This window comes from Hippocampus zosterae, chromosome 5 (assembly GCF_025434085.1).
Source record: "Hippocampus zosterae strain Florida chromosome 5, ASM2543408v3, whole genome shotgun sequence".
NCBI classification, from domain to species: domain Eukaryota; kingdom Metazoa; phylum Chordata; class Actinopteri; order Syngnathiformes; family Syngnathidae; genus Hippocampus; species Hippocampus zosterae.
Genome location: NC_067455.1, coordinates 22,013,803 through 22,157,981, shown reverse-complemented (window position 1 = coordinate 22,157,981; position 144,179 = coordinate 22,013,803). Strand labels below are relative to the sequence as shown.

At 43.8% G+C, this 144,179-nt stretch overlaps 1 protein-coding gene across 5 annotated transcripts; it reads right to left on the bottom strand.

Annotated features, from left to right (window-relative positions):
• Nucleotides 1–61,074: 61,074 nt before the first annotated feature.
• Nucleotides 61,075–143,669, bottom strand: LOC127600246 (zinc finger protein 516-like). 5 transcript variants are annotated; one of them, XR_007962305.1, is made up of 7 exons: nt 143,418–143,669; nt 82,053–84,329; nt 77,192–78,427; nt 74,091–74,195; nt 70,934–71,078; nt 70,387–70,457; nt 64,341–64,397 (listed from the first exon to the last, which is right to left on the bottom strand). XR_007962305.1 is itself a non-coding variant. In XM_052064650.1 (6 exons), exons 2-6 carry the CDS (start codon nt 83,797–83,799, stop codon nt 64,338–64,340), a joined length of 3,219 nt encoding a protein of 1,072 aa, XP_051920610.1. In that variant the 5' UTR covers nt 83,800–84,329; nt 143,418–143,669; the 3' UTR covers nt 64,191–64,337. The 5 variants fall into 5 exon arrangements, 3 of the variants coding, with proteins under 3 accessions (XP_051920609.1, XP_051920612.1, XP_051920610.1); XM_052064650.1 differs by lacking the exon at nt 70,934–71,078 and having other exon boundaries at nt 64,191–64,397; XR_007962304.1 differs by having other exon boundaries at nt 64,311–64,397; nt 70,387–71,078.
• Nucleotides 143,670–144,179: the final 510 nt, after the last annotated feature.

Below are 144,179 nucleotides of genomic sequence, written 5' to 3'. Positions count from 1 at the left end.
AAAGACACTTGAACAGAACATAATTTAGAAACAATGAACCCACATGTTAAAAACATTAAGAAAAACAAGCATGTCCAGCGCCGGTCCTGGAGTTTGTTTTAGATGTGTCTCTGCTGTAACACACCTGATTCAAATGATCAGCTCATCAACAAGCTGTGAAGAAGCGTGAAAATGATGCTGATCATTTGAATCGGGTGTGCTGTTGGAAGGACACATCTAAGACATGTAGGACAACGGGCCTTGAGGATCGTGTTTGGACACCCCTGCAATAAAACAAGGGCATGGTCTCAAGCTGTGTTGAAAAGCCACAGAATACAATTGAGGTTCGAGGCTGGATTTAAAAATGGGTTTTGAGTGCACTTGTCTCATGTGCACAGGGAGGTCGTTCCACAGTTTCACAAATAAGAACAAATGCACAGTAAAGAGGCCTTTTTTAAATTAAATTCATGAAATTAACATTGGAAATGACAGAAAAGTTGAGCCACAATATCACATCACATTCCACAGGCTCGCGGTCCGTTTTGCGGCCTATCTCAGCTATCTTTCGGCAGTAGCCTGAACTGATTGCCAGCTAATCGCAGGCCATACAGAGACAAAAAACCATCCGTGCTCAAACTCACACCGAGGGACATTTTAGAGTGCTCCATTCACCTGCCGCGCATGTTTTTGCAATATGGGAGGAAACCAGAGTACCCGGAGAAAACCCACGCAGTCACGTGGAAAACATGCAAACTCTACACAGGAAGGCCAGAGCCAGAATCGAACCCTGCACCTCTGAACTGTGAGGCTGATGTGCTAAACAGTCGTCCACCGGGCCGCTCTGCGGAAAGTCAATTAAGACAATAATTACTGTATGAGACTTAGCCGAGTGTCTGGTAATGGTTCAGATTGTGATCCCCGCCCATTGTGAATCTCTTCTCAGGAATCGTAGGCTTTTCCCCTTTTCTGAGTGGCGTTGACAGTAGATGCTAATGCTGATATGAACGCTAGTGTAGTTACTCACTTCATCACTTCTATCACTTCAGTGATCATCAAGCTGTTGGCTTGTTGCAAATGCTTGAGCGTTTCAACTGCCGTGACAAATCGCAGCCGAGCTCACTGACGTGTGTGGCGCAATGCATTTATTTAATGAAGTTGTAAGGACATTAATCCTTGCCGTATGTGTTATGTGTTACCAGTGGTTGAACATGTGTCATATGTGTCAACACATTTATGCTTATTCATGTTGCACTATAGTTTCTGTTTCAACAAACCGTGACTTCAAGTTGTTTGTAAGATAATGAATGACATGCAGACCAATTCCTTGTATAATTTGCATTGCTTGTTTGAATTGTGATTGTGACTATGAATGATAGATTAACAGAAGTACCTTCTTTTTGGACAACATAAACTTTAAAGATTGAGGTAGAAGTGCAGTGAAATAAGCATAGAGACCTTTCTTACTTATAGCGAGCATTTGGCAAATATTGAGCAGCTTCTTATTCAGTCAGGCCATAAGCAATTTTATACTTGAGGGCTTTCTGATTTTTATACTGTTTCAAATCATTTTTGGCAACATCCAGTCGGCAAAAATGGAGCTCAAGTCCAGGAAGTAACACAGCATCTGCATCGTCAACAGGTGAGGTCACACATCAATGTTGAACCAATTCCAACAGTCCATGAGAAGCCCATCAAGACCCTCAGATCATGGTGTGCAGCAGACCTTAGAGACACATAGCAACTCGAGCAACTCCGGCAGGACACAATCGATGTCCTCAACCAGAACAGCAAAACTGTACTAGTGAAGCTCTAGTGTTTCAAACTTGCACTTGTACCCCAACTCCTGTAGCCAGTGAGCACGTATGAAGTTTTGCTTATCCATGCCACCTGACGAAATGGACATCCAGTGGAGGTGAGATGGAGGGGCTTTGTTGTCAGTACAACGGCAAAGTGCGCCAAGTGAGAGTGGCATCGGGTGATAGTCTCACAAACAACCCATCAATTCCAGTGAAAGGGCAAGCCATTGGCTATGGACGAAGAGGAGCAACACCAGCTGGACTACTAACTGTGGGAAACACCCAGGCTGGATCCACCTGTGGTGGGCCTACCACAGCAGAAAGCGGTGTGGTTATAAATGTCTGAAACACCTTGTGAAGATGAGGTGCAAAACTAATAGTGTATTTCAGCGGTAAAGCATTACAGCAGCCATCATTTCAGAACTCCCAAATCAGAAATAGTGCAACGCTAGGGATTAAAAACAACTCGTCCTATCAGCAAACCTCACTTGGACAAAATATTTGGGACTGAGTCACACACACTCATGACCACAATATATCCATCCATCCACCCACCCGTTTTCTTATCCGATTATCCTCACAAGCCTATCCGAGCTGTCTTCGGCCAGTCTTCGGACACCCTGAACCGGTTGCCAGCCAATCACAGGGCACACAGAGACGAACAACCATGCGCGCTCACACTCACAACTTGGGACAATTTAGGGTGTTCCATTAACCTGCCACGCATGTTCTTGGAATGTGGGAGTAAACAGAGTACCACAAAGGCATGGTAGAGAACATGCAAACTCCACACAGGAAGGCAGGAGCTGGAATCGAACCCTGCACCACATATAGAACACAAATAGAATGATTTAGCAGCACCCATTCATAACTGGTTTGTTTCTGTTTTGAAAGCAGCCCAAACAGAATCTCGAACCAAGTGCATGCGACCTTTGCAACCTTTAATGTGTAAATGACCCCAAAGAGGGTTAATGACCCATGGCTCCCCACCGGTAAGTCAAAAATTCCATTTGCTCTTAAATCATCACCTCAGGGTAAATAATGTGGATGACTAGGAGTCGTCATGGAACATAAAAAGGGTTCGAAATTGGAGGAACGTAAATCTTTTCTTGCTGTTTTTGTAAGCTAGAATTTCAGCCTGTGGATACGCCATCAGGCGCCGACAGGTATGGCAGCCTCGGTCACACGCTCCCTAGTATTATCCCTGTTTTTGTCATTTTCGTTTGTTTTTGGCGAACCTGAGCGGCTTACTTACACGAGGGAAAAGTTGCTGCGCATTGGGGAGTCTACGCTCGGTCTTTTTTCACCAGCACACGAAAATCCACAAGGTTTTTCGGAGCTAATCGCGAGCGGAGCGGCTGCGCTGTACGGAGCATGAAACGCCGCCGCAGGAGGGGGAAGCGAGCCGGCGTGCTCGTCAAGCTCCGGCAGCGCGGATTTCGAACACCGCTCCCATCGATCCATCTTGCTAATCTACGATCTCTGCCAAACAAGATGGATGAACTTCTTCTCCTCACAAAGACCAACAAAACCTTTGCACGTTCTGCTGCGCTCTGCTTCACTGAAACCTGGCTCAGTGACCGCCACCCAGATTCCGCGCTACATCTACCCAGCTTCCGCCTTCTCCGAGCCGACCGCGACACGGAGCTATCAGGGAAATCGAAAGGTGGTGGGATTTGCTTCTATATCAACGAAGAATGGTGCACTGATGTCACGAAGCTCGACGCACACTGCAGCCCGGACCTGGAGTCGCTGTCTTTAAACTGAAAGCCATTCTACTCGCCACGTGAGTTCACCTCCTTTTTACTAGTCGGTGTTTACATTGCGCCACAAGCTAACGCTAACACGGCGATACAAACGCTAGCCGAACAAGTAAACAAACTCGAACTAAAATACCCAGAGTCACCCCTGATCATTTTGGGCGATTTTAATAGAGCACATCTTAACCGTGAACTTCCCAGATATAAGCAGCACATCGACTGTTTCACCAGAGAAGGCAACATTCTAGACCACTGCTATACAACAATCAAAAATGCATACCGATCGGTCGCCCGTGCAGCATTGGGTCTTTCTGACCACAATTTAATCCACTTAATACCTACATACAGACAGAAACTCAAATGTGTTAAACCGGTTGTTAAGACTGTGAAAAAATGGACAGATGAAGCAAAGCTAGCTCTACAAGAATGCTTAGACTGCACTGAATGGGGCGTCTTTGAAACTTCAACGGGCACACTGGATGAATACACAGACACTGTAACATCATACATCAGTTTCTGTGAGGACATGTGTGTACCAACGAAGTCGTTCTGCTCCTTCAACAATAACAAGCCATGGTCTACTCCCAAACTCAGGCAACTCAGGAAAGAGAAAGAGGCCGCATTTAGAAGTGGAGATCGGGCACTGTACAAACATGCCCGAAACCAATTGACAAAGGAAATTAACATCGCAAAGAGAAGCTATGCAGAGAGGCTGAAAAACCAGTTCTCTGCTAACGACTCTGCATCTGTATGGAATGGCCTGAAAGCAATCACTAACTATAGAATGCCATCCCCCCAAACAGTGAACAATAAGGGTCTTGCTAATGAACTAAACATGTTTTTCTGCCGATTTGAAAAGGACACCCCCATTTCCCACACACACCCACCTCTACCAGAAACCACTCTACCTAGCCCCCCACCCTCTTTTTCTCCACTACAGATCCACGAACAGGACGTGAGACGGCTCTTCAAGCAGCAAAAGATCAAGAAAGCTCCGGGGCCCGACAAAGTGTCCCCCTCCTGCCTGAAAGTCTGCGCTGACCAGCTGGCTCCGGTCTTCACACAAATCTTCAACAGATCCCTGGAGCTGTGTGAGGTCCCATTCTGCTTCAAACAGTCTACCATCATCCCAGTTCCCAAGAAATCGGCAACATCGGAACTGAACGACTACAGGCCTGTCGCCCTGACGTCTGTGGTCATGAAGTCCTTTGAACGCCTTGTGCTGAATCACCTAAAGAACGTCACTGGACCCCTGCTGGACCCTCTCCAGTTTGCCTACCGGGCAAACAGGTCTGTGGAAGACGCAGTCAACATAGGTCTGCACTACATCCTCGAGCACCTCGACAGCACAGGGACCTACGCAAGGATTCTGTTTGTGGATTTCAGCTCTGCGTTCAACACCATCATCCCGGAACTCCTCACCCCCAAACTACTCCACCTCGGTGTGTCCCCTACGATCTGCCAGTGGATCCTCAGCTTCCTGACGGGACGGGCACAACAGGTGAGACTGGGAGCAACAACATCATCAATACGCACTACCAGCACTGGTGCCCCACAGGGATGTGTCCTCTCGCCAGTGCTCTTCTCTCTCTACACAAACGATTGCACCTCAACAGATCCAGCTGTCAAACTCATAAAGTTCGCAGACGACACCACGGTCATCGGTCTCATCAAAGACGGCGACGAGTCTGCGTACCGCCAACAAGTGGAGCAGCTGGAGCTTTGGTGCGGCCGACACAACCTCGGGCTGAACACGCTCAAAACTGTAGAGATGATCGTGGACTTCAGGAAACATTCTTCTCCTCAGTTGCCCCTCACACTATCCAACTGCCCTGTGTCAACCGTCGAGACCTTCAAGTTCCTGGGAATCACAGTCTCCCAGGACATGAAGTGGGAAGTCAACACCATCTCCATCCTGAAAAGGGCCCGGCAGCGGATGTACTTCCTGAGGCTGCTGAGGAAGCATGGCCTGCCACAGGAGGTGCTACGACAGTTCTACACTGCAGTCATCGAATCAATCCTGTGTTCTTCCATCACGGTTTGGTTTGGGGCCGCCACAAAAAAGGACAAAATCCGACTTCAACGGACAGTTAGGACGGCAGAAAAAATCGTTGGCACCGCCCTACCCACTCTTGAGGACTTGCACACTGCAAGAATCAAGACAAGGGCACGGAAAATCCTCCTGGATCCCCCGCACCCTGCCCACCACCTTTTTCAGCCACTCCCCTCAGGCAGACGCTACAGATCCATGCGCACCAAATCCAGTAGACACTTAAACAGCTTCTTCCCTCTAGCCATTAACTCCTTAAACAGTCACTGACAGTCACTCTTCTTGCACCACAAAATGGTACTTCAAAACTAGTGGTTACTCTAAAATTCAATGATTTTGTTGTTTACGATGATACTAGTGCAGCGTGTTATACCGGAGACAAATTCCTTGTGTGTTCTACATACTTGGCCAATAAAGATGATTCTGATTCTGATTCTGATTTATCTGAATTCACAAACTGCAAATATGTCAGTTAAGCAAAATTTATATACGAAAAATAAATGGAATGCATAGAAATGACCGATTATATTAGTGAGATTAGAGGCAGACTACCAACCAAAGGCCCAAGAACTTTGGTGTTCTACATCCATTATAGTTCATGACTGGTTAGCAGAGTCTGTAGTGACAAACGCAGACAAAGGCGAGGAAGCAACAGAAGTAAAACACAAAGGCAGACAAAAAAAATGCTATCATCCACTCCCACAATAGAGCTCCTGTTTTAAACTCACCATAAAAATGTAATCTCTTTGTCTCTCTTTTACGTCCATTTTTTTCATACTCAATCCAAGCCGGAGGGATGAATGAAATTGGCCCGTGCTCATTTAAATGACACGAATTGGCAAATCCGGTGATAAAAATGTGGGCAAGTTGCTTTTTCTCTATTTAAAAAAAAATGTATATTTGAAAGACACGCTGCATTAAAAAGTGACACAAAATATTGTGAAAAATATTTTTAACCACACCAGCGAAAGAAAATGTGCTGGTTTTACCATGCAAGAAAGAGTGTGTTCATTAAAAAAAGTATCATAAAATAAGTCACTGTACTGATAACATACGGTTACTTTTGGCAACTATGTACTTTTACAATCCTGCAAACAATAACTTACATGAAAGATTGTCCAGCTATCCATTTTCTATCCTGCTTACCCTGATAGGGTCACGGGTGAGCTATCACCGCTGACTTTGGGCCGAGGGCGGAGTACACAGCCCCTTGTGGCGTGCAAACCAAAGAATAAAGATTGCGTGAAAGTAAGACTCCTTTTGACAGCATCAATGAAATCTGGTCATATTTGATGAAATACGGTTACAGCTCAAGAATCACAAGTGTGCATCTATCGAGAAGAACAAATGTCAGAGGGTTAAGATAAGAAGATAAGAAAACCTTTATTAGTCTCGCAATGGAGACATTCTCAATTCATAGCAGCAAAGTTATGAAAGGAAGAAGTAGCACAACAAAATATAGAAGCTGCTGGAAACGCAGCCACTCTCGCGGCGCCATTTTGAAGTCAAAATAACAAAAATAACACGGAGAAATGCTGCCCATTACAGGCTCAAGACACGAGCACCCCGGGACTGTCCAGCAACGCCAGTCAAATGGCGCCGACATTCCTCCCAGTCAAAAACAGTGCAGGTATACCCATGCTGCTGAGAATGCGCAACCACCGAGCACAGAGTCTCCTCCTTGATGAACGTCGTGGCCAAAAAATGCTGAAAAAAGTCCACATCAGGTCCATACGACGTAACATAATGACTTCCATTCCCGATGCAATGTCACACCCGCTAGTCATGTTTCAAACTGATCACAAATTCCAGTGGGGAGGAAAAGTGTGCCATTTTTGTGTACATATTGCCATTTCGTTTCATTGTATTACATTGTACTGTATCTAAAAGCGAACTAATTGCTTCCCACCACAGGTAAGCAATACCAAAAAGTTCAACACCCAAAAAGGGGAGGGTTGATGCACATCCTCTCTGAAGTGGATCAAATTCCAATCTGAGATTGCCTTCTTGGATAATGCGGAAATATTAAGAGAAGCCTTGATCTAAAATGGAGCATGGAAATGAAGAGGCAGAGCGAGGCCCGAGGACAGGCAGCCGACACGGCGCTGCGTCCGCCATCCGTACCTCTGGGAGGCTGCAAGCACAGCCCGCCTCTCCTATGTAAATGTCCCATTCCACACATTAGTCATACTGCTTTCACCACACTCAAGTGTACTTCACCCATCAAACCCTGCCTGCCTCCATGAAGATCCTTCGAATGTTCCACAGATAAACCCCAGAGGCCCTTCCTTCCCCTTCCACCATCGCCACCTACATAAAGAGTCGAGGCTGATTGGTTATGTATCCGAGCTGAATGGAGAACACTCCAACGGGGAAACATTGTTGTTGACGGTGGGAAATTTCCGCCATGGGAAGACTAATAACCTATACGTACCTTTACGGACCGCTTTCTTTCGACTTCTTTCGACTTTGATCTAAGCAACAGCGATGAAACGCCGTCGTAAAATGTTGCGACGATACGATGGAAGAGAAGATTGCAAAATCCCCCACATGAAAATGTTACTTGCTATTGATCAGTGCAAGTATTGACTTTCACCTGGGTTGCGATGCACTCGAGAGTCGCAGCACCTTAAATTACACATTATGAACCAACACGCTTCTTCTATTACCGCGCCTCAAAGCCTTTCTGACCTCTGTGTTCCTGCAGCTTCCGTCTGCGCCGGTACCTTCTCTTTTTGTATTGTCGTGTGCTAAGGATGAATTCATTCAGTGACGAATTGATCTGCGGCGAGGTCGCTTATTATATCCTGTAATTGCTCGTAGGTTTAGGACTCTGAAATTTGAGATACTCCTGCGAACCAAATGACCCTATTAGATGTGTCACTTTTCAGACAGCTTTACTTCCCCTTCCCACCCTCCAAGATCACGCTTTGTTTATCGTAGATGATTCTTTATTGCGTCCTTGGTGTGGGGCATATTCGCATTTCAACAAAAGAGTTGGCAATCATATGGCAAAATCTGATATGATTGAGTGTGTGCGGATCATTGAAAGATGAGATTTATCCGGCATTTAACCTGCCTCACCCACCTTCAAACATCATTAATTTTGATGATGTTTGGAAATTCAACAAACATACTGTAGCTAGAATAGCTTCTAGCACGCTGGACTCTTAGTTCTAAATTCCCAACAAAGTTAATGTCATTGAGTAAACAATGAATGATATGCGTTATCTATCGCCTCATCGAACACGGCATCACCTATCACATCTATTATGTGTCGCCTTTTCTGATGTATTCATAAATACAAAGCAAAATGCTTGCTATCCTCATTTCTAAAATATAATCTTACACTCTGCTACAGCACACAGACATTTTCTTATTTATACGTGTGCCTCACAAGACCACTGGGATGCTCGGCAGTGATTTACCGCAATACATAAACAAAATATAAAATCAATAAGTGTTTCTTTGCTTTTAATGCATGACTGTTTTCGGCTCAGCGAGAAAGGAATGAGAAATAATGTGCTTCATTAACTTTGAAATTGGAGTGGAGAGGGCAGTTTTGAAAAATTAAAAATTGAAAAATTACAGTCACCTCCTAGTTTGCAGCCTGCATTTTTCTAACCATAGCAGTATGTTTAAACTTGTGTCTAAAATATTTCCAATTGTTATTATTCATATATTTATTATTATAATTTCACGTTATTGTTAGTAACCAGTCATAGTAGTAATAGTGCATATTAGGGATGTGAATCTCAGCACTGAGGACGATTCGATACACATCTCGATGCACTGCCAGTGATGCGATACATAAACGATACATGGAATTTTCTGGCGATGCGAAGCGATACGTTTCACCGTCGTCACGATGCGATACACATTAAGTTCAAATCAATGCGATCCGATACGATACAATGCAATTTGTTGCGATATTGTGCAATTAAACATGATGCAAATAAGCAAAGAAAAAAAGCTTTTGAAAAGATGGAATTCAGTATGGTATTACAAAAAGGATACCACTTTATTCCTTATAAACAGTAGAACTTGTAAAACAACTTATTTAAGCCCTTTCACAATTGGGTTTTGTGCAAAGATAATGTAAACAATTTGGCACCTGAGACTCACAGCTGTTGCTATAGTGTAAACACAAACAGACTATTCTCACTGAGTGTCTTATATGAAATATAATTATATATATATATATATGTGTGTATATATATATATATATATATATATATATATATATATATATATATATATATATATATATATATATGAATCTATAGTGCAAGATGTCCACCCATCCACTGTAAGTGCAACTCTTTGTGCACTGTTCAGCGACACAGTAATCTCACTTCTTACTTTGTTGTACACATCGGGAATATGTAAGTGAACACAACGTGCACGAGCTGTCTGAAACCCTCGTTGTCCACCACGCTAAGGTTGGAGGTCTTTGCATATGAAATAAGCAGTGACCTTAGTTATAGCCATTGCGCGGTCAGTGAGTTGCAAGGGGACTCCCAAAATAAGAGGCAATTTTTTTCTGATCCTGACCTGGTTTACCAAGAGTTTCTCCGGTGTCCGACGAGGAACTGGGCGTGGAAGCGGGGGAGCGGGAGGGAAACTTGTCGGTGATCTGGTGCCATCGTTTTAAGTGGGTCTGCATATTTGTGGTGCTGCCGTTGTATGGCTTCTTAGTGCGACATTCCTTACAAATTACGGAGGTTTTATCAAGCTTTCCGTCTTTCTTTTCGAAGCCGTAGTATTTCCAAACATAAAATTTGAATGTTGCGGCTGCATTAAATATAGTAGTTTTCTCGCCTCCCCTTGCGCTAACTTCCATAATGTTTCACTAGTTGTGTACTGGACTGTATGTGACGCACGGCTACCGTCCGTATTCAACACAAAACGCAAAGCAATGATGGTGCATTCATTGCGCCTAGGAAAGGGCAGATAGGTGACGTTTAACATGAATAAAACGGCGCTTGATTTGGATTTTACCGATACCCATCGCGATTTCACCCGTCAATCGCGTCGTACCCAGTGAATGAGCCGATGCACTCGGATCGCGCACGTGCGCATCGATGTATCGATTAATATCGATTATTTTCCACACCCTTAGTGCATATAGTTTGGTGGTAGGGTTGGAGTCATCCTACACAATTAATATTAATGATCAAACTCTTAAATAGGCAACAAAACCTTTGACAGTAGCTGCACTGCTTTTGTTTTGAGTAGAATAAAAGTCGAATGGCTCCCAAGTTGAATCATTCAAATCAAATCCATTAAGATATGCGTTGAATAGATGATACGGAATGTCATGCATTTGGGAGCAAATGTTAGTTTTATTCTTTGTTCTTTTTTTTTGCTTTTTGTTTTGTTTTTTTGTTGACAGATATACAGTGGAAACCTTAATTCCTATCGTCATTCAAGCTACGCCAAAAAAAGCCTGTTGGTGACAGTTGCGCTGCAGACACCAGATCCAGCTCCATCAGGTGTCTTCAAAGGGTGAGGAGTACATCACTTTAGTTGCAATTATTTTACTTTTTTTAGACGCTGTACATTGTTCAACTTCTCCTCACACACGTAGGACTGCGGCGGTCTACGTGGGATTATTTTAGAAAAAAATATATATATATATATTTATATATATATTTCCGTATATATATAAAAATATATAGGCGGCTGGATAGCTCAGTTGGTAAGGCATCGGTTTGGCATACGGGAGACGGTGGTTCGAATCCCGCTTGGGGCAAAAATGAGCACATAACACCATCCAGTGTGGGTCCTTGGGCAAGATCCTTCACGCTAATGCCTACCTCATACAATGATGAGAGACAATAAAACGAATGACATGCCGGCTCAGACGTCGCCCGGCCAAACAAGGTCTGCGTCAGGTGCTGGGGAACCAGAGCACCTTGATGAAAAATGGGCTACTGGAACAAAGCGGAGATGGGCGAGATTCGATAACATGGCTCTGTTGGAATGCTACTACTCAAGCAACCCTAGTCAGAGGGGTTACATGCAGAGAATGTGGGCTAAATGGTTACTTCGAAACCCACAGTCACGGTTGACCGCGAAACAACTAGTAGCTCAGTGTTCCAACATCCACAAACGGCAACTGCTGTCACAACTTGAGATTGATGAGGTACAACGCAGGTTCCATGGTGAAGGGCCCCAGGCTGCCAGATCAGAGGAGGAGGTCATACAAGAGATTGGGAGGCAAGCCCCAATGAATGCAGATGATGAGATTGGGTGGCCAGCCCCAATGAATGAAATGCTGAGCGAGGCAGCAACTGACCTGAAAGCTAAGATCATGGCGAGAATGAAAGCTGGGCAACCTAGAAACCGATTACAACGGCTATGTGAAGTACCATCTGAAAGTCTCATAGAAAGTGTCAATGCAGCACTGAGGGCGATCCCTACCGTAACGATCACAGAAACCAATGAGCTGATATACGCTTCAGCATCAGTGATCCTGGAGACTCTGGGCTATAAGAGCAACCATGGAAGCCATGAGATACGTTACCCACCATGGAAAAGACGGTTGGAGGCTAAGATCAAGGCGGCCCGGAAAGATGTGAGTCAATTGACGGAGGCCCAGAGAGGTGTGATGAAAAGGCCGATACCCGAGAGGTACATCCAGATGACCATATCTGAAGCACTCGAAACTGCCAAACAAAGGCTCCAAGCCTTGTCCAGTCGCCTAAAGCGGTACACGAAAGAGAATGAGGCCAGACGAATAAACAGGCTGTTCGCAACACAACCTGCGAAAGTGTACGCTCAGTGGCAGGGTCCTAACAACAGAACTGACCCACCAAGACTGGAAACTGAAAGGTACTGGAAAGGTATATGGGAGAAGGAGGTTGCACATAACAGCAGTGCACAATGGCTGGTGACCCTGAGAGAGGAACACAGCAACCTCCCTGAACAGAACCCGGTTACCATAACAGTGGCAGACATACAGGAAAGAGTCTCAGATATGAAGAACTGGACAGCACCAGGCCCGGACATGGTCCACACTTACTGGCTAAAGAAACTCACAGCACTCCATGAGCGCCTAGCAGTACAAATGAACCAGCTGCTGAGGGATGGGACTCACCCAGAATGGCTAACCGAAGGGCGAACGATCCTGATCATGAAGGATCCCTCGAAGGGTGCAGCCCCATCCAACTATCGGCCAATAACCTGTCTCTCCACAACATGGAAGCTCATGTCAGGCATCATTGCGGCTAAGATAAGTGGACACATGGATCAATACATGAACGAAGCACAGAAGGGCATTGGTAGAGATACCAGAGGAGCCAAACATCAGCTCCTGGTTGACAGAACAGTCGCACAAGACTGCAGGTCCCGACGTACCAACCTGTGCACAGCTTGGATTGATTACAAGAAAGCCTATGACTCGATGCCACATACATGGATCACTGAATGCTTGGAGTTGTATAAGGTGAACAGGACCCTAAGAGCCTTCGTTGCGAACTCGATGAGGATGTGGAAAACCACACTTGAAGCCAATGGCAAGCCACTTACCCAAGTGTCCATCAAATGTGGCATATACCAAGGTGATGCACTCTCCCCACTGCTGTTCTGCATAGGACTGAACCCCCTAAGCCAAGTAATCACCAAGACAGGCTATGGATACCGCCTCAGAAATGGAGCTACAATCAGTCACCTCCTCTACATGGATGACATAAAGCTGTATGCTAAGAGCGAAAGGGACATAGATTCCCTGATCCACACAACCAGGATCTACAGCAGCGACATCGGGATGTCATTCGGGCTTGAGAAATGTAGTCGGATGGTGACTAAGAGAGGAAGGGTAGTCGGCACTGAAGGGGTCTCACTCCCTGAAGGAACAATAGCAGACATTGAGGACAGCTACAAGTACCTTGGTATACCACAAGCCAATGGCAACCTCGAACTGGCAACAAGGAAAGCGGCTACGGCCAAATACCTCCAGCGAGTGAGGCAAGTCCTAAGAAGCCAGCTCAATGGCAAGAATAAGACCCGGGCAATAAACAGCTATGCCCTGCCAGTGATCAGATACCCTGCAGGAATAATAAGGTGGCCAAAAGAAGAGATTCAGACCACGGATGTTAAGACCCGAAAGCTCCTAACCATGCATGGAGGGTTCCATCCCAAATCCAGCACCCTGAGACTGTACGCAAGCCGAAAGGATGGAGGCCGGGGACTAGTGAGTGTGAGAGCCACTGTCCAAGATGAAACATCCAAGCTCCATGAATACATCAAGGAGAAGGCTCCAACGGATGACGTACTCAGAGAATGTCTCAGACAATGGGGAACAGAAGATGGGGCGCTGGAAGAGGGACCATCATGGGAGGACAAGCCCCTACACGGGATGTACCACCGGACCATAACTGAAGTGGCTGATCTCAAGAAGTCCTATCAGTGGTTAGAGAGGGGTGGCCTGAAGGACAGCACAGAGGCACTCATCCTGGCTGCTCAGGAGCAGGCCTTGAGCACCAGAGCCATCGAGGCCCAGATATACCACACCAGACAAGACCCAAGGTGTAGGTTGTGCAAAGAGGCACCTGAGACGATCCAACACATAACTGCAGGGTGTAAGATGCTGGCAGGGAAAGCCTACATGGAACGCCATAACCAGGTGGCTGGCATAGTCTACAGAAACATCTGTGCGGAGTATGGGCTGGAAACCCCAAGGTCAAAATGGGAAACACCTCCGAAGGTGGTGGAGAATGACAGAGCGAAGATCCTGTGGGACTTCCAGATCCAGACTGACAAGATGGTAATGGCGAACCAACCAGATATCGTGATCATAGATAAAGGGCAGAGGAAAGCCGTTGTAGTGGATGTAGCGGTCCCAAGTGATGGAAACATCAGGAAGAAGGAACATGAGAAACTCGAGAAATACCAAGGGCTCAGAGAGGAGCTGGAGAGAGCCTGGAAGTTAAAGGTGACAGTCGTGCCTGTGGTGGTCGGAGCACTCGGGGCAGTGACCCCCAAACTAGATGAGTGGTTGCAACAGATCCCTGGAACAACATCGGACATCTCAGTCCAGAAATGTGCAGTGCTGGGAACAGCAAGGATACTGCGCAGAACCCTCAAGCTTCCTGGCCTCTGGTAGAGGACCCGAGCTGAATGAGGGACGGACACCACCCGAGGGGTGAGATGAGGATTTTTTTTTTTTTTTTTAATATATATTTTTCTAAAATAATCCCACGTAGACCGCCGCAGTCCTACGTGTGTGAGGAGAAGTTGAACAATGTACAGCGTCTAAAAAAAGTAAAAAAAGTAAAAAAAGTAAAAAAGTCTAAAAATGTACAGCGTCTAAAAAATATATATATATATATACAGTATGTGACATAACTGTATGTATAACTGTATATATAGGTGACATTGAAAACCAACGCCATGCCGAGTACTTTTAACGAGCAAGAGGCAAGAAAAACGTACTGTATTGACCCCAGGGTGCGGCTGGAAAATAAGCACCATGTCTGCTACACTTCCTGCTACACTTGCTCTCCAAAGTTTATTCGAAGCTGCACCTTTCACCTCAAAAGTGGAATGTCACTCCGTACACATATTTCATAGGAGCCTATTGGCCGGAAATAATATGGCATCATTCTTTCAGGATGAATGCTATCACTGCATTCCATTTGGTGAAGCGATGTGTGTATATCATTGTGCAGTTTAGTCCAACGTTTACACACATGCGAGTGATGTGTGAACATCGTGGCCAGCTCGATATACAGTCTATATATGTATTTTTTAAAGTGATGACATTTACATGAAATTTACTGATGTCATCAAATTAATTATTTGGCAAAAATATTAACTTTTTACTGCTGCAAATCACATCCATATGTGAAGTATCCCTTGAAATGAATAGCCTCGACCTTAAAAATCAAGGTAAAAATAGAAAGAAATAGGAACTCAACTGCCAAGGAATGAATTGTGTCAAATTTGGAGGCTCCACTGTATCTGTTACGGATGAGGATGACAGCAATTATTGATTGATTGATGAATGATTACAAAGTGGACGATGTCATCAAATGACACCGTGTCACCTCACTTTTTTTTTTAATTCTTCTCTTTTATTTGGACTAATGCCTCACTGTTGCACAACCTCACAGACTTCTGTTATGCCATTTTTGCACTAACACGGTGCAGATGTCAATGAAAATCCATTGCGTGTTAATCTCCCAGCAGTGGAAACATGAACATTTTATCCAAAGCTGCATATCACCTGGGGTCGATTCATTGTGTGTCAGGGGCAATATTAGCATTCATAATAGCCGCTCTGCCCATGTATGATATTTGTCACTGCAAGCCCTATAGCGGAACACAGTTCGAGGGGATGCTTATCTCATGAGCCATAAATTAGGGGATGAATTTCCTCCGAAACGACTGAAGGCAAAGGATGGAGTCATTGTGCTGTGTGGTGTTTTGACACAGTAATGACACATGTTTTACAATCAGCCCCTTCTCCTTTTCATTGGGAGGAGTGGACCTGTCCACTCCTGCTGGAGAGAAATGGCCCTCTTGGACATTACCACTTTCTCCCAGGGGAGATATAAACGAGAGGGAATAATGGGGTGAGGGGGGCGCTGTATGAACAAAACGCTAGAAGTGGAGGATTTCTTTCCAAACCCTGAAAGGAGAGTGTAAGCATGCAGTGTGCAGAGACGCTCCAAGACAGCATCTGCCTTGGCTCCTTGTGATAAATACACAAGACAAAAAAAAGAAAGAAAACATTGCTTAAAGTATATGTGAAGGTCACATTTGACGGAAGCGGGATCTGGCCTTGAACATCATCTCGGTCTCCCTCTCTTCTGGGTTTCTTCTCTTCGTTCTGTCTCACACTCATTACACGAGAAGCCATACAGTGCTGGTTCGGAGAACGTGCCATGAGCCTTGGGAAATATATCCACTGGGAGGGAGAGAGGTAGACTAAAGGGGAAGAGATAAAAAAATGCTGACTGCTCTTCAAAGGAAGCAAAAATAATTGAAATGGTGTGTGCGTGTGTGTGTGTGTGTGTGTGTGTGTGTGTGTGTGTGTGTGTGTGTGTTTCCGTGCTGGGGGTGAGGTGCTGGAGGAGGAGTTTGAGATTGAGTGGCTCCAATGTCGCAGTTGGTCATTAATTGAGGAGGAATGCGAAACACTGTGTGGTCCTCTGCTGACACACAAGAGGAGATTGATCGAGGAAACGGTGTGATAAAGATATGAAAGAAGCAAAAAAGAGGAAGCAAATGGTGAAAAAGAAAATAATCATAATAAAGGGAAGGGAACGTTTTTGCAGAGGCAGAAAGACGGAGGGAGGGAGAAAGAGAGTTCAAAGTGTGCCCAGACTGAGTCCTGTCCTCGTCGTGTCCTTCCTCCGGCCCCCAGTCATGCATCGCTCATCTTGTCACATTGAACTCCAGATGCTCCTACCCTGGAGAATGCAACGGCCGCGGCCATTTTTCTTCATTCTCACTAACAATTTGGTAATGAAATATTGATTTTTAGTTAGATTCATATTGATGCCATTAGCTTTGCATTGATAAATCACATTTGGCCGCTTGTCTAGTGTGGCAGAGCACGAGTGAGGGCAGAGAGATTACATTCAAAGGCACTGATGTGTTAATTTGATGGATATTTCCCCTTTCACAACTACCCCCACCTCTCTCTCTCTTTCTCTCTCTCTTGTTCCACTGCGTTTCATAACATTGTTTTGTTTAGTTTTTTTTTTATTACAAAGCACCCGTGAGGATATTTATGTCCATGTCCATTTTGCTTGAAATAGCCTTTCAGCCAGGCTGCCTGTGGCAATACTGCAGTTTTAGAGTTATTTCATCTCTTAGGCCAAACAAGGATACACTACGAGGGACTCGTCAAACGAGCAAAACAGGAGACGGTACAATGCTTTGACACCAGCCAAGAACAGCAACAACACAATTGATGAGAGGACTTTTTGCATGCGATCATTGCAATCTCTGCAGGAGAAAATGTATAAAATTCATTCCGTTTCTTCAATATTCATTACCAAAGGAATGGGCAATATACGTGAAAGCAGGCGAGCATCAGCAGCAGCTCTCAGGGTGCAATTTTTAAAAGGGATTCATTTAAATGCCTCAAAATTGTACAGCTCTCTTAAGCATTTCACATGCAGGGTCGGGAGGATATAACATCTGAGAAACACTGGAATCGTTTTCCAGATTAGGGCGTTTTTTAAATGAGTCTCCTGCCACAGCTTCGCCTTCCAACTGCAATATGCGTCTGCACACAGTCATCTTAATGAAAGGAAATGATAGCGTTCACTTTAATGACATGGAGTTCAAGGACTGCTTATTGTTCCAGAGGAAAGGCATCTTTTTTTCACAGTAATATGAGTCTGTCTTTTTTTTCTCCCGTCCCGTCGTCTTGCACAAGTGCAATTTCATTTTGAGAAATAGACACTGAAGGTTAAATGCGCCGTGTAGGTTGTCAAAACTGGAGTGAGTTCAGTGTTCAAAAATGATATATTGATAACACCCCCCACCCCTTACATTTATCAGTATTTTGATAATGTTTCATCTCAAATGTTTTTCATCTGTCTCTGTAATTATGCAAAATAGAATATAATTCAAATTTTCAGGGACACTCGAGCCATTGTGTTTTACGCTGGTTGTAAAGCAATTTTACTGCAAACCGCGCTTTTAACAACCACCGCATATTTCTTAAAAGGAATGGCTATCAAATTTTCAGCATGTTTACTGAAATACGTGACATAAAAATCTCCCAGTTTCAATGCGTCGTCTCATTTAGTGCATTGCAAGGAGTAAATCTCCCAAATGTTACTTCTGCAAACATTTCCGCTCCAAATCTGATTTTGTTTGGTAGAATGACAATGACTGACATTAAAAGGATGAAGATGATGACCAGAGGTCTTGGGCCGCTCTGGCATTTAGTTGAGATGCAATTAAAGTCTGGAGTTATGGCTTCTTTGGGGTTATGCATTGTTTCTTTGATCCCATCGTGGCCCCCTGCCCTTCTTCTGTCTGGATCATAAGAACCAAACAGGCTATTTGGAGAAAGGCCAGTTAGGTCCAAATGAGGCTGGTGGAAGAACGCTGGCTCCACTGGCCGAGGGTACAATTTCATTCATTCAAACATTCATAATTGTCAAATTTCCAGTTTGGCAATGTCTGTATGAGTCAGTTTCATCCTTACAAATAAAGTTGAAAACCTGCACAGAGCCAATGAAAAAAATCATTTGTGCGTGTGTGTGTGTGTGTGTGTGTGTGTGTGTGTGCGTGTGTGTGTGTGTGTGTGTGTGTGTGTGTGTGTGTGTGTGTGTGTGTGTGTGTGTGTGCGCATTCAATTTATTTATATTCTGATATGGTTTTGACTTTGTATTATACTGTTGGTTTCCCAATTCGGTTTCTTTTATGATGAATGTGGTCATACAGAGGACATGCAAATTCAGTTTGGGCATTTGCAAGTTTGACGCAACCAAAACAATAAAGGAGGAACAGGGACCTATGCAGTAGGTTATTAGCATCATGGGCACCTTAAAAAGTGAGCAACTTTTAAATCACCATCGTGTTCACAAATGGTTTAATGACGTAGGTATGTCAAATTATTGGCACCCACATAGCCTTTCTTTGCATGACATGCTATCACCGACAACTGGACCTGCATTCCCAGTGCAGTGGAGAAGTATTTACCTTATTCGGGAGCTACAAACCGTTCTGGAATGTCCGTCTTTTGTAATGGAAATCTCGTCTTTACAGCATCGTTGTAAGTATTAAGTAAGTATTAAAACAACAAAAACATGAGTCACTTTGCCCAAACAGGTTGAAAACAAGTAAAAATAGTTGGTAGATGATTACAATCTATGTTTGACAACATAGTACTGTATAACAAACGGCATCCCATCACACTGTGTTGTTAATCTGTCAGGGTCATAATACTTGTTGGAATACGCCAAACGTCCAACACTCGGTGAAGCGTAGCTAATGGCGAATGATGTTTTTTTTAATCAGTTGTATTTATTTTGATCCTTGTTATCTGAACCGCATATATCCTCACAAGGGTCGCAGACGTACATCCAGCCCAACCACATCACTAACATGGATGAGGTGCCCCTCACTTTCCCCGTAACCCACACAGTAGAGAAGAAGGGGACCAGCACAATGGGGGCGCGAGAACTCGGCTTTTACACTTGTGCTTGGTTGCCATGGCAATGAACAAAAATGGCCACCTAAGGTGATTTTTAAGCCTAAAGAAATGGTTCCTGTCGGAGTCAAAGAAAGTTGCGAGCGGCGTGGAAGCGATGGTGAACACAGCATTTACGAAGACTGGGAGGAATGACTTAGGCCACAATTTGTGAATGAATTGTGGATGCTTGCATGGTTCGGGCTTTCACAAAAGCTGGCACCATTTTTGAGTAGCCACACGGCAATGGGACTGACTTTGACAATGATGCTGCTTTTTTAAAAACATGTTACTATGTGTTTTAAGATCACGTATGTATTAACATGTCAGCGTCCAATAATACAATGCCCTTTGTGCATATGTTAAATGCAGTACGGGATGGATATAAAATTCCTCGTCTCACCCCTCGGTGATATATGTACTGTATATACTGTGTGTGTATATATATATATATATATATATATATATATATATACGCAGAACCCTCAAGCTTCCTGGCCTCTGGTAGAGGACCCAAGCTGAATGGGGGACGCACACCACCCGAAGGGTGAGACGAGGATTTTTATTTTATATATATATATATATATATACACACACACATACACACACAGTTTCTACACTTCTCGTGGAGCCACTGAGGCAATTCCACACAGCTTTCACTGAATTTGTAGTTTCATCCATCACAGTTTGGTTTGGTGCCGTCAGGAAAAAGCACAAAAACTGACATTTTAGAACTGTTGAAGGAATATCATATTGTAATGGGAATTCTACATCCAAAATACTTGTCTGTAGTTAAGTTTGGCATTTAGCAGCACCAAGTGCCTCCGATTTGAGGAATTTATCCAGTTTCTTCTGGAAAGGAATTATCTGCACTGTTTTGGAAAATATTCTCCTCGGAGGGACCGGTGTTGCTACAATGCACAATCGCGACATCAGCCCCAACAGCTGCATTACCAGCTCTGCCACTTTAATTCTTTCCCCTTTGTAGACTGTATAATCTGCCTTTGTATTGTCAACAAAGTTTAAATCCACTCTTTTTTATCTGTCATGTTATCTGTTGCCTGTTGCTTCACGCAGTCAGAGACGACGTCACACGTATTGACAAATCACATGTGGGCTCTTGGAACCCAACGATGAGAATGACTTCCAATCCAATTTATTCTTGGGGGCTCTGTTGTAGAAACAATTCTGGGAGTAACTTTCTGGAAGACACCGGAAGTGGCAGTAGCAGGTTGCCATTTGTTATAGTGATTTATTTGAATATGTTTTGCGCAGTTTTCTAAATGATCAGAAGACCCCATAGCATTTTAAAATATCTTGCTTCACGGGGGAATTTGTTGGCGGTTGAACTCACAACCAGAAGTTGCACATGTGGCCTCAAGGGGAAATGTTTTGAACATGCACCCTGACAATGTTTACATGCAGTCAATAACCCTTTCAAACCGGAAACCGCAAACCGGAACTCATTCAGTACCAGTCAATTCTGGACCAAGTCTGAAAAGACGTTTAAAAACGTCTTTGGGAGTAAATGAGTTAACAATATTCTGACTGTACAAGGTCATGTAAACATTTGCAAAAAACGAAATATGCTCATGTTCCTGTTTTATAAACTTGACTGGATTACTCGTTTTCCAAGTCAAATATTTGGTCATGCAAACACGTATCAGAATATCCCCTTTGGTCAAGCAACAAAATGTAGTTTTACCTTTCTCTGAGCAGTGTTGACTGCTGCTGGTCTAATAATCATAATTTCTGCACAGACAATAAAATGTTAAATGATTCAATCATTTCCTCTTAATCTGCATGAATATTGTTTCTGTTCTTATGTTGTGGGTTTTTCTTTTGTTTTTTTTTTTTTTCACGTATGTGATGTAGTTATGAAGTCGTGGGGTTTGGCTGGGTCCAAAAGCAGCTTTAAAGTAAATAACTCTGTGTCTTTCAACAAAACACTACCAACTGTATTACGTGTAAGTACAGAGAAACATCAGGGCTTTCGAGATGACTCGTTGCCTTGCCGTGTGAAGTAACAGAATTCAAAAAGTAGCGAACGTGTGTTGTTGCTTGCCACAGTTTGATGTCATCCTCCAACCCTGTGCATTAGAAGGAACCAGGATTGAAAAGTTCCCACATTTGTCAAGTGTGTAATTATTATCCAAAGTGGACTCAAGCATCTAGTTTCCATGTAAATAAAATTCTGGTTCAGGTTCGAACTGGAGGTCGCTCTCGTGATTCTCATCAAGGCCCTTGAGGCGTAAGAGTAAGATGGATAAGGAGCCAACTGTCATTGTTCATTTCAAAGCATGCGCGACGACACATCACTATCACCGTACCTGCCTACACATATGAGGACGACAAGCAGGCCAATCCAAAATCCTCTTGGGCTTATCTAACCTATTCCAACTTTTTCCCGAAAGTAGGCAAAATCAAACACTGCCCAGCAACACCACAAAACATTGCAACTATTCAAAACTCGCTTGCTGAGTTCAAAAACAAATTTCAAAAACAAATTCAAGGGAGTAGTACAAGAAAACTACACAAATCAGAATTAAGCCAATAAAATTTGATACATTTATAAAATATAGAAATACATCAGAATTACATTGATAAACGAAATGAAATGCAATATCTGTTGTGAATATGAGAAAATCGACATATAAATGTGCTAGAATGAGTATGTATAACACACCGAAGGTTGTATAAATAGATAAGTGTAGCACACATATGGGTAAAAGCATTTGTTGATATGTAGACTTTTCCTTTTTTCTGTATTGAAAAATGATCAATTCATATATTATATAACAAGGGGTAGGACAAGATAAGTTTTTTACTTCTTCCTACTCCTTTGAACATATAATTTGTGATGATGACTATTTTCTTTTCATTTTTATATCTCGCTTGCCTTCACTTTTTGCCAATTTGTTGCTGTATTGTATATTTAATATGTGCAATAAACAATAAAAACTAAACAAAAACAAACAAACTATTTATTCACCTTACTATTTTTACCTACTACAGTGCACTCCGCTTAATAGAACACCGGTTAATAGAGTAATCCGCTTAATAGAGCAAAAGGCTCTGGAACCGATTTGCCTAATGCAATTTCCTATAAAGATACTCCGCTTAGTAGAACAGATCTCCGCTTAATAGAACAGGCCGTAAGCAATGAACATTGTAAACTAGTGGTTTTCGAAGTGTAGCTATCGCGAGAAGTGTAGCTATCGCGATACTGTACCACTATCGCGAGAAAACGCGGTAGTTCTAGCCGTATACAGTAACAGGTAGCACGCTCACTCCACACATAGACACACGCACGTCACAATGGCTTCAACTTCATTCAAGAGACGAGGGCTATCACCTGCGGATAAGAAGGACATACTCAGACGATACGATGCATTGCCGGATTCTCAGAAGGTACGCCCGCGGTTTCCAGGACTTCCCTCTTATCCAGCGCATTGAGAGGGAAGTCAACCGCAAAGTTACGGACTCCTGTTTCCAGACAAAAGTAACGACATTTTTCTCGTGATTTGAGATGTTTGACTGAAGTTGATTAAAGTTGTTGTTTTGTTGTTTGATTAAAGATATGGACGTCCACAGTCGAAATATCTCTTCTAACTCGTCAGCAGGGGTTTTTCTGCGTGCATAACTTGGTCGTCGACGTGTCTGAAGGTGTACCTAATAAAGTGTCTCCGGTTAATAGAAACCCCGCTTAGTAGAACAGAAGCGCTTCGGCCCAATGGTGTTCTATTAAGCGGAGTGCACTGTATTTACTTCTTAATCCTTTTATTGACCATGATTACTACAGTGGACAGTTTATCATGTTATCAGGTTACAGGGTGCATGTAAGGGTTAAACCAGTGATTTAAAAAAAAAAAAGATTTCAATCACTTTATTTTGCATGATCATTTTAAATGCATGACGTTCTGTTGGAGCTTTTTAAAAACAATATCGGTCAGTGTCTTCTTAACATTTTTCAACTTCTGACTTTGGGGGAAGAGTTTTGACAAGACCCAGAAACTGCATGACTGCGCCCCATAGAAAGTCATATAAAAGCATACTTGGATGACTTTGATTTGGAAGAAAATCAGTTCATCCTCCCCTTCAAAGACCGTTGGAATGAACTAGAATAGAACCGGGCCCCATTGTTCAATATATGTCAACTGTGACCTCACAGATGTTCTTTTGAAAGAATAAACAAAAAATACCGGCAGACAAACTTCCGAAATCTTGTAGAAAGAGTAGAAGCTGCAAAGAAGTGATAGATTTGACCTTTGGTCCAGTTACCGTCAAGGTGCAATGACCACACCCCATTGAACACACACAGAAAGGTGTGCAACAACGATATTCGTTGTTTCGTGAGAGTGGGAAGAAAAGGTTGGTTTTTTTTTCCTTACCAGGAGGCTGTTCAGTGAGCATTGACCCCTCGTTCAACCACAAGCGCAAAAGTGCAACACCTCAATTTAGATTCCCCGCGCTCTGATCAATGCGTCTTTATGTTGCTCTGCCCTTTACAGTATTGTACTACCAAGCTTTTTATTACATTAATGCCTTCCCAGTGATGTCATCCTGAGGTCATCCTCAGAAACAGGGGCTGTCAAGTGGCGTTTTGATTGGCAGAGACCTCATTGAGGCTCGGCCAATTGCGTTTCGGTGCGGCAGCCGGTTGTCATGTGGAGCAGCCAGGCAGGGAAGGGTCTTCCTTAGCACCTCAAAGTGAGCAACAGAATCGATAACGACGCCACAAGGCGTGTACCCTTCGCCAGTCCGGGGTGAGCAAGACAGCAGTGCTCACACTCACTCAACAGCTCCACTGCTACAGCTCACGGCCGATAAATGAGAGGGAGAGAGCGGGAGGGAAAGGGAGTCGAGCTGGTGGGAATCTGAGGAGAGAAGACAGAGCAGTCAAACATTTCAGGGCCCTCCATTCCAGAGTAATGAAGCATAGCAAGAGAATATACCTCCGCAACATTTGATAAAGATGGGCTGACACACAAGTCCAAATAGGTTCCTCTGTACGCCAGCACGTGTCTATCCATCAATGCTCAGCTTCACGGGAGGGGGGAGGCAAGGCGAGGCCAATGAAGGGGAAGTCTAAAGTAAAAAGAGAACAAATTGATTGACAGTGAGGAAGTGGATGGGGTGGCCGGCGGGATAGAAAGATAGAGATGGAGTGAGAGGGAACAGAGTGAAGTGAGTGTGCCTTGGCAGCTGGGTCCGGGTCCTATCAAGGCCGATTGGTTGGCGAATGAGGCTCAGGAGGCCCGTGTCCTTGTAGCAACCCGTTTGTTTTCCAGCCGCTCCCTCACTCCGCTCCTGCAGTGAACGACAATAAAGAAGCGAATGAGTAAACGTTGCACATTTTACGTTCTCATCATCCCCGCGCTCTGTCTCTCCATCTGTTACTCCCTCACCAGCACCGTAAAAAGAAACGGTGTCGGGGAAAAAAAAGAGAGAGATATTTGCGTGTGGCTGCAGCCACCCTCCTATTTGTCATAAACTGGATGAAGAATTTTCAAGCGCGTATGTTCAAGACAGGGCGGCCCGGTAGTCCAGTGGTTAGCACGTCGACTTCACAGTGCAGAGGTACCAGGTTCAATTCCAGCTCTGGCCTCCCTGTGTGGAGTTTGCATGTTCTCCCCGGGCCTGCGTGGGTTTTCTCCGGGCACTCCGGTTTCCTCCCACGTTCCAAAAACATGCATGGCAGGCTGATTGATCATTCTAAATTGTCCCTCCCACGTTCCAAAAACATGCATGGCAGGCTGATTGATCATTCTAAATTGTCCCTAAGTGTGAGTGAGGGTGTGCATGGTTGTTGGTCTCTGTGTGCCCTGCGATTGGCTGGCTACCAATTCGGGGTGTCCCCCGCCTACTGCCCGAAGACAGCTGGGATCGGCTCCAGTACCCCTGCGACCCTCATGAGGATGAAGCGGTTCGGAAGATGAATGAATGTTCAAGACAAGACACTTTTTGCCTCTTCATGCTGTAGAACTGAAGCCAATCATCCTATTAATGAAACTCAGTGCAGTCCCGTTTATGAAAGTGAACAGTAGTATTGTCATCTGGTTGAAGAGATAATATTTATGATTGTGCTCATCATCGATTTTGTATGTAAACAAATGTTTCATTTTTGCGTGCTCTGTTGCCATCGCATAACACCACCACCAAGCTGTCTGTTTAACTAATATAGTGAAAACAATGATGCTGGATGGCCACCATTACCCACGTCGGCGCCAACATTAACCATATTGGCCCGAATATAAGACGGCCCTGATTATAAGACGGCCCCCTCTTTTTCAAGATTCAAGTTTAAAAAAATTTTTTTTGGAACACCAAATTAATTTTTATCCAGAAAATAATTACAGTACATCTGAAACAAATGATTATAACAATATATTTGAGAGAAAAAGCATGTTATTTTGCCTCATTCAAGTCTTAATATCTGAACATTTAAATATGTAAACTAAAGTGCAACCGCATTCGTAAACGAATGGCTTCTGGTTTTTGAAATGTAAATTACATCATAACTTCTCCTCAGTTGCGGGTTAACCTGGTCGATTTTCGGCCCAGATTGTCGCCATGTTTCTCCATTTTCTGTTACCTCTTCTATTATTTTTTTCTCTTTTCCTTCTTACCGCTATTTTTTATATTTCTTGTTCGTGCTACCGCTATTTTTATTTTTATTCTTCGTGGCAGGGGTTCATTTTGGCCTGGGGAGTCAAGTTCAGCATTCGCTTCATTGATATCTGGCGATATCTAGCGTCGTTAATGGGTAAAATGTCTTGACCCCGAATATAAGACGACCCCACTTTTTCAGTCTTATTTCAATGCAAAAAACACCGTCTTATATTCGGGCCAATACGGTATTTGTCTTGCTTCAAGCAAAATCACAGTCTTTAGCAAAGGAGCTAAAGAGTAGAGAGAAATCGAGAGAAGCAACACAACAAATAAGCCTTCGTCTATAAAACAACAAGGCTGCGAGTCATCCCCAGGAGGTTGTGTGCCGGCTGGGCCTATAGTGCCTGCTGGCCGACCAGGTACGCCACTTTCCTCTCAAGTCGTGGCTTGATTAATGAAATCTTAACGGCAGGCCAGACACAAATATTCATCACCGGGCTGCCCCTATTGTAATGCATGTGGAGAAGTAGGAGCGTGACAGAGGAGAGGGGAGACGAGAGGCGGCCCAGAGACAAAACACAACACGGGGCACAGGGATTATTACCAGGCCTACGGAAACAGCGCTTTTTGTTCCCCTCCAACAAAATGGAGGCATGTGATTTATGGACAGCGAGCATCTGTTTGGAGCTAAGGGAGACACAAATTCATGTCTGCTATTATGGGCTGTCCATGTTACCAGGGTGAAAATTTGAAAAGTGGTAGGGTGAGGAGGAGGGGGGCGGGGGGCACAGTCGTAAAGAGCAAGACATTTTGGGAAACTACACTGTGTCAATCCCTTGTCGTGCTGTGAATCGGTGACACTGTGGAGTGTGGGTGAATGTGGTATTACATTGTATATCACAAACAGATGTAGGCCTCCAAGGCACCCGGGGGTGTACTGTTGGAGACAGCGCTGTGTATGCACGCGCGCGCGTGTGTGTGTGTGTGTGTGTGTGTGACCGGAAATGAGACCTGCACATATTAAAGTTTTAGTCCTCAACCGATAATGCACTATCGGGCAGACTACATTGTATCGCCACTTCTCGCAATAAATAAAAGTCTGCGCTTGAGACTGATAAGATCATTTTGATTTATGATGCACATAAATGCATGCAAGACTTCCAGAATTTTTCCGAGCTTGTTTTGAGGGGGGGAAAGCGGGACAAAGAGACACATTACAGAGATGGCGAATGAAATCGGCAAGCAGCAGAAGTGAGACAAAGTGCAGACGACAGTGAGGGAGATTGTGTGTCGCTGTGTGCAGTGTAGCATTGACTCCTGCATGCTCTCAGTGATAAATAGTGTCAGGTTAGGCTGCTCAGTGGCAGGTCTCACATTGTCAAAGCTATGGCTGTGAGGATCGCAAGGCCCTGAAATGTTTTAACACCCATCACTGATCCCTGTCAAGCTGCACACACGAACGCACATGGCATTAGGCGCCACAACTGGATTGTGTTGCGGCATGTGTGTAGATGCACATGTGTGCGTTTGGGAATATGGCCGTGCATCCCCACCAATGTGCCCTTCCATTCTTTTTGTACAAAGCGGCATCTCGCCGTATGCTGCCAGCCTGAAAAAAAGAAGGGGAAAAAATGCAACACCTACACCTTTAGCACGCAATTATACCGTTTCATTTTGTTTCCTTTTTCTTTTGTTTTTTGAAAGCAAGCAGAAACAAAAAGGAAAGAGGCCCTCACGGCATCATTGTTCACATTGTTGTTCTTTGTCTCAAAACAGTGTTGCACGCTTAGGAACACAATGGCATTCACATAAAAATGAGCCACTTAGCTCTCCCACTAAATTAGCACTGCGGAGGAGAGGAATGATTTCCAAATTTGCAATTCATGTTTTTTTTTGCTCTTTACAAAGCCTACAAAACCAGCCACTTCTGCTAAGACATAAAGATGTGAGGACAATCTTGAATCATCATTGTACCTACATTCAGTGTACTGTGTAAGACATTGATATGTGTAATAAAGGATAAAATTAAAGGATAAACTGCCGTCATTAGCTGATCAAAAAATGCCGGCATGCAGCACAGAGCAAGATTTGAGAGGAATATACTGTATATATCAAATGAACACAGGGAAATGTGGCGAGTACACTACCTCAGCGACTGTATGTGCAGAAACACGATACAAGATTAAGCCCCTGTTATTCTGAGCCGGTCAGTCCCTAATTCAACCGGCTTAATTTCGAATCATCATAGCAGCAAATCCATCAAATCAAAAGTCTGAGGTCTATAATAATAAGAATAAAGATTATGATGATGATGAAAATAAATATGATTATATTATTGTTTCAATGTACTTGTTATATTAATTGTTAGGCAACAGACCAATTTTTATATTTAATTTTTATATCAATTGGGTTAATATGGCCATTTAAAATTGAATTTTTTTTAGACTTTTTTAGCCACATTTGTTGGTATTATTTTACATATGTATGTGATCCTTATATAACCTTATATATATATTTCCATGTGCCATTTTTTAAACGTTTTGTTTGGTCGTCGTTTGATAGTGAGAGCGAATTGAATCAATTGAATTGAATTGAATTGAATTGAATCACCAGTGAAATCACCGGTGTATGTGTATACATACAGTATATAGCTAATAAATGATGATGATGATGATGAATGATATTCAAGTCCACAAAATGACCCAAATTCATCACCACTCATCTGAGTGGGTCTTAGCATTCCAAAAAGGTGTGCCTTAATACAATAGCAGTCAACAGATGCAGTTAGTATGAATTAATTATTCCCCTCTTTCATGTAAACGTTTGAAATCTGACTGAGGACTAAGATGCAAACGAAGAAGAGAAAGAAAACGGACTGGTCTATGTGATATTGGATCTTGGTCGGCGTGTTTTTTTTTTTCCAAATACATCTTACCTGTACTCTCATCATAAGTTTAAAAACAATCTGACAGTATAAACCTGGAGAAGAGTGACATGAAAGTTTAATAATAATAACAAAATGTAAAATGTTTTTCCGTTTTATTTTTATTTATTTATTTTTTACATACAAACAACAGTTTTAACTATTCAGTTTTTAACTATTCAAGCTTCTATTCTATGTGCCTTGTAATGCAGTGCGCCCTATATATATAAACAGTTTTAAAATAAGCCATTCATTGAAGGTGCGTCTTATTCTCCAAAGCATAGTGCATCTCAATGTGCATCTCATAATGCACAAAATGCGGTAAATTCAAAACATTTTTGGTTTTTTTTTTTTTTCAGAATCCTCTGGTTTTCTCCCACATTCCAAAAATATGCACAGAAGTTTAAACAAAGACTCTACGAAATTGTACATAGGTGTGAATGTGAGTATTAGTGGTTGTTTGACTATTTGTGTCCTCCAATTGGCCGTCCAGCAGTTCAGGGTGTAACAATGCCTCCCTCGGCCAACAAACAGCTTGGAAAGCTACAGCACACCCACGGCCCTTGTGACTATAAGTGGCACAGAGAATAGATGGGTGGCGGAATATTATCTTCAAGTTTGCGCTTGCTCCATGGCTGGTGTGTATTTGTGACTTTTATTCATTCTTTCTTGTCAGCCCCTATTGTCATGGCTTTACTTTGTTGACAAAAACAAAACAATTTGGAATTCATGTCTTCCTTGAAGATGTGGACAACATGATTTCAAGCGTTTGCTACAGCGCCGTATTTGTGTTCCCTGTGGTTGAAAAGCTAATCGAATCAGGATGGAGCTCACATGGTCCATGTTAACCGAACCACCAAACAGCATTGGTTTATCTATTTTCGCTTAAGTTTCTGCTTGATTGAGTTTGAGCTTTTCTCAATGCCAGTCCCTCCACTACAGTTGTGGAAATCGGTTCAACATCCGATGTATAATCCGGCCTAACAATCAAACAGCGACGAATAGAAAACAAACGACCCGAGGGTGATTTTTACACACGTTGCTAAAGAATAATTTTGCCTGGGTGCCTTTACTCTCCTGTTTGAAAAACATATGTGTTGGGGCTGGTTGTTTGGATTGGAGAGGGGTGGGGGGGGGGGGGGGGGTACTTGTGCCATGACTGAGAATGAAGTGCTCTCTTGAGCCAGACAAAATCAATGTGTCACTCTAGCAAATTTCCTCCTCGCCGGTTTTCCTCTGTCCAGCTATTTGTTTTTAATGCTGGCATAGACGTATCGGTTGGGGAAGGTCGGTGTGCCAAACAGTATAAACTACACCTCCTGACAAACATTCCAAATTGAACTTTCATTCATTTTTGGGGTGGCAGCCTCAACTTCCCAGGGCTTTGTTATGAAGAGTTAGTGCTGCGAATTCCACCATTCCTCAAATGTAGTCCACACCTTTTTGAATGTGCCCACATCTATCTATGCCTTTCTAAGCTTACATTTATCACCGTGAGCTTTGTATTTGAATAATCCCTTCGATGAATGACCCAGACCAGTACATGCGCAGCATTTAGAATAGAAAGATTTTTTTTTTCGTCCTTTGGGAAATTAACAGTCCCTGACTCAGAACCCAGTATCCCAGGTAAATCATATATAAGTAAATCATATATAATCCCACATTTACCACTGTACACTGAACCCTGAGTATGGACACAAGTGGTTTTACTCATACGCGTCAGTCAGTTGCTGCAAGTTTAACGGAACATACATGTTGTTTAAGATCATGTTTTAGAACATCAACATGCGTATGACTTAATATAGAACAAGAATGCACTTTAATGTGTATTTGCCACTCTTCCTACTATAATGTCGTTGTGACTGGCACTTGACAAATTATTGAAATGTCAAGGCTTGCTATTAAATGTTTCGAAAGGGCAGGTTATGAGCTATACCTTTGAAATAGCTCCAGTTTAAAGCGCTGCCGAAAGAGGGAGGCCATTGCACAAAAGCGCAAACTCTTTTTGATAACATAAAAAGAAAATCCCTTGCGAGCAATCATCTTTGTGTGTTTGGCCAGATTCGGTTTCACACGGTATTCGGCTCCTCCCCCTCTGCTCTCTCTGTATCGACCCCGGGTGATTTCCATGAGAATCAGCGTGGTGATTAATCACAGTGTTCCTCCACTCCCAGATGTCATTCAGGACCTTTTAAAGACATCAGTGCTCTGTGATGTTTATGGGAGAGGAGAGATATGAGCTTGGCAGCCCAGCCTGAAGACCCTCGTGCGAGCTCCCTTGGGGACACTCATACAGTCAGTCAACGTACTACTGTCCTGGATCACCCTGAAAACAGTCACGCCCCCGTCCTCTCGGGACCGGGACAATCAAAGCTGGATCTGACTGACAGCCGCACTTAAGATTGATGACGTCTGTAAAATATTTTCAAGACGAGGTCCACACACATCCTCGCTGGCGTTCTGGACTTTTCATTGTCTCTCGGGGAGTGAGCACAACATCCTGCTGTGATTCTAAGCTTTTAAAAATCATTTAGGCTACGTACTAAGCATGCAGTAGTCTTCACACAACTCCAAGTTGCAACCCCTTGGGATATTAGATGCCATGATCCAAAATATCAGTTAAAAAGAGGATCTTGTGACTTGGAATACATCGAAGCTTGTCACGGTAGTCTACAAATAGGGACTGTGAGCAGCACGGTGGCAACTTTTGGTGGGCACTTGCCATATCTTTGAGGAATTAACGTGACCAGGATACATGTTAAATCGACACTTTTCAATCACAGACAAGCCCCTAAGTTTCATTCCACCTCAACAATTGGCCTCGTTTGTTCATGTCGAATGTTGTTCCCTCCCAGAAAATAATGCAAATGAATGAATCAATTCGAAGGTCAAATTTACAAACATGTGTCGTAAGGATTATTGAACAACATACACACAATCAAATAAAAACCACTGTCAGAAATTGTAAAAAAAAAAAAATACAACAAAAAAAAAAGCAATAAATTGCATTCTGGTCGTACTCTTAACTTTGATTCGTGAGAATTTTGGATTGAGAGATGACTGGGAGGTGAGCTGTGAACATGTTTTTCTTTCACAATAGATGTTCCGCTGTAGAATAGTCTGGCCTTTTGCCAAAATTGCTCCGCAATATAGAAGATAACTATTTTTCTTCTGTGAAGATTGTGTTTAATTCAGTTAATCATCTTGACATGCTTTTGGAATTTAAAAGAAAACCTTGGCACAGTATCCAATTATTCATTATGTAGGCATGATCACACCAAGTGATTAATGTACGAGGTGTGTTAGAAAGGTTCTCGGACTGGTGTCACCAAAGATATATTTCAAATCTATCCAAGTTTTCCCTTTTTAAGTAAACCGGCTGCGGTTTATAACAGTGACGTCAGCTCTGTGCCGCCATGAACCCTTTTTTGTGGGCGACAATTTAACGAATATAGGATTGGCTGATAAACGTTTTTTGGGGCAGTTTGCCAAATTTTGAAAGAGAACCAGACAGATCAAACAAGCACAAACACACCGTGTGGCGTTAAAAGGTTGCTAACCCAGAGCTCTAACTGGTCGCTAATGTAAGCGAAAGCACAGGTTTCCAGGGACATCTGAGTAAAGGTGGTGGGTGGAGGGGTAAGCGCCATTTCAAGAGTTTAGTGAAGTCAGAGACGTGTTAATAAACAGTTATTGCCATCCTGGGTGGAGAGGATCATGAACGATGGAAAGAAATGAGAGGGCCGACGGGGGCTTGGGGTGGCGCAGAAGATGTTGCCGAATGTGGTGCGTTGCGATGTGGGGGAAGTGGTCGGGATCATGGTAGTCAAACTGCTGTTTCCTCCTGGTTAGAAGAAAGGAGTTAATGACACCCTAGGGCTTTCAACCTCCAATCGCTGTTCCTCCCTCTCTTTTATGGAAGGGGAGCGACATGCGCAGCCCTTTCAAAGGTGCTAAGGCCAGAGAGACAGCCATGCCATCCCACCACCCGGCGAGCGGCAGGTTCAGACAAAAAGGAAGGAGGAGGAGGAGGAGGGGTGATAACTGTGATTATTTTTACTAAATATAATATAATCTAGGCAGTGTGTGGGGCGAGGAGAAGGGGCGCGGAGAAAGTGATCCACCCATTCAACCACATGATCACTATTGAAAATGGTGATGAAGGAGGAAAGGTTTAAAGACAGTGCCTTTTCAATGCCAGAAAAAGGGGGAGGAAGAGTTAATGAAGGGCCTGATAAAGGAAACCAAGGCAGAGCGAAGGGGTCGGAGGGGGAGAGCAGGAGTTTAGAGGGGGGTGCTTGGCTGCCACAATGTCAGTGGAGGGAAGGGAAGCAGGCCACGAGCGGTTCAAGATGTAGCTGAGGCAGGGTGACAGTGAACGTGGCTTCCCTCACAAATAAGGTACAATCACAAACAAACATGTCACCCTGTTATGAGCTGTAATTGCAGCTTGCTTTTGGGGGCCAGGAAGTATCATTTTTTGAAAGGGTGAGATGCATCATTTCTCTGCTTCTTGTCAAAAGGAGAAGCAGCGCGGTCTGAGATGTCTTGTGATGGAAACACTAACAAAGTAGCTGTTTGTCCCCGCTGTGCCACTTTGGAGACACCGCGTTGCAGTCGATGTGAGATGATATCTAGCGCTTGTTCTTTTTTCAGTTTTGATATGTCTTCAACTCATCACTTTACCAAGTTTCTGGTGAATAAGAAGAGGTTGTGATGCTGACAAACAACGGAAAAAAGAGACCAATCTGAGATACTCTGCAGGCCTGCAGCATTGGAACGTAGTGAAGTACTAATAATGCTGTTTTAAGTTCTAACAATATGAGAGGGCTGTTTACGTTGTTTGAAGGTCAGGGATCTCGGAAGTTCTTCCACACCAAATTCATTCCAACATGTCTTTATTGGTCTTGCTCTGTGCACTGGGGCACTTTTTCACATTTTTCTTTGTAAATGAAATTATGGCGGCACTAGGAATGTCAAACGGAGAAACTGTACCTCTGTCAAGGTCAGAGGAAAACAGGAGAAAGACATCCACTAAGTGGTGATGTGCTGTGGCAGCAGCCTTGAGCAAAGGGGCACTAAGTATCGGACAGTCCGGGCTGCAGTCCCAGGATTATAAATCCCTTTTCTCACTGTCCAAAACTCATTAATGGCCACACAAAGTGGCCATTGAAACCAGATGGAAGGAGAAATGAGAACGAAGAATGTGTGTGTGTGTGTGTGTGTGTGTGTGTGTGTGTGTGTGTGTGTGCGTGTGTGTGTGTGTGTGTGTGTGTGTGTGTGTGTGTGTGTGTGTGTGTGTGTGTGTGTGTGTGTGTGTGTGTGTGTGTGTGTGTGTGTGTGGGTGGGTGGGTGCCTGTGCGCGTGTGTTGGATTGGGGGGAAGGAGCAGGTTGAGTCGTTATTCTAAGGACACAGCGAATCGGGGGATAACTGGTTCCACACCAGTGTAGTGTGAAATTATAAAGTGTTACCTGCTTTAATTCCAAATACAAATTAAATCCTCAGTAAACTGACTTTAAATCAATAGTTTCATTTCGGGGGCCGCATGATTTAACAAAAATGAAAACTAGCTGCTCTGGTCAATGGAGCCAGGTCATAAATCACAGGGCTTTGGGAGGCAAAAAGCCGATTTGACTTGTATATAGAGCTGCCAGGGGGGAGCGGAGCAGGGAAATGAACTCATGCTTTATTAGGGGTCATATTGACCAGCATCTCTTGTATCAACTCCACTCACTGGCATCATGGTGTCACGCTGCATTGCATTTTCAAAGGACGCTCACTTGTAAAGTCACTTACATGTTACTTTACATGGTGTTTTTGTATATGTTATCATTTTATCTTTTGTTTTGTTTTGTTTTGATCCTCATTGGATTGTTTGCTTGTTAGCAGGATAACAAAAAAGAACACCACAAACATTTTCCCGGCCAAAGTACCAATGAAGCACCCATCCAATATTGATCCAAATAATAGAGCAAATACAGGAATTGTGCAATTTTCCATTGTACCAGCTCTACATCAAACAGCCTGTGTGGTCGCTTTTCCGATTCACTTTTTAGAGGCCCTTCAGAACCTCCTCCGATCTGGTTCAAGAACTCAGGTCAACGTGTAGGTGTGCGCCCTGCAATTGGCTGGCAACTACTTCAAGGTGTACGCCACCTGCTGCCCGAACACACCTGGGATAGGCTCCCACTGTTGCTTATTTTAGACAAACATCCATTCGTGTTCACACTCACACCAAGGGACAATTTCGATTGTTCCATTAAACTTCTCTGCATATTTTTGGAATGTGGGAGTTAACTGGAGTACCCAGAAAAAAGCCACACAGGCACGGGGAGAACATGTAAACTCCACACAGAAAGCCTATAGCCGCAATCTAACCCTGCACCTCTACACTGTGAGGTCGACCACCAGGCTGCACGGGTTTCCATCCAAATGTTTCATTCATTCATCTTGCGGGCCCACACTCACGTCTAGGGACAATTTAGAGTGTTCACTCCGCCTGCCATGCATGTTTTTGGAATGTGGGAGGAAACCGGGGAGAACATGCAAACTCCACACAGGTTGAACCCGGTACGTCTGCACTGTGAAGTCGACGCGCTAACCACTGGACTACCGGGCCGCCTCCAAATGTTTCAATTTTATTTTAACAAATTAAGTGTAAATACAACTTGTGAAAAGACGTTCATATGAAAAAAAATCTCTGCTGCTGACTATCAACCAAATCAAACATTGCTCATTTATCTTCTTTCTTTTTCGCACCCGAAATTAGCAATCGAACTTGGTTACGTGAAGGCATTGTGCGAGTTGTATCGGTGCCAGCAGTTTGCGACGGCAATACGAACTGGCTCCAACTGCCAGTAAAGACGGCCTCTACATAACCATGCGTTGCCGGGAACAACTACAGAATAAAAGCAATACGCATTGGTGTCCATGTATTCTTTGGTACATAAGCTTAGCTTGTAGCAGACGTGTGCACATTGCAGCATGAAGTCTTTGATCCACTGGTGAAAAGGACACTTTGGTTCGCTCCTCTTTCATCTATACTGCACTGCCTCAGACAACAAATTGTATGCAGGAAGTGGTTAAGATTGCACGATTGTCTGTCTCATGTGTTGTTTTGTATTATTTTGTCATTTTTTTTACTTTGTTTTGATGGCGGCGCGGACACCCGCAGCGGCTCCTCTTGTTTTATGTTGTCTTGAGAGGGAAGAAATTTCATCTGCTGTATATGTTACACATACAGCACATTTGATAATAAAGTTGTATCCAATCCAATTAAGCTTTATTTTAAAGTTCACATTTTCATCGCGTGTCACCATCATGCATAGTCCCCAGGCGGTGCAAAACCACGGATGTCTTTTCATTGAGAATACCCTTCTCGATGGAATGTCATTAGCCTTTGTCTTTCTTCGTCTTTTTAGCGTTTTCCTCCACATCACGTCATCGAGACTCAACGTGATTGACAGATGATTGAACAAATGATCATTTCCTCCTCCCATAACAGCCACACAGCGTGACTGACCCGTCTCAAGCTATTTTATTTCTAAAAAAAATCAGCAGTCTTTGGGAATTTTGGACAGTTGTTTGTTTTTATATTTCGTTTTTTGTTTTTATTTGTCATGGGCCCCAAAAGCGTTCTGGGCCCCGGTGCATTGCATTGGTTGCATCATTGATATTTACACCCCTGGGGCGGATTCAAACAGCCCTGCTTCAGAGAAACCCTTGTGGGAAAGCTAAAGCCTTGTTAACAAATGGCTCACTGCTAGTTTTGAAACTGCGCACAGCGGTGCCACCCTTCTATGTCGTGCAGCAGAGGCTTGGACTTTTACAGTGACAGTAACCAGACCAACATTAGTTTATTTGAGGTGGCTTTCAATATCACCCCGCTAAAAATATCCAGTATTGGTTTGATAAAAATCCCACCGTTTAGTCCTTGGATTTGTGCTCACAGTTTTTGGTTCAGATACCACCAGAAAAAGGATGTCCTGTAAAAGAAACAGAAAGTGCATTTTCACACCATTCTTTTGAATTACAGTTAGCTGTATTATTATTATTATTGTATTGTTGTTGAAGTTATTCTTATTTTTCTATTAATGCCAGTGGCATATGGTGGCAGGCATGACAAATAATTGCTTTTCACTTGGATGGCAAAAGGTATATCCATCTGCCGCCATTCATAAACAGAACAAGTCATGGTTTCCTGTGAATATGTCAGCTTCGCGTCAAATAGACAAGCCTTTTTAACACTTCACGAAAATCAATGGGTACATATTTTTGCACCTCAAACTGGAAGTGCATCATAAAATTAAACAGAGATTAAACAAACTAAAATCACAATTGTTTTCGCAGTAAGAGTTTATTATATTTTCAAATCTTTCATTCATCTTCCGTACCGCCTGATCCTCACTAGGGTCATTTTTTTATAATATTTCATTTTCATTCTTAACCATTTACCAGCCGCTAAGTGGAGCACTGACCAGCATTTGAAGCTGCACTTGCTTTGCCTGAAGTGAAACAGTTTGTTCTTGCATGTCATAATTTTTCTCTCAAACCAGTCAGAGTGACATGTTTTGGAGTGGATCTAGGATTTGTCATTATTTTCACATTTTCCCTCAGTTGGAATGGCAACTTTCAGATGTGGATTTAAAAGTGTGCAATTTGGTGCACATCCAAATTAGGAGAGTTTGGCACAAGTGAGTGCTATTCTTGCTTTGTTCCCCTAAATCCTGAAACTCCATAGTGAGGACTTCCAGTTCAAAAACAAGTGAAAAAAAAAGAAAAATAAACTCAAACTTTTAAAAGAAGGGGGGAAAAGGTAAAGTTGAATTGAATGAGGAAAAATAGAAACACAACAATGTATTGTCAGGATATACAAAGAAAAAAGGCCCCATGTCTCACTGGTAAGGTTTTTATTTGTACATCAGTTGTGCATGCCAACATCAAACATTTAATGTCAGCATTCTTCAGAGACTCCGACGAAAGGAAGCGAGATGTGAGCCACACATTGTCATCAAACAATCAAACAGTCATCCGGTACTCCAAGCAGCTCGCAACTCAGCTCAGCTGGCACCACATTACAATAAACATCTCTCCTAATGTTGTGCTTACACCACGCCATGCGTACACAGTTACAATGCACACAGAACATAAAAATATTACACACTCTTAAATAGGTTGGCCTGACAGCTGGAAAAGGAAGTGGGAACAAGCCGCACACATCAAGCACACAAGCCGTATGTGACAATCAGCACACAATTACGGTGCCTGATGCTCAACATCAAGCATGCTTGTGAATGGATGTGGAACACACTAAATATATTATTGAGCCATTATTTTATACTTTAATTCATACCTGAAGTGTTCTCATACATCTTGGCAGTGGTTCATTAGCCTTTTGGGCAGGTAAAGCTTCTTGAGTTGGGCACACAGCTGACCCCACATTGTGTGTCTGTGTTCCACTTGAAAATAATGGGCATTCCCTGCCCAGCATCCATCAATCTAACACATGGGATTGCGGGGTAAATAGTTTAAAAGGTTAGGAATCACACTTACAACAGCTTTCTGACTGGAAATAGATTAGCCAGGCATTAGCAGTGTTTCATTAACCTTGCGTTTAGTGACATCCTTGCATGATTAATGGACTTTATTAACAAAAGGGGATTGTATTTGGGAAATGGACCTTTTAGTGAAATGTCTGCTGCATTCTTAATAGCTTTGTTTATCAATTATTCACAGTGGGCCTTCATTTCAGAGAAAGATGGACAAGAACACAAACAGCAGTAAGTGACATCTGGGAATTAAATGTGTAGAGTCACATATGGTGGACTCCCGCAGACTTAGGGCAATCGGCAAGAATTTACCTATTCACAGATTCGTTTTTCGATCATTTTGAATGTTTTCTGTTTTGTTGGGGAGCCACCTGAATTTTATGAAAGAAAAGTTCACCAATCACCTGGCAACCCCATCACCAGTCAGCTGTGGCTGCCTCCTTGAGGAAATGACACGGATGAAGCTCCAAAGATGAAAACATTTGGATTGAAGGATTTTTTTCAACTAAATCAGGAAAAATAACACGCAAGGTGTGTAACTTGAAGATAATATACGCAACATGAAGTTTACCTTTTTCTGTTAGACGCAGGTAAGCTAGCTGTTTGAACTATGTAGCTAAGGCTATCTAGGTTATGATAAAAGTTTCTCTCCTAAGAATCCTGAACAGAGAAAAAAAAACGTTTACATCATGTTTCAGTCATGTTTCGGTCACTGTTAGTTTTTTAGCTTCAGCCATGGTTTTTGTTTGATACTTTGGGTTCGTTTTGGTTCTTAGGACTTTGTTTAGGATTTAGTTCGCTGTGTTTTATCAATACAAGTCGTCAATTTCACCCTGCTCCTCCCTCCTGCCTGCTTTTAGGGGTCCTCCATCACCACCCTCGTGACAGAATGACCCGACCATGAGTGGTCGGGCGGGAGTACTTTTATACAACTATTGACGTAATGACCAACAAGTGTGCTGCTGCAGGTGGAGCCCTAAAGTGCCACCTGTTGGTCACAAAGAGAACCGTGACAGCATTGCTTTTGATGGGACATCTCCGACATTATATATGCTGGCAACAAAGTGCTGGAGTGTTTGGCACAATTGTCCCTCTCATGGGCTACAAGAACCACTGGCACAGAACAATCATCAACCTTTGGTGGCGGAGTTCAATTCCTCCATCTCGATGCAGCTCCCTTAGTATATGGGTATTTTTTGCGGCTCCACCAATGGCAGGAACTGCTCTTGCCACTGCACTCCAAATGGCGGGGGTTGCTTGTCGCCTCCTTGAGGTGCTCCCTGTGGCAGGATTTACCGATCACCTCTGTGCAGCTCACTCAAAGGCGAAGCTCAATCCATTCGTCTCATCCATCTCACCTCATCCTCTTCGGCTTCTTGCTTCATTTTGAGTGAGCTTCTTCTCTGATCTACAAGTATGTGATGAAGTCCTCCAATTTCCTCGAGAGTGGTTGCCATCAGAGGCACTTCAGCTCTCTTCAGGGCTCTTTATTTGAGCAAGCAATAGCCAATAATCAGTATGCAAAATAAGCTTCACGGCATTGGAAACAGACAGAGGCTCACTGAACAGAACACTCACTGTCATGATTCAACAAAATGACAGCTCCACAACTCACACAACTATTACAAAGGGATATTAAACAGCAAACATTAACGATGAACATGTCCTTAACTATTTACAAAATGGAAATCCAAAAATAGTGTTGAATTAGAAAGCCAGCATAGGTAAACTGAAGTTGAGTGCAACGCAATAGGTGATTGAGATGAGTGCTTTGGAATAAGAAACCTTTAGCTATTGAAAAAATCGTTTTTTGTTCATTTTTTGGCAAGGTTTTCATACATTATGTTGGTGGTATATTGAAATTCACAAGAAACAACCCACATGAGCGGACAAGTATGTTGCCTCTGATTTTCCATGTGTCTGAGCATTTATACAAACTCTGTGAGCATTCTTTGGACCACAGGGGCCAAACTTGTACACTAGTCCAAAACATGAGATCATAACAAGTTGCTTGATGTAGCTATGTTACAAAAAAATACCTAAATCCTGTATCAAAATAGAACAAATCACTGAATAGATATTTGTGACACAACTAAAATCAGTCTCTTTTTTTTTTTTTTACCACAGCATAATTAATTCATTGTCAATCCAGTCTTGGTCCCACATTATCCACTCATAAATAATGGAAAACATGTCATTTAATAAAGCACAACATGTATTTGAAAAAACTTTTAGAAGGTTCGTAAGGTGACAGGCTGGCAACCCGAAATATTTATGTTGAAGGAAGGTGCTTCAACAAGCACATTTGAATTGAATTTATTACATTTTCACTTTAAGACCAAGATTTATCAATTTTTATTTAAAAAGAATGAGATGGAGACAGCTGGGATAGGCTCCAGCGCCCCCCGCGACCCTAGTGAGGATCAAGCGGAGAATGAATGAATGAATGAATGAGATGGGTTTTTTCTTGTTGTTGAGTTGTAAAAATAGTTTAGCTTCAGTTTGCTTTTATTGACATGGAAATATTGTTCGCGTCTTGTTCTCTTCAAGTATTTTTTTTTTTCATTTAATGTTGTGCAGTTCCAAATTTACATTGTTGGCCCTTGGCAGAGGTCTCAAAAACGACATACGGTATGCATGCTTGTTTAGCCTACTGAATGCATAAACTAGACTGCTGGAAAACGATGAACAATTTTGAGAACAATATCAATTTAAAGGAACCGCAAAACTTAACTGACAACATTGCACACTGACAAAAATGAATAAAACACAAGGCAAGGCAAGATAAATGTATTGAAATACTTTGGAGAACATTTCATACACAAGGCTACTAAATGTGCTTCCCACAACAAAAAGCACAACACCTAAACGGAACAGCGGCAGACATTCAAAGGCAAAGAAAAGAGAACAAAAACAATGTACACTGACAACATTTACATTTATTTACAAACAAAAGATTTTATGCGATTGGCTGGCAACCGATTCAGGGTGTCCCCCGCCTACTGCCCAAAGACAGCTGGGATCGGCTCCAGCACCCCCCGCGACCCTAGTGAGGATCAAGCGGCTCGGAAGATGAATGAATGAATGAATGAAAAGATTTTAATAGCAAATTTTATTAAAATCTTTGAAACATTTTTTAAATCAATGTCACTTCATGGTTTTTATTTTTTGTAATTTCAGAAAGCTAATTCTTATTTCATTCCTTTGCTATTAAAATCTTTTGTTTGTTAATAAAATTAAATGTTGTCAGTGTACATTGTTTTAATAGGCTGATTTTGTTCTCTTTTCTTTGCCTTTAAATGTCTTTAGCTTTCTGAAATTACAAAAAATAAAAACCATGAAGTGACATTGATTTAAAAAAATGTTTCAAAGATTTTAATAAAAAAAACATGGGGAAAAAATGCGTTGTTCTAACCTGAATTTAACACACCATTTTGACTGTTGCCATTTCAACTGCACTTCCTCCTCTCTTTGTTTATGTCACAGGGAGCTGTCTGTTCAGAAAGCTTGTGTATCTCAAGCCTGGGAAGACGGGGAGCTCGCACCAGAATCCGCCTTGTCCATCACATCTCATTCTTCTTGCTCTTTCGGGGGTTGCTGTCCTGAAAGGTGCCAAGCAGGGAGTGAGTCTTGAAGGTGGGGTTGAGGAGACGCTGGTGTCAGCGCATCCTGTCCTGCTGTCTGGAAACTGCTCATGCCACATGGGAGCTCGCAGGGCTGTCGGTGCTGTCGGATCTACTGTGAAAAACAGACCTCACATCTTCTACATGTCACGGGCTGTTTAAGGTGTGCACACCTGTTATTTATTTATTTGTTGTTGTTTTTTTAACTTTCTTGATATGTGTCCTTGACTGCAATCAGTTTGTGCGTCCATCTGTGTTCTTTATTTCCTGACATACCTGTATATGTACCTTTCATTGGCATAAACAAAAAAAACAAAACAAACAAAAAAAAATGTAAAAGTGCACAAATGTGTCAAAACCTAAGTAAAATGTATTTATGCCCGGTGTGATAATCATCAGATCGACCACTGTGACACAATTTCTTTGAGAATATCTTATTAACAGCTGTGGACTACCTCAAAACAAAACTGGTTCAAGTTTTAGGTTCAAAGAAAAAAAAATCACACCTACGAAAATGACTACTGTCATTCATGATGTCACTGAAGACATAAGCTACGAGCAGCATCTCATTTCAGATCAAAGGATTTATTGTCTGTGTATTGTTTGGTACTTTCTTTGGCTTTTTGTGGCTTTTTTTGTGCTGCATTTGTCTCATGAGGAGAACAAGCCAAAGGAGTGTTAAACTAGGGAGAATGTTGTTTTGTTTGGTTGTTTTAAGAATATGAGTTTTTGCAATTGACTTATTTTTACAGTTGTAAGTATATATATTTTTAAACTGGAGTTACAAGTTCCATCTATGACATGTCTTACTTTTGTTTTTTCAAAATTAAGACCGGTATTTATTTTTATACTTATGAAAATGTGAAAATTCTTGAATGCTGAGAGTTAATAAAGGTTTTAGCATAGTCACAGTTTGGTCCTGGAATGGATTGTCTCTGCATCATTCCTATGGAAATTTTGCATTTTTATTCACACCCCTTTCCCACTGCTGCAAAACCACGGGTAAACACGCATTTTTAGGCAGTGAGAAAGGTTCACTGGTCAGTGTTGATCCGTGTCCACTAGCACGCCATGTGAGGTAGATTGTGATCGCCTCCGCTCCGTATCATTTGCTTTTTGAAAGCCTAATTAGTTTGTTTTGTACGACGCTACTTCCATCCATCCATCCATTTTCTGATCCGCTTAATCCTCACAAGGGTCGCGGGGCGTGCTACAGCCTATCACAGATGTTTTCGGATAGTCGGCGGGGGACACCCTGAACCGGTTGCCAGCCAATCACAGACGACACTTTTTGTTTAATATTAGAAAATATTGTGTGCCCGTTTTTTTTTTTTTTTTTTGGTATCAGCTTGTGGTATAAGTCTATTTCCTCTGCTGTGTCCTGTACCATGCTGTTGGGGTAGAGGATGACTGACGCTGTCATAACGTCTGGCAGTCAAACAGACTCACTCCTGACGGGTGGCGGCAAACGCAATGTGACACAACCGGCAGTGTCTGGTTTCGCCGGCACTCCATTTCATATGGCTCAGAGGGGCTTAGAGCGGCCATGGGGAGCGTGTGTGTGTGTGTGTGTGTGTGTGTGTGTGTGTGTGTGTGTGTGTGTACATATGTGTCCGCACGTGCGCGTGTGGCTGTAGGAGGTAATCGAGCAGATGTCAGCAGAGTCTGAGAGGAGATGTGGATACTGAGGGACGACTGAAACCCGTCACACTGACTTTCAGCGGTTTTGAAGCGCACTCGTGCGCGCACGTGCCTGTGTGTGTTTCCAAATGGGAGCATGTTCCAGGCAATGATGTGAAGTAATCGTGTGGTACCACCAGAACAAACGTAACCACATATTAGGAACAACTTGTAAGATTCGCTGATGGTTGTTCACACCTGAGAATTTGTCGAAGTAACACAGGATAAATAAGAATTCTTTTAACATGTACATTTTGGCCAAGACTAGATTTTGTTTCGTAATTATACTATTGCAGATAAAATCATGAAATATTTATTAGAATAAACTGAAGGTAAAATGTGATGCATTTCCCCCCGCTAATTTCAAACCACTATGAAAATACAGCGAGCCAAACGATGGCTGACAGGCGTCGGGTGGGTTGCAACACGTTTTAAAAAAAAACCTTTCCCTTACATTCAGCTCACTTTCTTTATTTTCATCTTTTTGCAGAATGCCTCAGAGGTGGAAAAGAAAAACTCACAGAGGTGTGCCTTCAGATGTCTTAAAAAGGCATCTGATGAGGTCACAAAAAAAGAAGGGCAAGTCAGTCAGATCAGCCACAAAGGCACATGTGCTCTGCCATGTAAGCAGATCACTGCAGAAGCTGAGAAGCGAGGGGTCCAATGATCTTGCCGGTGTACTTCAGCCATTGGATCGTAGCATGGACAGGCCATTTGAGAAAATGGTGAACACTGTAAGTCAGGGGTGTCAAACTCAGTTCACATTGTGAGCCACATACGGCCTCGGGAGATGGTCAAGTGGGCCGGACCATTCCAATTATACCATACTCTGGCATAAATAACCAAAATAATGTGTCTTTCCTTTGTTTTGGTCGAAAGAAGCACAAAAACATTCGGAAAATGGTGACATTTAATGAACATATCTTTTACAAAACATTTCATGAAGCAGGATTTTTCATCTTGCATATCTAAAACAGGAGATCCTATTACACTCCGATTGCACTTAACTGAATTTGTCCTGTCGAGAGAATAAACCTGGCACTGGCAGATGAAATGTCATATATCCTCGGGCTCATTTCAGTGTAAAAGCAGCCACATTCTGCCTTCTTGAGCGGTACGAGCAGAAGCATGACATCCGTATGATCCATGCACCAACCTAGCTCCTTCTTCTCCCTCCTCCTCTTTGAATCCTGCAAGCAGAAAATTCCCAGCAGCGCAAACAGAGACACTGTGGGTTCCAGGTTAAATACAGACGCCATGGAATCGCTGCAAGGCTTCCAAACCATCGCAACCCTCATCCCGCCATACATAGTGTGCCATCTTTTGGAAGCTGGGAGAATTACCTCACCTTGTTTGCTTCTTTTTCTCCGACAAAATCATAAAAAATCTCTGAAATCAAGTCAATCGACGGTCAGAGGATGGATATGTCCCTGGCAACATGAAGTGGAACTTGAGGAAATCGACAGAACTCTTGCGGCTCTCTCGACAAAGATTGCTTTTCCACTCTTTTTATTTTATTTTTAAACCCTTTGAATCAACACAGCCATAAAAACATACATTTCAGATAAGAGAAGTGGATGAATGTGAGAGTCAAGAGCTTGGTGTAATTATGGCATAAAACAAATTAGACATAAATACAACTTTGCATAAAACCAGTTGTGTGCATACTGGAGAGGAAAGCGTGCGTGCACATTTTGCTTCTGAAATGGAAAACAGAGCGATAGAGATATTCACCTTCTAAGGGTCACTCTCCTATTCCTGCCTCATTAAAAACAGCCCCATTAGCAGTGTTCCTTCAGAGCCTGACTGCCGACAGACATGTGAGTGTGCGTGCGGGTGTGTGAGTGTGTGTACGCTGGATGCTAAAGACATACAGCGTTTTGGAGGCCTCTAGGCTGCCGAAGAATACATTAAACAGCTAAGAGCCTCTCTCCTCTTCCTGACTGACTCCTGCTGGGAATACTTAGCATTTCTGGGGTGAAAACTTCTTCAGCAAGGTTGTCAAGCACCATATACTAATTACACTGGAGCTACATTTCTCCTGTGTATGGTTATTTAACTTATTTTAGGTGGCGCTTGACTTTTTTTTTTTAAGTCTGTTTGTCTTGGCCTGATGAAGAGGAGAATTCCCTGAGGTGGAGGAGAGTGGTAAGGAAGATTTGTAAAAATTGTGAAGAGAATGTTCAAAGCTACAAATCCCTCCAGATGTAGAAATTCAATTTTTTTAACGTGTTTGTATGCCACACGTGGGAAGGGAAAGTGATACAAGCCTCAAATATTTCGAAATCATTGTATCACAATCTTGGGGCAAGTCGGTGACGGTCACCATCAGTGTCACCAAATACGTGCGTGTTGCCATCGAAGAGCACACAGTTTTAAAATGAGAGGCTTTGCAACAAAATATAATTTATGTGTCAAAAGTGGCAATAAAATACTTCGTGAATAAGAACCTCGGCATATTAACCCTTTCATGCACACTGTCACGTGATAACATGATATACTGTCCACTGTAGTAACCGCTGTGCCTGGAAGGGTGAAACAAATATTCAAGTAAGAAAGAGTTCATGCTGTAAAGGCTGTCAAATGCACCAAAAAGTGGATCTGTGGAAGGAAGATGCCAAGAAAAAAAGACATCTACTCTTCGAATCTAACCTACACCAGAAAAGAAATGTATTTACATTGGACAATAGACAAACAAGTGCAAAGCACAACTAGCAGGCCAACTGACGGCAAACAAGAAATAATCGATGAACAGGAACTATGTCGAGATAATGACTATAAGCAGGGCAAGTGTCTGGCATCTTCCCTCTCCTTCTGCTGCACCTATAAACCCCGCCGATTGGCAATGGCAGCAGGGTGATGTATTAGGCTCTGTCCATCGACACTCACCAAGGAGATCGGAAAACAAAGACGCGCGGGCGGAGAAACAGCAACATATGCACACTTCATGCAACACTCCAAGGGTTTTACCATTGAAGAGTAAGCGTACACATTTCAGTCGAAAATCGACTTGTGTTCACAAAATGACCATTAGATACTGTGCAATGATTTGAGCCAGTCAGCAAAGGAGAGCGTGTGCATGTCGACACGGCCTTGTACAAATGATAAGAAATCAGCCCACTGGACATCTATTTAACCTGAACCAGGATTCAAATACTGCACTTATCAGAGGTGCCAATAACAAGGAGTGCCACAGAAAATTACAAGGGGAATTTAGGTCTGCTGGCTAAGAGCATTGGCACGACACTTTGCCAATACACATTTAGCACAGTGGTTGTGCAGCTGGCCCGAGGTACTGGTGGAGACTGACATATCTCTCTTGAGTCTGTCTCGGCGGGAGATTGGCCTGTCTCTCAAAAGCAAGGGTCCTGCCATTATCCATGATCACCTCAGATCTTCACAGTGCCATCTCCTACACACACACCCTGCCTAGCACATTTGCTAAAGAGACCACATTTGATGTGGTTTGTTCTAAATTACACGTAAATATCTATTAAGAGTGTGCACATGTGATATTTATTTGTCTTTGCTTTTTAACATACAGGTACTATGTAATTGCATAATTTTGGCAAAAGCAAGCTAATGATGAATTGAAAAAAGCCTCGATTTGAGTGTCACTATTGGAGAAAATGCAGATTTCTGCTAAACAATTCAACCTCATATTTTAAATCAATTTGGTGGCCCGGTAGTCCAGTGGTTAGCACGTCGACTTCACAGTGCAGGGGTACCGGGTTCAATTCCAGCTCCGGCCTTCCTGTGAGGAGTTTGCATATTTTCCCCGTGCCTGTATGGGTTTTCTGCGGGTACTCCGGGTTCCTCCCTCATTCCAAAAACATGCCCGGCGGGTTATTTGGTCACTCTAAATTGGTTGGTTGTTCATGTGTGTCCTGCATTTGGCTGGTAACCAGTTCAAGGTGGACCCCGCCTACTGCCCAAAGACAGCTGGGACAGGCTCCAGCACCCCCCGCGACCCTTGTGAGGATAATGGATGGATGGATGGATGGATGAATAAACTACATATACAAATTAATTACTAACTTATTATATCAACTACAATGACACTAAGTAGACCAAACCCAAACCAACGTTCACCTTCACTGTTCACCACCAGCATTTGCTGAAAAAGATATATGCAAAAAGACATTGAATAAAAATATTTTTGATGATATATAAGTTAAAATTGAGTTGAAGGTTTTAAAACTACTAGCAAGACTTGAATGGATCCTAACTTCACTACTCCCTGCCCTCCCCAGCTACTCAGAAATGTGCACGTGACATGAATGGCATCAACTTACAGAGGAAAGCAAGTTGATTTTAGCGATGTGGTCTAACTGTGCAAAGGAGTAGCCTGGTATTTCCACAGACGCACACAGCTTGGCGGAGTCGGAAATGGGTGGCTTACGCTGTTGTTGGTAGATACCTTCTAGCTTAACAGCCAATGAAAGCTCCTCACTTTCCCTTTAAAATCAGTGTATTCAGGAGAGAGGCATTTTGTCCTTGACATGGCAGAAGCAGAAATTGATCTGTCGGAGTCCATGTAGGACATCGAAGCGCGCCAATTTTGTATGCAAGGACATGCAAACATACCTCCAGGGCTGGATGATGTTAAGTTTGCCAGAGAGATCATACATCTGTGAAATATGTGCTCTTGTCGGTATGTGACCACCCCTTCATCCCGTCGTCCGCCCATAGTTGGGGCCAGGCTCAAAATCTGTTACCAGCATCTCGATCCCATTCAGTAAAACGGCATTACACTCCCCACGCCAACACTTAGACCTGCTTTCAGCAGGCATAGTTCAGTTTACGTTCAGCCACCAAATCGTCAGGTACGCTGGGGGCTATGTGAAAGGAAATGCCATCGGGATGCTGAAATGCCCCAAATGGTGCAGAGTCATTTGGTCAAGTATTATTATTATTATTGGTTGGTTTTTTTTTTGGGGGGGGGGGGGGGGGGGAGTGGGTATAATCAGTTAAAAATTAAAAAAAAATAATTTATAAACTTACAGTACATGTTAAGGAGTTTTGTCTCAGGATCCGTCTGGACTTCTGTCTTTCATACTTTGCTTTTCCTGGGTGTGGTAGATTCTTTCAAAAAAAAAAAAATCGGCCAAAAATTGATTCATTAATTGTCTGCACCTTGAACTTTTTAAAATCAAGTCAGTAGTTTGGGTGTAATTCTGCTAATTGTTTCCTCCACAACATCCCTCCATTCTACTACCATTTCCCTGTCTCTAAATTAGAACAACAACCATTTTAATAGATGTAAGGTTGTCCGCCTGTGTCACATGCTTGCATGGGTCATGTGACCTTGCAAAACTAAAATAATACAAAGCCACATGACCTTGACCAAGGTTGGGGATCATTAGTAATTACCACAAGGAGCAGGGAAGAAGCCAGGATGAGTGCCTCTGTGCTGTCCTTCAGGCCAGCCCTCTCTTGCCACTGATAGGACTTCTTGAGATCGGCCACTTCAGTTATGGTCCGGTGGTACATCCCATGTAGGGGCGTGTCCTCCCATGATGGTCCCTCTTCCAGCGCCTCATCTACTGTTCCCCATTGTCTGAGACGTTCTCTGAGTACGTCATCCGTTGGAGCCTTCTCCTTGATGTATTCATGGAGCTTGGATGTTTCATCCTGGACAGTGGCTCTCACACTCACTAGTCCCCGGCCTCCTTCCTTTCGGCTTGCGTATAGTCTCAGGGTGCTGGATTTGGGATGGAACCCTCCATGCATGGTTAGGAGCTTTCGGGTCCTAACGTCCGTGGTCTGAATCTCTTCTTTTGGCCACCTTATTATTCCTGCAGGGTATCTGATCACTGGCAGGGCATAGCTGTTTATTGCCCGGGTCTTATTGTTGCCATTGAGCTGGCTTCTTAGGACTTGCCTCACTCGCTGGAGGTATTTGGCCGTAGCCGCTTTCCTTGTTGCCAGTTTGAGGTTGCCATTGGCTTGTGGTATAGCAAGGTACTTGTAACTGTCCTCAATGTCTGCTATTGTTCCTTCAGGGAGTGAGAGCCCTTCAGTGCGGACTACCTTTCCTCTCTTAGTCACCATCCGACTACATTTCTCAAGCCTGAATGACATCCCGATGTCGCTGCTGTAGATCCTGGTTGTGTGGATCAGGGAGTCTATGTCCATTTCGCTCTTAGCATACAGCTCTATGTCATCCACGTAGAGGAGGTGAATGATTGTAGCTCCATTTCTGAGGCGGTATCCATAGCCTGTCTTGGTGATTACTTGGCTTAGGGGGTTCAGTCCTATGCAGAACAGCAGTGGGGATAGTGCATCACCTTGGTATATGCCACATTTGATGGACACTTGGGTAAGTGGCTTGCCATTGGCTTCAAGTGTGGTTTTCCACACCCTCATCGAGTTCGCAACGAAGGCTCTTAGGGTCCTGTTCACCTTATACAACTCCAAGCATTCAGTGATCCATGTATGTGGCATCGAGTCATAGGCTTTCTTGTATTCAATCCAGGCTGTGCACAGGTTGGTACGTCGGGACCTGCAGTCTTGTGCGACTGTTCTGTCAACCAGGGGCTGATGTTTGGCTCCTCTGGTATCTCTTCTGTGCTTCGTTCATGTATTGATCCATGTGTCCACTTATCTTAGCCGCAATGATGCCTGACATAAGCTTCCATGTTGTGGAGAGACAGGTTATTGGCTGTTGGATGGGACTGCACCCTTCGAGGGATCCTTCATGATCAGGATCGTTCGCCCTTCGGTTAGCCATCCTAGGTGAGTCCCATTCCTCAGCAGCTGGTTCATTTGTACTGCTAGGCGCTCATGGAGTGCTGTGAGTTTCTTTAGCCAGTAGGTGTGGACCATGTCCGGGCCTGGTGCTGTGCAGTTCTTCATATCTGAGACTCTTTCCTGAATGTCTGCATCTGTTATGGTAACTGGGTTCTGTTCAGGGAGGTTGCTGTGCTCCTCTCTCAGGGTCACCAGCCATTGTGCACTGTTAGGTGCAACCTCCTTCTCCCACATGCCTTTCCAGTACCTTTCAGTTTCCAGTCTTGGTGGGTCAGCTCTGTTGTTAGGACCCTGCCACTGAGCGTACACTTTCGCAGGTTGTGTTGCAAACAGCTTGTTTATTCGTCTTGCATCATTCTCTTTCGTGTACCACTTTAGGCGGCTAGACAAGGCTTGGAGCCTTTGTTTGGCAGTTTCGTTTGCTTCAGGTATGATATATATATATATATATATATATATATATATATATATATATATATATATATAAAAATCCTCATCTCACCCCTCGGGTGGTGTCCGTCCCTCATTCAGCTTGGGTCCTCTACCAGAGGCCAGGAAGCTTGAGGGTTCTGCGCAGTATCCTTGCTGTTCCCAGCACTGCACATTTCTGGACTGAGATGTCCGATGTTGTTCCCGGGATCTGTTGCAACCACTCATCTAGTTTGGGGGTCACTACCCCGAGTGCTCCGACCACCACAGGCACGACTGTTACCTTTACCTTCCAGGCTCTCTCCAGCTCCTCTCTGAGCCCTTGGTATTTCTCGAGTTTCTCATGTTCCTTCTTCCTGATGTTTCCATCACTTGGGACCGCTACATCCACTACAACGGCTTTCCGCTGCCCTTTATCTATGCGGCTGGATAGCTCAGTTGGTAAGGCATCGGTTTGGCATACGGGAGACGGTTCGAATCCCGCTTGGGGCAATAATGAGCACATAACACCATCCAGTGTGGGTCCTTGGGCAAGATACTTCACGCTAATGCCTACCTCATACAATGATGAGAGACAATAAAACGAATGACATGCCGGCTCAGACGTCGCCCGGCCAAACAAGGTCTGCGTCAGGTGCTGGGGAACCAGAGCACCTTGATGAAAAATGGGCTACTGGAACAAAGCGGAGATGGGCGAGATGCGATAACATGGCTCTGTTGGAATGCTACTACTCAAGCAACCCTAGTCAGAGGGGTTACATGCAGAGGATGTGGGCTAAATGGTTACTTTGAAACCCACAGTCACGGTTGACCACGAAACAACTAGTAGCTCAGTGTTCCAACATCCACAAACGGCAACTACTTATATATATATATATATATATATATATATATATATATATATACACACACACACACACACACACATATATACATATACATATACATAATGCACCCACTATCCTTTCTTTGTTAACCTTCAGTGACTCCTATTTCAATTGACAAACAGGACATGAGCGATTAAATTCCCAATTTAAAAGCTTTCTGACACCCCTAAGGCCCCCCCCCCCATTTATTTTTAATCTTCTTGCTTGTTGTAATCTTGAAAAGGAGCAGAGAAAAGTAAAGGGGGGGGGGGAGTAAGATTTTGGGAGCAGCATTAACTTCTCAGCAGCGGCACTGAGAGCTAATGAATGTAGAAGGGGAGACATATGAAATGTCATTAATGTTAATTCTAATCACTTTTTGACTATTAAGCACAAATTAGTGAAGGCGATGTTAAATGTCATGGTCTGTCCTGGGATTCATATAAAGAGAGGGTGTGGGCCACGGAATAGGTTCTCATTTCTATACTTAAGATCCAACTTAATTCTCACAAGGGCTGATGAGAAATGAAGCTGAGCCGTAAAGCAATGACGATGACACGCAGGCTGGTGAAAACACAAACGTTTTCTGGCGGCTGATTCCTCATTGTTCGCGCTCAAGGTTATGTTCTTGAGCTTGTCGTCCAACGTCATTCCCTTGAATAATTCCACACAGGCTTTTCCTCCCTCTGGCTTTGAGGTTTGCGCTATTTAAGACCAATCATGTCAATGCGGAGAAGAATTAATCCTGCTTAAAATATGTTACATGACTAGAGTGTGTGTTAGCAACCTCTTGATTCTGTCTCCGGATATAAGCGTTTGTTTGGTAGAACGGTAGATCGTTGAAGTAAATAGATAGTAAGAGCGGTTCATTGTCAAGCTCATTTTAGGACTTGCAAGCGAAAACATTTAACTGGGGAACAATGTCGCGTTTAAAAAGAGCCAAGCTAAAAAAAAAAAAAACAACGAGAAAAAAAAGCTTGGCAAAGCATTGTATGTAATTCACAGCGATAGAGATATTAACCCCAGTGATCCGGTGCGGCCTCTGCATTCTGCTACATATTGTTCTAATGGCAGCCCACGGTCTTTGGGAATATCCTGCTTTCTGTGCCGTCCTCGTTTTTTCCTCTGTGGCTATACTTGACTGTGGGAGAGTAAATAATATTTGATATGCATAAACAGCCCCTTCCTGTTCATTACTGTCAGAACCTTGGAAGTGCAGGCGGCGGAGGTCAGCAAGTGAAGGTCCTCCTCAGGCAGGAGAAATGCCTGTGGTAGCTGTCACTCCTCTGCGCCACCCCACATGCAGCCCATCCTCCTCCACCTCTTCCTTCTACCAAGCAGCACAACAACTCAACCCGCCAGCCCTCCCTCCATGCCTGTGTCCTCTCCCGCTCTCCTGCTCCCCTATTAGCACAGGCTCCGGGTCATAACCTTTCTGTGGCATTTTGCGATACCGCAACCCTTTGATTAGTGCAAGATTTACATATTTCACTGCAGAGAGGGCGTTTTTTGTGTCGCGCACACTTGAAGTGTTGTAAATGCGTTTGGCCTTTTGCCGGGGAAATGGAGAAGACCCCGTCTCTGGGGTGGGAGCTGCATTGTCAAGAGTGTTGCGCTGATATACACTGTCGTGTTTTGAAATGTATTTGCTCCTCCGGAAGCCTGGCACTGTTGCTATTGTACATTAAGGGTGTGGAAAATAATCGATATTAATCGATACATCGATGCGCACGTGCGCGATCCGAGTGCATCGGCTCATTCACTGGGTACGACGCGATTGACGGGTGAAATCGCGATTCATCACGATGCATTGATGGGTATCGGTGAAATCGCGATTCATCACGATGCATTGATGGGTATCGGTAAAATCCGATTCAAACGCTGTTTTATTCATGTTAATCGTCACCTATCTGCCCTTTCCTAGGCGCAATGAATGCACCATCATTGCTTTGCGTTTTGTGTTGAATACGGACGGTAGCCGTGCGTCACATACAGTCCAGTACACAACTAGCGAAACATTATGGAAGTTAGCGCAAGGGGAGGCGAGGAAACTACTATATTTAATGCAGCCGCAACATTCAAATCTTATGTTTGGAAATACTACGGCTTCGAAAAGAAAGACGGAAAGCTTGATAAAACCTCCGTAATTTGCAAGGAATGTCACTAAGAAGCCATACAACGGCAGCACCACAAATATGCAGACCCACTTAAAACGATGGCACCAGATCACCGACAAGTTTCCCTCCCGCTCCCCCGCGTTCACGCCCAGTTCCTCGTCGGACACCGGAGAAACTCTTGGTAAACGAGGTCAGGATCAGAAAAAAATTGCCTCTTATTTTGGGAGTCCCCTTGCAACTCACTGTGACCGCGCAATGGCTATAACTAAGGTCACTGCTTATTTCATATGCAAAGACCTCCAGCCTTAGCGTGGTGGACAACGAGGGTTTCAGACAGCTCGTGCACGTTTTGGAACCCAGGTATAAAATACCAGACAGGTCTGTGTTCACTTACATATTCCCGATGTGTACAACAGTGCAGCGTGTTATACCGGAGACAAATTCCTTGTGTGTTCTACATACTTGGCCAATAAAGATGATTCTGATTCTGATTCTGATTCTGACAAAGTAAGAAGTGAGATTACTGTGTCGCTGAACAGTGCACAAAGAGTTGCACTTACAGTGGATGGGTGGACATCTTGCGCTATAGATTCATATATATATATATATATTATTATTATTATTATAATATTTCATATAAGACACTCAGTGAGAATAGTCTGTTTGTGTTTACACTATAGCAACAGCTGTGAGTCTCAGGTGCCAAATTGTTTACATTTTCTTTGCACAAAACCCAATTGTGAAAGGGCTTAAATAAGTTGTTTTACAAGTTCTACTGTTTATAAGGAATAAATTGGTATCCTTTTTGTAATACCATACTGAATTCCAGCTTTTTAAAAGCTTTTTTTCTTTGCTTATTTGCATCATGTTTAATTGCACAATATCGCAACAAATTGCATTGTATCGTATCGGATCGCATTGATTTGAACTTAATGTGTATCGCATCGTATCGCATCGTGACGACGGTGAAACATATCGCATCGTATCGCCAGAAAATTCCATGTATCGTTTAAGTATCGCATCGCTGGCAGTGCATCGAGATGTGTATCGAATCGTTCTCAGCGCTGAGATTCACATCCCTATTGTACATGTACAAGTGCCATTTGGTCTCTAATGTTACCCTTACCTATCTCCTGAGGAAAGCACTAGAGAGACATAGTGCTCCCTGGTGGCAGATACAGATCAACGTTTCCACATTCCTGCAAAACATTCTGGAGAGGTATTCTTGGAACAAAAATGCATTGCCAGAATATTTTAGATGGCTAAGGAATCACAATAAACTGCATGAGTTATGTCGTTTGGATTTGAAATACGGCGTGAGGACAAACAATTCATTCTGAAAACTTCTTTTTGTTTCAAAACATTATCCTATTCGAAATAAGGGAATTAGAAATAATCCACGACAAAACATTACTTCGTCATTTTAAGATTTTCTAAATTGCCAAAACCAGCGTAAAAATATTTGGTCGATTCCTGTACATTAGGCCCTATTTTGGGAGACAGATGCCCGTGAACTCGTCGTAAAATATGGTGCAATTTCATTTTCGGTCATTTTTGGGGGCAGTTGTTGTCTGCCTTGTTTGGAACCATTTTGGACTTTCACTGAGCGTTCGGTCGCACAGCGCTGCCACTCCTGCGATGGACCTGACAATTTGAAAACAGTGAGTAGATTGCGTTCTGCATAACAACTGTATGTCTGGTTCAGCGTGTTTGTGAATTTGGTAGACATGCTCTGCCTCGCTGGTCATTCCAGATGCTGTGCACCCTGGATCATCTTGCAATTCATTGACAAAAAGTGTTGTTAAATTTTAGACAACCCCATTCCAGTTCAAAATGGTGGTGCAAGTATTGCACCACCATTTTGGTGCCATTGTTTAAGTTAGATTCTGCGTTGAACATGGGTGGTGGATGACATCCTTATTTAATTTATGAATATGACAACAGTGTGGGACAATCCCTTAGAATCATTGCAGAAATCAATTCATTGAACATATTTTAACCATTATCATCTTAAAATATTTTGATAGTACCCCACTGGCTGTGCGGCACAACTATTGTGGGGCGGGGGTCACACATGGACATGGTCGTGGCCGCAAGGCAGTCTACAATTGCCCATATCACACGCGACTACATCGGCTGCACGGTTTTGCAGTTTACCTGTATAAACGCAATTTACGCACGCAACTATCATGCGCAGACCCCAGCGAGTCTATTTCTGTTTTCACAATGTTAAGCCCCGCAGGGACTGATTTTAAAAATGAGATGAGGAGAGTTGTTACGACTGCCCATTTCCATCTGTGCAAAGTCAAAGAAAATACCATCCATTAAGACATTCATCCAACCATCTATCCATTATCTGCCTCCGTGTCATGTTGCAGAGGCAGAAGCTTCAGTTGGGAAGCCCCGACTTATTTTGATGCCACGTTATGGCATACAGTAGATCTCTCTTCCTCAACTGACGGACCGCGATCCACGACCGGACCACCGACCTCCTTTGTCCGGACCGCCGACCTCTTCGGTTCGGACCTCCTCTGTCCGGACCCTCGGCAAATTGTATAAAATAATTTATAAATTGATTTTTACGTTATACATTTTATATTTGTGGACTATAATCTGCGCATTACCGCGATCGCTTGTTAAAATTATCCGTTGTATTCTTTGCGTGCACTAACAGATGTAATGCAGAGGACCGCGGCAGCACGACTTTGTGTGTATAATATTTGACTCACTCGAGACCCTGCCTGAGCAGGGCATGTCGGCGATAACGATGCGCTGATTGGCTCCTCTGAACTTAAGGTGTGTCCATACATAAGCGTAAGCATATACGATGCGCTGATTGGCTCCTCTGAACTTAAGGTGTGTCCATACATAAGCGTCAGCAAGCATTCAAAATGGATGATTGTGTCAGGAAACAGACGCATGCGCGACGCCACATTGTGCTCACAGCTTCAGCCCAGGAGAGCCGCACACAGACAATTAGACAAAACGAATCGCGGGAGGTTTCGATTGTGTGCAGTTCTGCTGCCGTCTACTTTGCAGCTGTTTAATAGCAGAACACCGCAACATGGTAAATGAACATCCCAATGGCGTCCTCAAATAATATTTGCATGCCTCAGACATTGCATTCACCTATAGTGGAAGAAAAGCACTGCACATTCCTGTGCTCCCTTGTGTCAGTATTTAAAATGGTTCTTAACTCCTCTTCTGATATATTTTTTAAGTGATTTCAGAAGGGATGTGAAAAGGGGAATTGTACAAATGAAAAATATATTTTTGTTTTTATGTTTAGTATTTATTTTGGTAAAATTAGTATTTTGTTTTGTTTTTGTTAAATCAATGGGAAAATTACAACTACTGTTTAACAAAGTTAAAATAAAAATGTCTTATTTCCCTAAAAGTGCTATTTCTATTATTAAGCAGGCACAATTAACAAAATAAAAGAGTTCCTGTGCCTCAACACAATACCCCTCATTATTTGCTGTGTAGTGGCAAAGTGAATAATTGTTATTTTCATGCACCCCATTATTGGTTGGTGTGAGGAGTGTTATTTGTATAAGCTTAGCTTGACCATACTAAATGGGCATATTGCCCTGCTCCCCATGACCGTTGTGCATGGGACCGGACCTTGGTCTTTTTTTAAAAAAAAAAAAAAGTGGACCGACAGCATTTCTAGTTGAGGACCACTGCAGTAGATCATGATGCTGGCGGTGACTGCATGTAAATCATGTAACCTCTATGTTTCTTCTTCTCACTCCTTGTTGCAGCTTGTCCTCTTTGGGACATGGTTACAAAAAGAAAAAGAAAAAGTAAAACATGAATATGCTTCAGGGACATTTACATTGGACCTTTTCTACTTCAGAATGACAATGTTTTCTTTGTATGTTGTAAGTTGTGGTTAAAGTGCCCTATTTGTTTGATGCTTGCTGAACTGCAACTCATTTTTGCATGACTGAAGTTGCTCAAATCTCCAATTTATGACTTGCATGGCATTCAAATTCACAGGTTCCATTGTATAAAGTATGTCAGTCCGAATCGAGAAAATGAAACATTGCATGTCATTAAGGCTTCGGTAAATCTTTGTGGCGATAGCTTTATAAAATCAAAAAGAACAGGTGAAGGATGGTTTTCGCCCTCACATCAAACTGTTACATTCGTATCAGACTGACATTTGGCATATTTTCCATGTCATTCAGTCAGTCCCTGCATTTCACTGTGCTGTGTGACAAAGAAAGGAGATGTCAGCCAACAGGTTTCAGGGAGCTCTGGGCTGTCACAGTGACTGATGAGGCTGGAAAGAGTGATGGGCAGCTGCAGTCTTTTCTCAGCCCGCGGGCCTGCCTGGCATTAGCGTTATGTGCCATGTTCTCAGAGGGAACCCGTCACTCGACCGTCACTCAAACTGACAGACAAACGGTGCACATTGACACAGCACATGAGACTGGCAAAGTAGCAACAAATCCCTATGTGGTCCTTCAAAGTTGACGGCTATGAGTTTTTCATCACTGCTGCATGGCAGGTCCCCTTCAAGCGGACGGCCACACGTGGACATCAAGGTGTCCACAGCCCAGGTGCCATCAAAGTCCACATCCGTCAGATGTGTCACATGCTATGAAAGGGAACAGCTTGAAGTCTAGCTTTGGTCTCCTGTGTTTTCACCTCATCTACTCTAGTCATGACCGAATGTATTCCATTTTGCAGGAAGACTTGCCGCCTCCATACGTTACAATTATGTTGGGTTCCATCTGTCTGTTAAATGTTTTGTTTTATTTTCTCATGAAAATGAAGTCATTGTTTGAAAAAAAAATCCTTTCCACAGTTGGCCACTCAAACCTCCATTAATCTGAGTTTGCGTCCCACGTAGCTTCAGAGACCACAGTGCCCCCCAAATGCCACCAGTTATCTGATTTGATTCTGTAGTTGGTTACAATAGGTGTCTTCTCTTTGAAAATCAACAGCTTTTCTCAGGCTCAGGATTTTGTGATATAGCTTTCAAGTTACTCAAAAATCTGAATTAAAAAAAAAGACTTTTTTAAGTTTGGCGACTCATCGTTTTCATCAGTCTTGACTTCACTTGCGGGAGATTTGCTTATATGCTTGCAAACACTAAACTATTTTACTGATCGAACCGAGTTTGTTAAGGACTTCAGAATGGGAGAGTGGAATACAAGTGATGTTTGGTGGCTTTCCAATTTCTTTTTTTATATTTCAAGTCTAGATAATGTTACGGACGCAATACTTGTATGCAATATGTTTGTGTCAAAGAGGTGGAAGGAACATTGGTTTCAGAGCTGTTCTAACCCTGGAGAACCCAAGAACCTTTTTCTTCTTTGGAAAATGATGAATTATACATGAAATGACTGCTATATGTTCACTGAACACCAAAATATATGTTGTTGTTTTTTTTTCAAATATTCAATGCTTTAATCCTAATTTTGGATTAGGGGTCAAATTTGACCCTGTGGGTTCTCCAAGGCTAATTTCCAGCTGTATCGCATTTGTCTGTGGTTCGCACGTCCGCTTCACAGTGCAGAAGTACAGGGTTCGATTCCGGCTTGGGCCTTCCAGAGTGGAGTTTGCATGTTTTCCCCGTACCTGCGTCCAGTTTCCTCCCACATTCCAAAAACATGCATGGCAGGTTCATGGAACATTCTAAATTGTCCCTAGGTGTGACTGTGAGTGTGAATGATTGTTCGTCTATGTGTGCTCTGCGATTGGCTGGCAACCGGTTCAGGGTGTCCCCCTCCTACTGCCCGAAGACAGCTGGGATAGGCTCCAATACGTCCGCGATCCTTGTGAGGACAAATGCAGAGATGGATGGATGGATCCATGGATACAATTTGTATGACTTAAAATTTAAAAAAAAATCCTGCATAACTATTCCTAAGATTGGGTAATTTTCCATGACCAAGAAAGTAGCCTGGTTTAACAAACTTAGAAGAAACAAAAATGTTGGGACTCCAAAATTGAAATCAACGTATTAACTAATTCACACTGAAAAGACATCTCTGAGTGCACGTTGCTAATTACAGAAACTCGTGGAAATTGATGCTCCCCACATTGGTATCAGAGAAACATAAATATGGTGCTCCACATTTTTTCCCCACTTGTGTGAACATTCCAACCTTGGTTAATCTGTTAGTTTGTCACTGATCACCGATCAGCTCATCCATCATTTGCTGCCCAATTTACAAACCTTGCGCACAGTATTCCACACATCGCATTACACCGAGTGCTCTTTTGTCACTTCCTCTTCAGGTTAGAGGAGCTGGCTAGTCAGTGGAAGGTTTTTTTTTTTTTTTTTAATGTAATGCCTTACACTCTCGACTCAACTGAGTCGGTGAACAGTATGTTTGATGTGGAGCATCTGTGCAACAGAAACTGTAAAATGAGAAGAATGACTTTTTAAATGTCATAATAATGAAGTCGACTGCCCACTGGTTTGAACATTATGGTGCCAACTGAGGAATCTCGTTGTCCATAAAATGTGTTCATGCGTGAAGAAATTGTTCGATAATGTGTGCCCAGCTGATGAGAGTGAGCACTAATGGTACCAGTAGGACCTGTGAAAAGCAAAGCAGCGTACAATACACGCTGTGCCATTTGTGATTCTCAGAGGCGATACACTGAAGGCTTCTTGGTAAAGTTCAAAGCAGAAATGTAAGAATCAAACAAACTACACCTGAACCTTGCTTCATCTAAATGCGGATGTGTTCCATCACAAGTGGCTGAGAAGCGACTACATCTAGCAAAGACAACCAGATGAAGCGGAAGCAAAAGTTATCATTTTGTGTGTCTTTATTTGGGGTTTTTGACATTTACAAACGTGGAACAGAACTGAGAATGGCTCAGACGAGGTATAGCTTTCACGTCGGCTTGCTGGCTTGAAAATGACAACACAAAAAAAAAATAAACACAGAATAATGACCCCGAAAATCAAAATTACCAAACACCTGTCCTGCCTCTGTCCTCTTGTCCTTTTTGAAGTGATAATAAATACAGATTTCAACCAAAACACTCGGAATAATAAGGTCTCGTTAGGAACATTAATCATGAGGTTCAATACAAATAAAAAGCTCGCAGAAACAAAAAAAAAACAACCACCCGATTAAAAATATGTAATAAGCCGCCAACCAAAGGGAAAAAACAACCCGTCAGAGGTCAGACATGGCGAGCTAATGACAAAAGTCCTACAATTTAGCAGAGAGACGAAAAACAAGCTCTTACATCTTCATGAAAAATAAGCACTGCTGCACCTCGACTTGTCAAACTTTCCATGAGGAAAAATAACTAAAATGGTGTGACACACAGCCATTACAAAAAAGATCATCTGTTATTGAAATCTATGCAAAAAGCCTCAAAAGCCCCAAATTCTATTCGCTGTCAACTGCTATGATAGCATTCTCAAAGTAACCTTGTCTAGAATTGAAGCGAATGGAAAGTTCAAGTTGTTTTCTAGTCTAAGTGCACCAATAATGCCATTTGGTTTCTACCGCTGTATATAAAGAATTTGGTCAAATTGGATTACAGATTAACAATTCATATTACAGTCACTCCAGTGACACGCTTTCACTAAGTCACACTTCGGAGAACACATTTCTAACTGAGGAGTTCATCTTAAAGGGAATTCTGTACACTGTGGGTATTATTAGTACTATTCTACAGGACAAGGCTAGAATATCCATTTTCAAGTATTTTCACTACACACACCCTTCAGTACACACTTAAGTGTACCGTTAGACATATTAAGGTACACAACATAGTTTGTATCTTTTGACAACCATTTGGTATTACATCCATTTGTTGTTTTTGAAAAAAACTACTGAGGTTTCAAAATACACTCATAGGTATGTTAACGGGTTTGAATAGAACTGTATCGAACAATTATATTCCCTGACAAGTGACAATCTGCTTATCTCCAATGAGTCAAGGCATGGCTTTCTCAGTTCGCAGGTTGCTGAAGAGACAAGCCCGAGGAGAGGATACAAAAAAAACCCACAAAACAAACAAACAAACAAAAAAACTGTGTAAAGACTAGGCACAACACATGAATGGATGTTCATCATTCCTTTTCAGTCGATCGGAAAACAAATCACAAAGACATGCAACCGCATTTGCGTTAAGACTGTGCCTGCTTTACAATTCAGTCCGGTTCAACAGCACTATTTGGTAGCATGGCTGAAAGAATAGCCCTCGTGGGAAATCCCAAAGTCCCATTGTGACTGTTCCCACCGCGGGACCAAGAAGGAATATCTTGTCATACTTCACTTCACCCGTCCAATCCACTGGTCGACAAATCATTAAAAAACAAAACAAAACAAAAAAACACTCTGTTCTGAGAATGTCATTCAGTCTCTTTCAGTAATGAAACAAAAACGGAACCTGTCATCACAGGTTTTGTACAGTGCTAATAATATACAGTGCAAATGGTGATTAACACAAAGCTGTTGGCCAAATTAAGGTACTGTAACCCAGAACAGATTGATACAGACATCATGAAGTGGTTGTGTTGATGAAGTCATTAAAAGGTCAAACATATCACCAATTAGAAACCTTTGAAGCAAAAAAATGATGGTGTGAGCCACAGCTAGCATCCTGCTGTCTACGCCTTGACGCATTTGAGGGATTTTAACATCGGCCTTTCAAAAAAGGTTTGCAGCACAATTAAAATTACATTGGCCATTAGCCTAAAGCGGTTTAGCGTAAAGCAATCCCGCTGGCTAGCATTAGCAGAAGCACGTTTGCCTCCAAAAGTGCACCATCTGGCCTTTACTTTGTGTAATTTTAATCTGAGTCATCAGGCCGCTCCAACTGCAGGTTTGCAGTTGTAAATCAAAGTCAAAGTGTCAGTGTGAGAAAGGCTCAGTAATATAAAGGAGTTATATAGATGGAAATTGCCGGCACTCAGCCCCTTCCTCTTCAATTGACAATAATTGTATGGCCATAAAAATGGTACACTCATTTATAATGGCTATTATAAAGCAACTCTTTTTAATGAGCATTAGAGCAGTCTCTCGCTCTCTCTCTCTCTCTCTCTCTCTCTCTCTCTCTCGCTCCCTCTCTCTCTCGCTCTCTTTCTCGCTAATCATATCCCTCGGCTCAGAGTGGTCACTCTTAAGATGTCACTAAAGAGTGGAGCCAAGTGACTTTACCTCTTTGGCCCATGCTGGCTAACACAAGACACTGTAATGGCTTTTAGCCCAGAGGAAGTCTTGGCTATGGCTGTGATGATGAATCGATTACTCAGTTATACAATGCAAATAGCATTTATCAGCCACTGTATTGATAATCATGTTAATTTTAAGATGGTTTGCTCTCAAATATGTTCGTTTCTGCTTGAAGTTTTGAAGGGAAACGTCATTAAATTTTATCATGGCTTATTAACAAAATTGTTAAATGTTACTTGCAAATTATAGACAGTAGCATATTGGCATGAGGGATGCATCATGTACAATGTACCTAAAAAATACAAAAAAAACCAGAAAAAGGTGGGCCACTACAGTGGCACGCCACAGTAGTTGCATTGAAAAATATATTTTCATATGCATATCATGAGCCACGTAATGACGTCAGAAAGAATCATTCAACACTACACGATCTTTATTTTCTACCTTCATTTACGAGAAGTGGAGTAAAAAGGTTTGTGACTTAATTCTACTTTGACCCATTGTGTTATTTTAGTATTGTTAAGAGCAGCCATTTGTATTTATTCATTACAAATGGTCTCTCTCAAACTACAAGAACTATTGAAAATCCTCATTATAAGATGTGAGTTAAAATGAGGAAAATGTTTCATATTACCGTTCCGTAAAATCCAACGGTGATCAAATCCTCCTATTTTTCCAAGTGATGATGTCATTTTCAGTTGATGTGAGTCCCTGACTAGCCTAGTTGTCCAAGAGAAGCCCTAGTTCTGTTTTGGTGAGGTCGCCGTTGGGCCGAACTCTCCTTGCTCCTCAGGGCTCAGCAACAAGTTCCTTGAATCTGGATACTGGTTGTTGTCAAAAGGCATGTGGTGGACACTCTGAACATGTGTCTTCAGGTTGCCTTTCTGAGAGGCCCTGTATGGGCAGAGCTGGCAGCAGAAAGGCTTCTCTCCTGGACAACAATCCAAAACACACACAAAAACAGGACATTTCAAAGGTCGCGTGGTGGCAACAGAGTGTTTGGTAACATGAAACATCCATATAAACCACAGATGAAAGAGCGAAAATAGAATGCAGTGAAAAAAGACATGCATAAGCCACATTTAAAGGGAAGGAGAATACAAAATATGGACTCAAATATTGGGATACCTGGCTATTACACCGACAGTGACTGAAAATGGAATAAAACATGCAATTAGCACCCCTCAATTCTATGGGATTCACCCAGTCCAGAGACAATAATTCAAACTCGCATTCAGACCTATGGACAATGTAGAGCTTTCAATTGATGCATGTTTTGCCAGAGTAATTACAACAAAACAAAAACAAAACCCTCTCACAAGCGCAATTAAAATTTACAAACCAGGAACACTGGAGCAGAGACTTAAACCCCCAATTTCTCAAAACTCTTGAGACAAACATGCTAACAACATGCTGCCCATCTGCTTCAACCCCTGACAAATCAATCAGACCGTGACAAAGTGTCACAATACTTTTGTCCATTTCATGGTGGCTTTATTTCAAAGGAAAATGCCAGACAAACTCCTTCTGGACAAGTAAGCCACGCAATCTTGTCTAAACAGTCATTTTCTATCCATGTACTTCATTCCATCAACCCCGCTGCCCAATGACCAACACACACACACATGCCCATCCTGTCTTCTAATTGGACTGACCTACAATGGGAGAGATATCAGACCTCAGCAAAAAATATAAAGAATAATAACAAATAAGCAAGTCACACCTGAACAAAACAAATGAGATTGCCATTTAATTGCACCTAATTATCATTTTGATAAATGTATGACTATCACAGCGGGAAAATAAATGACTCCCTGCGGCCCCTCCCCCCATCCAACAGTATTTTTCCTGAAGAAGACACAGGAAAATAAAGCAGTTATCATACATCATCAGAAGCACAACAGAGAGAAAGAAAGAGGGGTGTTTGAGGAAGAGAGCGATAACAACAAAATAGGTATAATTAATCATAAAGGAAAATAATAAAACAGCTGGAAAAAGAAGGTGAGGGTTAGACGTGAGAGGAAAGCAAAAACCCGGGCGACGTCGTCCTGTGAGGAAACACGGCTGACGGGACCGCTGCACTACATTATACTAAAGGTTATCGTCACCGTAAAGCAGCGTCAACACTGCATCTAATTGGACCCCTCCGCCAGACGCCTGCTCCCATCAGTCATATACTGTGCGGTAAATCTCAGTCATGTGGGGCAGGCGCGGGTGTGTGTGTGTGATGTGTGTGATTAATAAAATTGAGGGTATAGCATAGACAAGCGAATGTCAAAGCTGAACAGATTTACTTCTGTTTCCCGCTCAGCCTCAATTCTTGTCGCTCTAACGGACTCTGAAAACGAACAGAAGGAAGATGGAATTTAAGTCGACTGTACTTTGCTTACTGTCTCCAAGTTTGACGGTGTGGCACAAGAAATAGGTAATTATTTCATGGCAACTTCACATACATGTGTCATTTAAGTCCTGAATGCTAAACTCGTTGAGCTGCCTGCTTGAGTACCGTATTGGCCTGAATATAAAACGGCCCTGATTATAAGACGACCCCCTCTTTTTCAAGACTCAAGTTTGAAAAAAGACTTTTTGAACACCAAATTAATTTTTATACAGAAAATAATTACATTCCATCTGAAACAAATGATTATAACATTATATTTGAGAGAAAAAGCATGTTATTTTGCCTCATTCAAATCTTAATTCTGAACATTTAAATATGTAAATTAAAGTGTAAATTACAGTACATCATAACTTCTCCTTAGCTGCCGGTTGACCTGGCCGATCTTCGACCCACTTTTCTCCGGATTGTTGCTACGTTTCTCCATTTTCTGTTATCACTTCTATTATTTTTTTCTATTTTCTTTCTTACCTCTATTTTTAATTTTTCTTCTTCGTGCTACCGCTATCTTTATTTTTATTCTTTGTGACAGGGGTTCACTTTGCCCTTGGGAGTCGAGTTCAGCATTCGCTTCAATGATATCTGGCGCCATCTAGCGCTGTGAATGGGTAAAATGTCTAGACCCCGAATATAAGACGACCCCCACTTTTTCAGTCTTATTTCAATGCAAAAACACCGTCTTATATTCGGGCTGATACGGTATGTCAGTTAAAATTAAATTGTTGTTTGAATACAACTTGCTGTTACCTCTATCGTATAAAGGTAATGGTGTTCAACATGTGTCAAGGATGGTATAGAGCAGGGGTCACCAACCTTTTTGAAACCAAGAGCTACTTCTTGGGCACTGATTAATGTGAAGGGCTACCAGTTTGATACACACTTAAATAATTTGCCAGAAATAGCCAATTTGCTCAATTTACCTTTAACTCTATGTTATTATTAATAATTAATGATATTTATCTTTGTGAAAACACTGATCATGTTAATGATTTCTCACAACAAATATATAGAAACAGATAAATATCAATATGCAACACTTTATTTTTATATTTTTCAAACATTTGAAAATGATCACTTCTACAACAGTATTATGAAATCACAATATCCCATTTTAACTAGCTAGCCACTAACATTTTTTAACAAATCATGAATTACTTTGCACCATGTTTGTACAAATAATAACTCATGTAAAATACAAAAATCAACTCTCAAATTTTTAAATAAATCATGTCACACTTTGAACTGGACACCAAATCTGTTATCTGTTTCTATGTCAATTAGTGGGAAGCCTGGCATTGCATGCTGTTAACCAGTGTGTTGTACTCTGGTGTGTAACTTGACACTGCAACTCTGAGTGAGTCTTGCAGATGTGCATCAGTGAGGCGTGTTCTGTGTTTGTTTTTGATGAAGTTCATGTCAGAAAAGGCTGATTCACAAAGATAAGTTGAACCAAACAGGCTTGCAACCTTCATAGCTGCTGCGCATACACCACTGTACTTTTCTGTGTCAAGAAGGCACCAAAAGTTTGGTGCAGCCTGATGGGCTTTGAGGTGGAGGTCATTTTGCAGTGTTACAATTTCAATCTCCACCTGTTCAGCATCCAGGCTGAATGTTGCACTTAACTGCTCAGCAATACATGATATGTCCACGTTCATGAAAGGGTTAGAAATGAACGACACACATGGCTCAAGCTGATGCAGGTCACAAAACCTGTTCTCAAACTCTTGACCAACTCTGTTTATGACCTGAGAGTACTTTTCTGCAACTTTGTCAAAAGCCTCAGATGCAGAAGCATTGTCTTTCAGCACCATCTGCACAGAGGGAAAGTGCAGCACTTTTTTTCTCTGTAAATGCACAGAGAAAAGGCTCGTCTTAGCTTTAAATGCATTTAAAGCACTTATCATATCGGCAACAGTCTTACCTTTGCCTTGCAGCTCACAGTTCAAACTGTTCAGTTTCCCAGTAATGTCCGTTAAAAATGCAAGGTCATCATCATTACTTCTTTGACAACATCCCCGTCTGTAAATGCCTTCTTTTTCTTAATCAAGAATTGCGTAGCTCTAAACGAGGCTTCGGTTGCTTTTTGGGAGTTTTTAACCGGTCTAGTGAAAAAAGACTGCCGTTTGCACAAAGCAGCCTTTAACTCACGGGCTTTCTCTGCTCGCAGTGCGCTGCCCGGTGGGTAGTTAGCGTGGTAACTTGTGTGACACGTAGTGAAATGTCTCTCCACATTGTGCCGCTTTGCTACCGCCACAGTTGCCCCGCAAATGAGACACACGCAGGATCCTTTCACAGTGGTAAAAAAAAAACTCTCCCTCCCATTCGTCGTGAAAATGATGTTTTCTTTCTTTTTTCTGCCATTTTTTTGGGGTAACTCTTCTCCTCAGTTTCGTTGCGTCTGCTAGCTTGTTTGTATGAGCGCAACAAACGCTATGAACTATACTAGGTCAGAGTTCATTTATATTAAACACAAAAAACATTTTAAATTTTAAGTGTTTTTATATATATGTTGTCATTTGTAAGTTACATGCAAGTCTGATTTAAACAACAATAGCAAAAAAAAATAATAATAAAAAATAGAGGCAGCTCACTGGTAAGTGCTGCTATTTGATCTATTTTTAGAACAGGCCTGCGGGCGACTCATCTAGTCCTTACGGGCGACCTGGTGCCCGCGGGCACCGCGTTGGTGACGTCTGGTATAGAGTCTATACCATCTATACCTGGACGTCAACAACCCGACCTTCCGCAAGGCCCCTTTGGCGCCGACCCTTCACCCCTACCCGCAGAGCCAGCAGCACCACCACCAGCAACCGCACCTTCCTATACCTTCTATACCTATACCTTCAAGGATGGTATAGAGTCTATACCATCCTTGACACATGTTGAACATCACCGTGTTTGACAAGCTAGCTTCACTTTAGTCACTATTTGCATGTTTTTAAGAAAGCATCACAAGTTGTGTGAAGCTTTTGTCCCTCTCAATTAACTAAATAACACAATAGAGAACTTGCTCTGATATACCACACTGAATGTGGATATAATGTCCCCAAGACTACGAAAATGACTTGTGATTTTGTCTCTGAAGAATAATCAATAGTTTGCTGAATTAGATTTAAGCCTAACATTACTTAGATATATCCTTGTTACAGTTTGAGGTAAATGGAAACTCATACATGCTCTAAATTTATATGGTAGTTGATTCGAGTGGTCCGGATCTGGGATATCAAACATACGGCCCCCGCAAGCCAGAATCGGCTTGTCAGGGGTTCTGATCAAACCCATGGGGATTGATCTGCCTGGCAGGGAAGTTTTAGTCCATTTTTATTTACAGACTTTTATGTTGATGCAAGCACCCTAGAACCATAAATGTTAGGTCTCATGTGATACATGCACGTAACTGATAAAGAAAACAGTTTATTTACAACACGTACACAGTAAAAACAGCTGTTATGTACCTATTGTTTGTCAAGTAATTTCACGTGCAAATGTGCAGTTAAAATGAGTCAGTGAAGTGGCTTGTAAAAGGTTTACTGTAAATAAGTTTATGTATGAGCTATTGCTAATAGTTGGAGACAAGATGCTAATTGTTGATGGAGATTCACAATTACCTCATTAACTGTAAATTCATTGTTTGTGTTTTTACTGGAATATGTCATGTACGCACATCCGCTTTTCAGTTTGTCATTTTTAATTGAAATTCCTTCCTACAACGTTCATGTTGTTATTCTCATGCACGTCTTCTTGCTAGTAGGCAGCTATATGTTTCAGTCAAACCGGAACTAGGACTACTTCCAATTTCTGTGTCATGGGATTCTTGGAAATGTAGTCCTAATAGGCAAATAATGAGTGTTTCTGACTGTGTGTGCCCGATGATACAATATGAGATAATAGCGTAAACGCAAAGTCAAAATCTTTCCTATTTACTTCCCAAAGCTGTTGCTAGCTAGTTACTTTTGCGTAAGTAGCACAGCGCTTCCCTCAGCATCTGACATGCCCGTCAGGTGATGTGAACCCAGCGAAGGTCTGAGTGGTTCTTGTTCTTCTACTTTCTTTTGACGGTTGTCTAGCCATTTGTTTCTCAGTTTTGTTATTCAATATGTTTTGATGAGGCGCAAAATGCAAATTTTACTTTGCAAACTTTGACGCCAAACCCTTTATTTTGAGCCTTGGGTTATGAGAAGGACTTGTTAAGGCTTTTTGCCACTTTCTCATGTTTCTTCCAGTTTAATCCAGTACATATCATTCTAAAAAATTGGTCATTACTATACTGTATATGCAAAGCAAAACAATTGCTGCATTTGACAAAATTTGTTTCAATGTCCAAATCTGATTCCTCATGACAACAATCATTTGTACGGATGCCAGGTGCACAGTGTATGACATTAAATAAGAAAATGGACACACAAAGCAAGACTGGGCTGGAAATTGACAACATTACACAGCATGCAGACTGCATGCAACAAAAAGACAACACGTGCAAAAGCGATGGTGGAGCCAAGTGATTAGCCATTGTGCCACATACTTGTTTGGGAGCTTCAGAAGTGGTGCTGTGAGCGTCAGTACCTCTGTGGAGTCCATTAAAATCAAACCCAACTGTGGGGTGAGAAGGAGGACGAGGGTGGGGGAGGAGAAGGAGGAGGAGGAAGAGGAGGAGGAGGAAGGGGGCATCCGGTTAAAAGCTCCATCAAGACCCACACAAGCATTTGGTTTTCTCCTTGTTCCACCAGCTGCACTATGAAGTGCGGTGTTCGCCACCAGTGCCCATGCTAATGGAGGTGAGCTAGCAGTAATGATGATGGCGACGGTGAAGGTGATGATGATGGCGATGGAACTTGGTTGAGCCAAGTCAGTGATTTAATATGACGCATGTTAATAGAGGCCTCGGGGCGGATGGCCTTTTCTATGTGCGTACGTCCATGCTGAGGACAATCGTCGGTGACAACATTAATTACAGTCTTGGCTCGTGTTTACAGAGCCTGTGTATGGGCCTGAGTGTGTTAATTTACTGTGTGTGTGTGTGTGTGTGTTTACAATAGGGCTTAGGGGAAACTCAGCTTTGCATCACTTACCATTTGGCCTCTGTCACTTAGAATCACTGGCGATGCCACATATCATTCACACTCTCCACAAAGACGCTACTTATCTCCCTGTCTGCTGTGATCACCGCGCACTCATATGATGGACGTGACACGACAGGAGAGGAAATAGAGGAGCCTGAGACAAGTGAGGTCGGACGCAGAGGGAGGGAAGAATGCAAGCGTGGGAATCCAGAGGGTGCAGGGGGTGGGGGGGAAAGAAAACATACAAGTCAGGAGGGAGAGGAATTTGACAGAGAGTAGGGACAGGGTGGATGAAATTGAGAGACAAGCAAAAAGATGAGATGAAGAGGTGGCCAGGGGGATCAAACAGGAAGTGGGAGGAAACAAAGGGAAACAAACGGCAAAATGCATAAAATGGGGAAAATATCAAGCAATATCCACACAAATGTGAAAAGAAAAGAAACCAAAACAACAGAAAGAAAGTCCCCCCAAAAATATGGGAATCAATTTGTATCACAAGAAAAAAAGCTGTGATTGGAACACTCTCCCCAACCGGCTGAGGGCCTCATACACTACTGACGCTTTTAAATGAGATCCTCAGACTTTTCTTTTTACAAAAAGGCTTCTGCTAGGCCCTCCCTTTCTATATTTATTTATTTATTTATTTGCTATTTTACAGAATTTACTCTGTAGCACTTTGAGATTGCTGAAATATCAAGTGAATCGCAAAGAGCATTTATTTTGTGAAGTTTTTGCTCTTATTATTAGTTTTACAATAATCAGGTAGTAAGATGACAAATATGAATGTATCAGTGTTTCGTTGAGGACTGTTAAGGACCTTGTTGAATTCTTTTCAGTAACAATGAAATACACTGTTCAGGCCCATCATCACCATCATCAGTTTAATGTGCTGCCTGAAGAAAGAAAAATCACCTCTTTAGTTAGGTTTGTTCACACATCTAACCAGAATACATCCTCCCATTTATATTTCCTAATATGGGCTGCAGGTGTGCTGGTGCCTGTTCCAGCCGACTTTGGGCGAGAAGCCAGGTGCATCCTTGAACAGGTCACCATCACCAGTCCATAGCGGGCAGAAAAAAACCCAAACATTTGCACTCATATTCACATTCATTGTAATTTGGGGCCTTCAGTTATACTACGAAAACATGAATGTTTTTGGAATATGGGTGGAAGCCAAAGTACCCAGAGAAAACCTTTGCAAGTGTGGGGAGAATGAATATTATTAATTAACATCTAGGCGGCCTGGTAGTCGAGTGTTTTAGCACGTCAACTTCACAGTGCAGAGGTACCGGGTTCGATTCCAGTTTCGGCCTTCCTGTGTGGAGTTTGCATGTTCCCCCGTGCTTGGGTGGGTTTTCTCCGGGTCCTTCGGTTTACTCCCACATTCCCAAAAAAACATGCATGGCAGGATGATTGAACACTTCAAATTGTCCCTCAGTGTGAGTGTGAGCGCGAATGGTTGTTCGTTTCTATGTGCCCTGCGATTGGCTGGCAACCTGTTCAGGGTGTCCCCCGCCTACTGCCCAATGACAGCTGGGATAGGCTTCAGCACCCCCCGCGACCCTAGTGAGGATCAACCGGCTCGGAAAATGAATGAATGAATGAATTTACATCAACCATGTTGTTAACAAATGGACATACGGATTTTAATTAATTGAGAAAGAGCCATGACTTTAATATTATACTTATTATATTTGGAATTTCATGTAAAATTAAGACTTCAGTCTCAAAACCCTTTTTTCTAATTGTTCTAATAGCAGTGCTTTTTAAACACAGGTGTTGTGTTGATGTTGTTTTTCAATGCATGTTTTTGGTCACTAGGATAGAGGTACAGGCCTTGATGAGAACTGCACAAAACGTTTGGGCAGTGTGTGTCAACTGCATTCATTGTATCTTGGTGTTAAATGTAAGCATAACTCCACCCATAAATCCTTGATTCTGATTTATTTTGTTAGGACTCTGATTGCCCCCCCCCCCCACCCCGCAAATAAATAAATAAATAAATAAGCAATAAACACCTGTTGCTTTGGCACAAGCTTGACAACCTGCAAAGGCTTCTAATGAGATTTTGTTGTTGGGAATTTGGACAGAACTTTTTTTAAACTCCAGAGTGAGGAATGACAACATTACAACAACAAAAAAATATGTATGTACGTGTGCTTATAGCTTTTGTCAATTTGCTTAATAAATGGCACCGGAGCACATGCAAATGTACTCAAGAGACTTGTGTGAATAAATGATGGTCTGCTTCATTGGAATGCACAATTGCACTTCTCTAATTGACATGTGATTAATAATGTAAACGATTTGTCACAGGTCAGTATTCAGAGAAAACATGTTTCAGTTTAAAAAATAGCGACAGATGCCCAGCCCAGGGCAAGGAAGGACTCGCGGACTGGCTGTCACACTCAGCTGAACAAAAAGATCGGGTTTGATTTATATGAGTACACGCAGGAATGTCCGACAATGAAATATTGTTGAGAGTGTGAATCCTTCCATGCATATATTATCGATAACTCATGTTAGTGTCACTGAGTAGATAAATAGCTGAGAAGGTGAAGATGTGTGAGCACAGGTGTCATGCGAATGACTGAAAATATGCTATAAAATGAATAATTAGAGGGCAGAGGGGAGGGGGGGAGCTAGGTTACAAACTAAAGATGGGTATTGGCCTTATATGTTTACTCAACTTCCTTTGTTGTTCCTTTTGCTTCATGTATGGCTGCTTTGGTTTGATCAACAACCATACGACCAGCCTCAACATGCGACTCTCATGATGTTCAGATGCGGTGTACTCTAGTACTACAGTATATACACTGAAAATCCATAGTGTATCTCATTGAATCTGCCGCCACTGTCATCGAACTAAATAAGGGAAAGAATATAAGAAAACGCTCCATCACAGCTCGAGAAAGTGGAGTTTGACAGCAGTTCAAACTATTGTTTACCAATGGCTGTTAAATTTGTTTCAACCACAACCGAGCAGCTGGGGTTATCTCTATAAAGGCAAACGTCCTGCGGCATTTTACTGTGGACTGCATGATATAATGCAGGTGCAAGAGAGCCTTTGACTGGAGAATGTAAAATGCTATTATGATGTGTATAAGCACAAGAAAGGAAGTGAGAATCTTTGTTTGTGAGTGAGGGGTGTAAAGAGTTAATTTACCTGTATGGGACCTCATATGAGTACGAAGGTGGCTGGGCTGACTGAAATTCTTCCCACACTCGTGGCAGAAATGTTGTCCTTGTCGCATGAGAGACCTCAGCATCCCTGATGTGTGAACATAATGAGGTACATAGTTTAGTTTAGGTATATGAAGTATTTGGCGCCTGCAAGATAAAAACAAAAGGTTTACTCTCAGTGTTGTGTCATAACTTCAAATGAATGGATAACGTTCATCCATCAGTACGGACGTATAGCAAAATTAAAAAAAAAATTAGAATAAAATAATTCAGTTAGTTTTCATACTTTTAAAAGAATTTTTGTTTTCATCTGATATTGTTGACGAAAATGTTATTTCAATTTGACTTCTTTTGTTCATTTCCGTTTACCATAATAACCTTGGTTCATTCCAAAATGGAGTTCTGTTTGAGGCTAAATAAAGTTGGAGGTCAGTAGTGTGCACACACTGAACATCGCACGGAAGCACAGGGCCACAGTGGTGGAGGTAGGCGGCATGAGTAGTGGACAAGTGCAGGCATCATTAGTATGTCTAATGTGTCATTATGAGCGGCTTGCTCCAGGGGCTGGACTGCTGCTGTCACACAGCATCATCTCACAGGCTGACAGCCAGACACACACACCGCATAAATTACAGGCAATTAAAACGCCCCGGCTGTGATGTGCCCGCTCCGCTGCCCGTGTGTCACATGTCAGGTGTATGTGCCCGCATGTGAAAGAGTTGTGTGTGTGCGTGTGTGTGAAATAGATACAGTATGCATATATATTTATTTATACGTGCCATGTGTGTGTGTGGGGCGGCCCGGTAGTCCGGTGGTTAGCACGTCGCCTTCAGAGTGCAGAGGTACCGGGTTCGATTCCAGCTCCGGCCTCCCTGTGTGGAGTTTGCATGTTCTCCCCGGGCCTGCGTGGGTTTTCTCCGGGTGCTCCAGTTTCCTCCCACATTCCAAAAACATGCATGGCAGGCTGATTGGACGCTCTAAATTGTCCCTAGGTGTGATTGTGGGCGTGAATGGTTGTTCGCCTCTGTGTGCTCTGCGATTGGCTGGCAACTGATTCAGGGTGTCCCCCGCCTACTGCCCGAAGACGGCTGGGATAGGCTCTTGCACCCCCCCCCCCCCCCCCCGCAACCCTTGTGAGGATCAAACGGTTCGGAAGATGGATGGATGGATGGATGTGAGTGTGTGTGTGTGTGTCTTTGGTCAGGACACAAAGTGTGCGTGTGCTAATCACCTTTGTGATTAGCACACGCTAATCACCTTTACACACTCTGGAGAAATAGAGGAAAAATAACTCTAACTTGTTGAATATCAATTGCTTCCAAAGCCATCCATTCTGTAACATGAGAGGGCTAGGTTCCAGACAGAGTTGATCTATTTTCCGACATGACTTACCTTGTACTGACACCATTACTATTCAGCGCAACACAAATTTTACAATCCACCACTTCTCGATAACAGGATGCTGACCATAAGTGTTGAATCCGAATCCTTTTAAATTGCTTTTGTTATTGCTGTGCATGGCAATATTATTAATGCATCAGAAGCCACAGGGACATGGCAGGGTTCAATAACAGTTTTTCAACACTGTATCCAAGACACACACTCATTGGATCATGGTTTTGAAACTAAGTCGACCTCTGCTTGTGGCAAGCATGATGTGCCGCTACAGTCACACAAAGCCTCACCAGAGAGCTCCTGTGACGCTGTGTCTATTTGTTATGTGTATTTCTGTCTGTTTACATGTGGAAAGCGGGTGGAAGCAGGACAAGAAAGATCAAGGCGGGGGAGAGAGGTGACAGAGAGCATCACTGGCACCGCGACTGCCGGCTCGCCTCTGGTTACTTTACTTCTACTCTGAGCTGCCAGCCCTTCTCATTGATGCACTAATGAAAGACAAGACAGCGCTGGATGGAAAACACAGGCATCTGAACATACGCACGCACACACACATGCACAAACACACGGACACACATTGCAGAGGAAAAGGGAGAAAGACTTAGTTGCTCAAAAAAGGTCAGTTTATAGCATGTGACTCAAAGGGCTAAGGCGGATGGTGACGATATGCGCCTGGACGGGTGACAGTGACAGCTCTGGGGCTGTTGTCTTTGACCCCTAGTTCCGCACAGCCCCACTTGACCTTAGAGACACAACTGAAAATGGGAAAATAATGTTGATGTTCGGTAATGACCATTTCCAAAGCAGCTGGTGGGGTAATTATTCTGTCTCATCTCTCTCTCTCTCTCTCTCTCGCTATCTCTCTGTTTGCCTCTTATTTTTCCTCATGCCCCGTTTTGCTTCCCCCATTTGCATCTGTGTGAGTCTCTCATCAGGCACAGCCGTGACCTAAACAGTTTGTGACAGCTTTCTGGGAGAGTGGAGCTGGACACGAGGCATGCCTCACAGACCTGAGCAGCACACCAGAGGTACTATCACATCTTTCGCAGACAAATATAAAATGAATAAAAAGCAAAACAACAAATCACAGATACAGACACAAAAAAAAGCAAAACACATCCTGCCCCAGATACAGCCTTTTATCATACCTCGCAAAGATGCACACAAGTCAACGTGGTCATTTTAAGACCTTATTTTGCAACATTTTGTCAAGAAAATCAGTTAATGCTCCACGTGGAATGACTCTTTCATTGTGGTCACTGTTCAAATCCTCTTCAGTAGCTCCATATGAATATGTACCTCTTAGTATTAAGCATTGCTATGCCATAGCAACAAGAATAAACATATTCATGCCATTAAAAACTGTGCATTATTTTGTATAATTTATGGAATCATTTTATGTTTGCTTTACTTCACACGGCATTCCTAATAGAGTGGCCGGTGAGCGTATATTTTGATAGAGACGGTGAAATGACGAGCATTTGCAAGAGTTCACGTTCCTCAATAGAACCACTGTCGAGTTTAAATCAATTTCAAACATGCGAGCAGTCATGGAAAAAGATTCTTATATGGTACTTAATTATATGTGCATCTTTTATGCACATAATGTATAAAATGTGTCTTCTTGACCAAACAGCTACGTGAGCCTTAATGATCCGAATAAAATAGGAAACAAATATAGTTCCTTACCGGTGGGATCCAAAAGAGAATTGGTGGCACCCCAGCGGTGGTACAGGGCAGCCAGTTCATGGGGGCTGGAGTTTTTCAGGAAGCTGAGGATGTTGTTTGGCATATCTGGGATCTCTGATGTTGGCTCCTGCTTCACATTCCCACGAGCCTCTGAGGGCAGGGAGGATGATGAAGTGTGAAGAATGCCTCCGTATGGCTGCGTTACTCCAGAGTGGCCTGCTGTGGAGCTGTGAATGATGCTACTAGGCCTTGTGGCATTAGTCTGTCGCTGGCCGTGGGATTTGGTGAGTGGTTGATGAGAGAAACCTCGAGCTCGGTTGTACTCTGTTTGGGTACTGTACTTGCTCGAAAGCATGAAGCCGAGTCCCTCCTGAGGCATCATGTAACATTCTGCCCTTTTGGTAGCTATAGCAGAGTTGACGCTTGGCACTGGGGAACGAGAAAGGGTGCCGGTACTCTTCTTAGAGCTGGAGGATGACAGCGATCTCCTCTGAGAGGGAAGATCAACTTTGGGTCTAAAGCGCGGAGGCTGACTCTGAGGGACTTTTGTGGCATGAGATCCTAAAGTGGATGTGGAGGGTCTCAGCAATAAAGATGAAGAGTGAGGGCATGATGACGATGCTGTATCTGCACGACAACCCGTTTTGTTCTTTTTTAGCACTTCATTGGTCTTGTTTGGAGGCCGTGTGCGTTGGGCATGCACAACTATTGGCAGTGGGGGGCATTCCTTACCCTCCAATACTGGTGGGGGGCCAGTACGTCTCCTGGAGGACAAGTCTCTTGGCCCATTGTTGTTGTTTTTAAGCGCCCATTTAGGAACCAGATTGGAGCTACCACTGGTCATGCGGTGAGCCACAGTCTGGTGCATCCACAGAACCTCAGGATAGAGTGTACAATGGGAGCAGAAGGAGCATTTGTGGTTAGGGAGTATTTTCCTGTCTATGGTTAGTGGGGCTTGGCCCCTGTGACCCTCAGCCCTCATACATAAATCCACAGGGCTCGAAACAGGCTCTGGGGGAGAAGAGCAAGTGGAAGAATGAGCAGGAGGGGATGGAATATTTTCTAGACCTAGCAGGAGGGCTTTCTTCAGTTTTGGATATCCATTTGGGGGGACTGTAGGAATGGGGCCAGTTCTGTCTTCGACAGCAGCCGAATGCTGGACATGAACATGAGCCAGGTAGGTATGTGATTCAGTGGTAACAAAGTCACAAAAGCTGCAGATATAAGGCCTCTCATCTGCAATAGAACAAAGACAAAGCAAAGGCTTGTCAAAACATTAAAAAAAGTAAATAAACTTGCATTTGACTTTATTTTTCCCTGGGTTTTAATTAAACTTAAAATTGGCGAATTTTTCACAAATTACTCATTACTACAATATGTCAGCATTTATATGCACAAAAAACACTCAAATCCGATCAATATTAATTGTAGTTTAATAATGAATCTAATACTGTACTGTAAATTTAAACCGTTCTCGCCATCGAATAAATTAAATACAGTAATTTAGTTTTGTGTGCAGTTTTAAACCTTGTCCACTTGATGGCGGTAAAGTCCTATCTTCGAGAAAACAACAACTGGGTATGGCTGTTGACAGTAACCCTCAGTGCAGTATTTTGTCTCGCACGTCCCATACACAATAATGAAAAGCGAAAGACTCACACACGCACACATGCACACAAGACTCTGGGGATAAGGCATTGTACTGTCTGTCAGCTACATACAGACATACAGAGAAACATGACACATTTATGTTATGTGTTGTGTTTATTATTTTACTTTATGTTAACTGTTTTGTTAAGCGCTTTGTTACAGCTGCCGCTGTTGTGAAAGTGCCATATAAATCAGCATGTATTGTATTGTATTGTATTGTAACTTTAGTACTCAATAAACAATTTTCCTCTACCCTTTCTTTTGTACAACAGTAACTTGCCATCTATTTTTATTTGACTTCGTTTCATTTGACACACGCTGCCAAGATAAAACTCGACATTGAACTGTAACTTTTGCAGTCTGTTGATTACACAGATGTGATTTGTTTGTCAGGCAACTTCTCATCTTTGTCCCCATAGACTTTTACGTCAGTAAACTGTCTTGGCAATCCCAACTAGAAAAATGTGTATCCATAAACTAAGCAAATGCGGATAAATATAAAATGACAATTAAGACAAAACATTCAGTACTGACTTGATTTGCCAGCGCTGCCATAAATATTGCATAGCATCCTGAGAAAAAGGCGCTCTCTTTTTCAAATTGCATTGTCATAGAGGATAAATAAGGTTACTAAATAATGTAAACACCTTCCACGAATTCATGTATTTCTACACCACTGCGCACGACACGCGTGTGTTAATGGTAAACACAAATTGTGTTTTTCTTTGTTTGTATTCTTGGGTCTGCATTTGATGATTACAACACACACGTTCCACATTTTTTTACACAGTTATTTTTGCAACCTTACAGCAGAATAGAAATTTCATCTTCATCATCTCAAAGTGAACCATCTGAATAGGGACACCAAAACCACAGCTCAACGTGTTTAAAATGTGATATTAAAACAAACAAAATCAGAGGTCCTAATAGTAACACAATGCTTAGAGACAAGTAAAAGAGATCAAACCAACCTCATAAAAATTCTACTCACACAGGGGGTATGGGTTGGAGGAGTGGGGGGGTTTCCTGAGACAGGAAGATCTGAAATAGCTCATAGCTCAATCATGCCTAAAAAAATGTTTCAGCTATTTTTGATCAGCACTCTGAGCAGGGAGGATTAGGAACAGGCACCGCTAATGCCAACACCTCTTTACAGTTTTGTGCCTTTACAGCAAACGCATCCAGCTATTATCACTCGTGATGGTTTGAAAAGTTTTGTGAGATGGACGCTCATATGCATAATAGAGTAAATGCTGTCACATTTCAACATCAGGGTTGTGGGTGCCTGCCCTCGTAAAGACAGATTAACCACCCTTTGTTTTACAGTACAGTTTATGTGCTTTGTTGGTTAATGACGTGATAAAAACGATGTGACAAAAATGACCTTTCCCTCACTGCCATATCAATAAAAGGCAAAGAGTTTCAATAAAGGTGCTTTATTTCATTTCTTTACGTATTGTTTTACTGTAAAGATTCCAGGAACAGTGATTTTTTTGGTTTGTTCGTTTTTTTTGTGCACTATGTACAACAAACACATCCAACAGAGGGTCTTGGTAGTTTTAATATTCTGCCACATGATGGCATTTGTTCCTACTCCAGAGTAACTGAAGAGCTTAGGAGTACATCAAAGCCCATTTCATGACAGACGTTTTTACACATTGGTGACGAGACTGTCGTGCAATGGGCAACATAACATTAAGTCAGCATCTCAAGAAAAGAAAAGTGTCTGTTAGCACGGTCATAAATGTAGGAAAAATGTATTATAACCCAGACACTGTGTAGATGACAATAGCTTCCAATTTATGGGCATAATTTGCCAAAGTCCCTTTTCTGTTATGAGTTTGGTATGAATTCACTAAACTCAAGCCTCTGGTACAAGGCAAAGAGAGATTGTGAACAATCTTCACTACACTGTCAGTAAAATAGAACCCCTTAGTAGATTATGGTTGGGTTTTTTTTTTTCACTTAAGGCAGTGTTTCTCAAATAGTGGGGCGTGAGGCTCCGTCAAGGGGGGCGCGTTTGACCTCGGGGAACATGCTTTTTAATTTTTTTAATCCTAAAATAACATGCAGTTGCACCTCCACTACGTTAGGGGCCAGTGGCGCTCTCATTGGCAGAGTTTGCGCAGGGAGCATTCTCAGAGAGGAAATATGACGAGGCGTATGGAGCGCTTGGTTTCAATGTGACTGCGGTGGTAGATGAGGAAAGATCTAAAATTTGGTAGTGGACAGCATGAAGCCAAATAAATTAAGGCGTCACTTAAAGATATTACACCCCAATCACGCTGATAAACTGCTTGGGTTTTTTTTTCAGCGAAAACGTGCCGAATATTGCCAACAATCATGCCGCTTTGTGACTGCTACTTTAGTAAACTAAAATACAGGTCCCGGCTACACATTGAGCAGGAGCCGAGAGTTGCTGCGTCCTGCTTCAAACCTCGCTTCGAAAAGCTGTGCATTGCAAAACGTGCTCATTGTAGCCATTAATCCAGACATCATCTTTGATTAAAAAAAAAAGCACAAATTATTTCATGTTTTTGTTTTTGTTTTTGTTTTGCTGGTTAAAGTTTTTTTTTAATATTGTGCTCCTGAGATAAGGTTGGTGATTAGTTGGAATGCATTATTAGTTATTGATTTAATGTAATTTTATTTTACAGTATTGTATGGTTTGACAAGGTCAGTCAATAAATATATATAGTTAAATTAAGGATTTAATGTTATTTTTCAATTTCAGACACATTTAATCTTTTCTGTTCCAGTTACTAAAGCTATTCTTTCTTGTAAATTGGTCCATAAAGTGGGTCCATATTTGTTTCTTTTTTTATTCTCTTATACGTTAATAAGAATACAGTGTTAAGCAAAGGTGTACTTATAACAATTTTATAGACAAATGATACTATTTTTAATCGTGGGGAGATGTTTTCCTCTTCCTTGGGGGGGGGGGCATGACAGAAAATAATTGAGAACCACTGACTTAAGGTAACCCATCCAACCATCTATCAGGGGCCTATTAGTGGGTAACTTCAGAATTTGCAAAGCCAGAAAGATAGACACTTAAAAGTATCGTGTCAAGAGTTCAGTTAAAACGCACACACATACACGTAACAAGCTGAGGCTAATAAGCTACGATAACCAGAAAGATATATGTTTTCTTCCATTTTATGAAAGTAGCAATTGCATGTTGTTTTTTTTTTGATGAGTCGGGACTAACCTGTAAACTTTCCTGAGTTAGCCGTGCCCATCTCAGATGCCTGGTCTCTGAATGTGGAGGCTGGTGGTGAATCTCCATACCCTGGGGTAAAGGGTCGGTTTGGGGAGCCTGGTTCTGGATCACTGGTGGAGCTCCACTGGTCTTTACTTCCATTTTTTTCCTTGTCGCCCATCGGTGTCCTGCCCGCATCCTTTCTGTGGACTCGCTGGTGAACAATCACCTGGTGACGACTGCGGAACACCTTCCCACATTCAAAGCACTTAATGGACTTAGCGGGACCTTGAGACTGGGATGGCCGGCTCCGTTCCTGTCGAGATGATGGTCGGTACTCGGAATCACTGAGGTTCTCTGGCGTCTGGTCTCCAGATGAAGCTTGGTTTCCCAAACCAGAGGTGCTGCGGCGACCTGTGCTGCGTTTTTCTTGAATTTGAAGGGCGTAACCATTGTTCTCTTTCTCATCAACTACAACGGCAGTAGCATTGTCTTCCTCTCCAATACTTCCTCCATCACTGGAAACCTTGTTGTTCTCTATTGGTTCTACAACTTTTCCTTTGGTTGCTAAATGCCATGCTTGGTAGCTGCAAACTGGATCAAGCTCTGGGATTCTCTGACCCAGTAGCTTAGCACTTCCTTTTTCCTCATCGGCTTTTGCTGCAACAGGCTGAAGGCCTAAATAGTCAAGTAAACGTCTTTTTGCGGCTGGTATATCATCATTATCATCAGTGTGTTGTGACTGGTACTGAGGTTTCTTTCCATAACTGAGACTGTGGACTTTATCATGAGCCCTCAGGCTCTGTTTGCTATGAAACAGGTTCCCGCATTTAGAGCACATTTGGTAGACGGACGCAACAGAGCCAACAATTTCAGGGCCCTGTGCTACATCATTAATAGTGGCAGGATGCTCAACAGAATCAGATTTTGCACGAGACCGTGATCTGGTGTTGTGTGTTTTCATGTGTGATTTCAGAAACCAAGCTTCGCGGAAACGTCTTCCACATATTTGACAGCAGTGGTCCAAGATCCCAGCATGTTTCTTCATGTGTGACTTCAAGAACCAGGCTTGGGTGAACACCTGACCGCAGGTTTCACAGGAAAAGGTCTCATCACACTGTGATTCAGCCGCTTCGGCCACAGCTTCTTCCTTAAGACACATCTGCTCGCCCGTGTCGACAGTGATGTGGACCTTCTCAATGTGACTGAGGAGCTGGTCCTCCCGCTGGGCCTCATAGCCACAAAGTCGGCAGCAGTAAGGCAGCTGATCACTTACAGGTTTCTCTCGTTTCAGCCCCCTCACAGCCACTTTCCTGCGACTTTCTTCGGCACCGTCGCGATTGATCATCTGATTACAAGCTGAACTGCTCTTGGTTGGACTTGTGCCTCCATCCAGCCCCTCTGAAACACTCATCTCCTCTTCCTCTGCGCCCCCCACTTCGTCCTCATTGGAGTGGTGGCTAGAAAGCGTGCCCAGTTTGTGGCTGCGTATATGAACTTTGAGGTTGCCCTTCTGAGAGGCCCTGTGGTCACAGTAGGGGCATTTATAAGGCCGTGCACCAGTATGGCGTCTCATATGCTGAGACAAAGAGCTCAAGAAAGGGAAGCTGCGGCCGCAAACACTGCAGTCATAAGACCCTGGTATTTTGTCATCCTCACCCTCAATATCATGTTTGGAATTGACCTTGGTGGCTGTCAACTTTTCCCTCTGATTCCTCACCTGAGTGTCCATCACCCGCACACTGGGATTCATCATGAGATTTGATGTACCCTGTTTGTTTGGCCTCTTTGAGGCAAAAAAAAAAAGGATAAATTTGACGCTATCTGCTGTTGCACATCTAGAGATGTAAGGTGGGCCTTTGTTACTTAATTAAAATGTTATCTGCCTGCAGTCATCCACAGACAAAGCTGCTATCACAACAATTCATTTAACACGGTCCGGTTCCAGGAAACAATGACATCTTGCCACCTTCATCGATGACTGTCAGTAATTTTGGTCAGTCTGAGTTAATCTGCGAAATCAGTACCACAACATAAGGAAAACATGTGCGTGCCTTAAAATGTCAACATGATCGAAAAGATATCTTCCAATGTTGTATCTGCTGTTCAAATGTATCTGAATAAAAATGGACTTTTCAGGGTTCTTAATTCTTCATCTCTCCATGTACCGTTTCAAAACGTCTTGATATGATTATTATACCACACTTCCTTTCTTCAGTCATTTCACTGGCATCTGTCCTCCATCTTCATAATTTGCACAGATCGGCAAACATCTACATCATCGACCTGAGAATGGAGAAGAAAGTGGTGTATGGGGAGGAGATTGAAAAGAGATAAAGAGAAAATGTTAATAAAACAAAATTGTTTCCAGACATATTCACAAAATAGTGTACATCTGATCATTTTCTCTAACACTTGTCATTGCAGAGACACAGTTAACTGTTCATTGTTATCCTATGTAAGCTGATTTAGGGCTAGAGGTGGACACACATTAGAGCAGTGGTGTCTAACATGCGGCTTGCGGGCCGAAACCGGAAGGAGGTTCGATTAAAAGTGAAAAAAAATGCATAAAAGACAGAATGAATATTTTAAATAACATGTTATTTGTGGATTATCTGCTAGGGGGCAGACTGTTTTGATCACAGTAGAAGACAACATTGTTTTATTCGGGGAAGAAAACAGCAGTCTCAGTCTGTCACAGAGATAGACCCAACGCAGCAAATGATATGAAAGCGCCTATCAATGCTTCTTGAGACCAAAACAAAGGAAAGAGATGACATTTTGGTGATTCATAGCACAGTATTGTATAATGTTAATGGTTCGGCCCACTTGACATCTACCGAGTCCGTATGTGGCCCACAATGTGAAATGAGTTTGACACCCCTGCCCAAGGGTGTTTACTTGTCGTGAGTCAATTAAGTAAACTAACTAGCCAGTCATAAACTAAATAAGAGCCAATGTCTGTGACAGTCACAATTAATAAAAAAACTCAGAGGAAATTTGTTCCAAGATTGTTTCTAATAATCCAGTGAGAATAAAATGAAAAATTCATCCAACACTTCATTAGCATTGTAAAACATGAGCTCAAAATCAATCATTTTTCTACTGCTTATCCCTTTCAACATACCCAAGCTGACTTTGGGCAAGAGGCAGAAAGACACCTTAGAGTGGTTGCCAGTCAATTTCAGGGCACATCCTATACTGACAAAGAACCAATTCATACCCATACCTCACCACCTATTAGAACACCCCTGTCCAATATATTGATCCCGATCGACCGGTTGCCAGCGGACTGGTCCCAGGTCGATCGTAAGAGATGTAGGGGGAAATTGAAAAAAAAAAAAGATGTGTGTCTGCAATGCATGTTGTTAATATTATTTATGCTATATTGCATACCAATAAAATGATACTGTATATTATTTATCTCTCTCTCTCTCTCTCTCTCTCTCTCTCTCTCTCTCTCTCTCTCTCTCTCTCTCTCTCTCTCTATATATATATATATATATATATATATATATATATATGTATACTGTATATCTTTTTTTTCTTGTGCACACTGCACCCTAATCATCAGATTCACTTTCACAAGTATTTAAAAAAAAAAAAAAAACAGGTCACCTTAATTTACGATACCTCATGACCCCAATCACTTGATGTTGTTAGCGCTCAGCAGTCTGTAATTCAGCTTGTGATCAGATCTGTTATTCATTCATTCATTCATTCATCTTCCGTACCGCTTGATCCTCACTAGGGTCGCGGGGGGTGCTGGAGCCTATCCCAGCCGTCTCCGGGCAGTAGGCAGGGGACACCCTGAATCGGTTGCCAGCCAATCGCAGGGCACACATAGACGAACAACCATCCATGCTCACACTCACACCTAGGGACAATTTAGAGTGTTCAATCAGCCTGCCACGCATGTTTTTGGAATGTGGGAGGAAACCGGAGCACCCGGAGAAAACCCACGCAGGCCCGGGGAGAACATGCAAACTCCACACAGGGAGGCCGGAGCTGGAATCGAACCCGGTACCTCTGCACTGTGAAGCCGACGTGCTAACCACTGGACTACCGGGCCGCCCAGATCTGTTATATCTTTTATTATTATTATTAATATTATTCTCAACCAAAATTGCTTTTATGTACAATTCACCAATGGCCCTGGCAAAGAATGTGAAGCGGCTGAAGAAGCATATTAAAATGGTAAACATACGTACAATCGTTTCTGCACTTAACACACTGCGAAAGTGTGTCCCATGCCTCCACGTCAAGTTTCTACTAAGGAAGGCAGTGACTTCCTTTTCACAAACTCACAAACTACTGTATATAGTCGATGTTATTCTTCTGTTTCGTTCATGTCAGAGGCCATTATGGCTGTTGCTCATCATGGCATGTGTGTAATCTTTGGTTAAAAAAGGTTGGGCACCCCTGTATTAGAGATTTAAATTTACCTAACATGAATGTTTTTGGAATGTGAGAGGAAGCGGGAATATGCAAACTCCACAAACCCAGAAGCTCTTGACCGTGAGGATGACCTGCTGACCACATCCACACATGCTTAATGCTCAATTTCTGCTATAGTCTCGTACCTGATGTCAGTAATTGTACAGCTTTGTGACCACTGAGTGCAGTAAAAGTGTAGCAGTGTAAATGTAATTGTATTTATGCACAACATCCATTTGCATGATTGTGCAATGATTTGTGCAGGGTTTGGGGGCTCAGAAGCATACCAGCTGAGTTGACACTTTACACAATCATGGTGGGGGAAGCGGGCGGGGGAAGGGGGTCGGGGGGTGCCGTGTTCACATCAGCAAGATCAGCAGTACCACGATATTCCCTCCCCATAATGGCCTCACAAACCCGCCTCGGCTCACATGACAAGGTTCTTAAATACACAAAAAGATGTGGCTCTTCAGACAATTTGCCTTCAATTCTCAAACTGGAGCTGAATGCTGTCGCAGTGAGTGTCAAAATGAAAAGGGGAAAATAGGAGGATTGTATTTTGATTTTGAGGACAAATTTGATACCAAATACTGTATATTTACTTTAGGCATGGACACTCAGTGGAATAGTTTCATCCATCCATCCATTTTCCGAACCGCTTGATCCTCACTAGGGTCGCGAGGGGTGCTGGAGCCTATCCCAGCCATCTTCGGCCAGTAGGCGGGGGGACCCTGAATCAGTTGCCAGCCAATCGCAGGGCACACAGAGACGAACAACCATCCACGCCCACACTCACAACCTAGGGACAATTTAGAGCGTCCAATCAGCCTGCCATACATGTTTTTGGAATGTGGGAGGAAACCGGAGCACCTGGAGAAAACCCAGGCAGGCCCGGGCAGAACATGCAAAATCCACACAGGGAGGCCGGAGCTGGAATCAAACACGGTACCACTGCACTGTGAAGCCGACGTGCTAACCACTGGACTACCGGGACGTCCGGAATAGTTTCTTTTTCATAATTATTGTTCTTGGGTTTTTTTTTTTAAGTAACGAGCAATCTACTTGACTTTATGTTCATAATATTTGCAATAATGTCAACCTTAAAATAGCTCGATAAACTATGTTGCTCTAATACCCCTATCTAAAAAAATATATACTCCACTTTTGAACAATATTTCACCAACTGTATTGCATCACCTTTGTAACAATTCAGAAACTTTTATAATGATAAAAATAGAGATTCTACAACCTCAAATGATGGACAATAAGAAACTAGAGCGGGACAATTGTTAAAGCTCATTGTCGAGCTATTGCTAGGCTCTAATTAGAGGATAACTGAACTTTCCCACAAGAGGATTTCAGCGCACGAACAATTGTACATAGTTATAACTTAGCTTGCACTCCAAATTAATACCCTGCACCAAAGCCACATATTTATGTAGGCTCTTTATTCTATTGAAATCATGGAAGCCTCAATGGCTTACACGGCTTCCTGCTCAAGTCCTCAAGATTTCAGACAGCGTAAGTAACTAGCGGTTTCTTAGCATCCTTTATTAGAAATTGAAGATGATTTCGGGATGGCGTTTATAATGATGTCGGCAGCGATTTGAAGTGATGGCGATAAAAACTGGGATAAAGGCAAAACAAAGGTCAGGAGGACGAGTCAAGCCAGCAGCCATGCCGCCACGTCCTGCGAGGCTTAACTTCAAAGTAAAAACGACTAAGCTAGATTGCATTAAATGCAGTGATGTCCATGTATTATTTGATACGCTTTTATTTGGAAGTTAGCCTCCATGGCGCGTGAGGTTACTTTTTTCACTGTCATGTCTTTCTTTTTAACGGTGCACACCAAATAAATCTTTGCCCATGGCAGAAAAAAATCCTCATATATTTTTGGGGAGTTACCTACATTACTCAAGGACTCATTTCACCCCTAGTTGCCAAAATAAACTCATGCATGCAACAAAAGTGATCCACAGAAGTTCCACTCCTCTTCCGCTAGAAATGACTACCGCTATTCTTTGCTAGTGCGAATAAGCAATGTGGATTGTACAAGCTGCCTACACGAGAACGTGCACGTTTATTTATTTAGTTTTTTGTCGGTCACAGGATCGAGCCCTGCAAGCTTATTTGTGAAGCATGGTAGAGGTCTTGTCATGGCTTTGGCTTGTTTGGCAGATTCTGGAATGGAAGCCTGCAAAACCATTTTGTCTGGCAATTTACAGAAAAAAAAATATCAAAAGTAATTGGAAGAATGCAACAAGACAATCGCCCACAAAACACACTGCCAACACAACGAAGTACTTCATCAGGGGAAAAGGTTTAAGGTCTATGACTGGTCAAGTCGCTCACTGGACCTTAACCTAATAGAGCACAGGTATCAAACTCAAGGCCCGGGGCCAGATCTGGCCCAACACATCATTTTATGTGGCCCGCGAAAGCAAATCAAGCAGGCCAAATTGGTGCTTGCTAAAATCTGTAACAAAATTTCAAATTGTCAGATGTAATAAATAACTATGTTGTGATATTGCAAGCATTTTCTTGTCATGTTATTACAGTAACTTGAACAGCAGTTGAACAAACTACCATCCTTGACTTTAGATTTTTTTTTAAATGTATCTCTTAATTGTGTACTGTATATGCAATAATATGTGGGGGTGATGAAACATTTATACAGTTTCACAGTCATTATGGCCATCCTAGGGAAACTGTGACTACCATGTGGCCTGAGACAAAAATAAGTTTGACACTCCTGCAATAGAGCATGCAGTTCACTTCCTGAAGAGGAGAGTGATGGGGTAAAGCCCCAGAAACAAACAAGAACTGAAATAGGATCCAATCAAGGCCTGGAAAAGCATTTAGAATGAGGACTGCAACAGTTTGGTGAAGTCTGTGGCAGGAGCAAAACAGAGGGGCTGTTAAATTTGCCCACACGCCTTTTGGAAGCCTCTGTGCACACTGTGGGGCTTTAACAGGGCTCCATACAGGCAGCATTGCAATCTTAACTATTTGTACAGAGGGTTGTTCACAAACCCATACACACAGTACATTGAGAACATCCAGTGAGGGCTTTGCAAAGAAAAAAAAAATCTTGCCAGCCTCCGCACAGTTGCTCATCAAGTAGAGACACTAGCTGCTCAGAGTGGGACAAAGAAAGTGGTACTGTGCCTAAAATGTAGTGACACATGCATAGTGTGTATTCTCATTCCAATCAATAATTCATTATGCACAAAGTGCTCCTCATCCTCGGCCCCATCCCTGCTCTAAACTACCAGACAAGGGGATCTGCTGTAGCTTGGTTATTAAGAAGAGGGGCAAAGCTCAGCTGGATGGATGCACACAGCACATACACAAATGCACACGGACGCACACTTACAGGTCATTCAAAACATACACACAGAGGCTGACCAGGTCAGCTCTGGAATGAAGCTAAAAGAGTTTGTAGAGGGGAAAAAATTGACTCAGTTAAACAACACTTCGGAAAAGTTTTGTCTGAAAGCCAAATCTATCTTGACATTAGACTGAAGGAATATTCCACCTTGAAATTGTTTAAAAAAATACTTTTAATACGATGTAACAATGAATACTGTATTTAGCCATATAAGAGACTTACATTATGTTGATTTAAGGTTGGGAGCCCGTTTGGTTTCTGCTTTTACTTCAGTTAAATTAAGGGTACCTCGATTGGACAGGGTGATATTAACTCATTCACTCCTAAAGACGTTTTTAAATGTCTTTTCAGACTTGGTCCAGAATTGGCTGGTACTGAATGAGTTAAAGAAAAGGGGCTATTTAAAAATACAAATACAAAGATAGAGTATTAATGATCAGTTTTAATTAACACATTCAGATGAATATTCACTTTACATTCATTTCATTCTAGTTTGAAATTTTGCAGAGGTGAAGCGCTACTGCATCATCCTGCAAGGGGTTTCGTCTAGTTTAGTTTCTTTAATTACCAATATGAGAGGCGCAAGCAAACATCCATCCATCCATTTTCTAATCCTCTTATCGTCACAAGGGCCGCGGGGGGATGCTGGAGCCTATCCCAGCTGTCTCCGGGCAATAAGCTGGGGACACCCTGAACTGGTTGGGAGCTAATCGCAGGGCACACATAGACAAACCAACATTTGCGCTGACAAGCACACCGAGGGACAGTTTGGAGTGCCCAATCAACCTGTCATGCAGGTTTTTTTGGAATGTGGGAGGAAATTGGAGTACCCAAAGAAAACTCACACAGGCATGGGGAGCACATGCAAACTCCACACAGAAAGGCCGGAACCGGAATCGAACCCGGCACCTCTGAAGTGTGAGACCGATGTGCTAACCAGTTGTCCACCGTGCCGCCAGAGAGGCAAACATCACCCTTTAACCCTTTCAGGCACAGAGATTACTACAATGGACAGATTTCGAACTTTTGTATTTGATTTGACCTGATTACAAAGTTATATCTAATGGAATGTCGGTGTACTTCCACTTGTTGCTTCGCAAGTATAGCAGCTGTTCAAATCGGTCCTCAGTCTCAAGTCTGAAAGCTTGCAATTTATATTTAAACAACAAAATGGTGCATCAATTGAATATGCTTGGTGTCCAAGTTGTGCCTCAAACTCTTGATTCCTTCTGATTCGCCACAATTTAGTCGGCTTCTGTCCCGGGACTGTCACAGCAGGTCATGCTCATAAGCAGGAAGAGCAGTGGGGGGTTTTGCAGCATTGTTGGGTTCCCCAATTCCCATACCATCCCCGGTTCTATCAGCAACCACCCCCCACCCCATCCCTGTGCATTAAATCCAACCAGGACAATGGACGGGGGAGCGGAAAGGGGGACAGGGGGCCGTCTTTCTGCCACTTCTCAACGCCCACCCCACCCTATTTGCGTGAGAAGGGCCATTAGATAAAGAGTCCACTGGGTCTGTGTGTATGTTTGTGCAGGAAGTGGCAGGTGTTTAGTTCAATACTGTCATTTTACATTTTGGTCCTCGCTCCATGCTTGTGGAATTACTGGACCGACCACAAGGGAAAACGATGCTTTCTCGGTCTCAAGTCATTTTGTTGATGATCCAAGTGTGATCAGCGAAGCTTTCTGTTGGCTAAATGCTCTTGACGGTCACTGTTGATCACCTGCAAGTTAAACTATGGCACTAAAATAAGTGAACCAGATTGTGCAACGTGTTAATTGTCTATTCTCATACAATGTCTGTGTCATCTAGTTCTCATAATATAGTACAGCCCTTTCAATGGCCATCTTCCACCCCCACTTGGACTGTATACTCAATGTGTGTTCTTTGACAATATCTTCGTGTGTACATGCACGTCTCTGTGTTGGGTGTACAGTGTTCCCTCCCCCTCTGTCTCAAACTCACTTGTTTTTCTCACACTACTCGTTAACCCCTGGGTGCTCCAGTTTGCAGAGCCCCCCGCCCCCACCTCCACCACCACCACCACCACCACCACCACCACCTTCTCTCTCTCTCTCTCTCTCTCTCTCTCTCTCTCTCTCTCTCTCTCTCTCTCTCTCTCTCTCTCTGTCATTCTCACAAACACAAACACACACACACACACACACACACACACACACGCACACACAAGAAAATGGCACATCTACGTCCTGCATCATCTTTAACAGTGGTCCCCAACCTTTGTGGCGTCAAGGACCAGTTGAGACAAGTACGTTCATGCTGTTTGCGCATCGGCAACCATTTTTTTCTCATTGCTTTTAAATTGCCATTTTTAAAGCACTGGTAGTAACAACATATCATATAAACATAATAATTGTTTATAAAAAAAAGTTATGATCCTACATATGGTGTACGCATCATTGCTTCTTGCACATGTGACTGATCAAAAGATGATACGATTAATTGCTGCTTTCATTCGGTGGTTGCGAGTTACAGCAACTAAACTGCTAATAATTATGTGGTTAGGTTGTGCAAACTGCTTGCATTTACATGCTTTCCACTTGATCACTTGGGTGCTTCTTGTTCAACCGATTCGACAGGTTTCTTGAACACGACATTCCAATGCTCAGCAGCTTCCTCCTCCCCATCGCTCGGAGAAACCGCCAGGGGAGGAACTTCTCTTGTCAAAATAGCTTCATCTTCATGGCTGCCCATCAGCTGCGTGTTTAGCTATACGTTTGGTCAATTTGTTACTATTACTTTCTGTTGACTGCTTCTTTTTCCATTTATTGTCAGATTCTGATTATTTACATTTGCAAACCAATGTCAGCAGGAGGGAGTAACTCAGATTGGTTTAAGTCGCGCACATTACCGCCATGTCTGATGGAGTAAATATGGTCACAGTTCGCAGGTTTGTCTACTTGCTGCCTGGTACCAAAAGGGCCATGGCCCGGTAACAGTCCGCAGACCGGCGGTTGGAGACCACTGATCTACAACACTCTTTTCTGTAAAAATATCTTGTTTAGTTAGAAGCAGGACATGTCCCCCGTCTGGCACAGAGAAAAGGAGCAAAATTGTTTTGCACGTTTGGACGACTGACTCAAGACATACAGTATATTCCAAACATTGTGTGGACGAAATAGTGGACATGTCCATTTCTGCACCTCAAGACACAGATCACCATACCATGCCTCATAGGCCTAATTACTGTCACGTCGCGTGTCCGCCAGCAGGTGGCGGGTTTTCTCACCCGCCATTTGCGCACCTGTCCGTAATTTCGGGCTGATTACCCTCCTATATTAATGAGACTCCGGCAGTTCTCCCACTGCCGGAGAATTCCTCACCGTGCCATTGATCTCCCGTGCTAACTCCTCTATTTGTAAATTACTCGTTGCCTTCTTGCCTTGCGGCCTTGACTCTTGCCATTCGCGTTAGTCACTAAATTGAATACTTAGATATTGCCTAATCAGTAGCTCCTCGCACTTTGTTTTTCAGCGAGCGTTTTCCGTTGTTTCCTTATTTCTTCTCTGGTCCTTATTTGACCAGCGTTTTGTGTTTCCGTTTTTTCCCTGTCGGGCTCTTTCTGTTTTTGTCATTAAAGACACTCTTTGCTTTGAGAAAATTCTTTCGTTGTCTGTTTTCCGGGGATCCAATCCTTTATTTTTTCGTTCTGCACGGAGCGATCATTATCGCTTCGGGCAGATCGTGACAGAATTCTCCGGCCACCATGGATCCCGCAGACATCGAAAAAAATTTTTCCGCTCTTTCCCGACAAGAGCAACAGATGAGTCAGCAGGGCCAAGCCATTAGGGAACTCCGTGGCGCGGTCTCCATGCTGGCTCATCGGTCCGATGATTTAGAACCTCGGTTGGTCCGGGTGGAAGAGCGGAGACCATCTCCCCCCGGGGTTCATTCTATTATTCCCGAAGCGCCCTCCTCATATCCCGTTATGACGAGGGAGCCATCGCTTCCACACCCCCCTCGCTACGGGGGCGAGCACGGGCAGTGTGGACACTTCCTCCACCTGTGCTCTCTCATATTCGACCTACAGCCTTCTGCCTATGCTAATGACGCCGCCAAGGTGGCTTATGTCATGAGTCTGTTAACAGGTCCGGCGGCATCGTGGGCGATTGCGACCAGTGACGCCAAGCCGAATCTCCGTACCTCGTTCCCCGACTTCGTGGCTGCGTTCCGCCGGGTGTTCCATCATCCCGTGCGAGGCAGAGAGGCAGAGGGCCGGCTACTCGCCCTCCGCCAGGGAGAGCGATCGGTAGCGGATTACTCCATCGAGTTCCGGATCCTGGCCGCCCAGAGTGGATACGATGATCGGGCGCTGTGTGGCCTGTTTCGCCGCGGGCTAAACCCTCAACTCAAGGACGAGCTGGCGACCCGCGACCACAGCACCAACCTGGAGGAATTAATCGACCTCTCCCTCCTCATGGACAATCGCCTGAGGGAGCGAAGCCGGGAGCGTGGAGGTGATCGGTCCCAGTTCCGACGAACACCCACGGAGGAACAGGTGCAGCTGGGAGGCAGGGACGCTGGTGCGAAGGAAAGAAAGCGTCGTCTCAGCGACCGAGCGACGACTGACGGCGTTCCACCATCTCCTCACGCCGCAACCAGCCATCCGGGGTCGTCACCCCCTGCCCACCAGGAGTACTGTGAGTCACGACCGCGCGCGCCCCCCTTCGAGTCTAGGCGAGTCGACTCGCGGCCTGGACACCCCAACAGACTCGAACTCGAGGGGGAGATATTAACGGGGTCCCGGTCGTGGCGGGTTCGGGCTCTGGTTGACTCGGGGGCTGATGACTGTATAATGGACACCGATCTCGCATCCGAGCTGGGTTGTTCCGTGGAGAGGTTGATAGATAGGAAGCGGGTTTGTGATCTTGATGGGCGCCTCCTGGCGGTAGTTACGCATAGGACGGAGCCGTTGAAACTTCTACTGTCCGGCAACCATGTCGAACATCGCCGTTTTTACCTAATGCCGTCTCGCAATGCCCCGATCGTTCTCGGGTTACCCTGGCTGAAGACACACAATCCCGTGATTTCCTGGGCGCGCCCAGCGATAGACAGCTGGAGCCCATATTGTTACCAGCACTGTCTTCAATCGGCCGTCGGGAAGCATGAACGTGTCACGCCCCCCGAGGAGATCTGCCTTGACGGAGTGCCGGATTGCTATCGGGATCTAAAGGAGGTGTTCAGCGAGGATCGTGCCCACTCTTTGCCCCCACACCGCCCCTACGATTGTGCTATAGACCTGCAGGCGGGCGCTCCGTTGCCGACCTCGCGGCTGTATCAGGTGTCCCAACCCGAGCGCGAGGCATTGACGGAGTACATCAACAGCTCGCTCGCCGCAGGTCTTATTAGACCATCGCGTTCACCGTTAGGGGCGGGTTTTTTCTTCGTAGGGAAGAAAGACAAGACCCTGCGACCCTGCGTAGACTATCGGGGATTAAACGAGATAACAATTAAGAATAGATACCCGCTACCCTTGCTGGACTCCGCCTTCGCCCCATTGCAGTCAGCCACCATTTTCTCCAAATTAGACTTGCGCAGCGCTTACCACTTGATTCGCATCCGGGAGGGTGACGAGTGGAAGACGGCTTTTAAGACCCCTCTGGGACATTTTGAATACCTGGTTATGCCTTTTGGGCTCACCAACGCCCCTGCCGTTTTTCAAAATCTAATTAATGATGTGCTAAGGGACATGATAAACATCTTTTGTTTCGTTTACCTTGACGATATTTTAATTTTTTCCCAGTCACTACACGAGCACCAGCAACACGTTAGGCTGGTGCTACAACGTCTACTGGAGAACCGGCTCTTCGTCAAGGCAGAAAAGTGTGAATTCCATGTCCCCGTCATCTCCTTCCTAGGGTTCATTATTGAACAGGGCAGGTTAAGGGCGGACCCCATTAAGACGCGTGCAGTCACTAACTGGCCGGTTCCGTCCAATCGCAAGGAACTGCAGCGCTTTCTGGGGTTCGCCAACTTCTACCGACGCTTTATCCGCGGATATAGTCAGAAGGCGCTCCCCTTAACCCGCCTTACGTCCATCAAAACCCCATTTAAGTGGGATTCGACCGCGGATGCGGCGTTCGCAAACCTGAAGGCGGCGTTCACCAGTCCCCCCGTACTACAGCACCCTGATCCTGATCTCCCCTTTATCGTGGAGGTGGACGCCTCTGATTCGGGGGTGGGGGCTGTGCTGTCCCAGCGCTCTCCGGTCGACCAGAAGTTGCACCCCTGCGCCTTCTTCTCCCGTCGACTCAGTGCCGCTGAGTCCAATTACGACGTGGGCAACCGTGAACTGTTGGCAGTTGTGACCGCCTTGCAGGAGTGGCGGCACTGGCTCGAGGGGGCAAAGGAACCCTTTACGGTCTACACGGATCATAAGAACCTCGCCTACCTCCGCTCCGCCAAAAGACTGAACGCCCGTCAGGCCCGGTGGGCCCTCTTCCTTACCAGGTTCGACTTCATCCTCACCTACTCTCCCGGGTCTAAGAACACCAAGCCCGACGCCCTCTCCCGTCTCCACGAGCCTGCGGGGAGGGATCGATCCCCGGAGACCATCCTTCCGGCCCGGTGCGTCGTGGGGGCCGTCCAGTGGGAGGTTGAGCAGCGGATCCAGGCAGCCCTGGAGGGGGTTCAGGTGCCGACGGAGTGCCCAGCAGGGAGGCTATTCGTACCTCCTCCCTTACGATCTGAAGTTCTGCAGTGGGGACATGGGTCCAAGGTGGCGTGTCATCCCGGGGTGAACCGGACTGTGCAGCTCGTCGCCCAGCGTTTCTGGTGGCCGGAGCTCCGCAACGACGTGACGGAGTTCGTCAAGGCCTGCACCTCCTGCGCCTGCGGCAAGTCGTCCCATCAGCCGCCGGCGGGACTGCTCCAGCCGTTGCCCATTCCTCCTCGCCCGTGGTCCCACATCGCCCTGGACTTCGTCACGGGTCTCCCGCCTTCCCGGGGTCGAACTGTCGTACTCACGATCGTGGACCGCTTCTCCAAGGCGGCTCATTTTGTTCCTTTGTCCAGGTTGCCGTCGGCGCTGGAGACCGCCGACCTCCTTGTCGAACACGTCTTCCGTCTCCACGGCATTCCACTGGACATCGTCTCGGACCGGGGGCCCCAGTTCGTATCCCGCGTCTGGAAGCAGTTCTGCCGGTCCCTCGGGGCCACGGCCAGTCTGACCTCGGGGTACCACCCCCAGTCCAATGGACAAGCCGAGCGTGCCAACCAGGATCTGGGGGCGGCCCTCCGCTGTGTGTGCCTTCACCGTCCCTCATCCTGGGTCGACCACTTACCCTGGGTGGAGTACGCGCACAACACCCTCGTCTCTTCTGCCACTGGTAGGTCCCCCTTCATGGCCGCCTACGGGTACCAGCCGCCGCTGTTCCCGTCCCAGGAGGGGCAGGTGGAGGTCCCCTCTGTGCAGCACCACCTCAAGCGGGCCCATCGCGTGTGGAAGGAGGCCCGGGCTGCGTTGTCCCGCACGGCGGCCAGGAACCAGCGGATCGCGGATCGTCGCCGGCGCCCGGCTCCTTCATACGTGGTAGGACAGAAGGTGTGGCTGGCGACTAGGGATCTTCGGCTGGCCGGCACGTCTGCGAAACTGGGACCCCGATTTACTGGACCGTTCGAGGTCGAGGCCGTCATCAGTCCGTCTGCAGTCAGGCTCCGGCTGCCGCCCACCATGAAGGTTCACCCCGTCTTCCACGTCTCCCTACTCAAACCCGTGTCTTCCAGTGACTTGGCTCCTCCTCCCACGCCGCCGCCCCCTCCGCGGGTCGTCGACGGTGACCCGGTGTACACGGTTCGTGCCATCCTGGACTCTCGGCGCAGGGGAAAGGGGTTCCAGTATCTGGTCGACTGGGAGGGCTACGGGCCTGAGGAGCGGCAGTGGGTGCCTCGCTCCTGGATCCTTGATCCATCCCTTTTGCGCGACTTCCACGCTACACATCCATCCAAGCCGGGTAGTCCGCCGGGAGGCGTCCATTGAGGGGGGGGTACTGTCACGTCGCGTGTCCGCCAGCAGGTGGCGGGTTTTCTCACCCGCCATTTGCGCACCTGTCCGTAATTTCGGGCTGATTACCCTCCTATATTAATGAGACTCCGGCAGTTCTCCCACTGCCGGAGAATTCCTCACCGTGCCATTGATCTCTCGTGCTAACTCCTCTATTTGTAAATTACTCGTTGCCTTCTTGCCTTGCGGCCTTGACTCTTGCCATTCGCGTTAGTCACTAAATTGAATACTTAGATATTGCCTAATCAGTAGCTCCTCGCACTTTGTTTTTCAGCGAGCGTTTTCCGTTGTTTCCTTATTTCTTCCCTGGTCCTTATTTGACCAGCGTTTTGTGTTTCCGTTTTTTCCCTGTCGGGCTCTTTCTGTTTTTGTCATTAAAGACACTCTTTGCTTTGAGAAAATTCTTTCGTTGTCTGTTTTCCGGGGATCCAATCCTTTATTTTTTCGTTCTGCACGGAGCGATCATTATCGCTTCGGGCAGATCGTGACAATTACTGGTCTCCAAAGTAACTGTTTGTGCATGTTCTGTCACCTGGAAAATAACAATCTTGTATTTTTATAAGGAAGGGTTTATAAGGGAATAGCAAATGTTGTAGACTGGTATATGAGCAGTTTCCAAATGCTAAATATAAATGAATAACTAAGTTAGATTCTTGTCTAAAATTAATCAAACTTTCATCCCGAATGCTGCAACACTGTATGCCTCGTGACCTCATCACCCGATCAAAAGCCGACATCAATGTGTAAAGGATATCACCACGTGGGCTCATTGAGACTTCAGAAAAACAATGTCTCTAAATACATCCATCAAATCCATCCATCTTCCGCTTATCCTCTCAAGGGTTGCAGGCATGCTGGAGCCTATTCCAAATGTCTTTGGGCAGGAGGCGAGGTAGACCCTGAACTGGTTGCCAGCCAATCACAGGGCACACGTAAACGAACAACCATTCACGCTCACACTCACACCTAGGGACAATTTAGTGTTCCGTCAAACTGCCATGCATGTTTTTGAATGTGGGAGGATACCGGAGTACCCACAGTGTTCATACACACTGCCTAGTAAAATGAAGGAGTGCTGGTGTCACTCCCAGCTATAGGCAGGGTACACCCTGACCGGTTGCCAGCCTATCGCAGGGCACACAAAAGACAAAAAAGCATTTGTGATCAAAATCACACATTGGGACAATTTAGGGCAGTCAATCAACCTATGGTACATGTTTTTGGAATGTGGGAGGAGTACCCGGAGAAAATACAAGCAGGCACGGGGAGAAAATGCGAACTCCCCACAGGAAGGCCAGGGTCAGAATTGAACCTCGGACCTCTGCACTGTGAAGCAGACGTGCAAACCAGTTGACCACCACGCTGATCATATTTTCTTTATGTTGGCATATAATTTTCTGTCTCCCACTTTACAGTATATGAGCTGACCTCTTAATAAATCCATCCATTCATTTTCCGAACCGCTTGATCCTCACTTGGGTCGCGGGGGGTGCTGGAGCCTATCCCAGCTGTCTTCGGGCAGTAGGCGGGGGACACCCTGAATCGGTTGCCAGCCAATCGCAGAGCACACAGAAACGCACAACCATTCGCACTCACACTCACACCTAGGGACAATTTAAGTCAAGTCAAGTCAAGTCAACAGTATTTATAGAGCACTTTCAAACAGCCATCGCTGCATACAAAGTGCATGGAGCGATTTAACATACACAATAAACTGTAAGACGACTCGGTAATAAAGGCGGTAGAAAGCATCAAGTAGTAAAATCAAGAACAAATTTAGAATGTTCAATCAGCCTGCCACGCATGTTTTTGAAATGTGGGAGGAAACCGGAGCACCCGGAGAAAACCCACACAGGCCCGGGGAGAACATGCAAACTCCACACAGGGAGGCCGGAGCTGGAATCCCGGTACCTCTGCACTGTGAAGCCGACGTGCTAACCACTGGACTACCGGGCCGCCCCCTCTTAATAAATGTTAATGTTAAAATAAAAGTACTTGAATTCAGCCTTTTTTGGGATCTTTATTTTCAAGAGCAAAAATGAAAGAAAAAAATTGCTATAGATACCAACCAACACGAAATACTTCCATCATTATTAAAATTAACAATTTTCAGGGTGAAGTTGAATGAAATCTTGGTTATTGTCATCAGATAAATTGTATCATGAAAATGACAACTGAGAAAGAATCCATTGTATACATGATGTTGTGAGTAATCTTACATTCTTGTGAAGAAATACTGGAAACCACAAAATGTTAGCTCTTTCCATGTAATCACAAAAGGTAAATTATATATATATATATATATATATATATATATATATATATATATATATATATATATATATATATATATATATATATATATATATATATAAATTTTTAACCTGTATATGATAATTGGTGTCTCCTTCACAGATTTTGGTTTATCGCCGGTGGTTTTGGTCCCCATTAACTGCGATAAACAAGAGATTACTGTATTGGCCTTTTTATATTACAATAACGATGCACCAGTTATTCTATAAAAAATATATACACACTACGGCGGCTTAGATTTTCCCACTTTATTTTGAAACGACATTACACAGACCTGTATCAAATGACAAATACATCCTGTCATGCTGCTTTATAAAATTATTAAATGCAAACAGACACAAAGTAGCCTGTATATTTTTGCACAAATGTCTATATCAATCTAAAGAGGCAAAAAACATAATGTTGCTCACAGAAATGGATTTTCAAAAAGTAAAATAAAAAATTGAGCTTTACGATAAAGGTTGGGAGGCCGTAACAATTCCTGTTTCGCTTTTTGCTTAGCAATATTTTGTTTTAATTTTCTCTTCAGATGCTTATAAAATTGCTTGCTGATTTATTAATTTATTAATTTTCATTGAATCTTAAGATTTAATTTTGCATCGTAGGCGTGTCATGTATGCGGACTATGGATTGTGATTCACTTCACTTCCTTGTATTGTTGTTCAGCCTGACACCTGGTGGCAGCGACGCGGCTAAAGATTGATAAGTGAAAGCTTTTGCCCGTCAAATCCATTTTTTTCACAAATTAATTGTATGCAATTTGCTGTAGATGAAAATTATAACACTACAGTCAAAAAACAACCCGAAAAATTTTTTTCTATCGTCTTTGCAATGTACAATGTATCTTCATTTTGCCAAGATCCAGCGGGAGTGAACACACCCGACTTATAGTACTTCCTGGCCAATGAAAATGGCTACCCTCACTCCCCTTAAATTCTGCGCAGGAGAGATGCGCACTCAGTCTGTGACATTGCGAAAAGCAGAAATAGACTCGCTGGAGTCCATGCAGAACATCAAAGCGTGCAAAGTACGTTTGTAAGGAACTGCAAGCAGACCTTCACTTGCGGATGTTAAGTCGACCAAAGCGTTCACAGAGCACCGCTGTGTCGTGGGTGCTTGAAAACCCGCCTTCCACCCCAATCATGCCCATGTGTGTGAATCCCTCACATGAGGGGAGTGTTTAAAAAATATAATACACATCATTATAATAATAATGTGTTCAATGAATGTATTTCTACAAAGATTCAGAGGGTTCACTGCATGCTGTTGTCCTATTTGTGAATGAAATAACATCGAGCACACATATTAGCGACGCACAGACTCTGTCTGTTATTGGATCAAATCCTCCACCTGCACCACAACTTAGACCTGCTTTAAGATGGTCAAAGGTCGAGTCTACTTTCTGTCGCAAAAATGTCAGGTCCGCCTGGGGCGTGTAAAAGAAAACACCCTTGGTGTGCTCCCAAAGTACCCCCCTGCATACCTGTCAACTTGTACATTTTCCCCGTATTTTATACATTTTTTTAGCATTTCAAATCATGTACAGCGTATTACAACTTTTATACGGGGGGAAAACCAAACAATTGTGAACCGATCTCACAAACCATTTTGGCTCAAATCCGGGATCGTCTCACCTGCTGGTAGCCAACGACAATGCCGTCGTCGATCGCTACTATTGTCACGGCAAACCAACAAAAGTAATCCTCAATCGTATTTTTTTTTCATCGCTGCATACAGTCGGATTGATAAAGCATGAGGTACGCATGCACGGTAAGCCATTGTGTGGGTTTTAGTTGCTTTGTAAAGGGAATCGTAATCATTTATAAGGGCAGGTATGAGCCGAGGTTGACTGGTATGCACCTGCATGGTACAGCGTAGTCTGCCAAATTCGCAAAGAAAGTAAACTACAATTGCCTGGGCACAAAAATGAAAATATTCCAGTTTTCTATGCCCAGCGCAGTCGCAGTGGTTTGCACAAATGGAGCCCATAGGCTTTGGAGATGGGGACTACTCACCTTCAGAGACATCCCACAATCAGAGTAAGTTGCTAAACATCCATCAAAATAATTTTTGGCTCAAATATAAATTATTTTCTTCTACTGACTAAAACGCTGGCCACAAATATCCACACGTACACAAACACATCAGACCAAACTCCACCTAAGATCTATCTGGCACAATGATGCCTGTGGAGGCACTTGCCCAGGTATTCAAATTCTGGCCTACCAGCTGCCGGTGGGACAAATGTCTCAGATCCAACACTGAAATAAACATGTAACATTAGAATGTGCATGGTTTTTACTTATTTATCTTTGTGGAGTGGTTGCATGAGAATAGAGGACAAAAAAGAGGATAATGTAGATCTAATTTAGCACACACAGCACAAAATTGGATGGAGATCATTTCCTATAAATACTGTACTTACACAGGCTTTCTTGTACCAGACTAAATGCATGGGTTGGTCACTCATATCTCACTTAGAGGGGCTGTTTTGAGAAATCATCTTTGGATTTATTAACTGTCTGATTTTGTTAGGCCAATGTGGAAACGTATTCAACGGCCAGCGATTAGATGATCAGACCCAATCTGCAGGAAAAGCAAAAGATTTTCATCACAGGTTTTAGTTTGAAGAGAATTTGATGACATTATAAGCTTTTGTATATTTCTTACTTAAAAATACTTGATTTTGTGTGTTGATCGGGTAACCAAATCATCTCCAAATGCAAAGGCTCAAAATTGAAAAAGTAATGATATTTACTTAAACAGAGCAGTAGAATTACAGGAATTCCTGTTTTATCTTCTTAAATGGCACATTGACCAGATAGCTCTCACAGATCCTATTTTGTGATACCTCAGTATTGAGTCACTGACACGTCTATATCAGTACAGTATGAGGACACAAAGTAGCACTTTCCACACATACTTTAATTAATGTAATAATGGGGCGGGGGGTGTCAGGTATACAGACTTGTTGGTACAATTCAAAAATTAATTTTGTAGTCAATGACAATGGGAACTGTGTTGGAGAACTACAATCCAAGTACCGGTAGTTATGATAAAAGTTCTTTGGTGTGGTTGTTTTTTTGGGGGGGGGCTTCTATTTTCTTGGCTAACTTGTAGGGATGGTTGTGAATGTGAATACATCCATCCATCCATCCATCATCTACCGCTTATCCGGGGCCGGGTCGCGGGGGCAACAGCTTTAGCAGGGAAGCCCAGACTTCCCTCTCCCTAGCTACTTCTTCCAGCTCTCCCCGGGGGATCCCGAGTCGTTCCCAGGCAAGCTGGGTGACATAGTCTCTCCAGCGTGTCCTGGGTCTTCCTCGGGGTCTCCTCCCGGTGGGACATGACCGGAACACCTCACCGGGGAGGCGCTCAGGAGGCATCCGAATCAGATGCCCAAGCCACCTCATCTGGCTCCTCTCGATGTGGAGGAGAAGCGGCTCGACTCTGAGCCCCTCCCGGATGACTGAGCTTCTCACCTTATCTCTAAGGGAGAGCCCGGACACCCTGCGGAGAAAACTCATTTCAGCCGCTTGTATCCGGGATCTCGTTCTTTCGGTCACGACCCATAGCTCGTGACCATAGGTGAGGGTTGGGACGTAGATCGACCTGTAAATTGAGAGCTTCGCCTTTTGGCTCAGCTCCTTCTTCACCACGACAGACCGATACAACGTCCGCATCACAGCAGACGCTGCACCGATCCGCCTGTCGATCTCCCGCTCCCTCCTACCCCCACTCGTGAACAAGACCCCAAGATACTTGAACTCCTCCACTTGGGGTAAGATCTCCTCCCCGACCCGGAGGGGGCACTCCACCCTTTTCCGACTGAGGACCATGGTTTCAGATTTGGAGGTGCTGATTTTCATCCCAACCGCTTCACACTCGGCTGCGAAACGCTCCAGTGAGAGTTGGAGAGCCCCGTTTGAAGGAGCCAACAGCACCACATCATCTGCAAAAAGCAGGGATGCAATACTGAGGCCCCCAAAACGGACCCCCTCAACGCTTCGGCTGCGCCTAGAAATTCTGTCCATAAAGGTTATTAACAGAATCGGCGACAAAGGGCAGCCTTGGCGGAGTCCTACCTCCACTGGAAACGATTCCGACTTACTGCCGGCAATGCGAACCAAACTCTGACATCGGTGGTATAGTGACCGAACAGCCCGTATCAGGGGGTTCGGTACCCCATACCCACGAAGCACCCCCCACAGAAATCCCCGAGGGACACGGTCAAACGCCTTCTCCAAGTCCACAAAACACATGTAGACTGGTTGGGCGAATTCCCACATACCCTCAAGGACCCTGCTAAGGGTGTAGAGCTGGTCCACTGTTCCACGGCCGGGACGAAAACCACACTGCTCCTCCTCAATCTGAGGCTCGACTTCCTGACGGACCCTCCTCTCCAGCACCCCTGAATAGACCTTACCAGGGAGGCTGAGGAGTGTGATGCCTCTGTAGTTGGAACACACCCTCCGGTCCCCCTTTTTAAAAAGAGGGACTACCACTCCGGGCGGATCTCATCCACCCCTGGGGCCTTGCCACCGAGGAGCTTTTTAACCACATCGGTGACTTCAACCACAGAGATAGGAGAGTCCACCTCAGAGTCCCAAGGCTCTGCTTCCTCCAAGGAAGGCGTGTTGGTGGAGTTGAGGAGGTCTTCGAAGTACTCTGCCCACCGGTTCACAACGTCCCGAGTCGAAGTCAGCAGCGCCCCATCCCCACTGTACACAGTGTTAGTGGTGCACTGCTTCCCCCTCCTGAGACGTCGGATGGTGGACCAGAATTTCCTCGAAGCCGTCCGGAAGTCGGCTTCCATGGCCTCACCGAACTCTTCCCACGCTCGGGTTTTTGCCTCGGCGACCACCGAAGCCGCGGCCCGCTTGGCCAATCGATACCCGTCAGCTGCCTCTGGGGTCCCACAGGCCATAAAGGCTCGATAGGACTCCTTCTTCAGCTTGACGGCATCCCTTACCGCTGGTGTCCACCAGCGAGTACGGGGGTTGCCGCCACGACAGGCACCAACCACCTTACGGCCACAACTCAGATTGGCCGCCTCAACAATAGAGGCACGGAACATGGTCCACTCGGGCTCAATGTCCCCCGCCTCCCCCGGAACATGGGAAAAGCTCTGTCGAAGGTGGGAGTTGAAACTCCTTCTGACAGGGGATTCCGCCAGACGCTCCCAACAAACCCACACAATACGTTTGGGTCTGCCAGGACGGACCGGCATCTTCCCCCACCATCGGAGCCTACTCACCACCAGGTGGTGATCAGTTGACAGCTCCGCCCCTCTCTTCACCCGAGTGTCCAGAACATGCGGCCGCAAATCCGATGATACAACTACAAAGTCAATCATCGAACTGCGGCCTAGGGTGTCCTGGTGCCAAGTACACATATGGACACTCTTATGTTTGAACAAGGTGTTCGTTATGGACAATCCGTGACGAGCACAGAAGTCCAATAACAAAACACCACTCGGGTTCTGATCGGGGGGGCCGTTCCTCCCAATCACGCCCCTCCAGGTCTCACTGTCATTGCCCACGTGAGCATTGAAGTCCCCCAGCAGAACAAGGGAGTCCCCGAAGGGGGACCCACGTTGCCTCTTCGGGCTGTGCCCGGCCGGGCCCCATGGGTGTAGGCCCGGCCACCAGGCGCTTGCCAACGAGCCCCACCTCCAGGCCTGGCTCCAGAGGGGGGCCCCGGTGACCCGCGTCCGGGTAAGGGAAACCGAGATCCATTTATCGTAATCATCATTGGGGTCTTTGAGCCGTGCTTTGTCTGGCCCCTCACCTAGAACCTGTTTGCCATGGGTGACCCTGCCAGGGGCATAAAGCCCCAGACAACTTAGCTTCTAGGATCATTGGGACACACAAACCCCTCCACCACGGTAAGGAGACGGCTCACGGAGGGGGAATGTGAATACAAATTTGACAAAAAGTGCATCTATAATTTCCATCCATCCATTATCTGAAGCACTTATACTCTCGAGGGTCGCGGGTGTTCTGAAGCCGATCCTAGCTGTGTTCCAGCAGTCGGGGCAGGGGGGGTTACACTCTACTGGTTGCCAGCCAATCGCAGGGCACGCATAGACAAACAGCCTTTCACATTCTCAATCACAACTTGGGACAAGGTGCATGTTTTTGGAATGTGGGAGGAAACCGGAGTACACGGAGAAAACCCATGCGGGCACAGGGAGGACACGCATACTCCACATAGGAAGGCCAGGGCCCGGATATCAAACCCATGACTTTCATACTGTGTACTGATGCCGCATGTTTAATTTATGCCTGTAATTTCTCCAGTTGATTAACAACAATTCCTAGGTACAAAATAATGCCGCCAAACAGTACCACACCGGAGCACTCTCCTTGCCCGGAACCATATCACACCACCTTCTCTGTTGCTTTTCCGTTACAACAGGCGTGGGGTGGAATTGGGGCAAGCTCAATTGAACTGTGCGAGTCTGCGCTGCGCAGTGCACACTTGCACTCGCAGCATGTATGGTTGTTCTCACATAACATTTCACGAGTGGCAAGTCTTGGGCCACTGTTTCTGAATTGCCATTCCATGATGTGGTCGCTGCGTAAAGTACAGTCGCCAGCTGCGGGCACAACGAGACACTGCCACAAAATGCCAGCCCACCCTCAAGGCAAAAATACAATATATCCAGTTCACGCATTTTGTGTTTTACATGAACACTGAACCATATTTACAATTTCATATGACCATGGATGAGCGCAAGAGATTTTGCAAGCGTCATGCAAAGCTCACTGCCAGCACTCATTCATTCTGAACAGAGAGAAGTGTCATTAATTTCATCTCTCCGAGTCCAACAGCTCATCATCTTCACTCTTTGGTGTCTGCGCAAAGCTGCTATCCCTGAGGAGTGCCTTGTTTTTCTTGCCAACCAGATATGCCACAGACATTCATGTCTGCAGTTGCAGTGCAGGTTATAAAATGTGTTTTGGCGATATAAAGTGTCTGTGAAGACACGCGCCAATAACTGCAGCGTGCAGTTGCTTGAGCCACACAAGAAGGAATGCCTCGGCAGCTGCCCTTTGCGTCAAATTCATGTGTTTTAACAGGAAATACGCAAATTCAACTATTTTCATCATGAAAACGTTTGATATTATTGAATTGAAAAAGAAAACCACTGTAAAACACAGCCCAAAGAACTAAAATGGAAAATTATCATCATTGCTTGTTTGTTCACTTATTTATTTTTACTTTTCGTATGCAGTGAAGAGGAGTGTCTGCCTGCTAGTCAAGGCTTTGAAATCACAGATTTCATTCGGACAAAACCTTACGGGCTAAGCTGTATGCTCGGAGAAGCTTTTTGAGCGAGTGGTGCCTAAATGCCGCCGCTGTCCCTCCGTAACATCCCGTGTTTTGTGTTTGTTTTGGTGCTGGTGGGTAAGTAGCCACGTAATGATTTCACCGGCATAATATACAGGAAGAGAGATGAATTGTCCACCAAACCATATCAGGAACTACATAAACATTCAAACATGTCTGTTTTGAGTCACTCAACTATATGAGGGCCAGGAGGAGGAGGAGGAGAAGGAGTAAGAGGTGGACTGGTAAATTGTGAATTGATCACTCTAAATTGTGTGTAGGTGTGATTGATATTTGATGGATGGGTAATATTATGGATGCCTTGTTAACACATCCACCTCACAGTGCAGAGGTTGTGTGTTTAAACCCGGGCTTCAGCATTCCTGGGTGGAGTTTGTATGTTCTCTCCACGTGCCTTCTCCCACATTCCAAAAAAATGCATAGTCGGGTCATTGATGACTCTAAATTGTCCATGACTGTCAATGTTAATTAATTATGCCCAGGGTGTGCTCTATGTCGCACCCAAAGACAACTAGGACTTTGAGGTTACGTTGTTTAGAGAATGGATGGATGGATTTATATTAGTGGTCAGTTCACACATCTGTATGATCGTTGAAGAAATTGTTACACAATCTCGTGCTGAAAATGGATGTCTCTCTTTGATAAGGCAACGTTAATTGTTGAACAAACACGTTTTTTTTGGGGTCTCCTGAAAAGTGGGGGCTGTGGCACAAACACGGATTCCGTCCGACGATACCAATATGTATGAAATGTCCAATTGATGATAGAGAAGGCCATTTAGATTTTTTTTTTTATATTGATGAATGAAGAAAAAATGGGCTGAATTGTAAAGGGCACTTTTTTTCATTCAGCCCAAAATGGCAGTACGTTGTACCTTTAAGTTACTATTATAAATGCTTAAAGCAATCAACAAGCCACTATTACTACTACTAGTCCTACAAAAATAAAAGACAAACAACAACAACAAAAACTCCAACAAAAATTTGTTTCATTTACTATCAAACACCTCATTTATGATGAAAAAAAATTAACAAAAACACATTGATACAACATGACCCATATAACCAAACTCGGCACTGAACGTAAGCTCTTTTTTGTTGGAAGAAAGGGAAATAGCAAATGTTAATCATTTCTTGGGTAAGTGCTTATTTACAATAACACAAAAAAAATTCAGGGAAAAAATCTAAGAAAATATTGACATAAAACAGTGGTGGTCACTACTCATGGGCCTTGCCTAGGGCTTTCTCTCCCCAGCGATGATCCTCACATCTGGATACAATGTGGGAACAGGGCATTGAGGCCAAGGGGATTGCTGAAGGGAGGGTGTAAGTGTCCTGGGGAATTCTATAGAAAAGATTGTGGAGTTATGTGTGTTGCAGTAGAGGTGAGGAATGGGGTGGGGGTGGGTGGTCTACCAAAAGGCTCCCTGTCTTTGGTCTCTTCTTTCCTGTGTAGTTGACTGCAAGGCCCCCAAGCTACAGACATACAGGCAGCTGGGAACTGGGGTGAGTGAAAAAAACAGCCCCCAAAACACAATCTGGGAGCTAAAATACAGCTTTCGCACATGTGCTAGCAGAGGAAACAACATCAGGTACAATAAGCAGGTGACGATCTACTTGACGAAAATTGTACACTAAGGGCTGTTAGACACATGGCTCTGTTGTTTGAAAGCAAAGCCTGATGTGTAAAAAAATGTGCACGTTTACTTAACATTTTTGCTTCCAGAAAAAAATCATAAGTCATCATAATGCTATATTGAGAGAAGACATTTCAAGACCAAGAGTGGTTGTAAAGACACAGGTGAAACCAATGAGACAAGAGTGAATACATCATTTTGGGCCACTATAATTAAAAGTCCAGCTTAAGTATTAATTATTTTACATATTGTGTACACATCTTCTAAGTAGAACGTAATAGTTAAGCTAGATTCTATTGGGCTGGTAGGAATTTTTCTGTCAGATTAAGTAGCGCTGGGTCCTGCTCTGCCCTTCTATCATATGGTGTTCCGAAGTGGTCTGTTTTGGGGGTCTTGCTGTTTTCCTTATATCTGATGACCCTAGGTTCCATCGTATGAAACCATGGTGTTTCTTTCCAGTGCTATGCAGATGGCAGTTAGATCTATACCCGACTGAGCAAAAAGGATGTGTTCTCCTTAAGACCACTTTTGTCAGGTCGAGAGGAAATTAAACCCTGGATTTCACTGACTGTCTTACATTTCAATAAAAATCAAGCAAAAGTTGGTGGCCTGGTTGTGCAGTTGTTAGCCTGTAGACCTCACAGTGCAGAAGTGCCGGGTTCAATTCGAGCTGCGGTCTCCGTGTGGGGAGTTTGCCTGCATGGGTTTTCTCCGGGTACTCCGGTTTCCTCCCACATTCCAAAAACATGCATGGCAGGCTAATTGAACACTCTAAATTGTCCCAAGGTGTGAACGTGGATGGCTGTTCGTCTCTGTGTGCCCTGCGATTGGCTGGCAACCGGTTCATGGTGTCCTCCGCCTACTGCCCGAAGACAGCTGGGATAGGCTGCAGCCCCCCCCTCCCCCCCCACGACCCTTGTGAGGATAAGAGGAACGGAAAATGGATGGATGGATGCAAAACAAAAGTTATGGTGTTTGGCCCCAGTGGCCATTGTACATTCCATACCATTGACCTGGGTCCCCTGGAGGGCTAGATTACTCTCATGCACTTTATTTTGGAGTCACCCAGTCCTCTCTTAACTCATTCAGTACCGGCCAATTCTGGACCAAGTCTGAAAAGACGTTTAAAAACGTCTTTGGGAGTGAATGAGTTAAGCGTCTCCAGTTGGTCCAAAATGCTCCTGCTCGCCTACTAACTGTAGTTCTTAAGAGGGAGCACATCACCCCAATTCTGGCCTCCCTTCATTGGCTCCCAGTACATTTTAAAGTTCATTTAAAGATAATTCTATTTGTTTTCAAATCTTTAAATGGCCTCACCCCAGCATACCTCTCTGAGCTCCTCTACCCTTACACACCTGCCTGTTGCATCGGGTCCGTAGAACAGATACTTTGTGAGGTGCTGAAGACTAAGCGGAGCCTCAGAGGGATGGAGTCCTTCTCTCTGGAATAACCTTCCGTTAAATGTTAGGCAAGCCTCCTCTCTGTGCATTTTTAAAATTTGTTTGAAAACATCTTTATTCTTTGGCTTTCGACTCAACATGAGACTGACACTGTTATATTGTTTTCTGATGTCTACTGTATGTGTTGGTATCAATAACTTGTGTTTTAATTTATCTTTTCCTAGTCTTTGAAGTTGTATTATTGTTATTTTATGTTTTGTTTTGTTATGTTATGTTGTGTTTTAAGATAAGATATGAAAACATTTATTAGTCTCGCAATGGAGAAATTACTAATTCACAGCAGCAAAGTTATGAAAGGAAGAAGTAGAACAAAATATAGGAGCTGCTGGAAAGGCAGCCACTCTCGCTGCGCCATTTTGAAGTCAAAATAACAAAAATAACACAACACAACACATAGGACACAGACAGTCGTGCAATCTTCACCACTTTTCTGCATACACTTTGTTGTCTGAAGCAGTTATAGATGAAAGAGGAGAGGATCAAAGTGTCCTTTCACCAGTGGGTCAGGGACGTCATGCTGAAAAGGTGCACACGTCTGCTACAAGCTAAGTTTTGAAAGCAAACGCGAAGCTGTAGCGTCCATTGACGAAAAGAGATTAGTTCACTTCTCCTGACCCACAAAGTGCTTCAAACTCCAAGCCGCGACTCCCAGTTCCAAATCCGCATCGGCGCTCCGCGCTAACGCTCCTTTCTTCTCATCGTCGGCTCTTCAAGCCTTACATCCATCCAGCCGCAGACCGTTCAACAGCACCGATCTCTCTGCCGAACAAAGCGGGGTTGTGAAAAATGCTGCCCATTCCAGGCACAAGACACAAGAGCCTCTGGACTGTCCAGCAACGACAGTCAAATGGCGCCGACATTCCTCCCAGTCAAAAACAGTGCTGGTATATCCATGCTGCCGAGAAGGCGCAACCACCGAGCACAGCGTCTCCTCCTTGATGAATGTCGTGGCCAAAAAATGCTGAAAAAAGTCCACATCAGGTGCACACGACATAACAACAAACACAAAGTGACAAAACAAACATAAAAACAACAAAAAAAAGTAAGGCTCATGAGAGCACTTGCCGACGGCGGCCTACTCGGGCGCCTTCTTGACTTCAAAAATTATATAATGTGCTTCATTATAGCTGCGGCTGTTGTGAAACATACGATATAAATAAAGTTGCATTGTATTTTATAATCTTCACTAAGACTATGTCCACACTACAGGACGGGATGCCCAATTCATATTTTTTGTTAAAACTGATTTTTTTCATGTTTTTTTCCCATCACATTACTAAAAGCAATGTGACTTCTACTGTGAACGCAATACATGTGTGATGTGAATGCATGCGCACAAAACACTGTCAGGTGACAGGCATAAAAATATAAAACATTTAAAAAGACTTCACATGGCACATGACTTGACGGAAGTAAATGTGGTCCCACATGTAGGCTAGGGGCTGATTTGTGTTATCTCATATTGCCAGAGTACTGAGGCGGGAGGAGAAAAAAGAGGTTTTGCGGATATGAGGTGACACTCGTTGATCTCCTCAACAAATGGAGACATCTAATAAGAAGATTTCACATCTCAACTCAACTCAACTGTATTTATAGAGCACTTTCAAACAATCATTGCTGCATACAAAGTGCTGTACATGGAGTAACTAACATTTATACAACAATAAAGCAATAATCAGTCACAAAGATGGTAGTAGGCACCAAACAATAAAACTAAGATCAAATCTGAGCCATGCTGAGTCTTTGCTGTCCTTGCCGATGCATGTTAAATGAATCGTCTGCGTGGCTGAATTCCTCCTATCACTACGAAATGGACACTTCATGCTTCATGTTTCAAGTTCAAAAACTAAAATGTTAAGACATCGGCTCTAGCAACTCCCCGTGACCCTGTTCAGGATAAGTGGTGTTGAAAATGGATGGATGGATGTTAAGACAGCAACTGCTACTCAACACAACCTTGCAGATCCATGAACAATGTCAGTAGTATCCCGAGTGCTTGCTCCCCTGTCCACATGGAGGAAGTATTGGGCTGTGTGTAGATGAGCATTCATACTGCAGACGCGTCGCATATATATCTGATTTATAGCCACACACGTAAGAGTTTCAGGTCAGATTTGAAAAAAAAATTACTGGGCACACTGCCTGAAAGAAGCTGATAGGTATCACAGATGAGCAAAAAAAAAAAAAAAAAAAAAATTGAATTGAGATTTTTGGATTCCTTTACAATGGAATGGCTGAATGAGGCCCAAATTTTTGTTCACGTTATCCCATATACAGATGCACTCATGCGTGCACACATTCACTAAAAAGCATCGTGGCAAGGTTACGCTGACATCAGGGGCTAACGATTAGTTCTTCTGCGGACTGAATGATTAGCTGCAGTAGCCTGGAGACATTTCCAGCTTGTTTCCCTAAGTTAGTCAGACAGGCAACATCATTGGCCTTCAATCTGCACTACAATCACACTCTTACTAGCCCAAATAAACGATAGTTGACTGAAGGACTATTGGGAAGAGACAGTGTGGCCTTTGCTCTCCCTCTCTCACTCGCTCTCTCACTCTCTCTCTCCCTGTGTGTGTGTGTGTGTGTGTGTATGTGTGTGTGTGTGTGTGTGTATAATGATTTTCACATTTAAATATAGTGACTACAGTAGTAGTACAAGTACCGGTAGTTCTAAAAAGTGGAGAGCAAGTACCGGTAGGCAAATATGTATGAATGAGTAATAGCAAAATATTCTTTAAATATAATGTAGTAATAGTATCTGGTCTGGAAAACTTTGCAACTACAGTGAAACTCCTCTACAACAAAATCAAGAAATTTTTCACAACAGGGGTTTTTTCACACACACACACACACACACACACACACACACACACACACACACACACACGCACACACACACACACACACATTCCTGTAAGACTATATTTGTGAGGTCCGGGTAACTCCAGATAGGGAGTGAGGACCACCCTTTCTGATAGGTTTAGAGAGGAACTAGTCTTAGATTTGTACACTAGATGTCACCCCAACCACTTTCCCCACTTCAACTTCTTTAAAAAACAGAGCAATAAAAAGTAGACTTGAAACTGAAATCATAGCAGGAGTGAGGACTCTGAATGGGCACATTCAAAGTCCTCACTCCTGTTGTGACTTTGGTTAAAATATCTTATCTTTTTTGGTTTTGTTGCAGTTAAGCATACAAATCAACTTTTGGTATGGCCTTCAGAGTTTTTCCTCTTATTAACCTGCAATTACACAGCAGACATTTTGTATTTTAATTTTAAAAAGTGTGAGTAGTCTGTTTTATGAATAATTTGATAGTTTCAACTTAAAATAAGCAGAGTTCCTCATTTATACATTATATATCAATCACAACTTGAACCGATTGATTGCTGTACAATTACTACTACAATAAAAGTGACCCATGCTTTGGCCAATTAATTTACGGAACTAAATCAAATATATTGTAAAACTTTATAAGTACATGTCAACATTAAATCTCACCTCAAGTAGAACATTTTTAACAACACTGCTCAGGAAGAGTAGAAAAGAATTGAAAAAAAAATACTCCAGCAAGAAAATTTAAATTTAAAAATGAAGAACTCGAGAAGCAGATCTTTTCTTGAAGTTCTTTACGTCTTTACAGGTTCTTTGAGCCAAGGCCTGCGGCTCTTTCATTTTGCAGTCAGTGCATTGTTCTTGCTTGACACCCTTTTATAAGTCTCCCCAGGTGTTTTTCCACAGCAGCCTTTTCTTCTTCATTCCATGGTCTCCTCAAATTTGCTATGGGAGACCCTAAATATGATGACAATTGCAATTTAATGATACTCACAAAGACCACCTTGTGATAGCTTTACAATGTGGATTTTATACGTAAAAAAATAAAAGTACTTGTCTTTTTCTCCAATTTAGATTTTGCCTGCTCTTTGGGTGTAAGGTTTTTTCCATCCATCCATCATCTACCGCTTATCCGGGGCCGGGTCGCGGGGGCAACAGCTTTAGCAGGGAAGCCCAGACTTCCCTCTCCCTAGCTACTTCTTCCAGCTCTCCCCGGGGGATCCCGAGTCGTTCCCAGGCAAGCTGGGTGACATAGTCTCTCCAGCGTGTCCTGGGTCTCCTCCCGGTGGGACATGACCGGTACACCTCACCGGGGAGGCGCTCAGGAGGCATCCGAATCAGATGCCCAAGCCACCTCATCTGGTTCCTCTCGATGTGGAGGAGAAGCGGCTCGACTCTGAGCCCCTCCCGGATGACTGAGCTTCTCACCTTATCTCTAAGGGAGAGACCGGACACCCTGCGGAGAAAACTCATTTCAGCCGCTTGTATCCGGGATCTCGTTCTTTCGGTCACGACCCATAGCTCGTGACCATAGGTGAGGGTTGGGACGTAGATCGACCGGTAAATTGAGAGCTTCGCCCTTTGGCTCAGCTCCTTCTTCACCACGACAGACCGATACAACGTCCGCATCACAGCAGACGCTGCACCGATCCGCCTGTCGATCTCCCGCTCCCTCCTACCCCCACTCGTGAACAAGACCCCAAGATACTTGAACTCCTCCACTTGGGGTAAGATCTCCTCCCCGACCCGGAGGGGGCACTCCACCCTTTTCCGACCGAGGACCATGGTTTCAGATTTGGAGGTGCTGATTTCCATCCCAACCGCTTCACACTCGGCTGCGAAACGCTCCAGTGAGAGTTGGAGAGCCCCGTTTGAAGGAGCCAACAGCACCACATCATCTGCAAAAAGCAGGGATGTAATACTGAGGCCCCCAAAACGGACCCCCTCAACGCTTCGGCTGCGCCTAGAAATTCTGTCCATAAAGGTTATGAACAGAATCGGCGACAAAGGGCAGCCTTGGCGGAGTCCTACCCCCACTGGAAACGATTCCGACTTACTGCTGGCAATGCGAACCAAACTCTGACATCGGTGGTATAGTGACCGAACAACCCGTATCAGGGGGTTCGGTACCCCATACCCACGAAGCACCCCCCACAGAACTCCCCGAGGGACACGGTCAAACGCCTTCTCCAAGTCCACAAAACACATGTAGACTGGTTGGGCGAATTCCCACATACCCTCAAGGACCCTGCTAAGGGTGTAGAGCTGGTCCACTGTTCCACGGCCGGGACGAAAACCACACTGCTCCTCCTCAATTGGAGGCTCGACTTCCTGACGGACCCTCCTCTCCAGCACCCCTGAATAGACCTTACCAGGGAGGCTGAGGAGTGTGATCCCTCTGTAGTTGGAACACACCCTCCGGTCCCCCTTTTTAAAAAGAGGGACTACCACCCCGGTCTGCCAATCCAGAGGCACTCTCTCCCTGTTGACCACGCGATGTTGCAGAGGCGTGTCAACCAGGACAGCCCCACAACATCCAGAGCCTTGAGGAACTCCGGGCGGATCTCATCCACCCCTGGGGCCTTGCCACCGAGGAGCTTTTTAACCACATCGGTGACTTCAACCACAGAGATAGGAGAGCCCACCTCAGAGTCCCCAGGCTCTGCTTCCTCCAAGGAAGGCGTGTTGGTGGAGTTGAGGAGGTCTTCGAAGTACTCTGCCCACCGGTTCACAACGTCCCGAGTCGAAGTCAGCAGCGCCCCATCCCCACTGTACACAGTGTTAGTGGTGCACTGCTTCCCCCTCCTGAGACGTCGGATGGTGGACCAGAATTTCCTCGAAGCCGTCCGGAAGTCGGCTTCCATGGCCTCACCGAACTCTTCCCACGCTCGGGTTTTTGCCTCGGCGACCACCGAAGCCGCGGTCCGCTTGGCCAGTCGATACCCGTCAGCTGCCTCTGGGGTCCCACAGGCCATAAAGGCTCGATAGGACTCCTTCTTCAGCTTGACGGCATCCCTTACTGCTGGTGTCCACCAGCGAGTACGTGGATTGCCGCCACGACAGGCACCAACCACCTTACGGCCACAACTCAGATTGGCCGCCTCAACAATAGAGGCATGGAACATGGTCCACTCGGACTCAATGTCCCCCGTCTCCCCCGGAACATGGGAAAAGCTCTGTCGGAGGTGGGAGTTGAAACTCCTTCTGACAGGGGATTCCGCCAGACGCTCCCAACAAACCCTCACTATACGTTTGGGTCTGCCAGGACGGACCGGCATCTTCCCCCACCATCGGAGCCTACTCACCACCAGGTGGTGATCAGTTGACAGCTCCGCCCCTCTCTTCACCCGAGTGTCCAGAACATGCGGCCGCAAATCCGATGATACAACTACAAAGTCGATCATCGAACTGCGGCCTAGGGTGTCCTGGTGCCAAGTGCACATATGGACACCCTTATGTTTGAACAAGGTGTTCGTTATGGACAATCCGTGACGAGCACAGAAGTCCAATAACAAAACACCACTCGGGTTTTGATCGGGGGGGCCGTTCCTCCCAATCACGCCCCTCCAGGTATCACTGTCATTGCCCACGTGAGCATTGAAGTCCCCCAGCAGAACAATGGAGTCCCCAGCAGGAGTACTCTCCAACACACCCTCCAAGGACTCCAAAAAGGGTGGGTATGCTGAGCTGCTGTTTGGTGCATATGCACAAACAACAGTCAGGACCCGTCCACCCACCCGAAGGCGGAGGGAGGCAACCCTCTCGTCTACCGGTGTGAACCCCAATGTACAGGCACTGAGGCGGGGGGCAATGAGTATGCCCACACCTGCTCTGCGCCTCTCACCGTGAGCAACTCCAGAGTGGAAGAGAGTCCAACCCCTCTCGAGAGAACTGGTACCAGAACCCAGGCTGTGTGTGGAGGCAAGTCCGACTATATCCAGTCGGAAATTCTCTGCCTCACACACCAGCTCGGGCTCCTTCCCTGCCAGAGAGGTGACATTCCATGTCCCAAGAGCTAGCTTCTGCAGCCAAGGATCGGACCGCCAGGGTCCCCGCCTGGACTCGAATCTGCAATGAAACGGGACATCCCTGATTTGACACTCATTGTCAAATACGTTGCATGCATTTTAACTGGTTAAATTATGAAAAAAGAGATATAGTTCCTCATCCAAAGCTTACCATCCAATTCAGTCTTCCCTCTTTTGGAGAGATGCTTTTCCCTTTTTGGGGCTAAAGGTCGATACCACCACATGAAAAGGAGAACAAAGTGACACATTTTACTAAATCAGTGTTGAACAAAAATATGCTATCAAGGCATTCATTTAGTAACCCAATTCCAGTGAAATTGGGACATTATGCTCATCAATCAAAACAGAATACAATGATTTGCAAATCATGTCCAACCTATATTTAAGTGAAGCATTACAAAGACAAGACAACATTCAATGTTCAAATTGGTACATTTAATTTTTTCCAATAATATTTAACTTAGAATTTAATGGCTGTAATGCGTTCCATAAAAGATGGAACAGCTAGCAAAAAAAATAATGTTGAGAAATGCTCATCAAACCCCTGTTTGTCACATCCCACCGGTGAACAGGCTAAGTGTGAATGGGTGGGTGCCATGATTGGGTCAAAAAGTAGCTATCCTGAATTCACAAGCAAAGATTGGGTGAGGGTCACCACAAGTTGAATCGTTGAGTTTCACAACGTATAATTGCAAGGAATTGAGGGATTACGTCATCTTTGGTCTATAATATCAAAAGGTTCACAGAATCTGGACCAATCAGTGCATGTAAGCGGCAAGGCCAAAAACAGATAACATTCAAAGGCCATGACCTTCGACCTATCAGAGAGCACTGCATCCAAAACCACCTTGTCCCAGCTTGTTTGGAACGTGTTGCAGCCATCAATTCCAACATAGTAGTGTAGCCAATTAAATAGAGGTTGAACATGACATGCAAATCATTGTATTATGTATTAAATACAAGTTCGTGCTTCCATTAAGAATAGAGAAGATTTACTGGGCAACATATAACATTTGAAAGGTATGTTACAAGAACATCTTGTATGATTTCATGCTAGTCAGTGTGAACCAACCGACATAATTAAATTTTGTTAGACCAATGCAAATATTTGGCAGAAATAAAATACTGATTCCTGATTCAAAATAACTATCATCCATAAATTATCTTCCCCGTTCAAGTGCATTCCAGTGGCAGCCAGTGAACGAGCCTGGTCTCTATTGAACGCGAATAGCAGGGGTTTCGAAAAACAACTTTTATATTGATAGATTACATTGTCCAGTGTGGGCAATGCATTTGATAAATGAAATGGTAAGAACATGAATCTAAATACAAAAATACCCAAAACAATGCTGTAATCGATCGTGTAATATTGTACAGTAGAAATTTTTGTTGTATGTCATTTCATAGTGCTTTAGGTGCTAGAGTGAATTTACGCCGCATTATTTCCCCCAAGAAACATTTGATTTATAACGGCTAAAAATACACAAGGATTAAATATAATTTATATATGTTCCTCATACTGCGTGACTACTGACCGGAACAAAATATGGAGAAATTAAAACTCTTGACATGTCCATTCATCCGTTCTGCCCCCCCCCCCCCCCACCCCAAAAGCCGACTGCCCCCATGTCGAGCGTTGCCACGTACAAAGTTACACCAGTGTAGCCCCTGAAAACAGCTTAACACGGAGCAAATGTAACCCTGCTCAGGAGGTGGTTTAAACATTTACTCTGGAGTAAATGCTAGTATGCGGGGCAGCACCGATATAAAATGGGACGTGTGAACGCTACAGGAGTAGACTTGCTACGCGTGAAAAGAGTTGATTACATACGGGTAGAATGTGTTGCTTTCGTGCTCGTTTGTACTTCTGTCATCTTTCCTTTTGTAGGAGACTGGACCGTCTCAGAGTTGATTGTGTAGTTTGTTCCTTTGTTATGTGTTCACAAACCCCCCCACAGAATTTATTTTGTGATTCCTTATGTTTCCTTTCCAATTGCCTTGCCATCTTTAAATTTGATTGGCCACAGTAGAAGCAATAATGACTTCTGTGCCAAATTCGTTTGCCTTCCCTTTTTGTAAATGCTCTTATGGTTAAAGAAGGATCTTCTTTGCTCATCTTTTGTTTTTACATAGGTTAATGGGTTACCTTCTTTACGAATTGCAGACATGACTGTGCTCCTCTGCTTCATATGTCTGATGACTTGTAGAGTCTTCACTGGATGTATCATAAGAGAACAATTTTTCTACCTTTGGATGGAATATCTCCTCGTCATCACTCGACATCAGAGGATGTCTTAGTTGGTTTGTATTCCTCATCTGATCCAAAAAGACTTGAGTCAGAATAATCACCATCTTCAGTGGGATTGTCCATCTGTTATTAAAAAAAAAAAAAAGATCAGAAAATACCATTGCAATTACTGATGTTAGAGAATAGTACTGATAATTCAGGCTTACATGACAAGATAGTTCTGTGGGATAAAATATTAATCGAACACATTAACATGGCAAAACAGAAATACCTTATAGAAATAACTTATTTTGTTTAATATGGGCAAATAAAGCATTTGAAACTGACCGGGTAATCAATTAAAAGTCGACTTATTATAATTTTTAAAAATGTCTATATCACTCATTTCCAGTGCTTGGTAGGTAAGTGCCGAAACCAAATAATGGTATCAGGCTGATACCGGCATTATTTTAAGGTTATCGTGGAGGCTGCCAATACCAGCAATCGATATTTCAGAAAATTAAAAACTTAATAAATGTAAATTTAATACTGTACTAGTTGCCACTACACATTTGGCGAATCATCTGCGTCACAAAGAGAGGCTTATTTCCAAGTATTTGGCAATCCAATAACAATGATGGCCGACACAGAGTGCGGAGAGAACAATTTTCCACATGAGCTGTACCCAGGTCAATCTTTTCATACACCTATTAAGATGCAATTTCTGTATATAATTACAATATTTACATTAATTCTTTGAACGCATCATGTGTACTTTTTAATCAAATTTGTTTGAATTCCTTCCACGTTCATCCTATTATATTCCCAGAAGAGGAAATTTCTCTTAGTATGTGGCGACTAAAATGAACGCATATTCACTAAATCTCTGCACGCCAGAGCATTTTTTTTCTCCTTGAATTACATCAACATTCATCCACTAATTTGCCGATTAACGTCTAATCACCAAGTTGATATGAGTATGATAAGGTTAAGATTCATGCTGAGAATGCATCACTAGTGTGTTTTTATAAGCCTGGGCCAATAACTGGTTTGACGTTTGAAAAGTCAAAGTTTCAATCACCACTAATTCGGCTTTGCCAATAAGGATATTTGGGATCGATAAACGATGAGCGAGTGTGGTTACAAATCGCAAAGGTTGATGACAGTGACAATGTATGTTGCCACAAAAAAAATCATCAAAATGTCCCCATAAAATAGTAGAAAGCTTAACAAACATAGAAAATATGCATCTCTCCTCATATAAGTGGGGGGTTTTTCAGCCCAAAATGCATAGGTTTTGGTGATCCACACATTTAACCTTTATTATTATTATTTATTATTTTATTTTAACTTTTGTGTTGATAATGGTTCACAGTATAATATTTCGTTCAACCCACTTTGTTATCTGTAAATTGCTTGGTATTTTACATCGTCTTTTTGCAGTTACTTTCTGTATATGGAAAGACACTGGTTCCATTTGCAACTAATTCTCTGCTCAACTAAGATGGCGGCGGCGGCGAAAGACGCTGGGTCATTTGCAACTAATTTTCTGCTCAACTAAAATGGCGGCGACGACGACGGCGAGACGACGGCGGCGGGGGGTGGGGGGGGGGGGGTGTTAAAACTTGATTTTACCACACCAACGGCCTATTCTGTGGCGCTGTATTGTGTGTCTGACGGCCTATTGAAAGTTTATTGTTTGAGAGGAAACTTTCTATCTTGGTGACAACTCCTTAGGTACAGCATAGTAGAGTTATTCATATACTTGGTTTCACTCTAATGCTGATATAACACGAACCTTTGAGCCTGCCCGAATTACTTAGAATAACTAACTTGTAAGAAAATATTCAAAACTTGAGTGTCTTACCTGCTTTAATTCTGAAGTATTTGTCACTTTCTGGGGTTTTCTCGATGATGCTGACTCGTACGCTCACTCTTCTCAACGCCTTCCTTTTGTGCAGGTAGCAAAGCGCGCGTTTCCTAATTGATGGTCAGCGAGTGTGATGTGGGGGAGGGTAGCTGTAGAAAGTCGTTTCCTGCAACGTAACTGTGACGTTTTGGGGTGTGAAAACAGCCCCGCCCCTTCATAACCAAAACTCCTTCACTTTTCCTCTGAGGTCCGTTTTGAAGTGGGCATAGTAAATGTCAAGCAATATCAACATATTTTATGAACTCTTGTTTACACCAATGTCATGTACTCCTAAAATGAGCACAGCATATATACATGTGTGTGTATATACATACTGTATATATATATACAGTATATACACACACACACATATTTTAAAAACGATTTAAAATATTGTAATTGTTCTGAAAGCAACATTATTCCCAAATGCTAATATGGAATTGTGATGAAACATCATTATTATTTATTTATTGGATGCAATTCGTATTATACAGTTTCGATGTCCAAAGCAGAATAAAACGAATTAGATTTTCTGGGGACACGACTGCAACACTCAACTCTTCTTGCAAAGCTTTGTTGCTGCTGTATGAACCGCGCTCCTAATTGATCACGTGCTCAAACTAGTGTGGGGGAGGGGAGCTGAATAAACTTGGTTCAAACAGTGCAACTGCGAGGGTTTGGAGCTGGGAACAGCCCCTCCCCCCTTCATGGCCAACGATAAACTAAAATTGCTCAGCCTTTAACTTTTATTTTACTCTGCGGTCTGTTTTGAGGGGAGCATGATAAATTTCAAGCAACATCTATATGTTTCAGCAACTGTAATAACACAAATGTATATACCTGTTTATATTTTTTAAACCAGACTTAAATATTATAATTGTTCAATGAAACATAATTACAGTAAGTATTGCCATCTATGGACTTCTGTCAAACGAAAATTCCCTCACCCAGAATAAAAATCTATGCATTACACATTTGAGTACGATATTACATTATATGATTGCTTCAGGAGTATGAGGTACCGAATCCCATGATGCGGGCACTTTGGTCCCTCCACCACAGATGTCAGAATTTGGTTCACATTACCGGCAGTAAGTCAGAATCGTTTCCAGTGAGGGTTGGACTCCGCCAAGGCTGCCCTTTGTCATCGATTCTGTTCATAAACTTTACGGACATTGGCAATTTCTAGGCGCAGTGTAAGTGTTGATGGGGGTCCATTTTGGTGGCCTCAGTATTACATCTCTGCTTATTGCAGATGATGTGGGACTGTTGGCTCTTTCAAGCAGGGCCCTTCAACTCTCACTTGAGCGTTTCGCAGCTGAGTATGAAGTGGTTGGGATGAAAATCAGTCGGAAAAGGGTGGAGTTCTCTCTCCGGGTCGGGGAGGAGATCTTGTCCCAAGTGGAGGAGTTTAAGTATTTTGGGGTCTTGTTTGCAAGTGAGGGCAGGAGGGAATAAGAGATCGACAGGCGCAGCGGTGAAGCGGCTGCTGCTTGCTCTGCGCGCTTTGTATCGGTCAGTCGTGGTGAAGAAGGAGCCGAGACAAAGGGCAAAGCTCTCAATTTACCGGTTGATCTACGTTCCAACCCTCATCTACTGTCATGAGCAATGAGTCGTGACTGAAAGAATGAGATCCCAGATACAAGCGGCCGAAATGAGTTTTAAAGGTGTTCCGGGCATGTCCCACCGGCAGGAGGCCCCGGGGACAACCCAAGACACGCTGGAGAGACTGTGTCACTCAGCTGGCCTGGGAACGTTTCAGAATCCCCGGGAAGAGCTAGGAGAAGTGGCTGGGGAGAGGGAAGTCTGGGCTTCCCTGCTAAAGCTGCTGCCCCTGTGACCCGACCTTGGATAAGCGGTGGAATATGGATGGATGGATATTACATTAGTGATCGATTCATAACAACGGACGAACGTTCCGATAAATGGAACCTGGAAGCCATACGGAAGCTCGAAGTCCCGTTCGATACCGCGGAATAACTGTCTGCACAACTTTTTACTCTCTTTGGCACAAAAACAGCAGAATCTCTCTATTAGCATGAGTTTACTGGAATCGTGAACGACTTTCTATTCCATTCATTTACATTTACGTCCTGTCGATCGTTGCATCCAAACAAAGGAATGGTAATGACTGTGGAAGAGAACATGGAATGCATCCGATTAGATGCTCAAAGCAAGTTGCTTGTGGCTCGACGGACTGTAGAGTAAATGAACGTTTCCTGGAATGCTTGACCTGCTATCATGCTAACTCAAGTCACCAGTATTTATAGAGCACTTTCAAACAGCCATCGCTGCATACAAAGTGCTTTACATGGAGCAATTTAACATATACAACAAACAGTAATGCAGTCTGTAATAAATACGGTAGAAAGCACCGAACAGCAAAACCAAGAACAAATCTAAGTCATGGTGAGTCAAATGCCAAAGAATACAAGTGAGTTTTGAGGCGCGTTTTGAAGATGGGCAGCGAGGAGGCTTGCCGAATGTTCAGTGGGAGGTCATTCCAGAGAGAGGGACCAGCAACAGAAAAGGCTCCATCCCCTCTGAGCCTCAGTTTAGTTCTTGGTCCTTCTAATAATGTCTGGTCCGCAGACCAGATGAGGTCAGCGAGGTAAGGTGGCACGAGGTAATTTAGAGATTTGAAAAGGTCATTTAGAGATTTGAAAACAATTTGCGCTAACTGGAGCGCTAATCAGAGAGAAGGCGAGTTCCATCGCGCTATGGGCATGGAGGACTTTGAAGGGTCCCGTGGATGCCTTCAGACATTTGTTGCACAACATCAGCTGAGCAACGCTGTCTTGGGTGGTGATCGAGGGGAGGTCAAGTTCGAGATAGTGAGTGATTGGAAAGAAAAGCCACCAGCTGTTATAGGTCTCATTTTGGAGCAAAGAGCCCTCATTTTGTGACTACTCTTGTTATAATGTATTTTGTTCATATACCTGTACTGTATACTGCCGTTTTTGTGTTATTTGTGTTGTTGGGGCATATATTTTTGCATTTTACTGCTTGTGTTCTTACACATGTATTTTGTTAACACACTTGCATGTTCATAAAGGACGTTTACCGTAGTCATGTCCCACATAAGGAAATTCTGTTATGAAGACTGATTGAGCTACGCAAACATGATTTCTTACTAAAGAATACTTACTGTTGTTACTTATTGGATGCAAATCATAATGATCCAGTTGAAATGTCCAAAGCAGAATGAAACAAATTGGATATGCTGGGGACACTTCTGCAATACAGTACCTAACTCATTTTTTCTTGCAAAGCATTGTGGCTGGCTTCTGCGCAGCTCTGCTAAATGAAATGTAAACAAACTCATGTCTGGGGGGAGGGGTGCTGCAAAAACTTCGTTTTGGAGCAGGTAACAGCCGCTCCCCTTCATGGCCAATGACTAAGTCAATTATCAAAATTGCCATAGCCTTTTTGAACTTTGAGGTCTGCTGTGAAGGCGAGCATGATAAATTTTGAGCAACAACTACATACAGTATTTGAGTAACTAGGCTCACCAATGTCACATACTCCGCGCACACACAGTATATTTAAACTGACGTACAATTTTACAATTGTTTTTAAAGCAACATAATTCCAAACTCTAATATGGAATTTAGATGAAACAATTATTTACTTATTGAATGCAAGTCATATTTTCCAGTTTCAATGTCCAAAGCTGAATGAAATAAATTGGATATGCTGGGGACACTTCTGCAATACAGTACCTAACTCATTTTTTTCTTGCAAAGCGTTGTGGCTGGCTTCTGCGCAGCTCTGCTAAATGAAATGTAAACAAACTCAAGTCTGGGGGGAGGGGTGCTGCAAAAACTTCGTTTTGGAGCAGGTAACAGCCGCTCCCCTTCATGGCCAATGATTAAGTCAATTATCAAAGTTCCCACAGCCTTTGTGAACTTTGAGGTCTGATGTGAAGGAGAGCATGATAAATTTTGAGCAACATCTACATACAGTATTTGAGTAACGAGGATCACCAATGTCACATACTCCTAAAATAATTACAGCAAATAAAATTATATATATGTTCACAAACACAACCGCACACACAGTATATTTAAACTGACTTAAAAATTTACAATTGTTTTTAAAGCAACATAATAACAAACTCTAATATGGAATTTAATCGTTTATTGGTTTATTGGAATTGGAATTCTTTACTTATTGAATGCAAGTCATATTTTCCAGTTTCAATGTCCAAAGCAGAATAAAATGAATTGGATTTTCTGGGGCCCTCCGTGAGTCGTCACCTTACCGTGGTGGAGGGGTTTGTGTGTCCCAATGATCCTAGAAGCTAAGTTGTCTGGGGCTTTATGCCCCTGGCAGGGTCACCCATGGCAAACAGGTTCTAGGTGAGGGGCCAGAAAAAGCACGGCTCAAAGACCCCAATGATGAATACAATAAATGGATCTAGGTTTCCCTTGCCCGGACGGGGGTCACCGGGGCCCCCTTCTGGAGCCAGGCCTGGAGGTGGGGCTCGTTGGCAGGCGCCTGGTGCCCGGGCCTACACCCATGGGGCCCGGCCGGGCACAGCCCGAAGAGGCAACGTGGGTCCCCCTTCCCATGGGCTCACCACCCATGAGAGGGGCCAAATGGGTCGGGTGCAATGTGAGCTGGGCGGCAGCCAAAGGCGGGGACCCTGGCGGTCCGATCCTCGGCTGCAGAAGCTAGCTCTTGGGACATGGAATGTCACCTCTCTGGTAGGGAAGGAGCCCGAGCTGGTGTGTGAGGCAGAGAATTTCTCGAGAGGGGCTGGACTCTCTTCCACTCTGGAGTTGCTCACGGTGAGAGGCGCAGAGCAGGTGTGGGCATACTCATTGCCCCCCGGCTCAGTGCCTGTACATTGGGGTTCACACCGGTAGACGAGAGGGTTGCCTCCCTCCGCCTTCGGGTGAGTGGGCAGGTCCTGACTGTTGTTTGTGCATATGCACCAAACAGCAGCTCAGCATACCCACCCTTTTTGGAGTCCTTGGAGGGTGTGCTGGCACCAGGACACCCTAGGCCGCAGTTCGATGATCGACTTTGTAGTTGTATCATCGGATTTGCGGCCGCATGTTCTGGACACTCGGGTGAAGAGAGGGACGGAGCTGTCAACTGATCACCACCTGGTGGTGAGGAGGCTCCGATGGTGGGGGAAGATGCCGGTCCGTCCTGGCAGACCCAAACGTATAGTGAGAGTTTGTTGGGAGCGTCTGGCGGAATCCCCTGTCAGAAGGAGTTTCAACTCCCACCTCCGACAGAGCTTTTCCCATGTTCCGGGGGAGACGGGGGACATTGAGTCCGAGTCCCATGTTCCGTGCCTCTATTGTTGAGGCGGCCAATCTGAGTTGTGGCCGTAAGGTGGTTGGTGCCTGTCGTGGCGGCAACCCCCGTACTCGCTGGTGGACACCAGCAGTAAGGGATGCCGTCAAGCTGAAGAAGGAGTCCTATCGAGCCTTTATGGCCTGTGGGACCCCAGAGGCAGCTGATGGGTATCGACCGGCCAAGCGACCGCGGCTTCGGTGGTCGCCGAGGCAAAAACCCGAGCGTGGGAAGAGTTCGGCGAGGCCATGGAAGCCGACTTCCGGACGGCTTCGAGGAAATTCTGGTCAACCATCCGACGTCTCAGGAGGGGGAAGCAGTGCACCACTAACACTGTGTACAGCGGGGATGGGGCGCTGCTGACTTCGACTCGGGACGTTGTGAACCGGTGGGCATGGGCAGAGTACTTCGAAGACCTCCTCAACTCCACCAACACACCTTCCTTGGAGGAAGCAGAGCCTGGGGACTCTGAGGTGGGCTCTCCTATCTCTGTGGTTGAAGTCACCGATGTGGTTAAAAAGCTCCTCGGTGGCAAGGCCCCAGGGGTGGATGAGATCCGCCCGGAGTTCCTCAAGGCTCTGGATGTTGTGGGGCTGTCCTGGTTGACACGCCTCTGCAACATCGCGTGGTCAACAGGGAGAGTGCCTCTGGATTGGCAGACCGGGGTGGTAGTCCCTCTTTTTAAAAAGGGGGACCGGAGGGTGTGTTCCAACTACAGAGGGATCACACTCCTCAGCCTCCCTGGTAAGGTCTATTCAGGGGTGCTGGAGAGGAGGGTCCATCAGGAAGTCGAGCCGCCAATTGAGGAGGAGCAGTGTGGTTTTCGTCCCGGCCGTGGAACAGTGGACCAGCTCTACACCCTTAGCAGGGTCCTTGAGGGTATGTGGGAATTCGCCCAACCAGTCTACATGTGTTTTGTGGACTTGGAGAAGGCGTTTGACCGTGTCCCTCGGGGAGTTCTGTGGGGGGTGCTTCGTGGGTATGGGGTACCGAACCCCCTGATACGGGCTGTTCGGTCACTATAACACCGATGTCAGAGTTTGGTTCGCATTGCCAGCAGTAAGTCGGAATCGTTTCCAGTGGGGGTAGGACTCCGCCAAGGCTGCCGTTTGTCGCTGATTCTGTTCATAACCTTTATGGACAGAATTTCTAGGCGCAGCCGAAGCGTTGAGGGGGTCCGTTTTGGGGGCCTCAGTATTGCATCCCTGCTTTTTGCAGATGATGTGGTGCTGTCGGCTCCTTCAAACGGGGCTCTCCAACTCTCACTGGAGCATTTCGCAGCCGAGTGTGAAGCGGTTGGGATGAGAATCAGCACCTCCAAATCTGAAACCATGGTCCTCAGTCGGAAAAGGGTGGAGTGCCCCCTCCGGGTCGGGGAAGAGATGTTACCCCAAGTGGAGGAGTTCAAGTATCTTGGGGTCTTGTTCATGAGTGGGGGTAGGAGGGAGCGGGAGATCGACAGGCGGATTGGTGCAGCGTCTGCTGTGATGCGGACGTTGTATCGGTCTGTCGTGGTGAAGAAGGAAGCTCTCAATTTACTGGTCGATCTACGTCCCAACCCTCACCTATGGTCACGAGCTATGGGTCGTGACCGAAAGAACGAGATCCCGGATACAAGCGGCCGAAATGAGTTTTCTCCGGAGGGTGTCCGGGCTCTCCCTTAGAGATAAGGTGAGAAGCTCAGTCATCCGGGAGGGGTTCAGAGTCAAGCCGCTTCTCCTCCACATCGAGAGGAGCCAGATGAGGTGGCTTGGGCATCTGATTCGGATGCCTCTTGAGCGCCTCACCGGTGAGGTGTTCTGGTCATGTCCCACCGGGAGGAGACCCAGAGGAAGACCCAGGACACGCTGGAGAGACTATGTCACCCAGCTTGCCTGGGAACGACTCGGGATCCCTCGGAGAGAGCTGGAAGAAGTAGCTAGGGAGAGAGAAGTCTGGGCTTCCCTGCTAAAGCTGTTGCCCCCGCGACCCGGCCCCGGATAAGCGGTAGATGATGGATGGATGGATGGATGGATTTTCTGGGGAGCGGCCTGGTGAACTAGTGGTCCGCGTGTTGACCTCACAGTGCAGAGGTATCAGGTTCAATTTCAGCTCCGGCCACCCTGTGTGAAGTTTGCATGTTCTCCCCAGGTCTGTGTGGGTTCTCTCCAGATCCAACATTCCAAAAACATGCATGGCAGGCTAATTGAACAATCCAAATTGTCCCTCGGTGGTGAGTGTGAGCGCGGATGGTTGTTTGTCCGTGTGTGCCCTGCGATTGGCTGGCAACCGGTTCAGGGTGTCCCCTGCCTACTGACCGAAGACGGCTGGGATAGGCTCCAGCACCCCCGTGACCCTTGTGAGGATAAAACGGATCGGAAAATGACTGAATGTATGTTACAATGAGAACTCCGACATGCCTGAGGGCGTAAATATGCTTACAGCTTTAACTTTTTTAATTTAATTGCACTTTCCTATTTCTATTTAATGTGGTAGTTTCTTTCGAGCCGCTTGATCCTCACTAGGGTCGCGGGGGTGCTGGAGCCTATCCCAGCTGTCTTCGGGCAGTAGGCGGAGGACACCCTGAATCGGTTGCCAGCCAATCGCAGGGCACACAGAAACGTTCAACCATTCGCACTCACACTCACACCTAGGGACAATTTAGAGTGTTCAATCAGTCTGCTACGCATGTTTTTGGAATGTGGGAGGGAACCGGAGCACCCGGAGAAAACCCACGCCCGGGAGAACATGCAAACTCCACACAGGGAGGCTGGAGCTGGAATCGAACCCGGTACCTCTGCACTGTGAAGCCGACGTGCTAACCACTGGACTACCGGGCTGCCCCACTACGTACATATTTACTCTTATTCAAGGACTCTTTTTTTTTACATGTCATATTTTTCAAAAGTAACACTAATACAATTGAGTGCACATTTATTCTGCCACCTCTGTCCTTGTGTCCTTATGGAAAAGATGAGACTGATGCCCTAAATATAATAGTAAATAATAGTTCCATCAGTAGTATACAATAGAATATAAAACATTACTCAGTAAAAATACTCACAGAGAGCTTTGCTTAATGTTAGAAATGTGCACTTCAAATTACAAATGTGGAGCTATGAAATGACAACTAAAACCTCAATATGTCACAAATGGAATAAGTGTGTACTTCACTAAATTATTTTAGGTTTTTTATTTAGTGGTTTGATTTAAGGTGTAATTTCGGGTGGGTCTGAGGCCATATTCCAGATTTGGGTTTGCATAACAAGTTCTATTTCATAACAAGATGTTTGTTAAAAAAGTTAAACTTAGACAAATATTAGATATAATAAAAAATACATCATTGTTTTACTTTCTAATAAGCCCATGAGACTGTTTTCTATAATTTCAGTTTTGTTGGAACAAAAATATTTCAGAAATCAATAGGTGGCGGTAGTGAGTAAAAAGTGTGTGTATTGAATTTAAATGAAAATACACACAAAAAATCATTTTTGGTATATTTGTGAGGACCTCTCTGAAACTTTGAGAGATGCCTATATAAACCCTCTAGAGGCCTTTAGAATGAAAAACTTGTGAGGACTGGCCTAAATGTCCTCACTTGTCAAAAATGTCCTCACTACGTTGGTCTTATAATCACAGTGGTCCTCACAAGTATAGCCATACAAACACACACACACACACACACACACACACACACATATGTGTACTCTATTTTGATTTCAATAGTGCATAAGTATGAGCACACACTTATTTGACACTTCATATTGTCAGTGTAGAAAGAAAAAAAAGGGAAAGAAATTGCGAAATTTACGACAAGCATTCACTTTCACTTACATCAATTTCTTGGATAATGCATTTTATTTTGCTTGCTCCGTCTTTCATTTTGATCACTTTTACCTTCTCTTCCAGCATCAGATTTCTTCTTGTCTTAGCTGCTTGACATCCAAAGGTCCGTTTTGTAGCCATTTTAGCAAGGCAACGTCCATGCTTGTCTGAATCTAACAATAACAAATACTTCCTGGACCCGGTGGCTTTTCTTTCCACCATCTCACTGTCTCTAACTCAACCTCCCCTCGATCGCCACCCATACAGCGTTGCTCAGCTGAACTTTTAAGCCAGCCACATAGTTAGCTCTCAAAGGCTAAAAATGTTATGCTAACTGGAGCGCTTCTCTCTCATTAGCACTCCAGTTAGCGTAAGGTTTTTAGCATAACAAGTAAGACCGAAATAAACATTGTTCATTATTTAAACCAGTGTGGTGGTTGCTGCTGCCGTTTCCGAACGAAGCAGTAGAGGTCGCTGTTGGATTAGACTTCATTGTAATGAATGTCTTCGCGAGGCTAGAGCAGAAAATGATTTTGTATAACGCAACAGGTTTTTTTTTCGTTATATGAGGGGACAGTAGAATGGGAATGGTGTTAATGCATGAATATTTTTTCACATTAGCGGGTATTTTCGCCCATGTAGGTTTAGTTCTAAAGGAGTTTCACTGTAGCTCTTGAACACATGAAGCACGATACCTATGTTTTTAAGAGTGTTCAACAGTTGCCAAATTAAACCATCAAGTTGTCTCGTTAGTTATGGGCAATGGTCAGCTTCAATCACGCTACACATTTTTTTAAATATACGGTGTCAAAGCAAGGTATAGTCATACTAGTTCTGAAATCTGCATTCCCACATTACAAAAACAGTTGTGTAGAAATTCCTCTGCTTGTTAACGTGGAGAACAACTATGGGTCTGTGAATTGTTATCAGGGGCATGGTGCCTGCTCCATATAAAGACTGACTTGAGGTTACATTTGCTGTGATTTTGCTTTATGAAGCCGTTATAACGGATGCATGCACACTTTGTGTGTGTGTGATTGACTAGCACCCAGTTCAGGGTGTCTGTCCCCTCTAACCCGAAGACAGCTGGGACAGGCTATGGCATGCACACGTCCCTCACGAGGGTAAGCGGTTCAGGAAATCAGGAATATCAGTGTGTGTGTGCGTGCGTTGATCAGAAATATTCCACACCTCAACCTTTTTTTTTTCCACAAACTATATTTGATTGCGTATTACGAATGTTTCTGATATATCCACAGACGTACATGAAGACCAGTCATGTCAAGACACATTTATTCTTACGTATACCCCTTAATCACAAACAATCTCAAAGGACTTCACATGCCCAAAGTTGACAAATATTAACAACATCCCCTGACCTTAACTCCCAGGAGGGCAAGGAGAAACAAAAAAAAACATCTGGGGAAAAATGACACCTTGAGAAGAGGTAGTTCCGACTCTGTACCTGGCCGAGTTAGTCAATGAAGAGAAATCTTCATAGCAGCACCTCAGAGTGGTGGACCCAGCTCTTGTCAATCTTAAACGCTTTTCCTTGGCAGCAATCTATTGTCACGTTGCATGGTGGACCCCAAAAAGCAGGCAGGAGCAGGGTGTATTTGAAGAATTGTATTTAAAACACAGAAAACTAAATCCTTAACAAAGTCCAAACTAACAAACAAAAACCATCAATAACCAAAACACTACCAGAAAAAACATGACAGCAGCAAAGGAACAGCAAACAAACAAACATGACAGTAGCAAGAAGCAACAATGACCCGACACTGAGTGTTCGGGCTGGGAGTCCTTTTAAAGCCCTAATTACCTATGACCAACAGATGTGCAGTTGCCGGGGGAGCCCTACCGTGCCACCCGTTGGTCCCTAAACCAAATCATGACAGTACCCCTCCCTCAAGGGACGGATCCCAGACGTCCCAAAGTTGTCCAAAAGGCTTGCCTCGCCGGGGAACAGGAACTAAAAGCGACGGCAACCCTTGCCTCGCCGGAGAACAGGAACAAGAGCGACGGCGACGTTCGCCTCGCTGAAATACAGGAACAAGAAGCGACGGCAACCCTTGCCTCGCCGGAGAACAGGAACAAAAGCGACGGTGACCTTCACCTCGCCAGGGAACAGGAACAAAAGCGACAGCAATCCTTTGGCGTCTAGTCTCAACGTGGACGCGGACGGGGCTCGGCCCACCGTAGACGCGGCTTGATGAGACAAAAACAGGACAGCCGCATCACCAGCGCTGCCTGAAAGGGAAAAGGGGTGTTGGCCGCAGACGCGCTCCGCCAGGCACATGGTGGAATAGGGACCCGTCCTTAGTACCTGCGGGGTCCAGGTGGTCGGGTCATTCTATCACGTTGTGTGGTGGTGGTGGACCCCAAAAAGCAGGCAGGAGAGAGGAGCAGGGTATATTTGAAGAAGTGTATCGATAAAACATAGAAAACTAAATCCTAGTGATGGGTCCAGCGACACCGATGCGTTGATGCATGCGCCGGGCTCACAGAGCAAACCACGTGTCGGTGCATGTGCCGCTTCATTACGTCACGTGATTGACACATGAACTGCACCGGCGCAGTTTAGACTGCATCGGCTGCGTTGACACAGTCCAGGTTGCTAATTGACACATCGGCTGCGTTGACACAGTCCAGGCTGCTAATTGACACATCGGCTGCGTTGACACAGTCCAGGCTGCTAATTGACACATCGGCTGCGTTGACACAGTCCAGGCTGCTAATTGACACGTGAACTGCACCGGTGCAGTTTAGACTGCATCTGCTGCTTGGCACAGTCCAAGCTGCGGCACTTAGTCCAGGGGGCGTCGACTCAGTGCAGGGGGCGTTGACGCAGCAAAAGCCCGCACAGTGTATCCTAAGGAAGTGCGTCTGGCGACACGAAGCCGATTGCCGAAACAAGCTAGACCCCCACCCTCGCTGGAATAAAAATATATGTTTGGGCAATACGAAAACACACTGATTATCAGAAAAAAATGTGTCCGTCTGACTTCTAGCGTCATGCCGGCTGTCCTATAATAGGCTATTATTATATGAGAAGTGTTTTATGAACGTTTGTACTGTACGCCATACTCCAGTTGACTGAGAGGTCCCGCCTCTAAGGGGGAGTTCCAGAAAGTGACTCCGAGTGAGCACACCGCATGTTTGATGACTCTGCCACGTTGCTATTAAAAGTCCCATAAAACGTAAACCTTGTCTGCTGACCATCATTACATCGGCTAGGCTAGCTTAGCTGTTGTCGTAATTCAAAGCTTAATATGTGGCGTGGGTTGGGTCGGCGCCGCAAGTACGTGCTCGCGCGCACAGCTGAGAGCAGCAGATTATCGACTGCTGAGACGCGCTTCACTCGAGTGACATTGCTAAAGTACGTGCATATTATGGAGCAGCTTGCGGACAAATACAAATTGTCCGCCGCGTAGGGCCATTTTGATCTCCTTTTGGAGAATAAGGTATTCAAGTCAACAGTGTTTATAGAGCACTTTCAAACAGCCATCGCTGCATACAAAGTGCTGTACATGAAGCGATTTAACATACACAATAAACAGTAAGACGAAATGGTAGAAAGCACCAAGCAGTAAAATCATGCTGAGTCGAACGCCAAAGAATACAAGTGGGCTTTGAGGAAGGCTTTAAAGATGGGCAGCGAGGAGGCTTGCCGAATGTTCAGTGGGAGGTCATTCCAGAGAGATGGACCAGCAACAGAAAAGGCTCGATCCCCTCTGAGCCTCAGTTTAGTTCTTGGTACTTCTAACAAAGACTGGTCCACAGACCTGAGGCGCCGGGCAGGTGTGTAGGGGCGGATGAGCTCAGAGAGGTAAGGTGCCGCGAGATTATTTAGAGATTTGAAAACAAAGAGGAGGATCTTGAAAATAACTCGAAAATGAATGGGGAGCCAATGAAGGGATGCCAGAGTAGGAGTTACATGCTCCCTCTTACGAGTACCAGTCAAGAGGCGAGCAGCGGCATTCTGGACCAGCTGAAGGCGCTTAATGGAGGACTGGCTGACTCCAAAGTACAGGGCATTACAGTAATCGAGCCGGGATGTGACAAAGGCATGGATTACTGTCTCAAAGTATTCATGTGAGAGGAAAGGTTTTATTTTGGCCAGCTGTCTAAGGTGAAAGAAGCTGGATTTAACAACGGCACCAATTTGCCGATCGAGTTTGAAATCACTGTCCAGTTTAAGGCCCAAGTTTGAGACCGTTGATTTCAAATAAGGAGACAGGGGGCCCAAGTCTACAGGATGGAATGTACAAGGGCCACTGGGACCAAACAATATCACCTCTGTCTTCTTTTCGTTGACTTTCAAGAAATTTTGTGCCATCCAGGTTTTGATTTCTTCCAGACAGGATAGGATTGGCCTTAATGAGAAGGCGTCTTTCTTGCTCAGTGGGACATAGATCTGGCAGTCATCTGCATAGCAGTGGAAGGGAATACCATGTTTCCTTAAGATGGAACCCAATGGGAGAAGATACAGCGAGAATAGCATTAATAATAATAGTATTAATTAAAATCTCCTTGTCTCACCAACTGTCTCTCGGATTTTTGACATGTCTTATTCCATTGTGTGTGTGTTTTCTCCACAACAGGGGAAATAGCATGCATTAAATGCAACAGACTGAAATTTAAAACACTGGAGCATCTTATTTTTCTAAATCAAAAATTGTGAAGACAAAGCCCACAAGCATCCTCATTCACATGAATTTCACATTATTGAAACACATTGAATGATACAATATGAATGCATGGATGTGAATGATATTGTCACGGGTCAATGTCATCTTTATTGTCAAATATGATTTATGTATGACATGCAGCATAGATGAAATTTCTTCCTCTCAATCCTCAGTGCATACATGCATGTAAACATGCTGTGCATTAAACACACGCAGCTAAGAAAGGATAGCAGCTACACTGTATAAAAAAAGACATGTGATCTGAACAGTATAGACAATATAAACAATATAAACAGCATAAACAACAACATAAACAATGGCGCTTGTGGCGACACTGAGCTTTTAACTCATTCAGTACCAGTCATTGGGTAGAGTGAGGTAGTGCATTGTATACACGTCATCATCAAATCAGTTTGTTCAGTCTGTCAAGTGGGTTGGCTGCAGGGATTTTGAAGGTCCAGCAGGTGGCAGTGGTCAGCGACACAGTATCAGTACAGTATCAACACAGTGTGTCATTGTGTCGACACGCCTCATGAGGCCTCATGGACCCATCGCTACTAAATCCTAAGCAAACAAAGTCCAAAGTAGCAAACAAAAATCATGACTGAAGATAAAACATAACAGCAACCAAAACATGACTCAAACAAACATGACAGTAGCCAAGAACAAACAGCAACAAACATGACAGTAGCAAAAGCAACAATGAGCCGACCCTGAGTGTCCGGACTGGGAGTCCTTTTAAGGCCCTAATTACCTATGACCAACAGGTGTGCAGCTGCCGGGGGAGCCCTACAGTGCCACCTGTTGGTCCCTAAAGCGAATCATAACATCTATAATCCACGGTTGGATGTCATGACTGTTTATTTGAGCTGACTTGGATATATCGTAATCACAGCTGGCCCTTCAACATTTTTCCAATAGTGCTACATTTGTAGTATGACTACATCCTCTGCTGGCCAACACTGTGTCTCACCTGTCTGTATCTGTGAAGTTAATGGTAAACAGTGATGCATAAAAACTGTAAAAGTGTCTAAAACGGCGCTGAAACACCCAATGGTAACCACACTTTTGATACTTAGATTTTCTCAAACAATAAACTATTTATACAGGAGATGAAAATACTAGTGGGAAACCTAATTTCTTTATCACGAGGGTCATTTGTTGATTGTTTAAAATGTCAAGTATGTTTATTAACAGCAACAAAGCAGCAGATGCTGAAAAGAAGGAGCCTCTCTGCTTAATAATCTGTTCCTCCAACCCCCACTCACCCTTCGTGCCCTCTGGGCTGCTATGCCTTTGGATTAAGTTTAGGTCCCACCATGTCACATCCCGAAGAAGAGCCATCGTCACCCCTGCTAAATGCATGGACTTGTCTGCACCCACTTATTGAACACGAAAAACAACAGAGAAAAATGTAATGTCTTTTATCGGTCTGGTCAAAGGTGCTAAAGATATAAAATAATAATGACATCATTTAGTGGCTCATCATTTTGAACCTAAAAAAGATCAAAGATACAAAATTTAACGAAAGGCTTTTCTCTAAAACATTGTGTCACCTTGTTTTTGTAAAAATACGTGTATGACGATGAATTTGCGAAAATACCTGAAAAAATGTATTGCTTTCCGATGTTTTTTTTTCCAGGAACACAAATACAGGGTTTAAATAAGCGTGTGTGTCCGTGTGCGCGTGCGCGTGCGTGTGCGTGTGTGTGTGTGTGTGTGTGTGCAAAGCAGTGGATCAATGGTGCAAGTCTTCGACAGTGACATCTGGACTGGATGAGGGGCGCTGTTCCTTCCCCGAGCCGCTCTCCCCTTCTATCTCTCTCTTTCAATGCCTGACCACAGCCACATGGTTCTCCCCCAGCTAAGCTTATTTCTCTTCTTTAATCCTGTAGCAATCACAGCAACAATGCCATTGGCTGGTCATAGATGCCAGCAGAAATATATTCACGATGATCACTATGTCAATGAAAACTGATTCGCACTGTTAATGCATGTTTTACATTGAAATTGCAGCTTTGTGGTCACAATTGCTATTTCACTGGATGTGGATGACAGGAAATCCGCAGTGGCGAATAATGCAGATTGAATAATACTAAAATTGGATGTTTTAATTTGGCATTTTAGATTTGGTTTCTTGAGCAAATGTCATTTTATACCATCTAAAAACAAAATGTATTGCTCGTCACAGGCGAACAAAGAGCTCTAAATCTCCTTGCAGCACAACACAGGCTCACCCTTTGAAGCTGTCCCAGTTTCAAACAAACAGAACACTGATAAACGAGATTGATACTTAGCAATTCTCATCAGATTATTAGCCGCTCAGTAAGGGACACCTCCTGTTCATTAATTACCACTGCATATCGAATACATGTGTGTGGCACTACATTACCGTACCAATCGTCAGTCTCACTGAAGTGAGACTGTATGTTAGCCAGGCGAGTTATTCCATTGGGGTTATTTGTAGAGTGGGGAAGTGTTCAAACTGCACCTGCGTCAAATTCACACCCACACTAATATTCAGATGGTGCTGGAAAACGTAAGCTTAAGTTAAATAAGCATCGGTCACTTTAAACATCCTTCCCTCATCATCAAAGCGGTTAACGAGACATCCCGGTAAAAGTAAAACCATGAAGTAAGAGAGTAATCGAATGGCTGTTATGTTGCAGAATTATCTTGCAGCACATGCAAATAAAACTGTATCAACACAGTTAGCTCCAGTAATGCTTAAATTCAATGAAAACCAGAATGTGGCCCTATTTCCTAATTGATGTTGTGGTTTATTGTTTTGCATTTAATTACACAATCGGGAATGTGTAAAAAGCTGAAAGGAGAATAGGGCCTATTGAACAGAATTATAACTGTGACAATACATTTGGTAATGAATAAACGAGACTGCTACTATTATTATCATTTGATTTTTTTTCTATTAATGAGTCATCTGTTTCAAGCAATACCGAATACAGTAAATGAAGCAAAAGCTGATTTCTTCCCTTAAAAAAAATAGCAACCTCTCCAGTTGTGCTCTTTCTATGCCCCCTTAGACGACACTCCAGTCCCAAACTACTGTAAATTTCGCCCGAACGCATTGTTGACAATCTTAGTTCTTGTGGTTCTGTTCATATCACCCGTATCAAATAATTTTGTTGGTGATGAATGTAATCTGTGTTTTAACTCTTTCAGGATTACAGTGGACATCTTATCATGTTATCAGGTTACAGGGTGCATGGAAGGTTTAATTAAAGACACTACCCCAAAAAGCGACATTATTATTCATGTATGTTATTTTCTGTGTGTATGGCAAATGCAATTACTCTCTCGCTGAGTCTCGCATCTGGCTGTTGTTTCTTCATCAAGGCCTCTGGGAAGTCTCCTGTTTTAACTTCTAAAATGCTACAGTAATTTCCCCAGACAATTCATTGGCGTAACTCATCAAAGAAACAATGCTGAGAATACGAGCGACCCGCTTTGTCTTGCCTCATGCATGTCGGTATGAGCAAAATGAGCCAAGTCATTGTTTGTTCAAACTAAGTTCATTTTAGTGGATTCCTTGCCCCACTGTTTAAGATAATTCCAGGGCAAATGTTCAACTTTTATCCACATTGACTAAACAATAGAAGTATTATCAACACTTGAGCCCAACACAAAACATTCCTCACTTCCCTCCCTGCCAGCAAGGGCGAAGACTAAAATGTGCCTGTGCCTGAATCCCCACAGCAGCACCTCCCCTGCTACCCAACAACTCCAAACCCGCTGGGATAATAATCCTCTGATTACTACATCAATTTCTTGTACCCTAATTTCGACAGCAATGTGGCTTTACAGTGTACTACCTGACTTGCTTGGTATTGACTACACTGAAGGGGGCCCGGGGGGGGGGGGGGGGGGGGGGGCAAGAAGAGGGCACAGATGTGACCTAAATAAAGAGATTAACTATCCACCTGTTACTACAGTTTCCAAAATTTGCCAACTAGGAAAACACACAGGACAAGTTGCAAGGTGCAAGATGCATCAAATGTTCATTCCGTGGCATCAAGCAGTATTTCCCACGGGGGAAGGAGGGGGGTTCCGGGGGGGTCTTTTATTATTTAATCCAGGGTCTTGGTGTTACTAGGCTAACACAGTGCGATTGCCCTTTAAGAGGGGAAAACCCCATGATGCAGCAGAGGATGAATGCCATCACTGCAAAACAGACAGCAGACCCTGTATCATAATTGGGTTGCGAGAGTTATGTGGTGCATATTTTCCAAAGATGATTCTGAAGTGTCAGAGGGGAATTGTGCAAGTGTGTCAACGTGTATGTTTTAAGTGGATAGCATTACTTCATTGTATCTTAACACACTTATTCACTTTTTTTCCCTTTTATCAAAGTCACAAAGCATTTCAATGTTGTCCAATATTACCTGAAGAAGGCTGCTGCACAATAGTTGCAGCACAATAGCTTGGCAACTGAAAACCTATCCAAACCTCAAATTTGGCAATGCAGCAGTTCTGCGTTACATGCAACGCAAACTATCGATACTGTTTTTGCACACTGTACAACGAGTAAGAAGAAGCTGTAAATTACATCAACATCGACAGTTGTCTTCTCAAGCAATGTGCAAACATACCATATTTTCTGCACTATAAGGCGCTTTGGAGTATAAGGCACATTTTCAATGAATGACCTATTTTAAAACTGTATTCATATACAGTATAAGGCTCACTGCATTATATTATCATATAATAGAAGCTACAATAGTGGCTGTGATTGCGTTATGCATCAACCTGATGGAGCTACGCAAAAGGGAATACAATACAATACAATACTGCTTTATTTAGAGCTTTCACAGCTGGTGCAGCAGCAAAAACAAAGCGCTTTACAGAACATTAAAAATACTACGTCCATCCATCCATTCATCCATTTTCCAAACCGCTTAATCCTCACCAGGATCGCGGGGTGCTGGAGCCTATCCCAGCCGTCTTCGGGCAATGGGGGTTGGGGGGAGGGGGGGACACCCTTAATCAGTTACCAGCCAATCGCAGGGCACACACGAACAATATAAAAATATAAATCCATATATAAAGTGCATCGGATTATAAGGTGCACTTGTCAGCTTTTGAGAAAATTGAATGTGCCTTATAATGCGAAAATAATGGGTAATTGGTTTTTGTTTTCAGTTTCAATTTGTCAACCAGAGATCACATATTGTATTCGCTCTAGTAATGCAATGGGGGACATATACTTCAGGATTGTACTCAAGTAGAATGCTCATTTATTGACATTTTGAGTAACTTTCACTCTTAGACCACATTTCCTAAATACATTGTACTGTATACTTTTACTCTGACATATTTCTCCTCACCATCTTAGTTGCTTGTTACTCTGAAAATCTGAAAAAAGTGGTTGTTGTTGTAACACCTGAAAGGTATAGCACAAAGCAGAATAGTCCTGCCTTTACTAATGAGGTGGGGATACTGGTAGGGAGGAGGGCATGAAAATGAGATGCAGGTAACAAGAAAGTCTTTACACTGGCAGTGTGTGTTGCTTTCTATTCACCTCTTTCCGACTTGAGGCCAGCAGATGTCAGTAGTGCTAATAAGCCAACAACCACATCTTTAACTACTGACACTTCATAAGTAAACAAAATAAATAAAAATACAATTTAAACAAAGAAAAACACTCAAAATTAGAAGCACTCGCTAAAAAAAGGTCAATAATACTTCCAATATTTACCGCAGTTATCTTTAATGTCGTAAAAATGACTGTTAATAGTTATATTCTGCAAGGTGACTTCAACACTTTCAGGGACAGTGTTTACTACAGTGGACATTTTCTCATGTTAGCAGGTTACAGGGTGCATGGAAGGGTTAATTTCACCAAAATTATTTCTGGTAAGTAACTTGTACTTTGAATCAATGATCACTTTCAGGTGCTTTATACAAGACTGCATACAAGTCAACAAAATGGAGAAAAGGTGCGCGTTGAATGTGATGGGTGCATGAGATTTTGCTTCGGACTGAAACATATGCAATAGTTACTAGACACAACGTTTGAAAGAAAAGTTCACACCAATATTACCATAGATATTGATTTGGGAGGCTTGATATAGTAAAAATCCACAAAGGTAAATGACTCAGTTGACAGTGATAAAGGCACAAAGTAGTAATGAGTAATGAAAACAGAAGTTAGTGATGCCATTCAGCAAAGGAGTTGCCGCTGTGGAATGTGAGCCTCCATTCATTCATATGGGTTAAACATGCATTTCTACCATCACAAAGCCCTGCCTTGTCCTCATTGTCACATTGACACATCAGTAAAACGCTGTCTTGGACACGCACACACACACACACACACACGCGCGCGCGCGCACGCACACACACACACACACACACACACACACGCACACACACACGCACACAGAAAACAGATATTGACTGTGTAAGAAAATGTCAACCAAAAAAAGTGAGCGGGAGAATGAGGGTGGGAGTGTGGGGGGTAACTTAACAAAAGTCAAGTCAATGGAAAAGATAGGACCATAACAGAGTTGAAAGTTCATGATAAGCACAGGATGTGCGAAGCACACAAGCTACTTACAACAGTTCCACAGATATAACCGGAATGTGTGTTTATGACAAAAATGGAAGACAACGTCAAGTGTCATTTAGGTCCACAAAACATTGTTCTTTCAATTCTTTCTGCAATGGCATTAATTTTCAGTCACTACTCAACTTATAAGCACCAAAAGGATAATGTGCCTTTCTTTTACTACAGTCTCTAGTCTGCACAATGCTTAACAAGCACTGTGCTACGGAGGCACCAAGGAAAACAACATCGCTGAAAAACAATGTGTCTATTGTCTTTTTTTATAAACTGATTCACATTTAAGGATGTAAAACATCCCAATCTAGTCCTTCTTCACATTTTCCATTACGCTTTGGTGACTAAACATGACCACTGTCATTGACTCGGTCACCTTGGCTACGATAAATCATAAATTACTGCTGTGTCGTGTGGCTGGTGAGTATGTGATTACACAGTGAGAGCAACTGGCTGTCGATGGAAGAAAAAAATAATACCAAATAGTGTCTGAGGTCTACGTGTAATCCTGCCTTCAAAGTTACAGTCTCCCTCCTTCTTCCGCTTTCCCTTTACAGTGAAGGAAATAAATACTCTGTTTTCACATCAAGAACAGGTAAAGGAGATCACAAATAAATACAGACATGGAGGAGGTTACTTGAATTGTGAAAACGTATTAGAAGGCGATATGTGCCTCTACCTAAAACTCGCATAAGTAATTGCAGTTTTGGTTTTGAGTGCGTTTAAATGTTCGCCGCGTGTGTGCGTGCGTGTGTCATAAAGGCAACTAGTATTCAACAAGAATTCCAGCAACATGAAAATTGGACACGCCTAGATTCTTGATCACTCATGTTAGATAAACTGTAAAAAAAAAAAAAAACATCCAGTGAGACTGCTTTGGCACGAATTCACGCGCAGAACCACGTATGTGCACAAGCTCTCTCTCGCTTTCCCTTCCTATGTTTTACATAACAATTATGATAAGTCTGCCCCCCGAGGGAGGATGGCTGCATAAAGAGTATCTTTAATCGTTAATAAGACCTTTGCGTTTATTTTTAACTTGACCTAATACGTCTGCTCCCTTCTGTCGGTATGCTCAATTGCTACAAATATTTAACTCAATCTTACCCGTTACCAGATAAACAATGTTGTATAATTCTATCATACAATGTTTGCTCTTGTTCAGTGAGGTTCCAGTTCACATCAGTCAAGCATTCCTCAAAATGACCCATAATCTCTTTGGAGTAAATGCACTTTTGTTTCTCACTCTTAAAGGAAATGACTTGTTAAAAGGAAGCACACGCTCTTGGCGAAACCTCAGGCTACTCCAAAGGCAGCAGCAACACCATCAAAATAACAAATAAATATCTGCAGTCACTTCCTTACCAGTTGAAACACCGTTGAAGCCCCCAGCATACGCACACACAAAAAAACGGCGAGCCGCTCCAAAAAGCAAATGTCAAGAGTCCGGATCCAGTCAAGGTTAACATGGATTGTTTAGTATTACGTGTCTTCCCTTGAAGCCAATAAAATATTATCTGTTGTAGATCCCTGTCTCCTGATGTTGTGGAAGAGTACAGGTTCCTCTCACACTCCACTCTGTGAGTGTGTCCTTCTGGTCTCTGCCGTTTCACCGATGCTGCCTTCACTGCACTACGGAAAGTTTAAAATCTTAAAGAACAGTCGGATTGAGTGGCAGGACAAGCGTCAAAATTCTGATCATTTGTCCGAAATTAATTCAACACTGAGCAGTTGGCATTTTGATTAGACTGTGCTTGACATTATAGTTAATAAAGCCATGAATCGAAAGGATTTCATCCTGCTCCCTTCCCCTCAACACTGCGTGTGGGAAAGGCTAAATTGTACCGTGTTCATCCATCTATGTATTTATACAGCTATATAGCTATTTAATAGACAGAAAATTGCAACTCCAGTTGGCCTTGTGATGAAACATTTGCCGTCTATAATCTGTTGTCAAGCAGTTAACATAAAAATGTCTGAGCCTGGAGCGGTTCGATGAATGCATCACAAACTGAAAGGAGCCCTGAGCGAGACTTGACGCTATAATGGCGTGTAACATAAAGTTTGTCACCCAACTACATAGCTGTGGACAATGACTCACTTACACGTGGTCAATTATGTATTTCA

What these genes read in the sequence shown, in the direction of transcription:
- LOC127600246 (XM_052064649.1), bottom strand. Translation starts at nt 83,799, where the DNA reads ATGATGAATCCCAGTGTGCGGGTGATGGACACTCAGGTGAGGAATCAG. An exon ending in TAACTCAGGAAAGTTTACAG is followed by an intron (nt 78,428 to 82,052) that starts GTTAGTCCCGAC and finishes GTTCTATTGCAG; the next exon opens with ATGAGAGGCCTTATATCTGC. An exon ending in TTCTCTTTTGGATCCCACCG is followed by an intron (nt 74,196 to 77,191) that starts GTAAGGAACTAT and finishes TTCACACATCAG; the next exon opens with GGATGCTGAGGTCTCTCATG.